This window comes from Myotis daubentonii, chromosome 15 (genome assembly GCF_963259705.1).
Source record: "Myotis daubentonii chromosome 15, mMyoDau2.1, whole genome shotgun sequence".
Lineage (NCBI taxonomy): Eukaryota > Metazoa > Chordata > Mammalia > Chiroptera > Vespertilionidae > Myotis > Myotis daubentonii.
This window is the reverse complement of record NC_081854.1, coordinates 6,967,594-7,104,209: the sequence shown is the minus strand read 5'-3', so window position 1 is coordinate 7,104,209 and position 136,616 is coordinate 6,967,594. Positions and strand designations below refer to the sequence as shown.

Genomic DNA, 136,616 nt, shown 5'->3' with positions numbered 1-136,616 from the left:
CATTGGTCAATACGTTTATACAGCATGGGAGAGAGGTCGGGTTTACCATGGTTCGTATGGAAAATCATACAATATGAATAAATGATAATACAAGAACAAATTGTATTCCGTGTGCTCACAACTATAAACTGACGTTCGCTCCCCCCCCCCCCCCCCCCCGGTAGGTTTCAAGTGTACATTTCTCCGATGTGTGAGCTGTATGTTGCGTTGTGTGCCCACCACCTGGAGTCAAATCATCTCCCATCACCATATATTTGATCTTCTAAAGGGTCAAATATATACCCTTTGCTCCCCCTCAACCCCCTTACCCAATGGTAGCCGCCACACTGTTGTCCGTGTCTAGGAGTTTTTGCTTGTTTGTTTTGCTTGTTTGTATTTTTTGTTGTTGTTTTCAATTTCATATCCCACCTAGAAAGTGAAATCACATGGTTCTTGACCTTTTCTGTTAGATTTATTTTGCTTAGCATGATATTCCATATTGTCATTTGCCTTTGGGGTCAAATTAATAAGATCTTATCTAATACCCAGGTTCATAAGTTTATTACCTATGTTTCCTTCTATGTAATTTATCGTGTCAGGTCTTCTATTTAGGTCTTTGATCCATTTTGAGTGAATGTTTGTATGTGGGCACTGGTGGAGGTAAGTGTTATGAAGAAAATATAAGACCAGAAGGATAGATAGGACATTATTGGTTCTCTTTCCTCTCAGGAGGAAAAACCTCTGGGGTCATAGTGTGAGATAAAACCATTGGAAAGACCCCAGGTGAAGAGGACCATTGAACAAAACCTTGAAGGAGGTGCTGGATGAATCATGTAGCTACTTGGGATTAGCCATCCCCAGGCAGAGAGAACCATCAGGTGAGAAGGGAAGGGGTGACCTAGAATGTTCTAGCAGATAAGTTTGTTTTTTTTTAACTGTGTCTGAATGAGTCAAAGGGAGAAGGGTGGGCAATGAGGTCAGAGACATCACAGGACTTGGCCATCACAGGGATTGAAGACCAAGGTAGGACTCTGGCCTTACTTTGAGCGAGATGGGCGCCATTGCCAGATGACTACTAGACAGCCAATTCCTGTTAGTGGGATTGAACCTCACTTCTAAGTCAGACCCCAAATGATAACTTATTTCCCATTCTGAGCTCACATCTCATCTCAATCCTGACCCCTAACGCAATTCTACCTTGATCCCATAATTTGACCCATCATAGACATTGTTGTTGCCTACCCAGCATGCACTCCTTCTGCCATTCTGTCAGAACCTTGATCTAGTTTGGGGATAGCCTGCTGTGCTCATGTGACCACACATGAGCTTGATTGCACGGAGCATGGGGGCCCATGGCTGCTGTTCAGGGATAGTTAAGAAATGGACACGTGGTGCAGTTCTAGCCGATGAGGAGTGAGGGGAAGACCATTGGGCCACTTCTGGGAACAGCTTTCTTCTTTCCAAAGCAAGACGTGAGAAGAGTTTTCCTTCACTCTCTTAGATGGCGTCCCTTATGGATGTAAAATTAGGAAGTGACACAGCTCTCTTGGACCTATGGAAGGAAGTGGCCAGTAGACAATGTCATAGATAGGATCTCTGATGAGGTCACTGTGCTGGGGAGTTAATAGCCCATGGAGCCCCCTTATCTCATGTCATAGCTCATTCTGGTTTACTTTCTGGTTCGAAGATATTTTTGGTTCCCACAGCCAAACTTTTCCCCACTGAGACCTCAGTGTTGAGTCCAAATCTCACATGATATCCAAAATCCAATCTTAAGCCATGAATGTAAATCCAAGTCTCTGAAGCCCTGATATTTACTAATAAATAACCAGACTTCTCTTCTGCTAGGATTTGCATATCTGTCAGCGTCTTTAATTATTTATTTTCTTTTCTGATTTTGTTGCTAAACACTGGTCTGTACAAGCAGAGGGGTGTGTCTGTGATAGTCACTGTTTTTTTTAGCACTCCGCCCAGATCAGGGAACACAGGAGGCACTTAAATAATACTTGTTTGCAAATGGCATCCACAGTTCTGACAACCTTTTTAAAAAATATGTTTTTCTTGATTTCAGAGAGGAAGGGAAAGGGAGAGAGAGAGAGAAACATCAATGATGAGAGCGAATCATCGATCGGCTGCCTTCTGCACCCCGCCCCCCCCCCCCCCCCCACTTGGGATCGAGCCCACAACCCGGACATGTGCCCTGATCAGGAATCAGACTGGGACCCCCTGGTTCCTAGCTTGCTGCTCAACCACTGAGCCACGCTGGTGGGGCACAGTTCTGACAACTTTGGATTCAGTCCTTCCCTGATCCCTCAGCCACACGGCCATGGGACCTGACAGAATTTGGCTTCACAAGTCAGACCAGCCCAGGCTTGCTTCCTTATCGACTTCCCTGTCATTCCAGGTCAGTAACTGAATGTTTCCAGGCCTCACCGTGGCCCCTGCTCTCTAAAGTGGGGCAGAGCAAATCTACTTGTCAAGGCAAATGGAAGGGTTTAGTAAAATAATGAAAGAAAAATGGGTAGGCGGTGGCAGGTGCTGAGTTTGTGTTAGCGGCCTGACCACGTCGCCCAGAGAATAAGACCGCTTTGATTCCTGTTGTACGTTCTGTGTGATGTGTCAGACACGTGTTAGATCTTGTCCCGACTCCTCACAGAGATTCAAGCGAGGATTGTCTCCCATGATGAGAACACGGAGGCTTTCAGAGGGGAACTCACGTCAGAGCAAAGTCATTCAGGTCAGGAGTCAAAAGGGGTAGAATTCGAAGGCTGGGGACTGCTGACGGTATCACCGTTGCACAAGCCCACACTCCGCAAAGGAGATTCCCCTGGGACACCCTCCTGTACTGTCAGATTCTCAGTTGGCTGAAACCAAATTCAGGTCCCCAGGAGCCTATGAATGATGCAAGCTCTCCCCGCCCTCCCCAGTCCCTGCCTGCACCTCAGCAAGAATTCCACATCCCAGCCATGCTATGCCCTTGGGTTTAGTCCCAGACCCGTTCTTAAACGCCCCCTTCCACCTCAACTCATATCACCCTTGCCCTCAGACCTACCTCCTGAACCTGTGCCCGGTGACTCATTTCTCGCTCCTGTTCTCACCTGAGACTTGGCACCTGACTGTCCTGCCAGCTGTGTTGGCCCCGGCGGATCCTGGACACTGATCCCCAACCTTCTGGTTTAGCACCTTCGTGTTCTGAGGGCCGATTGTTTCTGGTTCCTGGATTCACTTCCCCCTCCTTCAAGAACAACTCTCTACTTCTTGGAAAGCTGCCTACGCGTCTTCTGGGCGAAACTGCCCCTTAGACGTCTATCGACCCTCCCACCCATTGGGATGGATGGGTGGCGCAGGCCAAGCTAACACAGGCACGGCCTCTGCCCTAGAAATGGTGATGGAATCAAGGGGGGGGGGGAGCTCTGTTCAAGCTGGAGGCTGGAATAAGATCGTCCTACCGAGGGTAGAATGAGATCCACAAGAGAAGGAAAGAGATAAGCCATGATGAGAAACAGCTGACACATGTGGGAGAGAGAAACAGAGACGAAAAAGAGGCAGGCAGAACCACACACACACACACACACACACAGTCCCAGGGAGAGAGAGAAAGAGAGCTGATGAGCTTCCCTGGGACCCATGCCACCTCCTCTGACATCATGCATTCACCTCAGACGGAGCGAGGAGGGGAAGCTAGGAGACTGGACTCCTGGGTCTCAGAGGAGAGGCTGGGAGCCTCGGTTTATATTTTTAAAAAATACTCACTGAGGATATGAGTTTTCATTGACATTTTTAGAGAGAGGAAGGAGGAAGAGAGAGAGAGAGAGGGAGAGAGAGAGTGAGAGAGAGAGAGAGAGAGAGAGAGAGAGAGAGAGAGAGAGAGGTGAGACTGAAATATTGACTGGTTGCCTTCCTTATACTCCCCAACTGGGGGTTGAAACCACAACCCCACAACCTGACCATGACCTTTTGGTGTATGGGATGATGCTCCAATCCACTGAGCCACACTGGCCAGGGCACACACCTAGGTTGCAGGTTGGATTCCCCATCGGGGCATGTACAGGGGTGGGCAATCGATCCATGTTTCTCTCTCTAAAATCAATAAAAAAAGTGGAAGGAGCCCTAGCTGGCTCGGCTCAGTCGATAGAGCGCCAGCCTGCGGACTGAAGGGTCCCAGATTCAATTCCGGTCAAGGGCACATGCCTGCATTGCGGGCTCGATCCCCAGTAGGGGGTGTGCAGGAAGCAGCCGATCAATGATTCTCTCTCATCACTGATGTTTCTATCTTTCTCTCCTTCTCCCTTCCTCTCTGAAATCTATCTATCTATCTATCTATCTATCTATCTATCTATCTATCTATCTATTTTTTTTAAGTGGAAGAGGCCTGGAGAGTATCATGTAGAGGAAGCAGCAGGGGTAAAGGCTTTGAGATGGAATAAAGTACAGATGGAGCTCAGAGAGCAGACAATGAAGGAGCTTGTGGGTCATGGTGAGTTGGACTCTACCTTGTGGCCGATGATGAACCACTTGGACTTTATGAAGAGATGTGACATAGAACCTTTGTGTTTTCAAAAATATCAACTTGGCTGCTCTATGAAGCAAGATAGGAAGCGGCCGTGGAGTCACGAAGGGGCCATTGCTCTTGTACAAATGAGAGATGATGGAGACCAGGGGAAGGCTATCTGGGAGATGGAGATGGTAGCAAGTGGGTGGATTCAAGGTGCGTTTAGGAGGAAAAACCAACGGGCCACGGCGGCGATGGGCTGAACGGAGTTCGTCAGCTCTGTTGACAGGGAGCTGGAGATGTTAGGACTTTGCGGCCTCTTGCTCGGTGGACATGGTGCCCTTCGGCGAAAAGACATGGCCAGATCTGCTGTAAAGCTCATGAGAGGGTGAGAAACCCCGCCGACCCTGATGTCAACCGTAACCCCAAGTGTAGTCTTTACTTCGACACAGCTCTCAGCTCCAGATTTCACACAGGGAGTTTGGTACATGTTCTTTATTCTGTGAATATTTCATTTTACACAGTGAGGATCACATGCATATACTACATTTTTTTGGTGTTTTTTTTTTTTTCCATTGAATACCCGAGAGCATACACATTCTTGCATGACAACTCTGCATAATTATATCCTGAACTGTTTCATTCATATCCTGACCTGCATCCATTTATTGTTTACATAAACAACCCAATAATTTGGGACGTGTTCAGCGTTTTCTCTCTTTTGCTATGACAAATAGTGTTGTGAGGCATTCAAGCCTTGCCCACCCACATTTCGGCTTCACTAGAATGACTAGATCGAAAGTAATGCGTAAACCTCTTGATTGATCTCCCTTTCACAACACCTGTAGCAAACCACAGTTCCAGTGGTGGAAACTATGGGTCTCACCACATTTAATCTGTCCTGGGGTTTTTTTAGATAATTTTAGTAGATTTTAGATAATTGTAGTGTTCAATTAGAATATTGTTGACATTTTAAGATGACTTTGAAAAACAGTCAAGTCACATATGTCTGTAAGTCATGGATGCCTTTATTTATTTATTTATTTTGTGAAGTAACTGTTCTAGGGTGTAGGGATGGAGAGGTGGCAGTATGGAGAGATTAGGAATTCCTTTTCATGGTATCACTAATCCACTTGTGGTACGCGCATATACGAGTGTAGAAGGTTGGGTAGAAGGGTGGATGACAAGGGAAATTCCCTGTGGACACCAGGCCTTGCAGAGAACCTTCGCACATCAATGGGCTCCCTGAGTCACCCTAGAGGGGAGAGAGCAGGTTAGCTTCCATTTCAGAGCAACCATCCCTGAAGTCTCATATGCCTTGTAGTTATCAAGTCTTTGTCCTGCCAGAATACAGCCTTCTGCCCTGGCCAATGGGAAGAGACTCATTGTCTCTGTAGACCAATGGGAGAGCAGGAATGGATGCTATCCTGGAGAGGATCAACCAGGTTTTCTGAAGACATTGGCTTGAGTCCTGGCCAATTACAGGGAGGGGGCGGGGCTTTCAGGAAGTCAGAGCCCCATTTATTTTCCACTAGAGGCCCAGTGCATGAAATTTGTGCACTCAGGGGGGGTCCCTTAGCCCAGCTTGTGCCCTCTCACAGTCTGGGAGCCCTCGGGGGATGTCCGACTGATGGCTTAGGCCTGCTCAGGGCTTCTGGCTGAGCAATGATCCCCCTGTGGGAGCGCACTGACCACCAGGGGGCAGCTCCTGCATTGAGAATCTGCCCCCTGGTGGTCAGTGTGCATCATAGCCACCGATCATTCTACCACTAGGTCAATTTGCATATTAGGCTTTTATTATATAGGATGGTAAGGGATGCTTTGCCAAGCCACTGGGAGAAGGTGCATTATCTCCAGGAAATCAACACTTTTTTTTTTCTTCTGGGATGTGGGCCAGGGTTGTCCTGGAAACCAGGTGCAGGATCAATGACCCAATTCAAAGGGCCAGTGCAAATGAAAATGGGGCTGCCACGTTCAAGTATGAGTTTTAACACAGCAGGAAAAATACGTTAAACCAAGTGTCCCTGCACAGCTTGCCCATTCATGAATCAGCTTTCTCTAGGGGGCAGGGGGGACAGGGAGCACCACCCCCATTCTTCAAAAACACTCTGATTCCCAAGATGCACCATCTTGTTGACCCTGGAAAGCTGAGCGTGAACATGTGAAGGAAGAGAGTCGTAATACAAAGAGGCCAACAGTCAGAGAGAAAGAGACAGAAGGATAGAGAGAAGAAAGGGAAGGTAAGAAGGGGGCAGAGAAGCAGAAGTATTGGGGGTAAGGAAAGAGGAAGAGATGGAGAAAATAGAAAGAGTAACAGAGGCAGAACGAGAGGGAGAGAGAGAGAGAGAAAGAGAGAGAGGATACAGAGGAAAACAAAATAAAGTGAGGTGTAAAGAGAGATGAGCGAGATAATTCTCAGGGACAAGAGGAGATTACAGAGATGAAGAAGGGGGGACAAAGAGGAAGAGGAGGAGGCTCCCTCTTTCCCCAGAGCCAGGATCAGGTACAAAGACATATAAGCAAGCCAGACACTAGCTCCGGACACAACATCTCAGTGATTGCGACAGTATTTTAATGCAATACCTTAGAAATCAAATTTACTTGGAAAAAAATCCATGACAAACCGGGTATTTTAATTTTAGATAAAGTCGTGGCCATCACTGTGGTTTGATGAACCATTAGGAGCCAGAGACACATGAAAAATCCAGTCACAATGGACTGCTATTTGTTGAAAATTCTATTTCGTTACATGGATTTTCTTGTTTGCAGAAAGTAATTTTTAAATATTGCATTAGATCCTAGCCATAGCGATCAGACAAGAAGAAAAAAATGAAAAGCATCCAAATTGGAAAGGCAGAAGTAAAACTATGACATGAGATTGTGCATAGAAAACCCTAAAGCCTCCATCAAAAAATGACTAGATTCAATAAATGAATTCAGCAACATAGCAGGATACAAAATCAACACCCAGAAATCGATGATATTTTTATACACCAATAGTGAACTCTCAGAAAGAGAAACTAAAAAACTAATCTCATTTACCATTGCAACAAAAAAATTTAACATACTTAGGAATAAACTTAACCAAGAAGGTAAAAGACCTGTACTCAGAAAACTACAGGACGTTGAAAAAAAGAGATAGAGGAAGATATAAACAGATGGAAGAATACACTGTGTTCATGGATTGGTAGAATCAACATCATTAAAATGTCTATACTACACAAAACAATCTATAGATTCAATGCAATCCCTATAAAAACACCAAGGGCATATTTCACAGATCTAGAAAAAATACCCCCCAAATTTATATAGAACCAAAAAAAACCTTGAATAGCCACAGCAATCTTGAGAAAGAATAACAAATTGGAGGGATTACAATACCAGATATCAAGCTATACTAGAAAGCCACTGTAATCAAAACAGCCTGGTACTGGCACAAGAATAGGCATATAGATCCATGGAACAGAACAGAGACCTCAGAAATCAACCCAAGCCATTAATGCTCAATTAATATGTGACAAAGGAGGCAAGAGCATACAATAAAGTAAAGACAGTCTCTTCAATAAATGGTGTTGAGAAAATTGGACACGTACTGTAAGTCACGAAATCATAAAAACCCTAGAAGAAAACATAGGCAGCAAAATCTCACACATCTCCCATAGTAATATGTTTACCGGCACATGTCCTAGGGCAAAGGAAACTAAGGAGAAAATAAACAAATAGGACTATATCAAAATAGAAAGCTTCCGCACAGCAAAAGAAACCATTGTGATAAAATGAAAAGGGAATCCACTGACTGTGAGAACGTATTTGCCAACGACACATCTGATAAGGGGTTAATTTCCAAAATATATAGGGAACTCATACAACTTAACAAAAGGAAGACAAACAATCCAATTAAAAAATGGGCAAAGGACCTAAATAGACACTTCTCCAAACTGGACACACAGAAGGCCAAGAGACATATGAAAAAATACTCAAATTCACTAATCATCTGAGAAATGCTAATCAAAATGACAATGAGGTGTCACCTCACACCTGTCAGAATGGCTATCATCAACAAATCAACAAATGACATGTGCTGGTGAGGATGTGGAGAAAAGGGAACCCTCGTGCATGGCAGTTGGGAATGCAGACTGGTGCAGCCATGATGGAAAACAGTGTGGAGTTTCCTCAAAAAAATTAAAAATGGAACTCCCATTTGACCCAGTGATCCCACTTCTAGGAATATATCCCAAGAAATCAGGAACACCCATCAGAAAGAATATAGGCACCCCTATGTTCATAGCAGCACAATTTACAATCGCTAAGATTTGGAAGCAGCCCAAATATTCATCAGCAGATGCGTGGATTGAAAAAGAGGTGGTACATCTACACAATGGAATACTACGAAGCAGTAAAAAAGAAAGAACTCTCATCATTTGCAGCTGCATGGGTGGACCTGGAGAGTATTGTGCTAAGCGAAATAAGCCAATCAGAGAAATACAAGCATCACATGATCTCACTCATAAGTGGAATCTAATGAACAAAATAAACTGATGAACAAAATAGATCCAGAGACATAGGAGCACAGAACAGACTGTGGAATCTCAGAGAGAAGGCAGGAGAGGGTGAGTGGGTGGGAAGAGATCAACCAAAGAACTTGTATGCATCCTATATAATAAAACCCTAATATGCAAATCGACCGGTAGCTATGACTCGCACTGACCACCAGGGTGCAGACGCTCAATGCAGGAGCTGCCCGCTGGTGGTCAGTGCGTCCCCACAGGGGGAGCACCACTCAGCTAGAAGCTGGGCTCTTGGCTGGCAAGCGCAGCAGCAGGCAGACATCCCCTGAGGGGTCCCAGACTGTGAGAAGATGCAGGCCGGGCTGAGGGACCCCCCGCCCCAGTGCACGAATGTCGGGCACTGAGCCTCTAGTATATGCATAACCCATGGATACAGATAATAGGGTGGTGAAGGCTTGGGGTGGAGGGTGGCGGCAGGCTGGAAGGGGAGATGGAGGGGGGGAAAGGAGGACATATGTAATACTTCCAACAACAAAGATTTAAAAAACCGAATAAAATAAATATTGCATTAGATTATATTTTATCCTGGTCACTGAGCTTTTGGTGCCCCCTTAAAATATATGCTTGCAGCCAGTGCCTCACTGCCCTTACCCTCATTGTAGCCCCTTTTTCCAACTCATGTTAGGGACTTTGTGCCCACCCCCAAGGCCACGCCGGCCCCCGTGGGCTCCCACCCGGCCCCGGGCAGAGAACTGAGTAGAGAGAGCCAGGAAAGTGGGGCTGGTAAGGTGTGAGGGAAGGCTCAGCACCAGGGTCAGGCCACCCCTGACAGTGGATGGAGGGGGAGATGGGGCTGAGAGGAAACAGGACCCAGGGCAGGGGAGGAGGGGACTCACTTTGCAGGCGGAGGACTGTCTGTCGGGAGCAGCAGCACAGAGCATGAATCTCCTCAACATGGCCGGGAAAAGCTTCCTGCAGTCCTTGTAGGAGACCATGCGGACGCGGGAGCACATGAGCTGCGGTGTGCTCCTCACTGTGGGGGGAGTTAGGGGGCGGTCAGGGGCTTGGGTGGCCGGAACCCTGGGTGCTGATAAAAGAGTAGGGAAGCGGGGGGGGGGGGGCGGTCCTGGATGTTGAATAAGGGGCGGCCGGGCGACTCAATGCTATGGTTAAGAAATAGGCCCCAGCGATCGAACTCTTGGATTTGAGGGAGGCCAAAACTGATGGGCCTGTGTCTATAAAAAGAAGCGACTGGGAGCCAGATGGTGTGTGTGAGAGCCTGGAGGGTGCTGGGGGCCTGGATCCTTGGGTCTGAGGAAGCACCTGGGGGCAAGGACTCTTGTGTCTGATGGAGGCAGGGGCTGGGTCCTGGACATGGAAATATCGGGAGATGCATCGGAGAGACAAATATTCTTGGTCTGCATGAGAGGTGACTGGGGGTCTTGGACCCCTGGGTCCGAAAGATGGAGGTTTGGGATTCAAGGATGTCGGCAGCGGTTCTCAACCTTCCTAATGCCACAACCCTTTAATACAGTTCCGCCTGTGGTGGTGAGCCCCAACCATAAAATTATTTTCGTTGCTACGTCATCACTGTAATTTTGCTGCTGTTATGAATCGTCATGTAAATATCTGATGCGCAGGGTGTATTTTCATTGTTACAAATTGAACATAATGAAAGCATAGTGATTAATCACAAAAACAATAAGTAATTATATATGTGCTTCCCGATGGTCTTAGGCGACCCCTGTGAAAGGGTCGTTCGGGCCCCAAGGGGGTCGCGACCCACAGGTTGAGAACCGCTGGATTACGGGTTAAGAGGAAAGGGGGTCTACAGCAGAGTCCTCAATCCACTGGGAAAAGGCCTGGCGACTTGGACTCCTGGGTCTGAGGCGCGGAGGGTTTTGAAGGTCTGGGATCTTGGGTTTGTTACCTGTATCCTGTGTGTCTTAGACAAAAAGGGAGCCGTGGCCTGGGCTATTCCTAGGCCTCAGGGGGCGGCCTTACCTACATCCACGGTGGTGCTGCCCCAGCCGGAGACGGTACAACTGGTCCCAGGCTGTTTGCACCTGGAGGGCACGCCGACTGTCCTCACGGTGGACGAGAGCGTGGCCGGGCTGCTCAGCCTCACCAGCATGATGTCATGGACCCGTCTGGCCGCGTCAAACCGGGGGTGGACGAAGGACTGTGTGGCCCTGATCCTCTGGGCATTTCCATCAACCAGAAGATCACTGCCCATTTGCACGATATACTCACTTGAAAAAAAAAAAAAGTAACATTGAGAGGGAGACTCTGTGACTGGGTAGGCAGTGGTTGGCAAACTCATTAGTCAACGGAGCCAGGTATCAACAGGACAACGATTGAAATTTCTTTTGAGAGCCAAATTTTTTAAACTTAAACTATATAGGTAGGTACACTGCTATTAACTTAATCAGGGTGCTCCTAAGCTGGCCTTTGCTAAAAATGTCCTCAATCTGATTGAGGTACGTTCGCTGAGGTCGACCGCTTCCAACTCTCCCATCCACACTCGTCTCGTGTACTTGTTTCGTCCATCTCCTTTCGTTCATCCTCTCTGTATGTCCCCCCCCCACCGCCCACTTCTTCTAGCGCCACTTCTTCAAAATAGACTCGCCCAGGCCGAAAACCGACTTCTGCGCATGGGCCACGAAGTTTCAATCGCACTGTACGTGCGCGCCCGCACGTGGTATTTTGTGGAAGAGCCACACTCAAGGGGCCAAAGAGCCGCATGTGGCTCGCGAGCCGCGGTTTGCCGACCACTGGGGTAGGGGAACATAGACCCAGAATGAGGGGGACAGAGAACCAGAGAGAGGTAGCCAGAGACCTAGAGTGTGGAGGAGAGAGAGACAGAGAAAAACCAAGATTGAGAGAGAGAGAGAGAGAGAGAGAGAGAGAGAGGCAGGGACAGACACCCAGAGTGAGAAACGAGTCCCTATGGCTCCCCTGCCACCTACCTCTTGCGGCAGTGGGCGACGGTGAGCACCCAGTCCTTGTCGACTAGCACCCCTGCACACTGGATCCCACGGTCCGTAAACAGGGCCACCTGCCAGGGTTGGGCGCCTCTTGGACATGGAACTCCGTTAATGATCCTCTCCCCGGTATCCTGGGCTGGATGGAGACCTGGGGGAGAGCGTGGGTAGCAGGCCTCAGGGGATGGATGCCCAGAGACAGTGATGGAGAGAGAGACAGACAGAGAGGCGTGGAGAAGGGCAGAGGCAGACACGGAGCCCAGGGCAGACACAGCTGCAGACGGAGGTGGAGAGAGACGGAGGGAGCCGGCTCAGAAACCCAGGGTGGCAGCTGGTCTGGAGGCAGCCCCAGCTTCTGATGAGGGAGACACTGAGGGCGGGAAGCAGCCTGGAGGGCACCCAGAGCCCAGGAGTCAGGAGGGAGCAGGAAGAGAGGGGCCACAGGCCAGGGGGCGGGTCTCCGTGGGAGGAGGCTGCTGCAGGGGAGGGTCCTGACTCAGGGGCTCCTTGGAGAGAGGGGGCCTGGAGAGGGGAGGTGGGGGACTGTGAGGCCCAGGGCAGGACTGGCAGGGGCAGGACTCCCAGGCTGGTCCTCACCTGCTTGTCCAGCAGATCCCAGGGCGAAGGACAGCAGTAGGAGCAGCAGGGGCTGGAGCAGGGGACCTGCCATGTGTCCTGTCTGAGCCTCTGTGGCTGCCACGGAGGAGGGGCCTTCTGTGCGGGGGCTGGAAAGACAGAGAGTTCAGGAAGCAGGACTCCTGGTCTCCAGGTCCCTTCTCTTTGCTCAGACCCTGGAGCCCTAGTCTGCACCCACCTCCTCCCTCAGACCCAGGAGCCCCAGTCTGCACCCACCTCCTCCCTCAGACCCAGGAGCCCCAGTCTGCACCCGCCTTCTCCCTCAGACCCAGGAGCCCCAGTCTGCACCCGCCTCCTCCCTCAGACCCAGGAGCCCCAGTCTGCACCCACCTCCTCCCTCAGACCCAGGAGCCCCAGTCTGCACCTACCTCCTCCCTCAGACCCAGGAGCCCCAGTCTGCACCCACCTCCTCCCTCAGACCCAGGAGCCCCAGTCTGCACCCGCCTTCTCCCTCAGACCCAGGAGCCCCAGTCTGCACCCGCCTCCTCCCTCAGACCCAGGAGCCCCAGTCTGCACCCACCTCCTCCCTCAGACCTAGGAGCCCCAGTCTGCACCCACCTCCTCCCTCAGACCCAGGAGCCCCAGTCTGCACCCACCTCCTCCCTCAGACCCAGGAGCCCCAGTCTGCACCCACCTCCTCTCTCAGACCCAGGAGCCCTAGTCCAGTTCCTCAAACCCATCCTTCCTCAGACTCACAAGTCCAGACCCAAGACTCCCCTTTCACTCTGAACCCAGAAATCTGGCTTCCTATTCCCGCCCCCACTCCAATTCCTTATCACAATTTCTTTTTATATTAAAGACCAAAAAGTCCAGACCTCAAGCCCCTCCTTCTCAGAACCAAAAGTGCAGGCCTCGGACCCACCTCCATCCAGACACACCTGCCTCCCCACAGATGCAACTTTTCTCACCTGCAGGGGCCTCCAGAGCGGGTGGGAAGTCAGCCACATCCAGCCCTGTGCAGCGTGGCCCTCTTATAGCTCACTTGCCCCGCCCCAACCCCCAGGGACCTGGAATTCAGGTGCAATTAATGTCCCTGGAATTCTGGGACACTTCTCCCTGCACTTGCTCTTCTGGAATCCGGGAGGCAGCTAAAGCCATAGACCCGCACAGCCACCACTCGCACCCCTCGAGGACGGGGTGGGACAGTACCCAGGGGTCTGGCCCCAGCACATTCTAGCGCCACTGTTCCTGGTGGCAGGTGCCACGGGAGGGACCGGTGCTGGCGCTGAGGGGCAGGAGCAGGCCTCAAGGACCTGCACAGCTCAGGGAATGGATTTTGTCCCGGGTCCACCCTGGGACCATTTTTCTTTTTTCCTTATTTGTTTATTTATTTATTTACCCTCACCCAAGGATATTTTTCCATTGATCTTTTTAGAGAGAGTAAAAGAGAGAGGGGACGTCAGAGAGAAACATCGATGTGAGAGAAAGACATCAATTGTTTGCCTCCTGCAAGTGCCTCGACCAGGGCCCAGGCCAGGGAGGAGCCTGCAACCTAGGTACGTGCCCTTGACCGGAATCAAACCCGGGACCCGTTGGTCTGCAGGCCAACGCTCAATCCACTGAGCCAAACCGGCTAGAGCATCTAGGATCGTTTTTTCTCACTCTTGTTCCCTCTCAGGGGTGGCCTAGACCCCACATCCTAACTCTGAGTATCCCGTGAGGTGGTTGAAGTGGAGAATTAATGATCCGTGGAGACCCTGCATTTTATGTCATTGTTCAGGCTTCCTTCCCGATTTAAAGATTTCTTTTTTCTTTTATTTTGGCTCCCACAGCCAAACTCTTCCATACTGAGACCTCAAGGTCGAGTCCAAATTTCACCTTACGTCCCAAACCCAATCAGAAACCATGAATGTAAATCTAATCCTAACTAGAGTCTCCAGGTGGAATCCAAATTAACCAATAGGATGTGAGGGCGATCTGGCTGCGACATCTGTCACCCCATTGATCGCCAGGGTTGATTCGGCTGATCTGGCTGGCTAGGCGGGTGTCCCCCTCCTCCCTCACCGATCCATGTGCGTCCCTCCCGAAGCTGCGCGCTCGGTCGAAGAGGACGACCTTCCCCCCCGAGGAGAGGACCGGTCTTCGGTCAAGGGTATACGAGTAGCTGCGCTCCCCTGCTAGAACCTCCAAACAAGCTCTCAAATTAACCAATAAACCCAATCCTAGTCCCAGGCATAGCTCATTCTCCAGACCTCCTCTCAGACCCAATCCTTTATGTACCTATGAAATCCATATCGAGCACCAACTATATACCAGGCTGGGATCGGTGCTGAGGATTCAGTGGTGCTCAAGTCAGGACACACAGCGTCCCTTCCTTCAAAATACAGTCAACTGTAAAAGGAAAATAATCAAAACACTGATATGCAAATGTAAATTTACAACTTTAATGTGTGCTCTGAAGTAAATGCGCAAAGGATTCTGAAAGCACTTCCAGGGGGATTTTGAACCAAGAAGCAACAAATAGCGAGAGAGGGAGGAACAATAAGCATAAACTAAAAAAAAAAAAAAAAAAAAGTTTAAAGGACTTGCAGGGCATCAGGTAGGGAAAACAGCAGGTGCAAAGGTCCTGGGGTAGAAGGCGACCATGGATGGAACTCAGAGAGTGAAGGACCTTGTGGGTCCTGGTGAGTTGGACTTTATCTTATGGACGATGATGAATCACTTGGACTTTGTTCAGAGGAGTGACATAAAACATCTGTATTTTCAAAATATCGATCTGGCTGCTCTATGAAAAATATTCGGAGTGGATGTACAATCATGAAGGGGCCATTACTATATTCCAAACGAGAGATGATGGTGACTAAGATAAGGCCACTGGGGAGATGGGGATGGCAATAAGGGGATGGATTCAAGGTGTATTTAGGAGGGAAAATCAAGAGGCCACCGCGATGGATTGAATGGAAGTTGTGGTGAGGGAGATGGAGATGTTGGGGCTTCAAGGTCTCCTGCTTGATGCAGACGGTGCCATTCAACGAGAAGGCATGGCCAGATCCGATCAAGAGCTCATGAGAGGGTGAGAAACACTGCAGTCCCTGATTTCAACCATAACTCCAAATCCAGTCTTCACTTGACACAGCTCCCAACTCCAAACTTTACACAAGCCCGTGTCTTTACCTGCAACCTCAAGGGTACTCAATCCTAACCCTCAGTACTTCTTTATCCTTGCCCAAGTCCAATTCAGACCTCAGCGTGGCACCTACTTAACTCAAGCTCCATCGCTCACATCAAGCAAACTTGGTCATGACTCTGGACTGGAACCTTGAATCCCTGAACAGAAGTCAAGCTCAACCTTGACCCCAACACTAGGTGTCACTATGTCCTGAATTCCAAAAGCCTGACCTCAGGCACACCTTGGACGTTAGTTTTGCATCACTCCCTCCCCTCCCCCCCTTCATATTCCAGGAAGTCCATGTCACCTTCCTCCTCGTAAACCCATCTCACATTTTACATCTGACTCCAATCCTAACACTCTGACCCAAACCCAAGATCTATTTTCATTCCAAACCGAATTTCTACCTGAAACCTCAACATTGCTTTCATGCCCAACTCTTAACCCCCAACCCTTCATCACCTCTATGACTCTACCTTTCACAGAAACGCTAATGTAACATCTACAAACTAACAACATACTAACGTTGTCCCTACACTGACTACGTAAATCCAAGCTAAGTTCCCAGACCTACTTCTCAAGGCAAATGGAAGGATTAAATAAAAATGATGAAAGAGAAATGGGTGGCAGGCAAGAATTATACAACGGAACCACCCACGCACACTTGAAAGCTGTGGTCAGCAAACTCATGAGTCAACAGAGCCAAATATCAACAGTACCACGACTGAAATTTCTTTTGAGAGCCAAATTTTTTAAACTTAAACTGTATAGGTGGGTACATTGTTATTAACTTAATGAGGGTCCTCCTAAAGCTTAGGAAGAGCCACACTCAAGGGGCCCAAGAGCCGCAGGTGGCTCGCGAGCGGCAGTTTGCCGACCACTGATCCAGAGAATAAAGCAGCTTCGATTTCTTGTTGCGCGTTCTGGGTGGTGTGCCGGTCACTTGTTGGACCCCGTCACTATTCCTCACGTAAGTGCCAGTGTCATTGTCTTCCTCGTTTGTGTAGATGAGAACACGGAGGTTTTAAAAAGGGGAGGTAACTTGAGCAAAGTCATTCGCTCAGGAGTCAGAAGGGCCAACCTGTGAACGTTGGGGACCGTTCATTGTATCACAGCCCATTTTCTGCGAAAGAAATGTCCCCGGGAAACCCTCCCACACTCTCAGAGTCTCATTCGGCCGAAAACAAGAACCATATAAGTCTATGAATGATGCCAAAAGGGATGCAAGGGTAGAATAAAAATATGATGTTTTTTCCCTCCTCCTGTTCTCTTCCTTTCTCCGTCCTTTCCCCGAACCCTTTTACTAACAGAATATGTAACTGACCAACCAACGTGTATGTTTAGCCTTACGTTTTCGCCCAGATTTTGCTGCAGTTCTCAGTTGACCAGGCAAGAACAAAGAGACGCTTAACCCAGCCCTGAACTCACACGCCTGGCCACCAGGCATGCGGAGACCGATCGATTAGGTACAGAATCACCAATGACACACACCCGATCCCCGCCTGGCCGGTTTCGGAACGCTGACCATCCGTTTCCAGGCACTGGTGATGAAGACATTCATCACGACCCAAGAACCGCCCCCAGGGACTCAAATTCCAGGACCACAAACCACCAGAAACCCCTTGCACTCCCTCCCTACCTTAAGCTCTCTCCTAGCAAGCTTAAGGGGGAGGGGGATGTTAGGATTTTTACCCGTCATCTTCCCATACGTCTGATATTAAACACACATTTATAATCCAATCCCTGTCTCTGCTTGAGTCTCATGCCCTGGACTCAATTTCTTTTTTATTTATTTATTTTAAAAAATAGTTTTATTGATTTCAGAAAAGAAGGAGAGGGGGAGAGAGAGAGAAGGAGAGATGAAACACAATCATTGACCGGCTGCCTCCTGCATGCCCCACTCTGGGGATCCAGCCTGCAACCCAGGCACATGCCCTGACTGGGAATTGAACTGTAACCTCCTGGTTCATAGGTCGATCACTGAGCCACGTGGGCTGGGCAGACCTCTGGTTTCAATGCCGTGTCAGTGAGAGTCCCAAATCCCAGCCCTGCCATGTCCATGAACTGTTCTTAAATGCCACCCAGACACGCTGATCCATGCCACCCTCGGCCTTAGGCCTGTGCTCTGAACTTTGCCCAATGACTCATCTTCTAGCTCAGGATCACACCTGAAAACTGGCATCTGCCTGTCCTGCCAGCTGTGCCATGGCCTGGGGGAGCCTCAACACTGATCCTGGACCCTTTAGATTTGGCACCCAGGACCTGAAGGCCAATTTTTTCTGACTTCCTGGACGTACTTCCTCCTACTGTCAAAACATCTCCCCACTTCTCGGAAAGCTGCCCCCTCATATCTTTTTGGTGAAACTGTCAATTATACTCCTCTAAGCCCTCCCATCCATCGGGGTGGGTGCATGACCCAGGCTAAGCTAACAAGAGCATTGCTTCTCTTGCCGGCCGGTGTGGCTCAGTGGTGGATCAGCAACCCAGACACCAAGAGGTCACTGGTTCGATTCCCGGTGAGGGCACATGTCCAGGTAATGGCTCAGTCCCCCGTAGATCGATGTTTCTCTCTGATTGATGTTCCTATCTCTCCCCACCTCTCCCTTCATCTCTCCCTAACATCAATTAAAAAAAATTTAAAAAATTAAAGAGCACGGCCTCTCCCCTAGAAATAATGATTGATTCAAGGGGTGGGCTCTGTTCGAGAGCTGGACCAATCAGAGTTCTCCCTTGGGATTAAAATCAAGGCGTTTTGCTGGGTTTGCTTAACGCGGTCTCTTTGGAGCTGTTATGTTTCCTCCAGGTCAACAGAGTCTAGAATGAGATCCACTCAGGATGGAAAGACACGGGCAGAGATGAGAAACAGCTTAGGCCCTGACCGGTTTGGCTCAGTGGATAGAGCGTCGGCCTGCGGACTGAAGGGTCCCGGGTTCGATTCCGGGCAAGGGCATGTACCTTGGTTGCAGGCACATCCCCAGCAGAGGGTGTGCAGGAAGCAGCTGATCAATTATTCTCTCTCATCGATATTTCTAACTCTCTTTCCCTCTCCCTTCCTCTCTGTGAAAAATCAATAAAATACATTTTTTAAAAAATGTGAATGCTTTTTAAGTGCCTAGGATAGCAAAAGCAGGTAAACACATGTCCTATACTTGTAGCCTATGTAAAGGTTTGCCATTCATCTTACAAAAATAAGAGTATTTTATTTGCTTTTTTAAAAGTCTAAATATATTTTTATAGATTTCAGAGAGGAAAGGAGAGGGAGAAGGAAATAGAAACATCAATGATGAGAGAGACTCACTGATCAGCTGCCTCCCTTTTGCACACCCCATACTGGGGATCGAGCCCACAAACTGGGCATGTGCCTGGGGAATCGAACCCGGGACCTTTCAGTCCACAGGCTGATGCTCTATCCACTGAGCCAAACCAGGTAGGGCAAAAACAAGAGTCTTTTAGTCTGAGTTCACGAATGGAAGACCATGGCCTCTTTTTGACATGACGGCGGAATGGCAAAGGTCCGAAATGATTTGTTTTTAAAAGTTTGCCCCTTGCACTGCAGTGCCAGTGCATGTATGTTCCAATGGATCTGGTTGTCAACTATATTTCAAAATAAATCGTGTAATAAGTTTTATATAACTGACAAGGTTTTAAAGCTGCCAAAACAAAACAAAACAAAAAACACTTCTGATCTGTAGAAGGTGTGCAGTGCAGTATGGGACCATTTTCATGTTTATTCCTTACGCCCAGAGATGAACTCGTTAAAGGATCAATCCAGCCTTAAAAGTTCATATTGTCTTTGAACGTTTGTACCTGTGATACCAATATATTTAATCATGCCCATGTGTCGTCACCAGAAATCCAACCAGGGGACCCCTTGTGCAAAATATGACTTCTTGCTTCATACCTCGATAACATGTTTTACCTACCTTAACAATAAATGTTAAGGACCATGCTCACCAGACAGTAAGTTAAAAATGTGGTGAATCAGTTAAAATTTTGATTGTAGCCTAGCTGGTGTGGCTCAGTGGTTGAGCATTGACTCACGGACCAGGACGTCACCAGTAAGATTCTGGGCTGATCCAAGTGCGGGGCGCGGGGGGCGGGGAGGTAGGGTGCAGAAGGTGGCAGGTCTGATGTTTCTCTCTCTCTCTCTCTCTCTCTCATCAATAAAAACATTAATATAATTTGATCGTCAGTGCCCTATTTCCTAATTTGGCAGCTTTTTTTTGATATTTTCAGGCAGGATGGCCAAGTTATGGCGAGCTCATGTTGCCCAACTCAAATACTTATATCCTAAAGACCAGTTTATACCGTACTTAATGTGCATATATGGATTCGGAACGTGAAATTAAAAATAAAACTGTTTTTTCTCCCTCCCGCCCTCCCTCCCCCCCCAAAAATAAAATAAAGTGGGGAAATCTGTAGGATTGGGTAGAAAGGAACCTGGAGGGATACGTGTTTCTTCTACAGGAGAGGCAGGCTAGTTAATCTCTCGCATCAATCGTTTACCAGCGTATTTCAGGTGAAAGATAACAAGGAGGAATGTCGGGGCCATTTCCCCCCAGTATCCGGGTATTTGCTCCTGCAGGTGTGGAGAAGTGAGCAATCACCTGACAGAGAAAATACATGATTACTCCTGATGCACAAGAACAATGGACAGGGTTCCCTCGAGGTGAAGTTAACTGACCATACAGGGCTGGGGCTGTGGCTTCCCACCATGACCCACTCAGTTGGGAAATTTTTAACGATCCAAACATCCCGGGTAATTACTTTTAGTTACTAAGTTTGTCTTAGCAGGTAGGGCCATTCTTGTTCACATTTCTCCTCGTCTTATCTCGCACTTGAAAATGTTTGGGTGGCCTTCTTTCCCCGCTCTTCTCTTGTAGAATTCAGCAGCAATGGATTCCCAGCACAAAGACGGTTAAGACACCTGCTCCCACAAAACAGGTAGAAGCCAGGCCTCCCAGACCCCTGTCCCCTCAGACCCAGGAGTCCAGGCCCAGGTGGTTCCCATCCCAGGACCATAGTCAAGAACCCAGCTCCTCCTTATTTTGGAAAAAAGTCTGGGCATTCATCAACGCACTCTTTCTGGGACTTGGGAGTCCAGGTAGCCCCTCACCTGGCTTCACAGTGAAGAAATTGGGGTTCGCCTCAGAGAGGCACTGTGATTCACGAGGGAGCCCCAGAGCCAGGATTCAGGTCCCTGCCTGTCTGACTCTCACATTCCAGACCGTTTTGGTCAGACCAGCCTCGGTCCCAGGCCCTCTTCAATGGCATTATTATTTTTTTTAATATATATTTTTATTGATTTCAGAGAGGAAGGGAGAGGGAGAGAGAGATAGAAACATCAATGATGAGAGGGAATCATTGATTGGCTGCCTCCTGCACGCCCCCTACTGGGGATCAAGTTCTTGTCAGAGCCCCATTCAAACTGGCTGAAGCACAGAAGGGATTGGCTCACCTAAGAGGCTAGGAAGGTCTTCAGAGGTAGGTCTGGGAACTTAGCTTGGCTTTATTTAGTCAGTATAGGATCAACGTTAGAATGTTGTTAGTTTGCAGACTTTGTGTTAAGAGTTTTGTGAAGGTAGCATAGAGAGGTGATGAACGGTTGGGGGGTAAGAGTTGGGCATAAAAATGATGTTGAGATGACAGTTAGAAATTGGGTTCGCCATGAGAATAGGCCTGGAATTTGGGTCAAAGAGTTAGGATTGGTGTCAAATGTAAATGGGAGATGATTCTACTAGAACAGTGGTTCTCCACCTTCCTAATGCCACGACCCTTTAATACAGTTCCTCGCCGAAACCGGTTTGGCTCAGTGGATAGAGCGTCGGCCTGCGGACTGAAAGGTCCCAGGTTCGATTCCGGTCAAGGGCATGTACCTGGGTTGCGGGCACATCCCCGGTGGGAGATGTGCAGGAGGCAGCTGATCGATGTTTCTAACTATCTCTCTCCCTTCCTCTCTGTAAAAAAAAATCAATAAAATATATATTTTAAAAAAATACAGTTCCTCATGTTGTGGTGACCCCCAATTTCATTGTTACAAATTGAACATAATTAAAGCATAGTGATTCATCACAAAAACAATATGTAATTATATATGTGTTTTCCGATGGTCTTAGGTGACCTCTGTGAAAGGGTCGTTCAACCCCCAAAGGGGTCGCGACCCACAGGTTGAGAACCTCTGTACTAGAAGGATGTCCAAGTAGACTTCCTGGAACGTGAGGAATGCTGACTAAGGTCCGAGTTGTGCCTGAGATCAGGTTTGGAATCAACACAATGGTGACACCTAGTGTTTGGGTCAAGGTTGAGTTTGACTTATGTTCAAGGGTTCAGGGTTCAAGTCAAGAGTCATGATCAAGTTGCTTGATGTGAGAGCTGGAGCTTGAGTTGACATCTGGAGTCAGGAGCTCGGTCAGGAAGTAGGTGCCATGTTGCGGTATAAATTGGACTCGGTCAAGGATAAAGAAATACTGAGGGTTCGGATTGAGTGCCATTGAGGTTGCAGGTTAAGACCCTGGGCTTGTGTAAAAATTGGAGTTGAGAGTTGTTTCTAAGTCAAGACTACACTTGGGATTATGGTTGAAACCAGGGACTGCGGTGTTTCTCACCTTCTCATGAGCTCTTGATCAGATCTGGCCATGTCTTCTCATTGAATGGCACCGTATCCACCAAGCAAGAGACTTTGAAGCCCTATCATCGCCATCTTCCTCACCACAACTTCCGTTCAAAACATTGCAGTGGCCTGTTGACTTTCCCTCCTGAACGCATCCTGAATTCATCTCCTTATTACTATCTCCATCTCCCCAATGGCCTTACCTTAGTCACCATCATCTCTCATTTGTGAAATAGCAATGGCCCCTTTCTGACTCCATATCCACTTCTTACCTTCCTTCATAGAGCAGCCAGATTGACATTTTGAAAAGACCAATCATATACGTGACTCCTCTGAACAAAGTCCTAGCTGTTCATCATCGCCCACAACATAAAGTTCAACTCACCAGGACCTAAAGGTCCTTCATTCTCTGGGTCCGTTGACCTCTGTTCTCTGAGCTCCGTCCTTACTCGCCTTCCATCTCAGATCTTTGCACCTGCTCTTTTCCCTACATGATGCCCTGCAAATTCTTTACATTTTTTTCTAGTTTATGCTTATTGTTCTACCCATACTCACTATTTGTTACTTCCTGGTTCAACCCCCCTGCCTACCCCCGGAAGTGCTTTCACAATCCTTTGCACAGTTACTTCAGAGCACACATTAAAGTTATACATTTACATGTGCATATCAGTGATGTGATTGTCATTCCTTTTACACTTGGCTGTTAGTTCCTTGAAGGAAGGAATTCTTTGTGTCCAGGATTGAGCGCCACTATATCCTCAGCACCTAGCCCAGCCTGGTGTATAGCTCGTCTGTATATGTATTTTCTAAGTGTATAAATGATTGGGTCTGAAAGAGGTTGTAGGAAAAGGGCTGAAGGAAGAGCTACCACTGGAGGTCGGGTTGGCTTTGTTGGTTAATTTGGATTCCACATAGGGATTCTAATTTGCATTAAAGTTACATTCATAGGTTGGGATTGGATTTGGCATCTTACCTGAGACTTTGAGTAAACATTGAGCCTCAAATAAGAAAGAGTTTGGTTGTAGTAACAACAACAACAACAAAAAACCCCTCCCTACCAGCTCGCCCAGTGTGGCTCCGTGGTTGAACATCGACCTATGAACCAGGAGGTCACAGTTGGATTCCCAGTCAGGGCACATGCCTGGGTTGTGGGCTCGATCCCCAGTGGGGGGCGTGCAGGAGGCAGCCGATCAATGATTCTCTCTCATCATGGTTTCTATTTTCTCTACCTCTCCCTCCTCTCTGAAATCAATAAAAAAATATGGTTAGAAAAACCTCCAAGCCAGAGGGAAAGCTGAACATGATAGGAGATGAAGGGGCTCCATGGAGTGTTAATTCACCAGCTCAGCAACTCATCAAAGACCCTATCTCCATCTCTCTGTTTGTCCATCTACAGGACTATGGCTTTGTCTAATGGCCACTTCTCTCCATGGTTCCAGGAGGCCGCCTCACTTCCAGAATTTACACCCATGAGGGACACTAACAGAGAGAAGGAGAACGCTTCTCATGCCTCGCTTTGGAAAGAAGAGAGCTGTTTCCAGAAGTAACCTTGTGGTCTTCCCTTCACTCTTCTTTGGCCAGAACTGCACCACACGTTCATTTCTAAACAATCCCTGGACCGCAGACATGGGCTCCCATGCTTGGTGCAGTAAAGCCCATTTGTGGCCCTGACGGGTTTGGCTCAGTGGATAGAGCGTCGGCCTGCGGACTCAAGGGTCCCAGGTTCGATTCCGGTCATGGGCATGTACCTTGGTTGCGGGCACATCCCCAGTAGGGAGTGTGCAGGAAGCAACTGAATTGATGTTTCTCTCTCATCGATGTTTCTAACTCTCTATCCTTCTCCTTCTCCCTTCCTCTCTGTAAAAAAATCAATAAAAAGAAAATATTTTTTAAAAAGCTCATTTGTGGTCACAGGAGGACAGCAGGCTATCCCAACTAAATCAATGGCAGAAGGAGTGAATGTTTGGGTAGGCAACAACAATGTCTATTATAAGACCAATTATGGGCCAGGGGTAGAATTGGGTTAGAGGTCAGGACTGGGCTCAGGTGGTGAATGAGTCATATTTTGGGGACTGATTTAGAAGTGGAGGTGGGGGGTGTCAATTCCACTATTAGAAGAAGTTGGGTGTCTGGTAATAATCCGACAATGGTTCCCATCTCGCTCAAAGTAAAACCTACGTCCTCCCTTGGTCCTCAATCCTTGTGTGAAGGAAAACCCCTATTCTGTAAAACTGCTGTTTGGAATTCTCTGCTATTCTTTGGACGGCCTCTATCTAATTCTGAAAAAGTAACTTTGCTTTCTAGCCTGCTTGAACAGTGGGGGAGATAAACTTAGCTATCTGACCTTGTAGGCCAGAGACTAGATACACCCAATGCCATGCCAGGTGCATTTTTTAATTGGATAGAACTGTATAGTTTTCAAGGCCGCCGCCAGCAAGCACACAGAGGGCTGGCTCTTCTATAAAAAGGGAAGTTCTGCTTGGAGCTGTGCTTAGATTTGGATTCATTTCCCTGAGCCCGCCGCGGTGAATAAAGTGTAACTCCAAACTCTTAGAGCGCTGTTTGGTTCTGGTCCGGTTTTTCTGTAACACTTGTGTGGTCTGAGTCCCGTGTTGTCGCTGACCCCATGGCCTGCCCTTCTCCCTTTGGCTCATTCCGCTCCAGTCAAAACAGCTTCCCCCTAGGGCATCCTGGGGTGCCTCAGGCCATCTCGCCTGCGTGTTCACTCTGTCGGGGACTCACTCCCGGCTCCCAAGTAGCTACATGATGGATCCACCACATCCTTCAAGATCTTGTTCAGATCCCTCTTCACCTAGAGTCTTGTAATGGTCTCACCTAACACTGCAGCTTCAGGGGGAGAGACCCAATCAATCCCTATCCCTCCTCCTCTTGCTGTCCTCCACAGCACGTTCTGCCACCTGACAAGCACCTTACTTTAAGTTCTTATTTTTCTTTTTTTTAAAAAATATATTTTTATTGATTTCAGAGAGGAAGGGAGAGGGATAGAGAGGTAGAAACATCAATGATGAGAGAATCACTGACTGGCTGCCTCCAGCATGTCCCGCAACCCAGGCATGTATCCTTGACCAGAATCAAACCTGGGACCCTTCAGTCTGCAGGCCAACGCTCTATCCACTGAGCCAAACTGGCTAGGGCTTAAGTTCTTATTTTTCTACTTGTTCCACCCATGGGAACAAGACCCTCTGTGGGAAACAGTTTTTCTCTTTTGTGGATGCTGGGTCCTCAAGGGCCAGAATAGTTTCTGGCTCAGCGTCAATGCTCACTGCGTCCTTCTTGAATGAATGCAACGAGCAAAGATGATTGTGCCGAGAAACTGTATTATAAGGGCAACTACTCAAATGTACGTCAATGTGAAATAAATCACATGAATCCTAATGGTGCCATAGTGTGAAGTATTACACAACATTATCAATAAAGAAGAAATAATGCAACTGTAAGCCAGAGGACAATGTTCAGGATATATGATTGAGTAAATAAAATTTAACATAAGAGAATACTTACTACGGTCATCGTTTGTTACAAAGACATAGTATGTGTAGAAATCTATGTGTAATATGAGACAGAAGAGTAAGAGATAAGAGCAAGCATTTCCTGAGTGAAGTTGGGGAAAACCTTCCCTTTTTAATTCATACCCTCATGTAAGGGTTGGTTTTTTGGTTCAGACTCAAAGACACGTCTAGGATTCAGCCTGGAAAACTTCCCACCGGCTGCTTAGAGTGAGAGTGTAGGGTCCAGGCCAACCCTAGGAGGAGGGCGGGGGGTGAAGGCAAGAAAATGGACCACAGAGGTGACCCCAGGGTGAATTCCAATTCTGAGCTGTGCAGGTCCTTGACTCTGGCTCCTGCCCCTCAGGGCCCGCACCTGGTAGCTGCCACTAGGAATGGTGGAGCTAGAAGGTGCTGGGCCAACCCTGGACTTGCCTTTACCTGTCCTGGTTGGTGAGGACGGGTGTAGAATTCGGGCCAAGTGATGCGGGTAGAGGTAGAAGGCAGGTGAGCAGTCACAGTGGAGGTAGAGTGTGGGCCTGTTGCTTTAGCTGCTTGAGGCGTTTTAGATAAGAAAAGATGCAGGTAGGGTGTCTCTGAGGTGAGTGCACCTGCGCACTAGGACCCTGCCGGTGGGGGCAGGGTGCAGGGAGGGGACAGGGGACTGGTGTGTTATAAAAGAGCCAGCCTGCACAAAAGTGGACACGGTTGGCTCGGCTCCCACCACAGCCTGAGCCCAGCTGCAGGTGAGGAAGAGTCTGCAGGTGAAGAGGAGTCTGCAGGTGAGGAGGAGTCTGCCGGTGAGGAGGAGTCTGCAGGTGAGGAGGAGTCCCCGGTGGGGCGGGGCAGGTGAGCCTGGGTGGGCAGCTGACCCCTGCTCCTACAGAGAGAGGAGTAGGAGCCGGAACTCCTGGTAGTCACAGATAGGTGAGGGGCTGGAGGTCAGGAATTATTATTTTTTTTTTTTATCTTTCTGCCTAAAAGGAATTTGAGATGCTGAGTTATGGATGTGGAGGGATGGAAATCCAGAACCCCCTGGGGTTCCAAGTGCAAGGGGGTGTGGGGCCTGGACATCTCAGTGTGAGGAAGGGGACTTTTTTTGCACTGCGCTCCTGGTCTGAGGGAGGACGTGGGCACAGACTGGGAGGCCTGGGTTTGAGGAGGGAAGGGGTTAAGGACCAGGTGTGCTGACCCATGAGCAGTGGGTGCTCCCCTTCCTGCTTCCTGAACTCCATCTTTCCAGCCCCAGCAGATGAGACCCTTTCTCTGCGTGGCAGCCACAGCGGCTCAGACAGGACACATGGCAGGTCCCCTGCTGCTCCTACTGCTGTCCTTCGCCCTGGGATCTGCTGGACAAGCAGGTGAGGACCAGCCTGGGAGTCCTGCCCCTGCCTCTGGGCCTCACAGTCCCCCACCTCCCCTCTCCAGGCCCCCTCTCTCCAAGGAGCCCCTGAGTCAGGACCCTCCCCTGCAGCAGCCTCCTCCCACGGAGACCCGCCCCCTGGGCTGTGGCCCCTTTCTTCCTGCTCCCTCCTGACTCCTGGGTCTGGGTGCCCTCCAGGCTGCTTCCCGCCCTCAGTGTCTCTCTCATCAGAAGCTGGGGCTGCCTCCAGACCAGCTGCTGCCCTGGGCTTCTGAGCCGGCTCCCTCCGTCTCTCTCCATCTCCGTCTGCAGCTGTCTCTGCCTTGGGCTCCGTGTCTGCCTCTGCCCTTCTCCACGCCTCTCTGTCTGTCTGTCTCTCTCCATCACTGTCTCTGGGAATCTCTCTGCTGTGGCCTTAGCCTTCCCCTGAGGCCTGCTCCCCACGCTTCCTTCTTGTCTCCATCCAGCCCACGGCAACGGGGAAAGGATTGTTAATGGAGCGCCGTGCTCAAGAGGCTCCCACCCCTGGCAGGTGGCCCTGATGCGCGGCAGGGACACGCAGTGCACAGGGGTGCTGATCCACGCGCAGTGGGTGCTCACCGTGGGCCACTGCCGACAGCTGTAGGTGCCCGGGAGCCCGGGGATCGCGTCTCTCCTTCTGCGTCTCTGTTCCTGCTTGTCTCTCGGTCTGTGTCTCCCCCTCTTCCTGGGCCCCTGCCCCTCTCCCGGTGTCTCTCCCCCCCCCACCACACTCTGGGTCTCTGTCCCCCTTTTACGCTGGGTCCCTCTCTACCTCTCTCTGTGTGTCCCTGTCTTCCCTAGGGCTGCCCCTACCCCCACCCCCCACCCCCAGTCACATGTGTCTCTCTGTGGTCGCAGTGCCTACAACGTGCAAATGGGCAGCGATGTGTTGAATGACCCCAACGCCCAGGTGATCAGGGCCACGGAGTCCTTCGTCTACCCCCAGTTTGACGGCACCAAGAAGGTGCATGACATCATGCTTGTGAAGCTGAGCCGCCCGGCCACGCTGTCGTCCTCCGTGAGGACACTCGCCATTTCTCCCAAATGCACGAGCCCTGGGACCACGTGCTTGGTTTCCGGCTGGGGCAGCACCACCGGCAGCCCCTTTGGTGAGAGGACCCCTGGGGCCCCGCAGCCCTGGCTCCAGCGTTCCCTTCCCTCAGACACAGGCAGCCTCTTGTCCCTCCTCCCAGAGACCAAGGCGTCTAGACCCCCAGCCCTGTCCTGAGTCATGTCCAGGAACCTGGAATCCAGCCCCCTTTCTACCCGAGACACAGTCCAGCCGGCCCCAAGACCCCTCCTTCTCAGAACCGGAGCCCCCACGTCCTGGCTCCCTCCTCCCTCAGATCCAGGAGCCCCGGCTTCTGGGGCCTCCTCCCCTCCATCCGGAAGCCACACGACCCCCAGGTTTCCACCCCATCCCTGCAGGCGTCCAGGATCTTAGTGACCACCTCACGCAGACCACAGACTTCTGTCCCGCAGCTGGGTCTGCAGGGGCCTAAGCGTGTCCAAGTTCTAGCCCGTCCTCCCTCAGACACGGGAGGACTGGCCCCAGGGGCCTCCGCCTGCGGACCCAAGTCTCCAGGCCCCCAGCTGCCTCCTCCGTCTGACACACAAGAGCCCAGCCCCCCAGCCCCCTTCATTCCTCAGACCCAGGGCCCTGACACCCAGCACCCTCCTCCCTCCCTCAAAGCCAGGACTGTCGACCCCTCATCCTCTTCTTCTTCAGACCCAGGAGTTCCAGACGCAAGGCCCTTCCTCCCTCGGACCTCGAGTCAGAGGACTGGGTCCTTTGCACGGCCCTGGCATTGAGCCCCTCCGGCCCCCCTCTCTCAGGGTCCCGTTAGCAGGTGCGGGCTTGCAGACCAGGCCTCCAACTGTCCCCTCTCTCCTCCTCCAGAGACCTATCCATCGGATCTCATGTGCACAAATGTCACCATCATCCGCCTGGAGGACTGCAGGAGGCACTTCCTGTACCTGAAGAGGCATTACATGGTCTGTGGTGGCACCCACACCAGCAACACCAACGCCTATGTGGTGAGAGCCGGCCCCGCCCCTGCCCTGGTCCTGCTTCGTCTCAGCACAGGGCCCGTCTTCCCCACCATCCAGCATCCCCACCACGGGCTGACCCTGGTGCTGGGTTCCCCCTCACACCCCCACACGCCCCACATTTCTTCTTCTTTTTTTTTTAAAAAAATTTTTTTTTCTGCCCTGACTGGTCTGGCTCAGTGGATAGAGCGTCAGCCTGTGGACTGAAGGGTCCCAGGTTTGATTCCGGTCACGGGCATGTACCTTGGTTGCGGGCACATCCCCAGTAGGAGGTGTGCAGGAGGCAGCTGGTCGATGTTTCTCTCTCATTGATGTTTCTAACTCTCTATCCCTCTCCCTTCCTCTCTGTAAAAAAAATCAATAAAATATAAATATGTTTAAAAAAATATTTTTTTTCTTGATTTCAGAGAGGAAGGGAGAGGGAGAGAGAGATAGAAACATCAATGATGAGAGAGAATCATGGATCGGCTGCCTCCTGCATGCCCCACCCTGGGGCTGAGCCTGCAACTCGGGCATGTGTCCTGACCAGGAATCGAACTGGTGACCTCAACTGCTATGCTCAACTGCTGAGCCACACCTGGCCGGGCACACCCCACTTTTCGGACCCTCTCTACTCAGTCCTCTGCCCAGGTCAGCGTGGGAGCCCCTGGAGCTGGGGGTGGGCACACAGTCCAAGGGGAGGAACTGGAGTAAAAAAACATGGGGAGTGAGGCACCGGCTATAGACACAGACTTTCAGGGGACAACAAGCACCCAGTGACCGACATAAATTATATTCTAATGACATGGTTAGAAGTAGAATCTAATAAACAAAATCCATGATCAAAAAAATATCAGAAATTTCAGCAGGAAGCAATCTGTTTTGACTGGATTTTCCCATCGCTTCTGGCTCTAATCTGGTCCAGCACAGCAAGGCAGGAACCCTGTGTTTGTCTGAAGTTGGGATAACCTGTTTGTCATGGGTTTTTCATACGCATTTTAATATTTAAGGGATTGCATTAAAATACTCATTGCAAACCCTGAGTTGCCCCCCGCCCCCCCCCCCAGCAAATAGCTTGATTGTTACCTTTGTACCTGGCCCTGGTTCCAGGAAAAGGAACCCCCTTCCTCTTTGTTCCCCCTTCCCCATCTCTGTATCCTCCTCTCTGCCTCTGAGAATCACCTCCCCTCATCTCTCTTTACACCTCATTTTCTTTCTCTCTCTCTCTCTCTCTCTCTCTCTCTCTCTCTCTCTCTCTGTCTCTCCCCCCTCCCTCTCCCTCTCTCAGTGTTCTGCCTGTCACTCTTGTTTTCTCCATCTCCGCCTCTTTCTGCATCCACAACATTTCTGCGTCTCTGCCCCCCTCCTCCTTCCCTTTCTTCCCTCTATGCTTGTCTCTACCCCTCTCAGTTTCTCTCCCCATCCCCAATCTCTTTGCTCACATCTGCACTCTCAGCTTTCAGCAGCAGGGGGATGGAGTGTGTTAAAAGAGGGATGTGGCCCTGGCCGGGCACCTCAGCTGATCTGAGCATTTTTTTTTTTGCTCACCAAAAGGTTGTGGGTTCCATCCATCCCAGTCAGAGCACTTATGGGAGGCAAACGATCAATGTTTTTCTCTCACATTGATGGTTCTCTCGCTCCCTTCCTCTCCCTGTAAAATCAGTACAATCATATTCTTGGATGAGGATTGGAGGGAGACACACACACACACACACACACACACACACACACACACACACGTGATGGTACAGGACTGTGTGTCCTAAAGAATAGAAAGGGCGTTCCCCTTTGCCCCACAGTGAGGGCCTGATTCATGAATGTGCAAGATGTTCTGGGACACAGAGCCCCGCCCCACACCCGGGACCGTCCCACGCCTGCCCTAACGCACTCACTCCCCTTGCTGCCTTGAAATTCATTCATTTGAATGTGGGGGTCGGCATTTTCATTGTGCACTGGACCCTGTGAATTGGACCCCTGTCCCTGGTTTCCAGGACTAGGCCTCCCCCCACGCCTGGGAAAGGGAGTGTATAGGTCCCCTGGAGACAGTGCTCCCTCTCCCACTGGCTTGGGGAAGCGTCTTTGAGGATGGAAAATAGATGAAGCTCTTTCTTCTGGGAAGCCCCGCCCCCTCCCTGTGATTGGTCCCCTTGGCTGGGGCTCAAGTCAATGTCTTCAGAAAACCCGGCTGGTCCTCTGCATGACCGCCTTCATTCCTGCTCTCCCATTGGCCCACAGAGACAAGGAGTCTCCTCCCATTGGTCAGGGCGAAAGACTGTGGTCTGGCAGGACCAAGACCCCATCACCATGGGGTGTAGGAGACCTCGGTGCTGGTTGCTCTGGAGCCAAAACTAATCTGCTCTCTCTCTCCCGACCAGGGGGACTCAGGGGGACCACTGGTGTGCAACGGCGCCCTGCGAGGCCTGGTGTCCCGGGGACCTTCGACTCCATCCCTGAACCCCGTTGTCTTCACGGCAATATGCAGATACACCCAATGGATAGAGGACACCATGAGAAGATATTCTTGATCAATCATACGCCCATCTCTCGCTTCCTATGCCCTGAACAGGAAACTCACAGAAATAAAGCATCAATGATAAAAAATCATATTGGACTTTAGCATTTTTCTTTCTTTTTTTTTTTAAAAAATGAATTTATTGGGGGTGACATTGGTTCACGAAACCATACAGCAGTGGTTCTCAACCTTCCTAATGCCGCGACCCTTTAATACAGTTCCTCATGTGGTGGTGACCCCCAACCATAAAATTATTTTCGTTGCTACTTCATCACTATAATTTTGCTACTGCTATGAATAGTAATGTAAATATCTGATATGCAGGATGTCTTCTCATTGTTACCAATTGAACATAATGAAAGCATAGTGATTCATCACAAAAACAATATGTAATTATATATGTGTTTTCCGATGGTCTTAGGCGACCCCTGTGAAAGGGTCGTTCGACCCCCCAAAGGGGTCGCGACCCACAGGTTGAGAACCGCTGCCCTACAGGCTTCAAGTGAACAACTCAATAAAACATCATCTGCACACTGCATCGTGAGCCCATAGCTCCAAGCAAAGTCTCTTTCCGTCCAATTCCCCACCCCTGCCCACCTCCACGTACCCCTACCCCTCTTCCCCCTGGCCATCTCCACACGGCTATGTCTATGTGGTATGGATATGCTTTTTTTGTTAAGACCTTCAACTTTTTTCATCCAGTCCTTCAACTCCCCTCCCCTCTGACAGCTGTCAGTCTCTTCCATGCGTTCATGCCTCTGTTTCTAGTCTGCTCATCAGTTTATTTTGTTCATTAGATTCCAAGATAAGTGAGATCACATGGTCTTTGTCTTTCTCTGATTGGCTTATTTCACATAGCATCCAGGCCCATCCATGCTGTTGCAAAAGATAAAATCAACCCCTCTTTTTTACAGCCGTGTAGTATTCCATTCTGTAAATGTACCACAGCTTTTAAAAATATATATATATATTTCATTGGCTTTTTACAGAGAGGAAGGGGAGGGATAGAAAGCTAGAAACATCGACCAGCTGCCTCCTGCACACCTCCTACTGGGGATGTGCCTGAAACCAAGGTACATGCCCTTGACCGGAATCGAACCTGGGACCCTTCAGTCCGAAGGCCAGTGCTCTATCCACTGAGCCAAACTGGTTAGGGCACTCAGCTTTTTTATCCACTCATCCGCTGATGGGTACTTGGGGTGTTTCCAGGTCTTTGCTAGTGTGGATCATGCTGCCATGATCATAGTGGTGCATCTATTGTTCTGGAATAGTGTTTTGGGATTCTCAGGATATATTCCCAGAAGTGGGATTGCTTGGTGAAAAGGCAGTTCCATTTTTAATTTTTTGAGGAAACTCCATAACGTTTTCCACAGTGGCCGCCCCAGTCTGCATTCCCACCAACTGTGCACCAGGTTCCCTTTTCTCCACATCCTGGCCTGCACTGGCTGTTTGTTGATTTATTGATGGCAGCCATTCTGGGAGGTGTGAGGTGATATCTCACTGTGGTTTTAAGTAGCATCTCTCTGATGATTAGTGACATTATTTTTTCATGTCTATAGGTCATCTGCATATCGTCTTTGGAGAAATGTCTATTCAGGTCCTTTGTCCATTTTTCAACTGGGTTGGTTGTCCTCCTGGGGTTGAGTTGTATAACTTGCTTATATATCTTGGAACTTAACCCCTTATCAGATGTGCCGTTGGCAAATATGTTCTCGCATTCAGTGGATTCCCTTTTCATTTTGTTGATGGTTTCTTTTGCTGTGCAGAAGCTTTTTAGTTTGATGCAGTCCCATTTGTTTCTTTTTTCCTTAGTTTCCTTTGCCCGAGGAGATATATTGGGAAAAATATTGCTACGAGAAACGTCTGTGATTTTACCGCCTATGGTTTCTTCTAGAATTTTTATGGTTTCCGACTTACATTTAAGTATTTTATCCATTTTGAGTTTATTCTCATGAGTGGTGTAAACTGGTGATCTAATTTGTTTTTTTTGCATGTACCTGTCCAATTTTCCAACACCATTATTGAAGAGACTATTTTTTGCTCCATTGTTTGCTCTTGCCTCCTTTGTCAGATATTGTTTGACCATTGACTGTAGCATTTTTTCGAAGTCATATTAACCATCAACAATGTGCCAGGTGTGTAAACAAATCAATATGCAAAAACCCGCAGGCCAAACACAAAGCACAAAACCCTCAGTGCCAGTAATGATGCAATGAGACCACAGCCCTAACTGGTTTGGCTCAGTGGATAGAGCGTCGGCCTGCGGACTGAAGGGTCCCAGGTTCGATTCCGGTCAAGGGCATGTACCTTGGTTGCGGGCACATCCTTGGTGGGGAGTGTGCAGGAGGCAGCTGCAATCGATGTTTCTAACTCTCTATCCCTCTCCCTTACTCTCTGTAAAAAATCAATAAAATATATATATTTTTTAAAACGATGCTGTGAGACCACAGCCTTCTCCCCCAGAACTGTGAATTGCTACATTTTTATTGGAGGCGGTTGAGCAAGTTGAATTTAAAAAAAGTACCCATCACTTTTGACCTAGGACTAGTAGTAAATCCAAAATGTAAGCAAGGTTTGAATTCACTACACATGGTCATAACAAAGCAGTGGGAACTCTGAACTTGTCCCAAAGTATGGGATTGTTTATGTAAACCGTAAACCGATTTAGGACAGGATACTGATAAACGTCTTCAGGAAATAGTGACACAGACTTGTTAGTCATGTTAATGACTTGTTAGTATAAGGTTCAGGCTATCTGACGATGACTGAAAATAAAAACATACAAATGTGTAGATGCCTGTTGCCCTTGCCGAGTGAAATGAACTATTCACAGAGTAAAGAGGATGGACCAAAAACTACATCGTCTTCCTTCCATCTCCCTCTCTGTGCCTGGGCACTTTTATAACTGAAAAACACAGGTGGGAACTGGTGAAGGTCTAAGGTTGGAAAAAGGAGGCCTTAAGAGAGAAGGAGAGAAAAGGAAAGTGTATCTGACCTGGAACCCTCAGCCTGCCTCTTGACCTCACTTGTCCAGTAATGTGTTTCTCACATTCCTCAGGCCATTTGTAAAATTGGAGAGAAAGAGAGAGAGAGGGAGGGAGGGAGGCATGGAGGAGGAGGAGGAGGTGGAGGAGGAGGAGGAGGAGGAGGAGGAGGAGGAGGAGGAGGAGAAGGAGGAGGAGGAACAGAAGGAGGAAGAGAAGGATGAGGAGGAGGAAGAGGAGAAGGAGGAAGAGAAGGAGGAGGAGGAGGAAGAGGAGAAGGAGGAAGAGAAGGAGAAGGAGGAGGAAGAGGAGGAGGAGTAGGAGGAGGAAGAGAAGGAAGGAAGAAAAAGAGGAAGAAGAAGAAGAAGAAGAAGAAGAAGAAGAAGAAGAAGAAGAAGAAGAAGAAGAAGAAGAAAAGAAAGAAAGAAAGAAAGAAAGAAAGAAAGAAAGAAAGAAAGAAAGAAAGAAAGAAAGAAAGAAAGAAAGAAGGAAAGAAAGAAAGGAAGAAAGAAAGGAATACGGGAGGAAGGAGAGAAATGCCTACTCCATAAGTGTGCAAAGGGATGAGCGTGGTTCTGAGCATTTCCCCAGTGACAACAGAAGAGAGGGAGGTTTTCAGGAAGGACAGGCCGGCCACGTGAAGAGGACACCCAGGCCCTACAATGGCCTGTGGCAAGTGAGCTTCCAGGCTCTGGGGTGGGAGAGGCAGATGCGGTGGAAACCCACAGAGGTGGGCACCTGCTCTCCAGGATTTGGGGCAGTGGCCTCTGAAAGGGAGGAGAGAAAAGGAGGTGTCCCTTGTGACTCAGAGCCTGGGAAGGTCCCAGACACCTGGCATCCTGGGCTCCCTGGGCAATCACACCTCACACCCTGGATCTTCCCCCGGTTCGGACTCACCCCTCGCAATCATCTTTCCAGTTTATCTCCCAGAATTCCCCTCTGGCCAACATTTTCTAGATCCTTCCTATCCTCATCTTTTCTCCCTCTTGAGTCTCCTTTGGTCCCCCATACCCCACCTTTCCTGGTATTGCAGAAATTTTGCACCCACCAATACCCTGCACCAACCAACATCCCATCCCCCCAAAAAACAGATACAAAATTTCAGGCCCTGGCCTCTTCTCCCTTGGTCCTATAAGTATTAGCCTCCAAGAATCCACCACCCTTTTTTTCCTTTAGCCGTAGGCTTTTGTGTGCCCAGGCCCTGAATCCTCAGTCCATGGAGTCCAGGCCTCCAGCCGCCTTTTTTCCTCCAACCTGGAGTTCAAGCTCCCCAATCCCCTCATTCCTCAGACCCTGGAGTTTAGACCCCAAGAGCATCTGTCTCAGATTTAAATGTCTAGACTCCCAGCCTTCTCCTCCCTCAGACCCAGGAGTTCAAAACCCTTAGCTCCCTCATGTCTCAGATCCAGGAGCCTGGACCCCAAGACCCACCTCCCTCAGTTCCAGAACCCTGAGTTTCAACATACTCCTCTCCCAACCCGGGGGTTAGTGCCTGCAGTCCCCTCCTCCTTAAAACCCAGGAGTGTAGGCCCACAGCTTCCCTAACCCAAGAGTTCTAACTGCAGACCAATTCCCTTCTAACGAGGAGTCTGGCTCCCAAGGCACACTTGACTCACATCAGGAATTTAAGCCCCCAGACCCTTCATGCACAAATCCAGAAGTCTGGGCACCAACCTCCCTCCACCCTCAAATCTAGGGATCGGAGCCTGAAACCCCCCTATCCCTCAGGCTCAGGAGTCCAGCACTCCCCCAGCTTCATCCTGCCTCTGGATCAGATACAAGTTGAAGGAATGTGTGGGGTTTGGGGGCACCAATGAGGCTCCACCACCTTCACCTCTCTCCGGCACGCCACCTCAAATTGACATTCAACTGGAACGTTTTAAACGTAGGAAAACATGGCAGTTGCACTAACTCTGGCTGGAGATGTCTGGCCTTGCCTCTCAGCTCCTTTGTACACGTCTGGAGGTGGAATTCTTGGCAATGACGTCAGCTAGTCCTCTTGATGAATTTTTTTTAAAAGTAAAGCCCTGATAGCACTTGGATACAAAGCAAAATGGATCGATGCATGTTTCTTTTACAGGCGATGCAGGGCAGTTAACATCTCACACGAACGTTTTAGCAAGGTTATGGGAGGCATGTTGGGTCATTTCCTCCCAGTATCAACATATTTGATCGAAAGACCTTAAAAAAATATATCATTTTGACATCTAAAGTATGCTATTATTCCAGAAGCACAAACACAATGGACAGGGCTTGCTCGAGGTAAAGGTTAACCTATGATATAGGGCTTAGGACGTGACTTCCTGCAATGAGCCACTCAATTAGGAATTTTTACAATCAGAACAGCCCCTTGTGGTTACTTTGCGTTCCTGAGCTCGTCAGAGTCAGGGAGTCCCATTCTTGTTCATGTTTCTTCTAATCTCATCGCACTCTCGAGTCTTTCATCCAACCTTCCTCATCTATACTAATAAAAGGGTAATATGCTAATTAGACCTTCCGGAAAAAGCCATGGTGGCGGGGCCAAGGCAGAGGCGGTTAGGGGTAATCAGGCCAGGAGGGGAGGGCAGTTGGGGGCAAGAAGGCTGGGGGGGGTGGGTGGCAGTTGGGGGTGAGCAGGCTGGCAGGCAGAGTGGTTAGGGGCAATCAGGCAGGCAGGCAAGCAGGCAGGTGAGCGGTTAGGAGCCAGAGGTCCTGGATTGCGAGTGGGATGTCCTAGATTAGAGAGGGCGCAGGCCAGGCTGAAGGATGTCCTCCCCTCCCCCATGCATAAATTTCATGCACCGAGCCACTAGTATTGTATAAGTTGTACAGCCACCGATTCCTTACACACAGAATATTAAGACCCCTCCTCAAATAAAACATACAAGCCAAGTCTCCAAGACCCTGTCCCCTCAGACCCAGGAGTCCAGGCCTACCTGTCCCTCGTCCCACAATCAAGGTCCCAGTTCCCTCCTCATTCTGGACCCAAAAGTCTGGACCTCTACTGCGGTCCTCCCTTTGGAGTCCAGACAGCTCCTCGCTTTGCTTCACAGTGAAGAAATCAGGGGCCAGCAAGAGAGGTGATGGGATTAATCAGGAAGCCGCACAATCAGGATTTGGGATGCTGCTCGTTTGACTCTCAGTTCTAGGGAGACCATGGGAAGCTGTGGAGACCCACCTGCTCAAGAAGATCCATGAAAACCATGGCTCTGTCCCTTTCCTCTGAACAAGTCCCTTCCCATCTCTCAGCCTCACTTTCCTCATCTGGAAAATGGGGGTAACTAAGTAATAGATTTTTAAACTCCATAAGGACATTAGTTATATCTATAGTCTTCATGACGTGTTCCGAGGGGTCAGGGTGGTGATCAATTAATATTTGTTGAATGAGTTTGTTGGATGAGTGAGTGATGGAATAATTGGACTTATCTCTCCTCCAAAAGCTCTCGTGGGCTCTCTGCTCCTCCTGGTTGATAGACTGCTTTGTCTCCTGAACAGTACCAGTCGCAACTCCGAGACAGGATGGTGAAGATCACAGTAAATAGACTGGGCCGCAGTCGGCACCTGAGCACCAGGTCTGCTTTTAACTCTGGAAAAGTGGGGATTACTACATCAATGACCCCTTCCTTGACCTCAACCTCATGGTCTATAGGTTCCAGTAAGGTTCAACCCAGGGCAAATTCAAAGGCACAGTCAAGGCCGAGAGCAGAAATCTCGTCGGCAGTGGAAAGCCCATGTCCACCTTCCAGGAAGGAGATCCTGCAGCACTGGTGCTGCTGGTGCTGAATATGCTGTGAGATGCACTGGTGTCTTCACGACCTTGGAGGCACCTGAGGGTCCCTTGAAGCTGGGAGCTAAGGGGTCACCAGCTCTAACGCTTCTGCAGATTTCCTCACCCATGTTGGCGATAAGTGTGAATCGTGAGAAGTCTGACAACTCCCTCAGGATGGTCAGCTATGCCTCCTGCACCACCAACTGCATGTCACCCATGGCTCCCAGGGTACCCATGGCCACTTTGACATCACAGAGGGACTCATGACCACAGTCCACGCCATCACTGCCACCCAAATCACGGTGGATGGCCCCTCTGGGAAACTGGCATGATGGCCGAGGGGCCGCCCGAAGCATCATCTGTAGGCGCAGAGCCTTCTGTAGATGCTGCCAAGGCTCTGGGCAAGGTCACTCCTGAGCTGAATGCGAAGGTCATTGGTCTTGGTCATGGATCTGCCCTGCTCCCTGGACAAAACTGTCAGATGTGTTGACATCAACAAGGTGGTGAAGCAAGCATTGGAAGGCAACCTCCAGGGCATCCTAAGATAGACTGAGGACCAGGTGGTCTTTTCAGACTTTAACAATGACACACGCTCTCTTTGAACTTCAATGCCTGGGCTAGCATTGTCCTCCTGGACCATTTGGTCAAGCTCATTTCCTGGTATAAAAATGAACTTTGTGCCCTAATCGGTTTGGCTCAGTGGATAGAGCATCAGCCTGCAGACGCAAGGGTCCCAGGTTCGATTCCGGGCACATACCCAGAAGGGGGTGTGCAGGAGGCAGCTGATGGATGTTTCTCTCTCATCGATATTTCTAACTCTCTATCCCTCTCCCTTCCTCTTTGTAAAACATCAATAAAATATATATTTTAAAAAAATGAACTTTGTTACAGAAGCAGGATGGTGGATCACAGTGTCCATGTGGCCTCCAGGAGAAAGAGCCCCTGGCCCACCAGTCCCAGCGAGAGGTGCTCAGCTACTTGGAACTCTTTGTCCCAAATTGATTCATCTGCACACCGAGACTCTCCTGACCTCTAGTTTCCATCCCAGACCCATTGAACAATGGAAGGAGCTTAGGGAGCCTTACCTTGTCGTGCACCATCAATAAAGTTTACTAAACTCAGCAAAAAAAAAAAAAAAAAAAAGTTGTGGGTGAAGATTAAATGAGATGTAAGCATATAACTTCTGGCACATAGAGGTGCCAGATAGACATTATCTTTCTCAAACCTACTGGTCAAGCCCTAACCAGTTTGGCTCAGTGGATAGAGCGTCGACCTGCAGACTCAAGGGTCCCAGGTTCGATTCCGGTCAAGGACATGTACCTTAGTTGCGGGCACATCCCCAGTAGGGGGTGTGCAGGAGGCAGCTGATCGATGTTTCTCTCTCATCGATGTTTCTAACTCTCTATCCCTCTCCCTTCCCCTCTGTAAAAAAAAAAAAAAAAAAAATCAAAATCAAATCTACTGGTCAAATGTTATTAAAAAGATAAATTTCCACTTTCAGTCATTAATTTAACAGTTACTTGTAAGGCCGCATGCCGGGGTGTTATCCGCATCTAGAAGGGTTCAGGAATCTGGAAAAGGGGCTGTGCGCAAATGGATTAAAGAGACTAGACAAGAAATATGAATTTGGAAGGCATTTTGCAGGGCCAGATGGAAAGAGTTCTAGTTACTAAGCTCCTCGAATCTCCGCACCCAGGGCTTTTTATTCACACATTTTGCCCTCTAGCAAAGCAGATATACATATCAAAGGTAAGGCCTGGTAAACAAGGAAGGACCATCAGATTGGGGGGACTGCCCTCTGCTGTCTGGCAGCAGGCGATCAGATGCAGATCTTCAGCCCTGCTGAAGGTGTCCATCAACCTTTTGCTGGACCTCCTGCATGTATTATGCTAACTTCTGTTCCTAGCCTCCAGCAGCTGCGCTGTGTGAGTTCCTATCCCCGATGGAATTGCGTGCTGGCTGTGAAATTAGGCAGTGAGCAAACGCATATAAAATACATGTTGATGTAGAGTTAAGCGCTGCAATAAAATATTGTGGATGGTGCCGAAACCGGTTTGGCTCAGTGGATAGAGCGTCGGCTTGCGGACTGAAGGGTCCCGGGTTCGATTCCGGTCAGGGGCATGTGCCTGGGTTGCGGGCACATCCCCAGTGGGAGATGTGCAGGAGGCGGCTGATCAATGTTCCTCTCTCATCGATGTTTCTAACTCTCTATCTCTCTCCCTTCCTCTCTGTAAAAAATCAATAAAATATATTTTTTTAAAAAATAAAATATTGTGGATGGTAAGAAGATGGGGGGGTTGATAGAAGAGTGGCGTTTTATTCAGAATGGCGAGAGAAGGCTTCCAGGAGAAGGTGACATTTGGAAGAAGCAGGATTCGGCAGAGATGGAGAACCTGGTGGTCTGGGAGTAAGAAGATTGAAAAGAGAGGGTCAACCTGTCACCAAGGGCACCTCCCCCCGCCGGCCCCCACCTCAAGTCCTCCAGTCTTCCGATTGTTAATTTAAAAATGACTCAGCAAGAAACAAAATGTTTCTTGGTCATATGATCCCACTCTAGTGGAGAAAAGGAAACAGCAGAGGTCTTTGCTTTGTTCCATGGGATGAAAAGGGAGGAGAACCTATCAAATGTATCAGAAGCTCCCGGGTGCGGCTGTGGCTGAGATCTAGGAGGTGACATCCAGGCAGGTACGGAGGGAAAGGGATGCTTTTGCTGGGAACTTACACCTTTGCCCCCTCAGAGTATTTTCCTAAGGGTCTCAGTTGTGCAGAAGGACAAATCTTTCCCCAGAAGCCATGTGAGAGTATCTATTCTAGGCAAGTCACAGAGGGTATCATCTTTGCCGTTGGCCGCAGAGGGGCTGACCCAGGCCAGACAAGTGACTTTTGAAACCTCTCTCTTCCCTCATCTCTCGCACCCTGTAGAGCAGCGGTTCTCAACCTGTGGGTCGCGACCCCTTTGGGGGTCGAACGACCCTCTCACAGGGGTCGCCTAAGACCATCGGGAAGCACATATATAATGACCTATTGTTTTTGTGATGAATCACGATGCTTTCATGATGTTCGGTTTGTCACAATGACATGGGGGGCCACCACAACATGAGGAACTGTATGAAAGGGTCGCGGCATTAGGAAGGTTGAGAACCACCTCTGTAGAGGCTGGAGGAGTGGCAGCGGGTGACTCCCAACCGTTGTCACCAACTGAGGCCTTCCCTCTCTCTACTGAGTGAAAGATTCGGAAGAGCCTGCTTTCCCTGCGGGACACTCAGCACAGGAAGGAGGCTGTGGAATGTTTGCTTTGCTGTTCTTGGGAACTCCTGTTAGCAGAATGAGGCTCGGGGAGAGGAGAGTTAACAAGGGTGAAGGAGAGAGTCCGAGGCTAGAGAGCACACAGGCTTCTGCTCTCTTTCTGAGTGTCAGTTCCTGACGTTTATGCTGACGCTGCCATCACGTTGGTTTGGCACCCGACTGGGTTCCCTACCGCAGCTGCCTGCTGCTGTGATTGGTTTCTGGGAGAGCAATGCTCTCTTCCCAATTGTCCAGGGAACGGAGACATGGATTTCCATGCTCCTTCAAAGACGCCTCCAAGATGACAAATCTTGGGATTTGCTGCTATAGATATAATTCTCTCTCTTTTTTTTTCTTAAATATACTTTTTTTTTATTGATTTCAGAGAGGAAGGAAAAGGGAGAGAGAGATAGACACATCAGTGATGAGAGAACCATTGATCGGCTGCCTCTTGTATGCCCCCTACTGGGGATCAAGCCCACAACCTGGGCATGTGCCTTTGACCGAAATTGAACCTGGGACCCTTCAGTCCACAGGCTGAAGCTCTATCCACTGAGCCAAACCGGCTGGGGCCATATCACTCTCTCTTTCCCATTTGCTGCAACTTCAGTCCTCAGGGCTCTTCCTGACTCTCTCTCTCTCTCATGGAAGCCCCACCCCTTTTTTCAATGGTCAGGGATAACTCTATGGTGACCTCTCATGGTTGCAATAAGGTTTAGTTTGGCTTATCATTATGGATTTGGGGTTCGAGTTAAGAGTCAGGGTTAAGGTTGGTTGAGGCGTGAGTTGTAGCTTGAGTTGATTTTTGGAGTCAGGAGCTTGGTGAGGAAACAGGTGCCACGTTGAGGTACAGAGTGAACTTGGTCAAGGATGAAGCAGTACTGAAGGTTAGGAGTAGGTACGATTGAGGTTCCAAGTTCAGACTCAGACTTGTTTAAAGATTGGAGATGAGAGTTGTTTCAAAGTAAAGACTGGATTTGGAATTATGGTTGAAATCGGGGACTGTGGTCTCTCTCACTGTCTCATGAGCTCTTGATCGGATCTGACCATGTCTTCTCATTGAATGGCACCGTGTCCCCCAAGCAAGAGATCTTGAAATCCCGACATCTCCATCTCCCTCACCACAACTTCCGTTTAACCCGTCACCACGGCCTGTTGATTTTCCCTCCTTAGTGCACCTTGAATTCATCTACTTATTACCATCTCCATCTCTCACATGGCCTTATCCTAGTCACCATTGTCTCTCATTTGTACAGAAGAAATGGCCCCTTTGTGATTCTGCGTCTGCTCCTTCATAGAGCAGCCAGATTGATATTTTGAAAATACCAATGTTATACGTGATTCCTCTGAATAAAGTCCTAGTTGTTCTTCATCGCCCACAACATAAAGTCCAACTCACCACGACCTACAAGGTCCTTCATTCTCTGGGTCTGTATAACCTCTGCTCTTTGAGCTCCGTCCATAGTCGCCCTCCACCCCAGGACCTTTGCACCTGCTGTTTTCTCTACATGATGCCCGGCAAGTCCTTTACATTTTTCCTAGTTTATGCTTATTGTTCTATCCACGCTCACTATTTGCTACTTCTTAGGTCAAATCCCCCTGGAAATGCTTTCACAATCCTTTGCACCTTTACTTCAGAGCACACATTAAAGTTGTCTATTTGCATCTGTATATAGATGCCTTGATTATTTTTTCTTTTATACTTGACTGTCAGTTCCTTGAGGGAAGGAGCTATCTGTGTCCAGGTCTGTGAACCACTGTATCCTCCACACCCAGCACAGCCGATATATTGCTGGTCTCTACTGGTATACGTATTCTCTAAGTGTATAATTCAGTGGTTCTCAACCTTCCTAATGCCGTGACCCTTTAATACAGTTCCTCATGTTGTGGTGACCCCCAACCATAAAATTATTTTCGTTGCTACTTCATAACTGTAATTTTGCTACTGTTATGAATCATAATGTAAATATCTGATATGCAGGATGTATTTTCATTGTTCGCGACCCACAGGTTGAGAACGCAATCATTTACTAAATGATTGGGTTGGAAAGAGGTTGTAGGAAAAGGGCTGGAGGAAGAGCTACCACTGGAGGTGGGGTGGCTTTGTTGGTTAACTTGGATTCCACATGGTGACCTTAGTTAGAATTTGATTGGGATTTATGACTTGGGATCAAACTCTAAACTGGAAATGAAATTTGAATACAACATGGAGGTCTTAGTAAAATGACTTTGACTCTGGAAAAACCACCACAACAAAACACTTTAAATCAGAAAAGGAAACCTGCAGGGGACATGAGATGAAGGGACTCCATGGAGCATTAACTCACCAGCTCAGCAACCTCATTAAAGACACTGCCCATCACCATCACTTTCTCTCCGTTTGTCCATCCGCAGAGCTATGGCTCTATCGCCCAGACACTTCCCTCCCCAGTTCCAGGAGGGCTGCCTCCCTTCCAGAATTTACACCCAAAAGGGACCCTGTCTAACAGAGTCAAGGAGAACTCTTCTCCTGCCTCACTTTGGGAAGAGGAGAGCAGTTCCCTGAAGTAACCTGGTGGTCTTCCCCTCCCTCCTCATTGGTCAACATTGTGTCACATGTTTATTTATAAACCAATCCCTGGACAGCAGACATGGGCCCCTGTGCTTGGTGCAGTAAAGCTCATTTGTGGTCACGTGAGCACAGCAGGTTGTCCAAAGGAAATCAAGGTTCTGACAAGTGGCAGAAGGAGTGCATGCTGGGTAGGCAACACCAATGTCTATGATGGGTCAACTTGTGGGAGATAGAAAATGGAATTAAAAGATTGAATTGAGATAACAAGTGGGATCACACTAAGGAATGAAGCATATTTTGGGATCTGAGTTAGAAGTGAGGGTCAATTCCACTGTTAGGAATCAACCATCTAGTAGTAATCTGACAATGGTTCCTGTGTTACCCAATGCAAATGCCAAAGTCCTACCTTGGTCCTCAATCCCTGTGTGGTCCAAATCCTGTGAGGCTAATATGCTAAGTGTTCGACCGTCCGACCGGTCACTATGACACACACTGACCACCAGGGGGCAGACGCTCAACACAGGAGCCGCCTTGATGCGCACTGGCCATTCCCAAAGAAACGGCACCGCGGACCTGGCGCCCTCAAAGCAACACTCAGCTTCCCCCAAGTAGGACACAGGCCTCGCCACCACCCCACAGCGACACCCCATAAAATCGCAGCAGATGATGCTGAGACCCCACGGCACAAAATGCGGCCCACAGCCCAGCCCACCCTTCTCCCTCTGATTCGTTCAGCTCCCATAAAAAAGTCTTCCCTGTTAGATCCTTCTAGGACACTCCGCCTCTTCTCACCTGTCCTTCACTCTGCCCAGGACTCCCTGATCCCAAGTAGGTACATGAATGCATCTACCACCTCCTACAAGATTTTGTTCAAATGTCCTCTTCACCTGGGGTCTTTCCAACCACCTTTCCCAATATTATAACTGCAGGGGTTGCTGAGATCTAAGGGAACCAATAATCCCTTAGGCCTCCTCTGGTCTTATTTTTCTCCATAGCACTCACTGCCACGTAAAAAAAACCCTACACATGTGAAGTTCTTGTTTCTTTACTCAAGACCTCCACCTACTGGAATGAGAGCCTCTTTGGAGGAATTTCGCTGTTTTGTGGAACCTGGGTCTCCCAAGAGGCCAGAACAGATTCTGGCTCAGAGCCAATGCCCAGTGGATACTCCGGGAATGAACATAACGAGGAAAGATGAAAATGTGAAGAAATGCATTCCATCATCATGATAATGAAAGCGGTTCAAATGTACTTCAATGTGAAACAGATGGCATAAGCCAGAATAAAACTACAGTGAAGAACATTACACAACAAGGACAAAGGAAGGAGAAATGATCTAAATGTACTAAGAAGAGCAATTATTCAAGATAATCTATAGCTATACAGAGTAAAAGGTTCCATTAGATAATGTTCAGTACCGGCCTTTTTGTTACATATATATAGTATGTATAGAAATAAAAGTATAATATTGAAACAGGAATTTTGGGGGCAAAATAGGACAGGTTTAGAAAATACTAGAAAATTTAGAAGTTAGGGGGATCATGGAGGAAGCACAGAGCTGAAGAGGAGAAGAAGACATATTTTCATAGAATAGGGGAAGCTGGAAAGCTGCAACACGTACATTTCCATAGAATGAGGGAGCTGGGAACAGCAAAAGGTTTATATTTACAAAATAAAGAGATGGAATCCCTTCATTCAGAAAGAGGAGCAGAAAGCCCAAAGGGAATAGGAAAACAATAGGGAAGGAGGGGGGAGAGAACCTCACGTGTCTCATGTGAGCCTCCACCTTTGAGCCCAGGAGTTACTATAGTAACCAGTCTAAAGGTCTAGTGACCAATCAGAGGGGATATCAAGGCACCAGGATCTGCAGTCTTTATAAGCCACAGGGAAAAGGAACTCAGTGGGACCCTTTCCCCCTCCCCACCTGGGAGTCTGTACTTGTTCTTCAATGAATCTCCACCTTTGCTATACCCGTTGATTCATCTTTGATTCTGGCGGACAAAGAATCCGGGTTCCAGTCCACAAATTCCCTATCAATATGAGACACAGACTATGTGAAAAACAGTACGTATTTAGTAGGGGAAGTTAAGAAAGCCTTTCTTTAGATCCGTGGTTCTCAACCTTCTGGCCCTTTAAATACAGTTCCTCATGTTGTGACCCAACCATAAAATTATTTTCGTTGCTACTTCATAACTGTAATGTTGCTACTGTTAGGAATCATAATGTAAGTATCTGATAGGCAGGATGGTCTTAGGCGACCCCTGTGAAAGGGTCGTTCGACCGCCAAAGGGGTCGTGATGCACAGGTTGAGAACCGCTGCTTTAGATCCATACCCCAATATTAGGGTTGAGTTCAAGCTCAAAGACATGACTGGGATTCAGCCTGACAAGTTCCCACAAGCTGCTCAGAGTCACGGGATAAGGTCTAGGCCACCCCTGACAGGGGCTGAGGGCAAGAAAAGTGGCCACAGAGGAGGACCCAGGGCACAGTCCATCCTGGACTCCTGGTCCTGCCCCTCAGCGCCAGTACCTGGTCACACCCTTCATAGCTGCCAGGGGGATGGTGGAGCTGGGACATGCTGGGGCCAAGCCTCTGACCTGGCCTCAGGAATGAGGGTGGAGGTAGAGTGCGGGCATATGGGTTTAGCTGCCTCCAGGTTCCAGATAAGAGCAAATGCAGGTAGGTGACCCCAGAGCTGGGTTCGCTGAACTCCAGGACCCTGAGAGTTGGAGTGGGGCGGGTGGCTATAAGAGGGCCATTCTGCACAGGGCTGGACACGGTTGAATCCCAACCCAGACTGAAGACCAGCCCAGACCAGACCAGACCCCCTGCAGGTGAGAGGAAACCCCATGGGGGGTGGGACAGGTGCATCTGGAGGGACAGCTGGCTCTTGCTCTTGAGGGCAGAGCAGTAGAGGCCCAATATCTGGTTGTGAGAAGGAGGGGCTGGAGGTCTGCAGTTTTGGATCTTTTACCTTAAAGGAACTTGGGACATAGAATTAAAATGGGGAGGGAGAGAAAGCCTGATCATTAGGTGCTCTGCATGGAAGGCTGTCTCTGGCCTGGACTTGTGGGTCTAGAGAGGGAGGAGGTGGGTGCAGACTGGGGCTCCTGGGTCTGAGGGGGGAGGTGGTGGCTCCTGGGTCTGAGCAAAGAGAAGGGACCTGGAGACCAGGAGTCCTGCTTCCTGAACTTTCTGTCTTGCCAGCCCCAGCACAGACGGCCCTTCCTCTGTGGCAGCCACAGAGGCTCAGAGAGGGCACATGGCAGGTCCCCTGCTCCAGGCCCTGCTGCTCCTACTGCTGTCCTTCCCCCTGGGATCTGCTGAAGAAGAAGGTGAGGACCAGCCTGGGAGTCCTGCTCCTGCCCTTGGGCCTGACAGTCCCCCACCTCCCCTCTCCAGGCCCCCTCTCTCCAAGGAGCCCCTGAGTCAGGACCCTCCCCTGCAGCAGCCTCCTCCCATGGAGACCCGCCCCCTGGCCTGTGGCCCCTTTCTTCCTGCTCCCTCCTGACTCCTGGGCTCTGGGTGCCCTCCAGGCTGCTTCCCACCCTCAGTGTCTCTCTCATCAGAAGCTGGGGCTGCCTCCAGACCAGCTGCTGCCCTGGGCTTCTGAGCCGGCTCCCTCCGTCTCTCTCCATCTCCGTCTGCAGCAGCCTCTGCCCTGGGCTCCGTGTCTGCCTCTGCCCTTCTCCACGCCCCTCTGTCTGTCTGTCTGTCTCTCTCTCCATCACTGTCTCTGGGCATCCATCCCCTGAGGCCCGCTACCCACGCTCTCCCCAGGTCTCCATCCAGCCCAGGATACCGGGGAGAGGATCATTAATGGAAATCAATGTCCAAGTGGCGCCCAACCCTGGCAGGTGGCCCTGTACCACAACAATGTGTTCCTGTGTGCAGGCGTGCTGGTCCACGAGAAGTGGGTGCTCACCGTCGCTGACTGCTACTCGAGGTACCGGACAGGCGAGCCAAAGGGATCTCTCTCTCTCTCTCTCTCTCTCTCTCTCTCTCTCTCTCTCTCTCTCGGCTTCTGTCCCCCTAACTCTGGGTCTATGTCCCTCTTTCTCAATCCCAGTGTCTCCCACTCAATGTTGCCTTTTTTTTTTTCCAAGAGAGTACATTGTGCAAATAGGCACTAATCTTCTAGTCGATAGAAATGCCCAGAAGATCAGGGCCACAGAGTTCTTCACCCACCCCCGGTATGACGTAACCACAAATGTTCACAACATCATGCTGCTGAAGCTGAGCAGCCCGGCCAAGCTTTCGCCCACCGTGAGGATCATGAAGGTGCCCTCCAGCTGCAAACAGCCTGGCACCACTTGTACCGTCTCTGGCTGGGGCAGCACCACGATGGATGGAGGTAAGGCCGCCCCCTGAGGCCCAGGAATAGGTCAGCCCACGGCTCCCTTTTTGTCTAAGACACAGGATACAGGTAACAAACCTAAGATCTCAGACCCACAAACCCCTCCTCCCTCAGCCAGACCCAGGAGCCCTGACCTGTAGACACCCCTCCCCCATCCCATAAGCCTCGGATCCCAGGCCTCCGTCCCCAAGACCAAGGTTAGAGCCCCGCCATGTCCTCATGCAGACCCAGGTGCCCGAGCCCTCAGCCCCCTCCACCATCATACCAACCACAATTTCTTAAAAAATATATTTTATCGATTTTTTTACAGAGAGGAAGGGAGAGGGATAGAGAGTTAGAAACATCGATGAGAGAGAAACATCCATCAGCTGCCTCCTGCACACCTCCCACCGGGGATGTGCTCACAACCAAGGTACATGCCCTTGACCGGAATCGAACCCAGGACCCTTCAGTCCACAGGCCGATGCTCTATCCTCTGAGCCAAACCGGTTAGGGCCAGACCATCCACTTTTGGCCTGCAGATGCCTCCTCCCTTAAACAGAGGAGTCCTGGCCTCAGCACCCCCCACCCTCAAACCCAGGAGTTCAGACACCAGCCCCTTCCTCCCTCAGAACCAGCAGTCCCATGGGACCTTTTCAGGACCGTAGTATGGAGTCACCCTGCCCACCCTCCTTCAATAGCCAGGGTCCCCATTCTTTCACATCAGCACCCACAGGTCCACCCGACCCAGCCCCTGACTTCCCGCTCACTTCCCCAGCAGTGAGAAACCCAGCTGCGCTCATGTGCTCGAATGTCAGGATCATCCCCTACAACGACTGCAAGCAGGTTTACCCGACCCTGTTGAGGAAATTCACCATCTGTGCTGCTCCGCCCAGCAGATCCTCCTTCGCCTGCAAAGTGAGTCCCCTCCTCCCCTGCGTCCCCCTCCATCCAGTGTCCCGGGGCCTGACCCTGGTGCTGAGCCTTCCCTCACACCTTACCAGCCCCACTTTCCTGGCTCTGTCTACTCAGTTCTCTGCCCGGGTCCCGGTGGGATCCCACGGGGGCCTGCGTGGCCGTGGGGGCGGGCACAGAGCTGAAGGATAGAAACTGGGGGTGGGAAATGGGGCTGGGACTAGGGGGCGGGCAGTGAGACACTGGCTACAAGCACAAGCTTTAAGGCAGCGGTTCTCAACCTGTGGGTCGCGACCCCTTTGGCGGTCGAACGACCCTTTCACAGGGGTCGCCTAAGACCATCCTGCAGATCAGATATTTACATGACGATTCATAACAGTAGCGACATTACAGTGATGAAGTAGCAACGAAAATAACTTTAGGGTTGGGTCACAACATGAGGAACTGTATTTAAAGGGCCAGAAGGTTGAGAACCACTGCTTTAAGGGCACACCAGAAGCTCAGGGACCAGGATACATCATATTCCAATGAAATATTTAAAAAATAATCCATGATGAGCAAAGCATCAGAATTTTCAACAAAAAAAAGCGGCCAGAATGGGCTGGATTTTCCATTTGCTTCGGGCTCCTATATGGTTTAGAACAGCACGGTAATGACCCTGTCTTTATCTAAAACTGGAATAACAGGTTCCTAGTGGGTTTTTGTTTTTTCATCTTAAATTTGAGTTTTAAAACGTGCTTTAAAAGGCAATCACCGCATGTGCCTGAGGCTCATGTCCTGCTTCTATGTCTGTGTATCCCGTTCTAATTCTGAAGAAAGAAGGAGCCCCTCCTCTTTGTTCTCCCTTCCTCATCTCTGTAACGTCCTCTCTGTCTCCCCGAACCAGCTCCCCGCACCTCTCTTCACACCTGGTTTCCTCTGGGTTCTCTCTGTGTTGGGATCTCTCTCTCTCTCTCTCTCTCTCTCTCTCTCTCTCTCTCTCTCCTGTCTCTGTCAATCTTTTCATTTTCTCCATCTTTCCCAATCCCCAACAATTCTCCTTCCCTTCCCTTCCCTTCCCTTCCCTTCCCTTCCCTTCCCTTCCCTTCCCTTCCCTTCCCTTCCCTTCCCTCCCCTCTCTCCCCCCTCTTCCCTCTTTGTACCCCCACTATCTTTGCTCACATCTGCACTCTCAGCTTTCAGGGGTGGTGAAATGGTGTGTGTTAGGAAGAGAGGTGATGGTACAGGGTTGAATGTCCCAAAAATGGGGGGTTCCCCCTAGTCCCCCACTGAGGGACTGATGCATAATTCTGCAAACTGTGCAGGGATACAGAGTCGCAAACTCCGGACAGTCCCTCACTTGGTTTAACACACTCGCTTTTCTTAAACTTCCTATATTTGAACCTGGTGATCCGAACTTTTCTTTTGCACTAGAGCCTGCAAATTAGGGCATTGGTCCCGCCTCTGGTTTCCAGGACTACCCTGTCCCCCATCCCTGGGGAAGGCAATGTATGGGATTCCCTGGAGGTAATGCTTCCTCTCCCAGGGGCTTGACAAATTAAATGGGGCTCGGACATCCTGGAAGCCCCGCCCCCTTCCTGTGATTGACTAGGGCTCAAGCCAATGTCTTCCAAAAACCTGGTTGGTCCTCTCCTTGATAGCATTCATTCCTGCTCTGCCATTGGTCCGCGGAGACAATGAGTCTCTTCCTATTGGCCAGGTGGTAGGCTGTGTTCTGGTGGGATAAAGGCCTGAGAAGCCTGGTGTCTGTGGGACCTCATTGCTGGTTATTTTGAAACCAAAGCTAATCTGCTCTCTCCTCTCCAGGGTGACTCCGGGAGTCCGCTGGTTTGCCAAGGTTCCCTGCAAGGCCTGGTGTCCTCAGATTATTTCCCTTGTCATCCACCCTTCGACCCCATCATCTACACGCGTGTATGCAAGTACAGAAAATGGATATATGAAACCATAATAAAAAATTGCTAATCTCTCCAACCCTATGCCCTGAACAGGAAATTCATAGAAATAAAGACTTCCATGACTTGCAGCCTTATTGGACTTTATCATTTGCCAAAGTGACATTAAAAATGCCAACAAGCCCTAACAGGTTTGGCTCAATGGATAGAGCGTTGGCCTGCGGACTCAAGGGTCCCAGGTTCAAATCCGGTCAAGGGCATGTACCTTGGTAGCGGGAACATCCCCAGTAGGAGGTGTGAAGGAGGCAGCTCATCCATGTTTCTCTCTCATCGATGTTTCTCTCTAGCCCTCTCCCTTCCTCTCTGTGAAAAATCAATAAAATATGTTTTTAAAAAAAATGCCAATGATATCCTAATGAGATAGCGTTTGCTTTCACTTTTTCTGTGACATGGGAGATGCGGAGACCTCTGTTCTTAGCTTCTTGAAGGAAAGTATTTAATCAAGAGACAACGTGCAGCACAGCAAGCAAAGGATTTGTTGGCTGCAGCAAAAGTGAAGCCAGGACAGCGACATAAGGAAGGGCACAACATGGAAGCGGCAGGAGAGACCAAGCTGGGCCGCTCTGGCTCACTGGGAAGTCAGTGAAAAGGGGGGCTTGGCGACAGGCTCAGGGGGTTAGGCTGCCACTGCCCATTGCTCCCCTGGTTGCAATTCTCATGGGAACCCTTAGAATTTAGGAGAGTCACGCCTGTAGGGGAAGAAGATGGGAGAGGGAATGTCTGGGGCGTGCTCCCCAGAAGGGAGGGGACTTATCTCCCTCTTGCAGGTGGGAATCTTCTGGGAGGTCTCAGGAGAGGGTCTCAATAAAATATTCATCAGCTTTCCAGGTTCGTTCTTTCAGGGTCGTGGTCTCCACTGATTGGTCAGTGCCTGGGCAGGGGGTCCTGAGGTAGCCATGGCATCACTTGTTTGAGTTTTGCTGTTTTTCTGGGCCTGGAACTGAAATACAGCTGAGGACTAGATGATATCTGTAGGGAAGAATGCTGCATGACCAGCCATATGCCGGGGGTCAGGGGGTGGGTTATCCTGAGGGTGAGGTCCTCGTTTTCCCAATTTTGCCTCTTGCTAGGCACCTGGGCTGTCAGCCCTGGTGACCTTCTGTGCCCGGCCTATTGTCCTTGCTCTGCTCATGTCTGCCTAACTGCCTATCACAACTGGTTGGAGAAGACCCTCAGTCAGCAGGGTCGTGGTGATTGCCCAGGGAGCCCAGGGTACCAGGAACCTGCTGATCTTGTCAGGCTCTGAGACACATCGGACTCCTCCTGCCTCCCTCCCCTCCTCCGGAGGCCCCCTCCAGGCACATGTTGAGAATAGGAGCCCACCTACCCCCGTTTCCACTCCCACTGTTCTCTCTTCGTCCAAACTCTAGTGCTCACTTGTAGCAGGGCATCGATGGACTCTGGTGTCTGTCTATATGCCAGCACCATCCTTTCTGAAAACCTGCTCCCTCTCTCCTCGTTTCTGTGACGTGCTCAGAACTGCTCTCACATCCCTTTGCACATGTGTGAAGTACGAATTTCTGTTCTCTGTTCCTCCTCCTCCTCCTCCTCCTCCTCCTCCTCCTCCTCCTTCTTCTTCTTCTTCTTCTTCTTCTTCTTCTTCTTCTTCTCTCTCTCTCTCTCTCTCTCTCTCTCTCTCTCTCTCTCTCTCTCTTAATGAGTGGGAAAACCTGAGGGCTGGACAATGTAGAGGAACACTCCACTGTGTCAGTGGGAGCAGGAGGCAGGGTGAGATTCGAGAATCGGTTTCATTTTCCTTCCCTACCTCACTCTGTGAAGGTCTACTCGCCCCAACCTCGGCTCCTCAGAGGTCCCCATCGTATTGTTCAGGTGTGAGAGGTACATGGGCACAGAAAGGGACATGGAAGGAAGAAGGCACCCAGGACTCCGTCCACAGGCAGTTTGGTTCAGATGCATGTAGTGGAGTGGGATTGAAACCCACAAGAATGTTGTAAACATCTTGACCATGCCCTTACAATGCCTCCTGGCATCTGCTATAAAATAAAGACACGGCTTGTGGGCGCTGTGACTATTTCTTTTTACACGGTGACGATCGTAGACATGTACAATTTTTGTTTCTTTTTTTGCATTTAACAACAGACAGCATACGCATTCTGACGTGACACTCACAGTTCTGCATAATTATTATCCTGAACGGCGTTATTAGTCTCCTGGCCTACATCCGTTTGTTGTTGACATAAGCCCGTGATGGCGAACCTATGACACGCGTGTCAGAGGTGACACGCGAACTCATTTTTTTGGTTGATTTTTCTTTGTTAAATGGCATTTAAATATATAAAATGCATATCGAAAATATACATTTTTGTTTTACTATGGTTGCAAATATAAAAAAATTTCTATATGTGACACGGCACCAGAGTTAAGTTAGGGTTTTTCAAAATGCTGACATGACGAGCTCAAAAGTTTCCCCACCACTTATAAACCATGGAATAATTTGGGACAGGTTCCGCATTTCCACTGTTTTGCTATGACAGATAATGTTGTGTGGGGCGCAGCTACAGTGTCTGCACAGGTTCAGGCCTTGGACTGAGGAGAGGGCACAGTCCTCTCATGGCCACGTGTAAGTCCCAGCTTGGAGGGCAGGGCCCTTCCAGCACAATTTCAGCCAACAGCTGTAGTTGTGAGTTTGAACCTATGGTCCGAACACGTGGCCCCATGTGCCTGAGTGATGTGGGCTTGATAGAGTTCAGGTGCATGTAGTGGAGTGGGATTGAAACCCACAAGAATGTTTTAAACATCTTGACCACGCCCTTACATTGCCTCCTGGCATCTGCTATAAAATAAAGACACGGCTTGTGGGCGTTGATGCTGCCTCTCTCCACCCGAGAGGGCAGCGTCCCACTGAGACCCAGCTTTCATTCTCTTGTCTGTCTTTTCTAAGCCTTCACTGCTCTCACTCAGGGTCACTGACCCAGGCTGAGCTGGCATGGCACATAAGGCGCCCTGGGGCTGAGTATGCCATGGCCATGCTGGGTCTCCACAATGTTGTGATGAATTCAAACCTTGCCCACGTTTCGGATTGACCAGCATTCCTAGGTCAAAAGCGATGAATGAGATTCCGGACTCACCTTGCCTAACCTTGTGTCATAAAAATTGTTCTCCACTTCTGCTGGAGAACATGGCCGGGGTCTCCCTGCATCTTCACCAGCACCAACGTTTTTGTGTTTTATGTTTAGCTCATAGGTTTTTGCAAATTTTTATTAGAATGTTGTTGACGGTTTCATGTGACTTTGAAAATAATAAAGTCAAATACGGCTGCAAGTCAGGGATGTCTTTATTTCTGGGAAGGCCCTGTTCAGGGCATAGGGATGGAGGATGAAAGCATGGAGAGATTAGGAATTGGCTTTCATGGTTTTATACACCCATTTGCGGTACATGCATAGGCGGGTGTATGTCACTGGCGCAAAGGGCAGGATACAAGGGAAATAGCCGGAGGACACCAGGCCTTGCAGGGAACCTTCGCAAACCAGCGGATTCCCGGAGTCACCCTGGAGGGGAGAGAGCAGATTAGCTTTTATTTCAAAATAACCAGCAATGAGGTCCCACAGACACCAGGCTTATCAGGCCTTTATGCTGCCAGAACACAGCCTACCACCTGGCCACTGGGAAGAGACCCATTGTCCCTGCAGACCAATGGCAGAGCAGGAATGAATGCTATCAAGGAGAGGACCAACCAGGTTTTTGGAAGACATTGGCTTGAGCCCTAGTCAATCACAGCGAGGGGGCGGGGCTTCCAGATGTCAGAGACCCATTTTTTTGTCAAGCCCCTGGGAGAGGAAGTATTACCTCCAGGAAAACCCATACATTGCTTCACCGAGGAATGGGGGACAGGGTAGTCCTTGAACCAGGGGCGGGACCAGTGCCCTAATTTACAGGCTCTAGTGCAAAATAAAGTTCGGACCACCAGGTTCAAATATAGGAAGTTTAAGAAAAGCGAGTGTGTTAAACCAAGTGCGGGACTCTCCCTAGTTTGCGACTCTGTCCCTGCACAGTTTGCAGAAATATGAATCAGGTCCTCTGTGGGGGACCAGGGGGAACCCCCCATTTTTAGGACATTCAACCTTGTCCCATCACCTCTCTTCCTAAGACACACCATTTCACCACCCAGAAAGCTAAGAGTGCAGATTTGAGCAAAGATAGTGGGGGTACAAGGAGCAAAGGATGAAAGAGAGGGAGAGAAGGATGGAGAGAAGAGGAAAGGGAAGGATGAAGGAGACAGAGAAGCAGAATGTTGGGGGTAGGGAATGAGGCAGAGATGGAGAATATAAAAAAAATTGACAGAGGCCAGAGAGAGAGGCAGAGAGGGTGGGAGAGAGAGGGAAGGAGGGAGGGAGAGAGAGGGAGGGAGGGAGCGAGGGAGAGAGAGAGAGATCACAACACAGAACTTAGAGGGAATCAGAAAATGAAATGAAGTGTGAGGACCTAGTCGGTTTGGCTCACTGAATAGAGCATCGGCCTGCAGACTGAAGGGTCCCAGGTTTGATTCTGGCCGAGGGCACATGCCTGCATTGCAGGCTTGATCCCCAGTGGATGGTGTGCAGGAGCCAGTCAATCAATGATTCTCTGTCATCATTGTTGTTTCTCTCTCTCCCTCCCCCTTCCTCTCTGCAATCAATAAGAATATTAGAAATAAAAAGAAATGAGGTGTGAGGAGAGGTGAGGGGAGATGGTTCTGAGAGTCAGAGAGGAGGCTACGGAGATGAGGAAGGGAGAACAAAGAGGAGGGGCTCCTTCTTTCTTCAGAATTAGAACCAGATACACAGACATGGAAGCAGGGCATGAGCCTCAGGCACATCTCAGTGACTGCAACAAACATTTTATGGCATATTAAAAGTCAAATTTAATATTAAAAAAATCCATGAGGAACCTGCTTTCCAGTTTTGTGTGTGAGTGTGTGGTTTTTTTTAAAAAAAATTCTTTATTTCAGAAAGGAAGGGAGAGGGAGAGAGAGATGGAAACATCATTGATGAGAGAGAATCATTGATTGGCTGCCTCCTGCATGGCCCCAATGGGGTTGAGCCTGCTACCTGGGCATGTGCCCTTGACTGGAATTGAACCTGGGACCCTTCAGTCCGTAGGCCTCTAATGGACCAACTGAGCAAAGCCGGCTAGGGTGGTATTCCAGTTTTAGATAAAGATGGGGTCATTACAGTGCTGTTCTGAATCACATAGAAGCCCGAAGCAAAGGGGAAATGCAGCCATTTATGGTTGCTTTTTTTGTTGAAAATTCTGATTCTTTGCTCATCATGGATTATTTTTTAAATATTTCATGGGAATATGATATTTCCTGGTCACTGAGCTGTTGGTATGCCCTTAAAGCTTGTGTTCATAGCCAGTGCCTCAGTGCCCTCCCCATAGTCCCAGCCCCATTCCCACCCCCCAGTTTCTATCCTTCAGCTTTGTGCCCATCCCCAAGGCCACGGAGGCCCCCGGGGGCTCCCACCCTGACCAGGCAGAGAACTGAGTAGAGAGAGCCAGGAAAGTGTGGCTGGTAAGGTGTGAGGGAAGGCTCAGCACCAGGGTCAGGCCCCCGGACACTGGACGGAGGGGGAGACAGGCCTGGGCTGAGAAGAAGCTGAACCCAGGGCAGGGGAGGAGGGGACTCACTCTGCAGCTGTTTGAGAGCCCGTCGGGGGGAACTGCACAGAGCATGTATTTTTTCAACAGGTTCCGGTAAGACTGCTGGCATTCCTGGTAGGAGATGATGTTGACATTCGAGCACATGAGCTCTGATGGATTTGTTGCTGCTGGAGAAGTTGGGAGGGGGGGGGGGGGCGTTGGACAGTCAGAGGCTGGGTCCTGTGGACCTGTGGTGCTGATGTAAAAGAATGCGGACCCTGGACATGGAAGGAGGAGGAGTTGGGTGACCCAATACGATGGCTATGAAAAGGGTCCTATTTCTTGGACTTCTGGGTCTTTGGAAGGAAGGGACCTGTGTCTGAACACCTGGGTTTGAACGTACTGTGCAAAGTGGCCCCTTATAGCACACCCGCCCTGCTCCAACTCTCAGGGTCCAGGAGTCCAGCTGAACCCAGATCTGGGGTTACCTTCCCTGCGTTTGCTCTGATCTGGAACCCCGGAGGCAGCTAAAGCCAAATGCCCACACTCTACCTCCACCCTCATTCCTGAGGCCAGGTAAGGGGGTTGGACCCCGCACGTTCCAGCCCCACCATCCCTGATGGCAGCTACCAAGGGAGGGACGAGGTGCTGGCTTTGAGGGACACCTCCTGGGCAGAATGGAGCTGGGGACCAGGTCTCCTTTCCTCTGAGGGAGAAGGCGCCTGAAGGCCAAGACTCCTGGGTCTGAGGGTAGAAGCGGCTGGGAGCCTGCATACTTGGCTCTGCGTGAGGTGGTGACTGGGGTTCTAAACTCCTGGGTCTATGGATGGAGGCCTGGGGGGAGGTATGTCTAAAGGTCAGGCTTCCTGATCTGATGGTGCTGTCTGGTGGTCTGGTTTCCTGGGTGTGAGAAAGGAGGTGTTTGAGGGTTGGAGTGTCTGGAACCTTGGGTGTGTACCCTATGTCTGCGGCTTGAGGAAGAAGGGAGCTGGGACCTTGGTGACTGGGGTCGCAGGGGCAGCCTCACCTGCATGCCCGGTGGTGACGCCCCAGCCAGACACAGTACAGCTTGTCCCAGGGTCCTTGCAGCTGGACGGCAGGTCGATGGTGCTCACAGTGGGCGAGAGCGTGGCCGGGCTGCTCAGCTTCACCAGCATGATGTCATGGTTATAATTGCTGTTGTTGTACCGGGGGTGGACGAAGTACTGTGTGGCCCAGATCCGCTGGACATTTCCATCAACCAGAAGATCACTACCCATTTGCACAATATACTCACTTAAAAAAAACAAAGTAACGTTCAGAGGGAGACACTGTGATTGAGAGAAGGGTACATGGACCCAGCGTTAGGAGGATAGAAGGAGAGAGAGAGAGAGAGAGAGAGAGAGAGAGAGAGAGACAGAGAGAGACCAAGAGAGAGACCTAGAGAGAGTCATGGAGTGGCGCTTTCTCCCCTGTCCCATACCTCAGGCGGCAATGGGCGACGGTGAGCACCCACTGCTGGTTGAGCAGCACGCCTGCACAATGGAACTCATCGTTGTCATATAGGGCCACCTGCCAGGGATGGGAGCCTCGTGGACATGAAACTCCATTAATGATCCTCTCCCCGGTATCCTGGGCTGGATGGAGACCTGAAAAAAGCGTGGGTAGTGGGCCTCAGGGGAAGGCAGAGGCCACAGTAGATGGATGCCTGAAGACAGCGATGGAGAGAGAGACAGACAGAGAGACGTGGAGAAGGGCAAAGGCAGACACCGAGCCTAGCGCAGAGACAGCTGTAGATGGAGATGGAGAGAGACAGAGGGAGCCTGCTCAGAATTTCAGGGCAGCAGCTGGTCTGGAGGTCACTCCAGCATCTGATGAGAGAGGCACTGAGGGCGGGAAGAAGCCTGGAGGCCACCCAGAGCCCAGGAGTCTGGACTGAGCAGGAAGAGAGGGGACACAGCCCAGGGACCGTGTCTCCATGCGAGGAGGCTGCTGCAGGGGAGGGTCCTGACTCAGGGGCTCCTTGGAGAGAGGGGGCCTGGAGAGGGGAGGTGGGGGACTGTGAGGCCCAAGGGCAGGAGCAGGACCCCCAGGCTGGTCCTCACCTTCTTGTCCAGCAGATCCCAGGGCGAAGGACAGCAGTAGGAGCAGCAGGGGCTGGAGCAGGGGACCTGCCATGTGTCCTGTCTGAGCCGCTGTGGCTGCCACAGAGGAAAGGCCGTCTGTGCTGGGGCTGGAAAGACAGAGAGTTCAGGGACCAGGGCTCCTGGTCTCCAGGTCCTTCCTCTTAGCTCAAACCCAGGAGCCCCCACCTCCCCGCTCAGACCCAGGAGGCCCCAGTCTACACCCACCTGCTCCGTCTAGACCCACAAGTTCAAGCCAGAGACAGCCTTCCACGCAGATGCACCTAATGATCGGGCTGTCTGTTCTCCCCCATTTTAATTCTATGTCCCAAGTTCCTTTAAGGTGAAAGATCCAAAACTCCAAACCTCCAACCCCTCCTTCTCACAACCGGATATTGGGCCTCTACTGCTCTGCCCTGAAGAGCAAGAGCCAGCTGTCCCTCCAGATGCACCTGCCCCACCCCCCATGGGATTTCCTCTCACCTGCAGGGGTCTGGTCTGGTCTGGTCTTCAGTCTGCGTTGGGATTCAACTGTGTTCAGCCCTGTGCAGAGTGGCCCTCTTATAGCCACCAGCCCCTCTCCAACTCTCAGGGTCCTGGAGTTCAGCGAACCCAGCTCTGGGGTTATCTTACCTGCATTTGCTCTTATCTGGCACCCGGAGGCTGCTAAACCCATATGCCCGCACTCTACCTCCACCCTCATTCCTGAGGCCAGGTCAGGGCCTTGGCGCCAGCATGTCCCAGCTCCCTGGCGGCATCTACGAAGGGTGTGACCAGGAACTAGCCTTGAGGGGCAGGAGCAGGAGTCAAGGATGGACTGTGCCCTGGGTCCTCCTCTGTGGCCACTTTTCTTGCCCTCAGCCCCACTCAGGGGTGGCCTAGACCTTATCCCGTGACTCTGAGCAGCTTGTGGGAACTTGTCAGGCTGAATCCCAGACGTGTCTTTAGGCCTGAACCCAACCCTAATATTGGGGTATGGATCTAAAGGAAGGCTTTCTAACTCCACCTACTAAATATGTCCTGTTTTTCACATATTATACTTTGATTTCTATACATTGTATGAATTTCTAACACAAAAGTCTGAACATTATCTAATGGGACATTTTATTTACTCTGTAAAAAGTCTTAAGGAGCCCCAGCCACTCAGTGAATAACGCTTTGGCCAGCAGACCAAAGGGTCCTGTGTTTGATTCTGGTTAAGGGCATATACCTTGTTTGCAGGCTCCTTCCAGCCCGGGCCCTGATCAAGGCTGGTGCAAGAGGTAACGAATCAGTGTGTCTCTCTCACATCGATGTTTCTGTCTTTCCCTCTCTCTTCTACTCTCCCTAAAATTCAATAGAAAAATATCCTTGGGTGAGGATTAACAACAACAATAAAAAAATTAAAAATAAATTTAAAAAATCTTGGACCATTGCTTCCTTAGAATGATTACTCCTACCTTTATTCTACACTATAGCTGTCTTCTGACTTATGTCACTCTTTCACATTGAAGTGCCTTTGAATCGCTTTCATTGCAATGATGGTGGGATGAATTTCTTTGCATTCTCATCTTTGCTCATTGTATTCATTTATGAAGAATCTACTGAGCATTGACTGTGAGCCAGAATCTGTTCTGGCCTCTGAGGGCACAGCTTCCACAAAACTGCAAAATTCAGTCACAAAGCCCCTCATTCATTGGGTGGAGACTTTCAGTAAGGAAATAAGAACTTCACATTTATAGGTTGTTTTTTACGTGGCAGTGAGTGCTATGGAGAAAAATAAGACCAGTGGAGGCCTAGGGGGTTATTGGTTCCCTTGGATGTCAACAACCCCTGCAGTTATAATATTGGGAAAGTTGGTTGGAAAGACCCCATGTATAGAGGACTTTTGAACAAAATCTTGTAAGAGGTGTAGATGGATTCATGTAGCTTCTGGGGAGCAGTGAGTCCTGGGCAGAGCATCGGGCAGGTGAGAAGAGGAGGGAGACCTAGAATGTTCTAGCAGGGAAGACTTTTTTTATTGGAGCTGAATCAATCGGAGGGACAAGGGTGGGGGATGGGTTCAGAGGCCTCATAGGATTAGGAAGACAGGGGGATTGAGGACCAAGGTAGGACTTTGGCATTTGCATTGAGTAACAGAGGAACCATTGTCAGATGACTACTAGACGGCTGATCCCTAACAGTGGAATTGACCCTCACTTCTAACTCAGACCCCCAAATATGCTTCATTCCTCAGTGTGAGTCCATGATGTGTTATCTCAGTTCAGATCTTTAATCCAATTCCACCTGGGTCCCACAAGTTGACCCATCATAGACATTGTTGTTGCCTACCCAGCATGCACTCCTTCTGCCATTTGTCAGGACCTTGATTTCATTTGGACAACCTGCTCTCCTCATTGTGATCACAAATGAGCTTTACTGCACCAAGCAGGGAGGTTCATTTCTGCTGTGTAGGGATTGGTTTATAAATAGACATGTGATACAATGTTGGCCAATGAAGAGGGGAAAACCCCTGGGTTACTTCACGGAACTGCTCTCCTCTTCCCAAAGTGAGACAGAAGAAGAGTTCTTCTTGACTCTGTTAGACAGGGTCCCTTCTGGGTGTAAATTCTGGAAGGGAGGCAGCCCTCCCGGAACTGGGGAGGGAAGTGGCCGGGGGATAGAGCCATAGCTCTGGGGATGGACAAACAGAGAGAAAGTGTTGGTGATGGTCAGTGTCTTGAGGAGGTTGCTGAGCTGGTGAGTTAATGCTCCATGGAGCCCCTTCATCTCATGTCACCTGCAGGTTTCCTTCCTGGTTTAGTTTCTGTGTTGCTGTTGCTCCCACTGCCAGAGTCTTTTTAGGTAGACCTCGACATCATATTCAGATCTCATTGCAAGTCTAGATTTGGATCCCAAACCATCAGTTTCAAATCTAATTCTGAGCTGAATCTCCATGTGGAATCCAAATTAACCAACAAGCTTTTCCCAGTCTCCAGGGGTAGCTCTTCTTGCCATCTCCTTTCATTATAGAACTTAACTCTGAAACAGAATTTTTGGACTGGAACCCAAATTCTTTGTCTCCTGGAATCGAAGAATGAACCCACAGACAGAAAGTGGTATAGCAAAGGTGGAGATTTATTGAAGGTTAAGTAGACTCCCACGTGTGGAGAGAGAAAGAGTCCCACAGAACCGACTCCCATGTGGGAAGGAGGAAAGGGTCCCACTGAGTTCCTTTTCCCTATGGCTTATAAAGGTTGCAGATCCTGGTTCCTTGATATCCCCTCTGATTGGTCACTATTCCTTTAGACTGGTTACTATAGTAACTCCTGGGCTCAAAGGTTGAGTCTCAAATGGGAAAAGTGAGGTTCTCCCACCCCCCGCCGCCCCCACCTTTCTTCCTTATTGTTTTCCTATTCTCTTTGGGCTTTCTTGTTCTCAGTCTGGATGAAGGGCTTCCTTCTCTTTATTTTGTAAATGTAGACCTTTTTCTGTTCCCAGCTCCCTCATTCTATGGAAAGATACCTTCTGCTTCTCTGCAGCCCTGTGCTTCCTCCATGGTCCCCTTCATTTTAAAAATTTCCTAAACCTATCCTATTTTACCCCTAAAATTCCTGTTTCAACTTTGTATCACGTTTTGTTTGCTATGCATTTGTTCATTTTCTATTTCCCCACCTCACATGGGGCTGCATAAAGATAGGGACTCATAGCCCTAACCAGTTTGGCTTAGTGGACAGAGCGTCAGCCTGTGGACTTAAAGTTCCCAGGTTCGACTCCGGTCAAGGGCATGTTCCTTGGTTGTGGGCACATCCCCAGTAGGGAGTGTGCAGGAGGCAGCTAATCCATGTTTCTCTCTAATCGATGTTTCTCTCTCTCTCTCTCTCTCTCTCTCTCTCTCTCTCTCTCTCTCTCTCATTTTATGAGTGGGGAAAACTGAGGGCTGTACAATGTAGAGGAACACGCCACTGTGTCAGTGGGAGCAGGAGGCAGGGTGAGATTCCAAAATCGGTTTCATTTTCCTTTCCTACCTCCCTCTGAGTAGGTCTCCTTGCCCCAACCTCGGCTCCTTAGGGGTCCCCACCCGTATTGTTCAGGTTGTAGAATTGCACGGGCACAGAAAGGGACACGGAAGGAAAGAGGCACCCAGGACTCCATCCACAGGCAGTTTGGTAGATGCTCTTATTCTGTGACTATTTCATTTTACTCGGTGGCGATTGCATCCATATACGACTTTTGTTTCTTTTTTTGCATTTAACATCAGGCAGCATACACATTCTGATGTGACACTCACAGTTCTGCATAATTATTATCCTGAACAGAGTCATTAGTCTCCTGACCTACATCCGTTTGTTGTAGACATAAGCCATGGAATAATTCGGGAGAGGTTCAGCATTTCCACTGTTTTGCTATGACAGATAATGTTGTGTGGGGTGCAGCTACAGTGTCCGCACAGGTTCAAGCCTTGGACTGAGGAGAGGGCACAGTCCTCTCATGGCCACATGCAAGTCCCTCCCAGCACAATTATAGCCCCAGCTGCAGTTGTGAGTTTGAACCTATGGCCCGAACACGTGGCCCCACGTGCCTGAGTGATGTGGGCTTGATAGAGTTCAGGTGCATGTAGTAGAGTGGGATTGAAACCCATGAGAATGTTGTAACCATCTTGACATGCCCTTACATTGCCTCCTGGCATCTGCTATAAAATAAAAACATGGCTTGTGGGCACTGACACTGTCTCTCTCCACCCGAGAGGGCAGCGTGCCACCGAGACCCAGCTTTCATTCTCTTGTCTGTCTTTTCTAAGCCTTTCAGGGCCCCCACTCAGGGTCACTGACCCAGGCTGAGCTGGCATGGCACATAAGGCTCCCTGGGGCTGAGTATGCCATGGCCGTGCCGGCTCCCCACAATGTTGTAATGAATTCAAACCTTGCCCACGTTTCAGATTGACCAGAATTTCTAGGTCAAAAGCGATGAATGAGATTCCAGACTCATCTTGCCTTACCTTGTGGGCTCACCTTTTTAACCTTGTGTCATAAAAATTGTTCTCTACTTCTGCTGGATAACACAGCGGGAGGCTGCCCGCATCTTCACCAGCACCGACGTTTTTGTGTTTTATGTTTAGCTCATAGGTTTTTGCAAATTTTTATTAGAATGTTGTTGACGGTTTCATGTGACTTTGAAAATGATAAAGTGAAATACGGCTGCACGTCAGGGATGTCTTTATTTCTGGGAAGGCCCTGTTCAGGGCAGAGGGACAAAGGATGAAAGCATGCAGAGATTAGGAATTGGCTTTCATGGTATTATACAGCCATTTGCGGTACATGCATATGCGGGTGTATATCACTGGCTTAAAGGGCAGGGTACAAGGGATATAGCCGGCGGACACCAGGCCTTGCAGGGAACCTTCGCAAACCAGCGGATTCCCGGAGTCACCCTGGAGGGGAGAGAGCAAATTAGCTTTGATTTCAAAATAACCAGCAATGAGGTCCCACAGACACCAGGCTTATCAGGCCTTTATCCCACCAGAACACAGCCTACCACCTGGCCAATAGGAAGAGACTCATTGTCTCCGCGGACCAATGGCAGAGCAGGAATGAATGCTATCAAGGAGAGGACCAACCATGTTTTTGGAAAACATTGGCTTGAGCCCTAGTCAATCACAGGGAGAGGGTGGGACTTCAAGGAATCAGAGCCCCATTTATTTGTCAAGCCCCTGGGAGAGGAAGTATTACCTCCAGGGAATCCTATACTTGCCTTTCCCAGGAATGGGGGACAGGGTAGTCCTGGAAACCAGGGGCGGGACCAATGCCCTAATTTACAGGCTCTAGTGCAAAAGAAAAGTTCAAACCACCAGGTTCAAATATAGGAAGTTTAAGAAAATCGAGTGCGTTAAACCAAGTGCGGGACTCTCCCGAGTTTGCGACTCTGTCCCTGCACAGTTTGCAGAAATATGAATCAGGTCCTCTGTGGGGGACCAGGGAGAACCCCCCATTTTTTAGGACATTCAACCTTTTCCCATCACCTCTTCCTAAAAAACACCATTTCACCACCCCTGAAAGCTTAGAGTGCAGATGTCAGCAAGATAGTGGGGGTACAAAGAGGCAAAGGATGAAAGAGAGAGAGAGAAGGATGGAGGGAAGAAGAAAGGGAAGGATGAAGGAGACAGAGAAGCAGAAAGTTTGGGGTAAGGAATGAGGCAGAGATGGAGAAAGTTAAAAAAATTGACAGAGGCTGGAGAGAGGAAGACAGGGAGGGAGGGAGGGAGGGGGAGGAAGGAGGGAGGAAGGGAGGGAGGGAGGGGGAGAGAGACAGAGATCACAAGACCGAACACAGAGGGAACCAGAAAATGAAATGAGGTGTGAGGACCTAGCTGGTTTGAGTCAGTGAATAGAGCATCGACTTGAGGACTGAAGGGTCCAAGGTTAGATTCCAGTCAAGGGGACATGCCTGGGTTGCAAGCTTGATCCCCAGTGCTGGGCATGCAGGAGGCAGCCAATCCATGATTCTCTGTCATCATTGTTGTTTCTATCTATCTCTCCGTCCCCCTTCCTCTCTGCAATCAATAAAAATATTAGAAATAAAAAGAAGTGAGGAGAGATAAGGGGAGAGGGTTCTGAGAGTCAGAGAGGAGGTTACAGAGATGAGGAAGGGAGAACAAAGAGGAGGGGCTCCTTCTTTCTTCAGAATTAGAACCAGAGACACAGACATGGAAGCAGGGCATGAGCCTCACGCACATCTCAGTGACTGAAACAAACATTTTAAAAATCAAATGTAATATGAAAAAAAATCCATGAGAAACCTGCTTTCCAGTTTTTTGTTTTCTGTTTTTAATTTTTTCTTTATTTCAGAAAGTAAGGGCGATGTAGAAAGAGATAGAAAGGACAATGAGAGAGAATCATTGATTGGCTGCCTCCTGCACGCCCCCTACTGGGCAGTGAGCCTGCTACCTGGGCATGTGCCCTTGACTGGAATGGAACCTGGGACCCTCCAGTCCCCAGGCCAACACTGGATCCACTGAGCCAATCCTGCTAGGGCGGTATTCCACTTTTAGATAAAGACAGGGTCATTACAGTGCTGTTCTGAATCACATAGAAGCCCGAAGCCAATGGGAAATCCAGCCCATTCTGGTTGCTTCTGTTGTTGAAAATTCTGATTTTTTGCTCATCATGGATTATTTTTTAAATATTTCATGGGAATATGATATTTCCTGGTCACTGAGCTGTTGGTGTGCCCTTAAAGCTTGTGCTTGTAGTCAGTGCCTCAGTGCCCTCCCCATAGTCCCAGCCCCATTCCCACCCCCAGTTTCTATCCTTCAGCTTTGTGCCCACCCCCAAGGCCCCGCAGTCCCCTGTGGGCTCTCACCCTGATCCGGGCAGAGAACTGAGTAGACAGAGCCAGGAAAGTGGGGCTAGTTAGGTGTGAGGGAAGGCTCAGCACCAGGGTCAGGCCCCAGGACACTGGACGGAGGGGGAGACAGGCCTGGGCTGAGAAGAAGCCGAACCCAGGGCAGGGGAGGAGGCGACTCACTTTGCAGCTGTTTGAGAGCCCATCGCGGGGAGCCGTACAGAGCATGTATTTTTTCAACAGGTTCCGATAAGACTGCTTGCAGTCCTGGTAGGAGATGATGTTGACATTCGAGCACATGAGCTTTGATGACATTTTTGCTGCTGGAGAAGTTGGGGGGGGGGGGGGCGTCAGTCAGAGGCTGGGTCCTGTAGACCTGTGGGTGCTGATGTAAAAGAATGGGGACCCTGGACATGGAAGGAGGAGGAGCTGGGTGACCCAATACGATGGCTATGAAAAGGGTCCTATTTCTGGACTCCCCAGTCTTCGGAAGGAAGGGAACTATGTCTGAACACCTGGGTTATAACGTACTGTGCAGAGTGGCCCCTTATAGCACACCCTCCCTGCTCCAACTCTCAGGGTCCTGGAGTTCAGGTGAACTCAGCTCTGGGGTTACCTTCCCTGAATTTGCTCTGATCTGGATCCCGGAGGCAGATAAACCCATATGCCGGCACTCTACCTCCCCCTTCATTCCTGAGGCCAGGCCAGGGGGTTGGCCCCCAGCACATTCCAGCTCCACCATCTCTAGTGGCACCTACCAAGGGAGGGACGAGGTGCTGTCATTGTTGGACGCCTCCTGGGTAGAGGGGGGGCCTGGGCACCAGGTCTCCTTTTGTCTGAGGGAGATGGCACCCGAAGGCCAAGACTCCTGGGTCTGAAGGTGGAAGCGGCTGGGAGCCTGCATACTTGGCTCTGGGTGAGTTGGTGACTGGTGTTCGAAACGCCTGGGGCTGTGGGATGGAGGCCTGGGATCCAAGGACTATGGGACTGGGGGGAGGTATGTCTAAAGGTCAGGCTTCCTGATCTGACGGTGCAGAGCCTAGGGGTCTGGTTTCCTTGGTCTGAGAACGAAAGTGAATGGCGGGGGCGGTGTCTGGAAACTTGGGTGTGTCCACTGTGTCTGCGGCCTGAGGAAGAAGGGAGCTGGGACCTTGGTGACTGGGGTCGCAGCGGCAGCCTCACCTGCATCCGCGGTGGTGAGGCCCCAGCCAGACACAGTACAGCTTGTCCCACGGCCTTTGCAGCTGGACGGCAGGTCGATTGTGCTCACAGTGGGCGAGAGCGTGGCCGGGCTGCGCAGCTTCACCAGCATGATGTCATGATCATTGGTGCCATTGATATACCGGGGGTGGACGAAGGAATGTGTGGCCCTGATCCTCTGGGCACGGGCATCAATCAGAAGATCACTACCCATTTGCACAATATACTCACTTAAAAAGAAAAGTAATGATCAGAGGGAGACACTGTGATTGAGAGAAGATTACATAGACCCAGAGTAAGGACAACAGAAGCAGAGAGAGAGAGAGAGAGAGAGAAGGACCCAGAGAGGGACATGGAGTGGCGCTGGCTCCCCTCTCCCATACCTCTGGTGGCAGTGGGCGACGGTGAGCACCCACTGCTGGTTGACCAGCACGCCTGCACATTGGAACTTATTGTTGTCATACAGGGCCACCTGCCAGGGATGGGAGCCTCGTGGACATAGGACTCCATTAATGATCCTCTCCCCGGTATCCTGGGCTGGATGGAGACCTGGGAGAGAGCATGGGTAGCAGGCCTCAGGGGATGGATGCCCAGAGACAATGATAGAACAGAGACAGACAGAGAGGCATGGAGAAGGGCAGAGGCAGACACGGATCCCAGGGCAGAGACAGCGGCAGACCGAGATGGAGGGAGACAGAGGGAGGCTGCTAAAAACCCAGGGCAGCAGCTGGTCTGGAGGCAGCCTCAGCTTCTGATGAGAGAGACAGTGAGGTTGGGAAGGAGCCTGGAGGGCACTCAGAGCCCAGGAGTCAGGAGGGAGCAGGAAGAAAGGGGCCACATCCCAGAGGCCATGTCTCCATGGGAGGAGGCTGCTGCAGTTGAGGGTCCTGACTCGAGGGCTCCTTGGAGAGAGGGAGCCTGGAGAGGGGAGGTGGGGGACTGTGAGGCCCAGGGCAGGAGCAGGACTCCCTGGCTGGTCCTCACCTTCTTGTCCAGCAGATCCCAGGGCTAAGAACAGCAGTAGGAGCAGCACGGGTGGGAGCCGTGGATCTGCCATGTGTCCTCTCTGAGCCTTTGTGGCTGCCACGGAGGAGGGGCCTTCTGTGTTGGGGCTGGAAAGACAGAGAGTTTAGGAACCAGGACTCCTGGTCTCTAGGTCCCTTCTCTTTGCTCAAAGTCAGGAGCCTCCACCTCCTCCCTCAGACCCAGGAGCTCCAGTCTGCACCTACCTGCTCCCTCTAGACCCACAAGTCCAGGCCAGAGACAGCCTTCCATGCAGAGCATCTATTTATCCGGCTTTCTGTCCCTCCCCATTTTAATTCTATGTCCCAAGTTCCTTTTAGGTAAAAGACCCAAAACTGCAGACCTCCAACCCCTCCTTCTCACAACCAGATATTGGGCATCTACTGCTCTGCCCTCAAGAGCAAGAGTGAGCTGTCCCTCCAGATGCACCTGCCCCACCCCACACGGGATTTCCTCTCACCTGCAGGGGTCTGGTCTGGTCTGGTCTGGTCTTCAGTCTGCGTTGGGATTCAACCGTGTCCAGCCCTGTGCAGAGTGGCCCTCTTATAGCCACCCGCCCCTCTCCAACTCTCAGGGTCCTGGAGTTCAGCGAACCCAGCTCTGGGGTCACCTTACCTGCATTTGCTCTTATCTGGCACCCGGGGGCTGCTAAACCCATATGCCCGCACTCTCCTCCACCCTCATTCCTGAGGCCAGGTCAGGGCCTTGGCTCCAGCACGTCCCAGCTCCCTGGTGGCATCTACCAAGGGTGTGACCAGGAACTAGCCTTGAGGGGCAGGAGCAGGAGTCAAGGATGGACTGTGCCCTGGGTCCTCCTCTGTGGCCACTTTTCTTGCCCTCAGCCCCTCTCAGGGGTGGCCTAGACCTTATCCCGTGACTCTGAGCAGCTTGGGGGAACTTGTCAGGCTGAATCCCAGACGTGTCTTTGAGCCTGAACCCAACCCTAATATTGGGGTATGGATGTAAAGGAAGGCTTTCCTAACTCCACCTACTAAATATGCACTGTTTTTCACTTATTATACTTTGATTTCTGTACATCGTATGAATTTCTACCAAAAATGTCTGAATATTATAGGACATTTTATTTACTCTATAAAATGTCTTAAGGAGCCCTAGCCACTCAGTGGAAAGCCCTTTGGCCAGCAGACCAAATGTCCTGGGTTTGATTCCAGTTAAGGGCATGCACCTAGGTTGCAGGCTCCTCCCCAGTCTGGGCTCTGATCAAGGCTGGTGCAGGAGGCAACCAATCGATGTGTCTAGAGCAGGGGTGGGCAAACTTTTTGCCTCGAGGGCCACAATGGGTTCTTAAACTGGACCGGAGGGCTGGAACAAAAGTATGGATGGAGTGTTTGTGTGAACTAATATAAATTCAAAGTAAACATCATTACATAAAAGGGTATGGTCTTTTTTTTCAATAGTTTTATTCATTTCAAATGGGCCGGATATGGCCAGCGGGCCGTAGTTTGCCCACGGCTGGTCTAGAGAGACCCATCGATGTTTCTATCTTTTCCTCTCTCTTCTACTCTCCCTAAAAATCAATGAAAAAACATCCTTGCGTGAGGATTTACAACAACAACAAAAATATTAAAAATAAATTTAAAAAGTCTTGGACAATTGCTTCTCTTAGAATGATTACTGCTACCTTTATTCTGCACTATAGCTGTCTTCTGACTTTTGTCACTCTTTCACATTGAAGTGCCTTTGAATCGCTTTCATTACAATGATGGTGGGATGAATTTCTTTGAATTTTCATCTTGCTCATTGTATTCATTCCTGAAGTATCTACTGAGCATTGACTCTGAGCCAGAATGTGTTCTGGCCTCTGAGGGCACACATTCCACAAAACAGTGAAATTCCGACACAAAGCCCCACATTCCAGTGGGTGGAGACCTTAAGTAAGGAAATAAGAACTTCACATTTATAGGCTGTTGTTTTTTATGTGGCAGTGAGTGCTATGGAGAAAATAATACCAGAGGAGGCCTACGGAATTATTGTTTCCCTTTGATCTCAGCAACCCCTGCAGTTATAATATTGGGAAAGGTGGTTGGTAAGACCCCAGGTGAAGAGGACATTCGAACAAAATCTTGTAGGAGGTGGTAGATGGATTCATGTAGCTACTTGGGAGCAGTGAGTCCTGGCAGAGTGATGGGCAGGTGAGAAGAGGAGGGAGACCTAGAATGTTCTAGCAGGGAAGACTTTTTTATTGGAGCTGAATGAATCAGAGGGACAAGGGTGGGGGATGGGTTGAGAGGCCTCACAGGATTTGGAAGACAAGGGGATTGAAGCCCGAGGTAGGACTTTGGCATTTGCATTGAGTAACACAGGAACCATTGCCAGATTACTAGTAGATGGCTGATTCCTAACAGTGGAATTGACCCTCACTTCTAACTCAGACCCCCAAATATGCTTCATTTCTTAGTGTGAGTCCATGTGTTATCTCAATTCAGATCTTTAATCCAATTCTACCTCGGTCCCACAAGTTGACCCATGTGGTCGAAAGGGGCCACACGCTGACCTGACAAGCTCAGGGAAGGCCTGCGTGGCAGCCTAGCAGATTCCGAGACCTAAAATAACCACAAAGGATGGTCTGAAATTAAACTTTAACTAAAAGCAGTTATGGTGGGCAGTTATGTCCTAGGCCAGTATCTTCACTGACAAGATCAACTTTGATCCTTACTGAGCCCATTTGCCTTTTGCCTCTAAGATAACATTCCCTTGAAATCTCTGGGTAACTTGTAACTTCCCTTTTTCTGGAGCCCCTGGGGCACAACCAAATGTTCTGGGCTCCAGGACAGATACTACAAATGCCTTCATTATCATGTTAATTGATCCTGCACCCACCTAAGTATGTGTCCATCATTTTACTTTTTATCCAATCCCAGGGGTTTCCCTGATTTGCTTTATCCCCCCTCCTTAATCCATCACCAATGAATTTCATGTAACCCACCTATGTTCCTCCTTTGATTACAAATGTATAAATACATATGTAACTCCGCCATTCTCCAGAGCACTATCTCAATTCATTGAGGTTCTGCTTCCCGGCATATGTCGACAGTTTGGCTCAAATAAACGCACAAAAATTCTTTACAGGTTTCAGTGGTTTTTTTATGTTAACACCCATCATAGACATTGGTGTCGCCTACCCAGCATGCACTCCTTCTGACACTTGTCAGAACCTTGATTTCGTTTGGACAACCTGCTGTGCTCATGTGACCACAAATGAACTTTACTGCACCAAGGGGGGGGGGGGGGGGAATGTCTACTGTCCAGGGATTGGTTTCTAAATAAACATGAGATACAATGTTGGCCAATGAGGAGGGAGAGGAAGACCCCTGGGTTATTCAGGGAACTGCTCTCCTCTTCCCCAAGTGAGGCAGGAGAAGAGTTCTCCTCAACTCTGTTAGACAGGGTCCCTTCTGGCTGTAAATTCTGGAAGGGAGGCAGCCCTCCGGGAACTGGGCAGGGAAGTGCCCAGGGGATAGAGCCATAGCTCTGGGGATGGACAAACGGAGACAAAGTGATGGTGATGTCAGTGTCTTTGAGGAGATTGCTGACCTGGTGAGTTAATGCTCCATGGAGCCCCTTCATCTCATGTCTCCTGCAGGTTTCCATCCTGGTTTAAAGTTTCTGTGTTGCTGTTGCCCCACTGCCAGAGTCTTTTTAGGTAGACCTTGACATCATGTTCAGATCTCATTGCAAGTCTGGAATTGGATCACAAACCATCAATTCCAAATCTAATTCTGAGCTGAATCTCCATGTGGAATCCAAGTTACCCAGCAAACCTTTCCCAGTCTCCAGGGGTAGCTCTTCTTGCCATCTCTGATATTTCATTATAGCACTTAACGCTGAAACGGAATTTTTGGACTGGAACCCGGATTCTTTGTCTCCCGGAATCGAAGAATGAACCCACAGAGAGAAAGTGGTATAGCAAAGGAGAAGATCTATTGAAGAACATGTAGACTCCCACGTGGGTAGGGAGGAAGGGTCCCACTGAGTTCCTTTTCCCTGTGGCTTATAAAGGCTGCAGGTCCTGGTTCCTTGATATCCCCTCTGATTGGTCACTAGACCCTTAGACTGGTTACTATAGTAACTCCTGGGCTCAAAGGTGGAGGCTCACATGAGACATGTGAGGTTCTCTCCCCCTCCTTCCCTATTGTTTTCCTATTCCCTTTGGGCTTTCTTCTTCTCCTTCTGGATGAATGGCTTCCTTCCCCTTATTTTGTAAATATAGGCCTTTTTGTGTTCCCAGCTCCCTCATTCTATGGAAATGTGCCTGTTGCAGCTTTTCAGCTTCCCCTATTCTATGGAAATATACCTTCTGCTTCTCTGCAGCCCTGTGCTTCCTCCATGGTCCCCTTCATTTTAAAAATTTCTAAAATTTCCTAAACCTGTCCTATGTTACCCTTAAAATTCCTGTTTCAACTCTGTATCACGTTTTGTTTTCTATGCATTTGTTCATTGTCTATTTTCCCCACCTCGCATGCTGCTGCAAAAAGATAAGGACTCATAGCCCTAACTGGTTTGGCTCAGTGGACAGAGCATCAGCCTTCGGACTGAAAGTTCCCAGGTTCGATTCTGGCCAAGGGCATGTACCTTGGTTGTGAGCACACCCCCTGTAGGGAGTGTGCAGGAGGCAGCTGATCCGATGTTTCTCTCTCATGGATGTTTTTAACTCTCTATCAATCTCCCCTCATCTCTGTGAAAAATCAACAATATTTATATTTTTTTAAAATGCCAACGATATCCTAATCTGATAGCGTTTGCTTTCATTTTTTCTGTGACCTGGGAGATACCGAGACCTCAGTTCTTAGCTTCTTGAAGGAAAGAATTCAATCAAGAGACAACGTGCAGCACAGCAAGCAAAGGATTTGTTGGCCGCAACAAAAGCATAGCCAGGACAGCGACATAAGGAAGGGCTCAACATGGAAGCAGCAAGAGAGCCCAGGCTTGGCTGCTCTGGCGCACTGGGAAGTCAGGGCAAAGGGGGGCTTGGAGACAGGCTCGGGGGGTTAGCCTGCCGCTGCCCGATGTTCCCCTGGTTGCAATTCTCATGGGTGTAAGGTTTAATCTGAGATGTAAGATTTAATCTGACCAAAGCCAATAAATTGACGGAGACAAGCAGGGTAAGAGCGAAAGATCGAGTTTATTGGAAGCTCTCGGGTGAGGTCCCACGGTCTGGGGTTGCAGGCCTGGGGAGTCACACCCACCTATGCCTGGCAGAGATTTTTTATGCTGCTGTTGGACCAATCAGGTTTATCTGAGGTAGCTTGTGGCCGGTGATTTATGAGCGGGAAGTTGGTGCAGCTGTACCCTGGCTATCTTGAGAAGTGTCGGGTGGTTATTTATTGTCCATCAACATAAGAGGATGATCTGGTGGGTCCCAGGATGGCAGCTATTGTCCAGCAGGATGTGGCTCCGGAGTTCTGGGTTGTTTTGTGCAACTCAGCGGGTGGGGTCAGGAAAGACCCTATTTTCCCAGCCCAAGACCTTACAATGGGGACCCTTATAGTTTAGGAGAGTCACGACTGTAGGGGAATTAGATGGGAAAGGGAATGTCTGGGACCTGCTCCCCAGAAGGGAGAGTACTTATCTCCCTCTGGCAGGTGGGAGTCTTTGGGGAGGTCTCAGGGGAGGGTCTCAATAAAATATTCATCAGCTTTCCAGGTGCGCTCTTTCAGGGTCGTGGTCCTCACTTATTGGTCAGTGCCAGGGCAGGGGGTCCTGAGGTAGCCAGAGGATCACTTGTCTGAGTTTTCCTTTTTTTTTTCTGGGCCTGGAACTGAAATACAGCTGAGGCCCAGATGTTATCCCTAGGGAGAAAACTGCTTGACCAGCCATAGGCCGGGGGGCGGGTTATCCTGGGGGTGAGGTCCTTGTTTTCCCAATTTTTCCCCTTTCTAGGCACCTGGGCTGTCTGCCCTGGTGACCTAGTGCCCGGCCTGTTGTCCTTGCTCTGCTCATGTCTGCATAACCTCCTATCACAGCTGGTTGGAGAAGACCCTCAGTCAGCAGGGTCTGTGGTGATTGCCCAGGGAGCCCAGGGTACCAGGAACCTGCTCATCTTGCCAGGCTCTGAGACACATCGGACTCCTCCCTCCTCCCTCCTCTCCTCCGGAGGCCCCCTCCAGGCACATGTTGAGAATAGGAGCCCACCTACCCCCATTTCCACTCCCACTGTTCTCTCTTCCTCCAAACTCTGGTTCTCACTTGTGGCAGGGCCTCGATGGATTCTGGTGTCCTGCCAGCGCTATCCTTTCTGAAAACCTGCTCCCTCTCTCCTCATTTGTCACCTGTGATGTGCTCAGAACCGCTCTCACATCCCTTTGCACACGTGTGAAGTAGGCATTCCTGTTCTCTGTTCCTCCTCCTCCTCCTCCTCCTCCTCCTCCTCCTCCTCCTCCTCCTCCTCCTCCTTCTTCTTCTTCTTCTTCTTCTTCTTCTTCTTCTTCTTCTTCTTCTTCTTTCTCTCTCTCTCTCTCTCTCTCTCTCTCTCTCTCTCTCTCTCTCTCTCTCTCTGAGTGGGGAAAACTGAGGACTGGACAATGTAGAGGAACACGCCACTGTGTCAGTGGGAGCAGGAGGCAGGGTGAGATTCCAAAATCGGTTCCATTTTCCTTCCCTACCTCACTCTGAGAAGGTCTCCATGCCCCAACCTCAGCTCCTCAGAGGTCCCCACCATATTGCTCAGGTTGTAGAGGTGCACGGGCTCAGAAAGTGACATGGAAGGAAAGAGGCACCCAGGACTCTGTCCACAGGCAGTTTGGTACATGCTCTTATTCTGTGACTATTTGTTTTTACACGGTGACGATCGCAGACATATACAACTTTTGTTTCTTTTCTTGCATTTAACATCAGACAGCATACGCATTCTGACGTGACACTCACAGTTTTGCATAATTATTATCCTGAACAGAGTCATCAGTCTCCTGACCTACACCTGTTTCTTGTTGACATAAGCCATGGAATAATTCGGGAGAGGTTCAGCATTTCTACTGTTTTGCTATGACAGCTAATGTTGTGTGGGGCGCAGCTACAGTGTCTGCACAGGTTCAGGCCTTGGACTGAGGAGAGGGCACAGTCCTCTCATGGCCACGTGTAAGTCCCAGCTTGGAGGGCAGGGCCCTTCCAGCACAATTTCAGCCAACAGCTGTAGTTGTGAGTTTGAACCTATGGTCCGAACACGTGGCCCCATGTGCCTGAGTGATGTGGGCTTGATAGAGTTCAGGTGCATGTAGTGGAGTGGGATTGAAACCCACAAGAATGTTTTAAACATCTTGACCACGCCCTTACATTGCCTCCTGGCATCTGCTATAAAATAAAGACACGGCTTGTGGGCGTTGATGCTGCCTCTCTCCACCCGAGAGGGCAGCGTCCCACTGAGACCCAGCTTTCATTCTCTTGTCTGTCTTTTCTAAGCCTCCACTGCTCCCACTCAGGGTCACTGACCCAGGCTGAGCTGGCATGGCACATAAGGCGCCCTGGGGCTGAGTATGCCATGGCCATGCTGGGTCTCCACAATGTTGTGATGAATTCAAACCTTGCCCACGTTTCGGATTGACCAGCATTCCTAGGTCAAAAGCGATGAATGAGATTCCGGACTCACCTTGCCTAACCTTGTGTCATAAAAATTGTTCTCCACTTCTGCTGGAGAACATGGCCGGGGTCTCCCTGCATCTTCACCAGCACCAACGTTTTTGTGTTTTATGTTTAGCTCATAGGTTTTTGCAAATTTTTATTAGAATGTTGTTGACGGTTTCATGTGACTTTGAAAATAATAAAGTCAAATACGGCTGCAAGTCAGGGATGTCTTTATTTCTGGGAAGGCCCTGTTCAGGGCATAGGGATGGAGGATGAAAGCATGGAGAGATTAGGAATTGGCTTTCATGGTTTTATACACCCATTTGCGGTACATGCATAGGCGGGTGTATGTCACTGGCGCAAAGGGCAGGATACAAGGGAAATAGCCGGAGGACACCAGGCCTTGCAGGGAACCTTCGCAAACCAGCGGATTCCCGGAGTCACCCTGGAGGGGAGAGAGCAGATTAGCTTTGATTTCAAAATAACCAGCAATGAGGTCCCACAGACACCAGGCTTATCAGGCCTTTATGCTGCCAGAACACAGCCTACCACCTGGCCACTGGGAAGAGACCCATTGTCCCTGCAGACCAATGGCAGAGCAGGAATGAATGCTATCAAGGAGAGGACCAACCGGGTTTTTGGAAGACATTGGCTTGAGCCCTAGTCAATCACAGCGAGGGGGCGGGGCTTCCAGATGTCAGAGACCCATTTTTTTGTCAAGCCCCTGGGAGAGGAAGTATTACCTCCAGGAAAACCCATACATTGCTTCACCGAGGAATGGGGGACAGGGTAGTCCTTGAACCAGGGGCGGGACCAGTGCCCTAATTTACAGGCTCTAGTGCAAAATAAAGTTCGGACCACCAGGTTCAAATATAGGAAGTTTAAGAAAAGCGAGTGTGTTAAACCAAGTGCGGGACTCTCCCTAGTTTGCGACTCTGTCCCGGCACAGTTTGCAGAAATATGAATCAGGTCCTCTGTGGGGGACCAGGGGGAACCCCCCATTTTTAGGACATTCAACCTTGTCCCATCACCTCTCTTCCTAAGACACACCATTTCACCACCCAGAAAGCTAAGAGTGCAGATTTGAGCAAAGATAGTGGGGGTACAAGGAGCAAAGGATGAAAGAGAGGGAGAGAAGGATGGAGAGAAGAGGAAAGGGAAGGATGAAGGAGACAGAGAAGCAGAATGTTGGGGGTAGGGAATGAGGCAGAGATGGAGAATATAAAAAAAATTGACAGAGGCCAGAGAGAGAGGCAGAGAGGGTGGGAGAGAGAGGGAAGGAGGGAGGGAGAGAGAGGGAGGGAGGGAGCGAGGGAGAGAGAGAGAGATCACAACACAGAACTTAGAGGGAATCAGAAAATGAAATGAAGTGTGAGGACCTAGTCGGTTTGGCTCACTGAATAGAGCATCGGCCTGCAGACTGAAGGGTCCCAGGTTTGATTCTGGCCGAGGGCACATGCCTGCATTGCAGGCTTGATCCCCAGTGGATGGCGTGCAGGAGCCAGTCAATCAATGATTCTCTGTCATCATTGTTGTTTCTCTCTCTCCCTCCCCCTTCCTCTCTGCAATCAATAAGAATATTAGAAATAAAAAGAAATGAGGTGTGAGGAGAGGTGAGGGGAGATGGTTCTGAGAGTCAGAGAGGAGGCTACGGAGATGAGGAAGGGAGAACAAAGAGGAGGGGCTCCTTCTTTCTTCAGAATTAGAACCAGATACACAGACATGGAAGCAGGGCATGAGCCTCAGGCACATCTCAGTGACTGCAACAAACATTTTATGGCATATTAAAAGTCAAATTTAATATGAAAAAAATCCATGAGGCACCTGCTTTCCAGTTTTGTGTGTGAGTGTGTGGTTTTTTTTAAAAAAAATTCTTTATTTCAGAAAGGAAGGGAGAGGGAGAGAGAGATGGAAACATCATTGATGAGAGAGAATCATTGATTGGCTGCCTCCTGCATGGCCCCAGTGGGGTTGAGCCTGCTACCTGGGCATGTGCCCTTGACTGGAATTGAACCTGGGACCCTTCAGTCCGTAGGCCTCTAATGGACCAACTGAGCAAAGCCGGCTAGGGTGGTATTCCAGTTTTAGATAAAGACGGGGTCATTACAGTGCTGTTCTGAATCACATAGAAGCCCGAAGCAAAGGGGAAATGCAGCCATTTATGGTTGCTTTTTTTGTTGAAAATTCTGATGCTTTGCTCATCATGGATTATTTTTTAAATATTTCATGGGAATATGATATTTCCTGGTCACTGAGCTGTTGGTATGCCCTTAAAGCTTGTGCTCATAGCCAGTGCCTCAGTGCCCTCCCCATAGTCCCAGCCCCATTCCCACCCCCCAGTTTCTATCCTTCAGCTTTGTGCCCATCCCCAATGCCACGGAGGCCCCCGGGGGCTCCCACCCTGACCAGGCAGAGAACTGAGTAGAGAGAGCCAGGAAAGTGTGGCTGGTAAGGTGTGAGGGAAGGCTCAGCACCAGGGTCAGGCCCCCGGACACTGGACGGAGGGGGAGACAGGCCTGGGCTGAGAAGAAGCTGAACCCAGGGCAGGGGAGGAGGGGACTCACTGTGCAGCTGTTTGAGAGCCCGTCGGGGGGAACTGCACAGAGCATGTATTTTTTCAACAGGTTCTGGTAAGACTGCTGGCATTCCTGGTAGGAGATGATGTTGACATTCGAGCACATGAGCTCTGATGGATTTGTTGCTGCTGGAGAAGTTGGGGGGGGGGGGGGGTTGGACAGTCAGAGGCTGGGTCCTGTGGACCTGTGGTGCTGATGTAAAAGAATGCGGACCCTGGACATGGAAGGAGGAGGAGCTGGGTGACCCAATACGATGGTTATGAAAAGGGTCCTATTTCTTGGACTTCTGGGTCTTTGGAAGGAAGGGACCTGTGTCTGAACACCTGGGTTTGAACGTACTGTGCAAAGTGGCCCCTTATAGCACACCCGCCCTGCTCCAACTCTCAGGGTCCAGGAGTCCAGCTGAACCCAGATCTGGGGTTACCTTCCCTGCGTTTGCTCTGATCTGGAACCCCGGAGGCAGCTAAAGCCAAATGCCCACACTCTACCTCCACCCTCATTCCTGAGGCCAGGTAAGGGGGTTGGACCCCGCACGTTCCAGCCCCACCATCCCTGATGGCAGCTACCAAGGGAGGGACGAGGTGCTGGCTTTGAGGGACACCTCCTGGGCAGAATGGAGCTGGGGACCAGGTCTCCTTTCCTCTGAGGGAGAAGGCGCCTGAAGGCCAAGACTCCTGGGTCTGAGGGTAGAAGCGGCTGGGAGCCTGCATACTTGGCTCTGCGTGAGGTGGTGACTGGGGTTCTAAACTCCTGGGTCTATGGATGGAGGCCTGGGGGGAGGTATGTCTAAAGGTCAGGCTTCCTGATCTGATGGTGCTGTCTGGTGGTCTGGTTTCCTGGGTGTGAGAAAGGAGGTGTTTGAGGGTTGGAGTGTCTGGAACCTTGGGTGTGTACCCTATGTCTGCGGCTTGAGGAAGAAGGGAGCTGGGACCTTGGTGACTGGGGTCGCAGGGGCAGCCTCACCTGCATGCCCGGTGGTGACGCCCCAGCCAGACACAGTACAGCTTGTCCCAGGGTCCTTGCAGCTGGACGGCAGGTCGATGGTGCTCACAGTGGGCGAGAGCGTGGCCGGGCTGCTCAGCTTCACCAGCATGATGTCATGGTTATAATTGCTGTTGTTGTACCGGGGGTGGACGAAGTACTGTGTGGCCCAGATCCGCTGGACATTTCCATCAACCAGAAGATCACTACCCATTTGCACAATATACTCACTTAAAAAAAACAAAGTAACGTTCAGAGGGAGACACTGTGATTGAGAGAAGGGTACATGGACCCAGAGTTAGGAGGATAGAAGGAGAGAGAGAGAGAGAGAGAGAGAGAGAGAGAGAGAGAGAGAGAGAGAGACCAAGAGAGAGACCTAGAGAGAGTCATGGAGTGGCGCTTTCTCCCCTGTCCCATACCTCAGGCGGCAATGGGCGACGGTGAGCACCCACTGCTGGTTGAGCAGCACGCCTGCACAATGGAACTCATCGTTGTCATACAGGGCCACCTGCCAGGGATGGGAGCCTCGTGGACATGAAACTCCATTAATGATCCTCTCCCCGGTATCCTGGGCTGGATGGAGACCTGAAAAAAGCGTGGGTAGCGGGCCTCAGGGGAAGGCAGAGGCCACAGTAGATGGATGCCTGAAGACAGCGATGGAGAGAGAGACAGACAGAGAGACGTGGAGAAGGGCAAAGGCAGACACCGAGCCTAGCGCAGAGACAGCTGTAGATGGAGATGGAGAGAGACAGAGGGAGCCTGCTCAGAATTTCAGGGCAGCAGCTGGTCTGGAGGTCACTCCAGCTTCTGATGAGAGAGGCACTGAGGGCGGGAAGAAGCCTAGAGGCCACCCAGAGCCCAGGAGTCTGGAGGGAGCAGGAAGAGAGGGGACACAGCCCAGGGACCGTGTCTCCATGCGAGGAGGCTGCTGCAGGGGAGGGTCCTGACTCAGGGGCTCCTTGGAGAGAGGGGGCCTGGAGAGGGGAGGTGGGGGACTGTGAGGCCCAAGGGCAGGAGCAGGACCCCCAGGCTGGTCCTCACCTTCTTGTCCAGCAGATCCCAGGGCGAAGGACAGCAGTAGGAGCAGCAGGGGCTGGAGCAGGGGACCTGCCATGTGTCCTGTCTGAGCCGCTGTGGCTGCCACAGAGGAAAGGCCGTCTGTGCTGGGGCTGGAAAGGCAGAGAGTTCAGGAACCAGGGCTCCTGGTCTCCAGGTCCTTCCTCTTAGCTCAAACCCAGGAGCCCCCACCTCCCCGCTCAGACCCAAGAGGCCCCAGTCTACACCCACCTGCTCCGTCTAGACCCACAAGTTCAAGCCAGAGACAGCCTTCCACGCAGATGCACCTAATGATCGGGCTGTCTGTTCTCCCCCATTTTAATTCTATGTCCCAAGTTCCTTTAAGGTGAAAGATCCAAAACTCCAAACCTCCAACCCCTCCTTCTCACAACCGGATATTGGGCCTCTACTGCTCTGCCCTGAAGAGCAAGAGCCAGCTGTCCCTCCAGATGCACCTGCCCCACCCCCCATGGGGTTTCCTCTCACCTGCAGGGGTCTGGTCTGGTCTGGTCTTCAGTCTGGGTTGGGATTCAACTGTGTCCAGCCCTGTGCAGAGTGGCCCTCTTATAGCCACCCGCCCCTCTCCAACTCTCAGGGTCCTGGAGTTCAGCGAACCCAGCTCTGGGGTCACCTTACCTGCATTTGCTCTTATCTGGCACCCGGAGGCTGCTAAACCCATATGCCCGCACTCTACCTCCACCCTCATTCCTGAGGCCAGGTCAGGGCTTTGGCTCCAGCACGTCCCAGCTCCCTGGCGGCATCTACGAAGGGTGTGACCAGGAACTAGCCTTGAGGGGCAGGAGCAGGAGTCAAGGATGGACTGTGCCCTGGGTCCTCCTCTGTGGCCACTTTTCTTGCCCTCAGCCCCTCTCAGGGGTGGCCTAGACCTTATCCCGTGACTCTGAGCAGCTTGTGGGAACTTGTCAGGCTGAATCCCAGACGTGTCTTTAGGCCTGAACCCAACCCTAATATTGGGGTATGGATCTAAAGGAAGGCTTTCTAACTCCACCTACTAAATATGTCCTGTTTTTCACATATTATACTTTGATTTCTATACATTGTATGAATTTCTAACACAAAAGTCTGAACATTATCTAATGGGACATTTTATTTACTCTGTAAAAAGTCTTAAGGAGCCCCAGCCACTCAGTGAATAACGCTTTGGCCAGCAGACCAAAGGGTCCTGTGTTTGATTCTGGTTAAGGGCATATACCTTGTTTGCAGGCTCCTTCCAGCCCGGGCCCTGATCAAGGCTGGTGCAAGAGGTAACGAATCAGTGTGTCTCTCTCACATCGATGTTTCTGTCTTTCCCTCTCTCTTCTACTCTCCCTAAAATTCAATAGAAAAATATCCTTGGGTGAGGATTAACAACAACAATAAAAAAATTAAAAATAAATTTAAAAAATCTTGGACCATTGCTTCCTTAGAATGATTACTCCTACCTTTATTCTACACTATAGCTGTCTTCTGACTTATGTCACTCTTTCACATTGAAGTGCCTTTGAATCGCTTTCATTGCAATGATGGTGGGATGAATTTCTTTGCATTCTCATCTTTGCTCATTGTATTCATTTATGAAGAATCTACTGAGCATTGACTGTGAGCCAGAATCTGTTCTGGCCTCTGAGGGCACAGCTTCCACAAAACTGCAAAATTCAGTCACAAAGCCCCTCATTCATTGGGTGGAGACTTTCAGTAAGGAAATAAGAACTTCACATTTATAGGTTGTTTTTTACGTGGCAGTGAGTGCTATGGAGAAAAATAAGACCAGTGGAGGCCTAGGGGGTTATTGGTTCCCTTGGATGTCAACAACCCCTGCAGTTATAATATTGGGAAAGTTGGTTGGAAAGACCCCATGTATAGAGGACTTTTGAACAAAATCTTGTAAGAGGTGTAGATGGATTCATGTAGCTTCTGGGGAGCAGTGAGTCCTGGGCAGAGCATCGGGCAGGTGAGAAGAGGAGGGAGACCTAGAATGTTCTAGCAGGGAAGACTTTTTTTATTGGAGCTGAATCAATCGGAGGGACAAGGGTGGGGGATGGGTTCAGAGGCCTCATAGGATTAGGAAGACAGGGGGATTGAGGACCAAGGTAGGACTTTGGCATTTGCATTGAGTAACAGAGGAACCATTGTCAGATGACTACTAGACGGCTGATCCCTAACAGTGGAATTGACCCTCACTTCTAACTCAGACCCCCAAATATGCTTCATTCCTCAGTGTGAGTCCATGATGTGTTATCTCAGTTCAGATCTTTAATCCAATTCCACCTGGGTCCCACAAGTTGACCCATCATAGACATTGTTGTTGCCTACCCAGCATGCACTCCTTCTGCCATTTGTCAGGACCTTGATTTCATTTGGACAACCTGCTCTCCTCATTGTGATCACAAATGAGCTTTACTGCACCAAGCAGGGAGGTTCATTTCTGCTGTGTAGGGATTGGTTTATAAATAGACATGTGATACAATGTTGGCCAATGAAGAGGGGAAAACCCCTGGGTTACTTCACGGAACTGCTCTCCTCTTCCCAAAGTGAGACAGAAGAAGAGTTCTTCTTGACTCTGTTAGACAGGGTCCCTTCTGGGTGTAAATTCTGGAAGGGAGGCAGCCCTCCCGGAACTGGGGAGGGAAGTGGCCGGGGGATAGAGCCATAGCTCTGGGGATGGACAAACAGAGAGAAAGTGTTGGTGATGGTCAGTGTCTTGAGGAGGTTGCTGAGCTGGTGAGTTAATGCTCCATGGAGCCCCTTCATCTCATGTCACCTGCAGGTTTCCTTCCTGGTTTAGTTTCTGTGTTGCTGTTGCTCCCACTGCCAGAGTCTTTTTAGGTAGACCTCGACATCATATTCAGATCTCATTGCAAGTCTAGATTTGGATCCCAAACCATCAGTTTCAAATCTAATTCTGAGCTGAATCTCCATGTGGAATCCAAATTAACCAACAAGCTTTTCCCAGTCTCCAGGGGTAGCTCTTCTTGCCATCTCCTTTCATTATAGAACTTAACTCTGAAACAGAATTTTTGGACTGGAACCCAAATTCTTTGTCTCCTGGAATCGAAGAATGAACCCACAGACAGAAAGTGGTATAGCAAAGGTGGAGATTTATTGAAGGTTAAGTAGACTCCCACGTGTGGAGAGAGAAAGAGTCCCACAGAACCGACTCCCATGTGGGAAGGAGGAAAGGGTCCCACTGAGTTCCTTTTCCCTATGGCTTATAAAGGTTGCAGATCCTGGTTCCTTGATATCCCCTCTGATTGGTCACTATTCCTTTAGACTGGTTACTATAGTAACTCCTGGGCTCAAAGGTTGAGTCTCAAATGGGAAATGTGAGGTTCTCCCACCCCCCGCCGCCCCCACCTTTCTTCCTTATTGTTTTCCTATTCTCTTTGGGCTTTCTTGTTCTCAGTCTGGATGAAGGGCTTCCTTCTCTTTATTTTGTAAATGTAGACCTTTTTCTGTTCCCAGCTCCTTCGTTCTATGGAAATATACCTTCTGCTTCTCTGCAGCCCTGTGCTTCCTCCATGGTCCCCTTCATTTTAAAAATTTCCTAAACCTATCCTATTTTACCCCTAAAATTCCTGTTTCAACTTGTATCATGTTTTGTTTGCTATGCATTTGTTCATTTTCTATTTCCCCACCTCACATGGGGCTGCATAAAGATAGGGACTCATAGCCCTAACCAGTTTGGCTTAGTGGACAGAGCGTCAGCCTGTGGACTTAAAGTTCCCAGGTTCGACTCCGGTCAAGGGCATGTTCCTTGGTTGTGGGCACATCCCCAGTAGGGAGTGTGCAGGAGGCAGCTAATCCATGTTTCTCTCTACTCGATGTTTCTAACTCTCTCTCTCTCTCTCTCTCTCTCTCTCTCTCTCATTTTATGAGTGGGGAAAACTGAGGGCTGTACAATGTAGAGGAACACGCCACTGTGTCAGTGGGAGCAGGAGGCAGGGTGAGATTCCAAAATCGGTTCCATTTTCCTTTCCTACCTCCCTCTGAGTAGGTCTCCTTGCCCCAACCTCGGCTCCTTAGGGGTCCCCACCCGTATTGTTCAGGTTGTAGAATTGCACGGGCACAGAAAGGGACACGGAAGGAAAGAGGCACCCAGGACTCCGTCCACAGGCAGTTAGGTAGATGCTCTTATTCTGTGACTATTCTGTGACTATTTCATTTTACTCGGTGACGATTGCATCCATATACGACTTTTGTTTCTTTTTTTTGCATTTAACATCAGGCAGCATACACATTCTGATGTGACACTCACAGTTCTGCATAATTATTATCCTGAACAGAGTCATTAGTCTCCTGACCTACATCCGTTTGTTGTAGACATAAGCCATGGAATAATTCGGGAGAGGTTCAGCATTTCCACTGTTTTGCTATGACAGATAATGTTGTGTGGGGTGCAGCTACAGTGTCTGCACAGGTTCAAGCCTTGGACTGAGGAGAGGGCACAGTCCTCTCATTGCCACGTGCAAGTCCCTCCCAGCACAATTATAGCCCCAGCTGCAGTTGTGAGTTTGAACCTATGGCCCGAACACGTGGCCCCACGTGCCTGAGTGATGTGGGCTTGATAGAGTTCAGGTGCATGTAGTAGAGTGGGATTGAAACCCATGAGAATGTTGTAACCATCTTGACATGCCCTTACATTGCCTCCTGGCATCTGCTATAAAATAAAAACATGGCTTGTGGGCACTGACACTGTCTCTCTCCACCCGAGAGGGCAGCGTTCCACCGAGACCCAGCTTTCATTCTCTTGTCTGTCTTTTCTAAGCCTTTCAGGGCCCCCACTCAGGGTCACTGACCCAGGCCGAGCTGGCATGGCACATAAGGCTCCCTGGGGCTGAGTATGCCATGGCCGTGCCGGCTCCCCACAATGTTGTAATGAATTCAAAAGTTGCCCATGTTTCAGATTGACCAGAATTTCTAGGTCAAAAGCGATGAATGAGATTCCAGACTCACCTTGCCTTACCTTGTGGGCTCACCTTTTTAACCTTGTGTCATAAAAATTGTTCTCTACTTCTGCTGGATAACACAGCGGGAGGCTGCCCGCATCTTCACCAGCACCGACGTTTTTGTGTTTTATGTTTAGCTCATAGGTTTTTGCAAATTTTTATTAGAATGTTGTTGACGGTTTCATACGACTTTGAAAATGATACAGTCAAATATGGCTGCAAGTCAGGACTGTCTTTATTTCTGGGAAGGCCCTGTTCAGGGCATAGGGACAAAGGATGAAAGGGTGGAGAGATTAGGAATTGGCCTTCATGGTATCATACAGCCATTTGCGGTACATGCATATGCGGGTGTATATCACTGGCTTAAAGGGCGGGATACAAGGGATATAGCCGGCAGACACCAGGCCTTGCAGGGAACCTTCGCAAATCAGCGGATTCCCGGAGTCACCCTGGAGGGGAGAGAGCAGATTAGCTTTGATTTCAAAATAACCAGCAATGAGGTCCCACAGACACCAGGCTTATCAGGCCTTTATCCCACCAGAACACAGCCTACCACCTGGCCAATGGGAAGAGACTCATTGTCTCTGCGGACCTATGGCGGAGCAGGAATGAATGCTATCAAGGAGAGGACCAACCAGGTTTTTGGAAGACATTGGCTTGAGCCCTAGTCAATCACAGGGAGAGGGCGGGGCTTCAAGGAATCAGAGCCCCATTTATTTGTCAAGCCCCTGGGAGAGGAAGTATTACCTCCAGGGAATCCTATACATTGCCTTCCCCAGGGATGGGGGACAGGGTAGTCCTGGAAATCAGGGGCGGGACCAATGCCCTAATTTACAGGCTCTAGTGCAAAATAAAAGTTCAGATCACCAGGTTCAAATATAGGAAGTTTAAGAAAATCGAGTGCGTTAAACCAAGTGCGGGACTGTCCCTAGTTTGCGACTCTGTGTCCCTGCGCACTTTGCAGAATTATGAATCAGGTCCTCAGTGGGGGACCAGAGGGAACCCCCCATTTTTTAGGACATTCAACCTTGTCCCATCACCTCTCTTCCTAAAACACACCATTTCACCACCCCTGAAAGCTTTGAATGCAGATGTCAGCAAGATAGTGGGGGTACAAAGAGGCAAAGGATGAAAGAGAGAGAGAGAAGGATGGAGGGAAGAAGAAAGGGAAGGATGAAGGAGACAGATAAGCAGAAAGTTTGGGGTAAGGAATGAGGCAGAGACGAAGAAAGTTAAAAAAATTGACAGAGGCCAGAGAGCGAGGCAGAGAGGAAGGGAGGGAGGGAGGAAGGGAGGAAGGGAGGGAGGGGGAGAGAGAGAGATCACAACACAGAACACAGAGGGAACCAGAAAATGAAATGAGGTGTGAGGACCTAGCTGGTTTGACTCAGTGAATAGAGCATAGACCTGCGGACTGAAGGGTCCCAGGTCGATTCCAGTCAAGGACACATGCCTGGGTTGCAGCCTCCATCCCCAGTGTGGGGCGTGCATGAGGCAGTCAATCAATGATTCTCTGTCATCATTGCTGTTTCTCTCTCTCCCTACCCCTACCTCTCTGCAATAAATAAAAATATTAGAAATAAAAAGAAGTGTGTTGTGAGGAGAGATAAGGGGAGCTGGTTCTGAGAGTCAGAGAGGAGGCTACAGAGATGAGGAAGGGAGAACAAAGAGGAGGGGCTCCTTCTTTGTTCAGAATTAGAACCAGATACACAGACATAGAAGCAGGGCATGAGCTGCAGGCGCATCTCAGTGACTGCAACAAACATTTTAAGGCATATTTTAAAAATCAAATTTAATATGAAAAAAAATCCATGAGGAACCTGCTTTCCAGTTTTTTGTTTTTAATTTTTTCTTTATTTCAGAAAGTAAGGAGAGGGAGAAAGAGATAGAAAGGACAATGAGAGAGAATCATTGATTGGCCGCCTCCTGCACGTCCCCTACTGGGCATTGAGCCTGCTACCTGGGCATGTGCCCTTGACTGGAATCGAACCTGGGACCCTCTTGTCCGAAGTGCTATGCTGGATCCACTGATCCAATCCTGCTAGGGCGGTATTCCAGTTTTAGATAAAGACAGGGTCATTACCGTGCTGTTCTGAATCACATAGAAGCCCAAAGCCAACGGGAAATCCAGAATTTTGTTGAAAATTCTGATGCTTTGCTCATCATGGATAATTTTTTAAAAATTTCATGGGAATATGATATTTCCTGGTCACTGAGCTGTTGGTGTGCCCTTAAAGCTTGTGCTTGTAGCCAGTGCCTCAGTGCCCTCCTCATACTCCCAGTCCCATTCCCACCCCCAGTTTCTATCCAAGGCCACACAGGCCCCCGTGGTTTCCCACCCTCACCTGGGCAGAGAACTGAGTAGACAGAGCCAGGAAAGTGGGGCTGGTAAGGTGTGAGGGAAGGCTCAGCACCAGGGTCAGGCCCCGGGGCACTGGACGGAGAGGGAGACAGGCCTGGGCTGAGAAGAAGCCGAACCCAGGGCAGGGGAGGAGGGGACTCACTCTGCAGCTGTCTGAGAGCCCGTCCGGGGGAGCCGCACAGAGCATGTATTTTTTCAACAGGTACCGGTAAGACTGCTGGCATTCCTGGTAGGAGATGATGTTGACATTCGAGCACATGAGCTCTGATGGATTTGTTGCTGCTGGAGAAGTTGGGGGGGGGGGGTGGTTGGACAGTCAGAGGCTGGGTCCTGTGGACCTGTGGGTGCTGATGTAAAGGAATGGGGACCCTGGACATGGAAGGAGGAGGAGCTGGGTGACCCAATACGATGGTTATGAAAAGGGTCCTATTTCTTGGACTCCCGGGTCTTCGGAAGGTAGGGAACTATGTCTGAACTCCTGGGTTTGAACTTACTGTGCAGAGTGGTCCCTTATAGCACACCCACCCCACTCCAACTCTCAGAGTCCTGGAGTTCAGGTGAACCCAGCTCTGGGGTTACCTTCCCTGCATTTGCTCTGATCTGGAACCTGGAGGCAACTAAAGCCAGATGCCGGCACTCTACCTCCACCCGCATTCGTGAGGCCAGGTCAGGGCGTTGGCGCCCCGCACGTTCCAGCTCCAACCTCCCTAGTGGCATCTACCAAGGGAGGGACAAGGTGCTGTCATTGTTGGACGCCTCCTGGGTAGAGGGGTGCCTGGGGAACAGGTCTCCTTTCGTCTGAGGGAGATGGCGCCTGAAGGCCAAGACTCCTGGGTCTGAAGGTGGAAATGGCTGGGAGCCTAAACACTTGGCTCTGGGTGAGTTGGTGACTGGTGTTCGAAACGCCTGGGGCTGTGGGATGGAGGCCTGGGATCCAAGGACTATGGGACTGGGTGGAGGTATGTCTAAAGGTCAGGCTTCCTGATCTGACGGTGCAGAGCCTAGGGGTCTGGTTTCCTAGGTATGAGAATGAAAGTGAATGACGGGGGCGGTGTCTGGAAACTTGGGTGTGTCCACTGTGTTTGCTGCCTGAGGAAGAAGGGAGCTGGGACCTTGGTGACTGGGGTCGCAGCGGCAGCCTCACCTGCATCCGCAGTGGTGAGGCCCCAGCCAGACACAGTACAGCTTGTCCCACGGCCTTTGCAGCTGGACGGCAGGTCGATTGTGCTCACAGTGGGCGAGAGCGTGGCCGGGCTGCTCAGCTTCACCAGCATGATGTCATGATAATAGGTGCCGTTGATATACCAGGGGTGGATGAAGGACTCTGTGGCCCTCATCCTCTCGGCACGCCCATCAACCAGAAGATCACTACCCATTTGCACAATATACTCACTTAAAAAAAAAAGTAACGATCAGAGGGAGACACTGTGATTAAGAGAAGGTTACATAGGCCCAGAGTAAGGACAACAGAAGAGAGAGAGAGAGAGAGAGAGAGAGAGAGAGAGAGAGAGAGAGAGAGAGAGAGAGAGAAGGACCCAGAAGGGACATGGAGTGGCACTGGCTTCCCCGTCCCATACCTCTGGTGGCAGTGGGCGACAGTGAGCACCCACTGCTGGTTGACCAGCACGCCTGAACATTGGAACTCATTGTTGTCATACAGGGCCACCTGCCAGGGATGGGACCCTCTTGAACATGGAACTCCATTAATGATCCTCTCCCCAGTATCCTGGGCTGGATGGAGACCTGGAAAAAGCGTGGGTAGCGGGCCTCAGGGGAAGGCTGAGGCTACAGTAGATGGATGCCTGAAGACAGTGATGGAGAGGGAGACAGACAGAGAGGCATGGAGAAGGGCAGAGGCAAACATGGAGCCCAGGGCAGACACAGCTGCAGACGGAGATGGAGAGAGATGGAGGGAGGTGGCTCAAAAACTCAGGGCAGGAGCTGATTTGGAGGCAGCACCAGCTTCTGATGAGAGAGACACTGAGGGCGGGAAGCAGCCTGGAGGGCACCCAGAGCCCAGGAGTCAGGAGGGAGCAGGAAGAAAGGGGCCCAGCCCAGGGGGCGGGTCTCCGTGGGAGGAGGCTGCTGCAGGGGAGGGTCCTGGCTCAGGGGCTCCTTGGAGAGAGGGGGCCTGGAGAGGGGAGGTGGGGGACTGTGAGGCCCAGGGCAAGGTCAGGACTCCCAGGCTGGTCCTCACCTTCTTGTCCAGCAGATCCCAGGGCGAAGGACAGCAGTAGGAGCAGCAGGGGCTGGAGCAGGGGACCTGCCATGTGCCCTGTCTGAGCCTCTGTGGCTGCCACGGAGGAGGGGCCTTCTGTGCTGAGACTGGAAAGACAGAGAGTTCAGGAAGCAGGACTCCTGGTGTCCAGGTCCTTTCCCTTTGCTCAGATCCAGGAGCCCTCCACCTCCCCGCTCAGACACAGAGCCCCAGTATGCACCCACCTCCTCCCTCAGACCCAGGAGCCCAGCCTGTACCCACCTGCTCCCTCTAGACCCACAAGTCCAGGCCAGAGACAGCCTTCCACGCAGATGAACCTAATGATCGGGCTTTCTGTCCCTCCCCATTTTAATTCTATGTCCCAAGTTCCTTTAAGGTAAAAGACCCAAAACTCCAAACCTCTAGCCCCTCCTTCTCACAACCAGATATTGGGCCTCTACTGCTCTGCCCTCAAGAGGAGGAGCGAGCTGTGTGTCCAGATGCACCTGCCCCACCCCCCATGGGATTTCCTCTCACCTGCAGGGGGTCTGGTCTGGTCTTCAGTCTGGGTTGGGATTCAACCGTGCCCAGCCCTGTGCAGAGTGGCCCTCTTATAGCCACCCGCCCCTCTCCAACTCTCAGGGTCCTGGAGTTCAGCGAACCCAGCTCTGGGGTTACCTTACCTGCATTTGCTCTTATCTGGCACCCGGAGGCTGCTAAACCCATATGCCCGCACTCTCCTCCACCCTCATTCCTGAGGCCAGGTCAGGGCCTTGGCTCCAGCATGTCCCAGCTCCCTGGTGGCATCTACGAAGGGTGTGACCAGGTACTAGCCTTGAGGGGCAGGAGCAGGAGTCAAGGATGGACTGTGCCCTGGGTCCTCCTCTGTGGCCACTTTTCTTGCCCTCAGCCCCTCTCAGGGGTGGCCTAGACCTTATCCCGTGACTCTGAGCAGCTTGTGGGAACTTGTCAGGCTGAATCCCAGACGTGTCTTTGAGCCTGAACCCAACTGTAATATTGGGGTATGGATCTAAAGGAAGGCTTTCCTAACTCCACCTACTAAATATGTACTTTTTTCACTTATTATACTTTGATTTCTGTACATCATCTGAATGTCTAACAAAAAAGTCTGAATATTATAGGACATTTTATTTACTCCATAAAAAGTCTTAAAGAGCCCTAGCCAGCTCATTAATATGCTTTGTCCAGCAGACCAAATGTCCTGGGTTTGATTGCAGTTAACGGCATGTACTTTGGTCACAGGCTCCTCCCCAGCCTGGGCCCTGATCGGGGCTCGTGCAAGAGGCAACCAATCGATGTGTCTCTCTCACATTGATGTTTCTGTCTTTCCCTCTCTCTTCCACTCTCCCTAAAAACCAATGAAAAAATATCCTTGGGTGAGGATTAACAACAACAACTAAAAGTTAAAAAATAAATTTAAAAAGTCTTGGGCAATTGCTTCTCTTAGAATGATTACTCCTACCATTATTCTACACTATAGCTGTCGTCTGACTTATGTCACTCTTTCACATTGAAGTGCCTTTCAATCGCTTTCTTTACAATGATGGTGGGATGAATTTCTTTGCATTTTCATCTTTCCTCATTGTATTCATTCCTGAAGTATCTACTGTGCATTGACTCTGAGCCAGAATTTGTTCTGGCCTCTGAAGGCACAGATTCCTCAAAACAGCGAAATTCCATCCCTAAGCCCCACATTCCAGTGGGTGGAGACCTTAAGTAAGGAAAGAAGAACTTCACATTCATAGGTTGTTGTTTTTTTAAAAAATATATTTTATTGATTTTTTACAGAGAGGAAGGGAGAGGGACAGAGAGTCAGAAACATTGATCAGCTGCCTCCTGCACACCCCCTACTGGGGTGTGCCCACAACCATGGTACATGCCCTTGAGTGGAATCGAACATGGGACCTTTCAGTCCGCAGGCCGAGGCTCTATCCACTGAGCCAAACTGGTTAGGGCAGGTTCCTGTTTTTTACGTGGCAGTGAGTGCTATAGAGAAAAATAAGACCAGAGGATGCCCAGGAAATTATTGGTTCCCTTTGATCTCACCAACCCCTGCAGTTATAATATTGGGAAAGGTGGTTTGAAAGACCCCAGGTGAAGAGGACATTCGAACAAAATCTTGTAGGAGGTGGTAGATGGATTCCTGTAGCTACTTGGGAGCCGTGAGTCCTGGGCAGAGTGACGGGCAGGTGAGAAGAGGAGGAAAACCTAGAATGTTCTAGCAGGGAAGACTTTTTTGTTGGAGCTGAAAGAATCAGAGGGACAAGGGTGGGGGATTGGTTCAGAGGCCTCAGAGGATTTGGAAGACACAGGGATTGAAGACCGAGGTAGGACTTATCATTTGCATGGAGTAACACAGGAACCATTGTCAGATGACTACTAGACGGCTGATTCCTAAGGGTGGAATTGACCCTCACTTCTAACTCAGACCCCAAATATGTTTCATTCCTTAGTGTGAGCCCATGTGCTATCTCAGTTCAAATCATTAATGCAATTCTACCTCAGTCCCACAAGTTGACCCATCATAGACATTGGTGTTGCCTACCCAGCATGCACTCCTTCTGCCACTTGTCAGAACCTTGATTTCGTTTGGACAACCTGCTGTGCTCATGTGACCACAAATGAACTTTACTGCACCAAGGGGGGGGGGGGCTTAGGCATGGAAGGGGAATGTCTTCTGTCCAGGGATTGGCTTATAAATAAACATGTGATACAATGTTGGCCAATGAGGAGTGAGGGGGAAGACCACCGGGTTACTTCAGGGAACTGCTCTCCTCTTCCCAAAGTGAGGCAGGAGAAGAGTTCTCCTAAGTCTGTTAGACAGGGTCCCTTCTGGTTGTAAATTCTGGAAGGGAGGCATCCCTCCTGGAACTGGGGAGGGAAGTGGCGGGGGATAGAGCCATAGCTCTGTGGATGGACAAACGGAGACAAAGTGATGGTGATGGGCAGTGTCTTTGAGGAGGTTGCGGAGCTGGTAAGTTAATGCTCCATGGAGCCCCTTCATCTCATGTCACCTGCAGGTTTCCTTTCTGGTTTAAAGTTTCTGTGTTGTTGTTGTCCCCACTGCCAGAGTTTTTTGAGGTAGACCTCGATGTCATATAGAGATTTCACTGCAAGTCTGGAATTGGATCACAAACCATCAATTCCAAATCTAATTCTGAGCTGAATCTCCATGTGGAATCCAAATTAACCAATAAACCTTTCCCTGTCTCCAGGGGTAGCTCTTCTTGCCATCCCTGATATTTCATTATAGCACTTAACGCTGAAACGGAATTTTTGGACTGGAACCCGGATTCTTTGTCTCCCGGAATCGAAGAATGAACCCATGGATAGAAAGCGGTATAGCAAAGGAGAAGATCTATTGAAGAACATGTAGACTCCCACATGGGGAGGGGGAAAGGGTCCCACTGAGTTCCTTTTCCCTGTGGCTTATAAAGACTGCAGATCCTGGTGTCTTGATATCCCCTCTGATTGGTCACTAGACCCTTAGACTGGTTACTATAGTAACTCCTGGGCTCAAAGGTGGAGGCTCACATGAGACACGTGAGGTTCTCTCCCCCTCCTTCCTTATTGTTTTCCTATTCCCTTTGGGCTTTCTTCTTCTCCTTCTGGATGAAGGGCTTCCTTCCCTTTATTTTGTAAATGTAGACCTTTTTCTGTTCCCAGGTCCCTCATTCTATGGAAATATACCTTCTGCTTCTCTGCAGCTCTGTGCTTCCTCCATGGTCCCCTTTATTTTAAAAATTTCTAAAATTTCCTAAACCTGTCCTATGTTACCCCTAAAATTCCTGTTTCAACTCTGTAGCATGGTTTGTTTTCTATGCATTTGTTCATTGTCTATTTCCCCCACCTCACATGGGGCTGCAAAAAGATTGGCACTCTTAACCCTGACCAGTTTGGCTCAGTGGATAGAGTGTCTGCCTGCAGACTCAAGGGTCCCAGGTTTGATTCCGGTCAAGGGCATGTACCTTGGTTGTGGACAAATCCCCAGTAGGGAGTGTGCAGGAAGCAGGTGATTGATGTTTCTCTGTCATCGATGTTTCTTACTCTCTATCCCTCTCCCCTCCTCTCTGTGAAAAATCAATAAAATATATATATTTTTAAAAATGTCAACAATATCCTAATCAGATAGTGTTTGCTTTCAATTTTTCTGTGACCTGGGAGATGCAGAGACCTCGGTTGTTAGCTTCTTGTAGGAATGAATTCAATCAAGAGACAACGTGCAGCACAGCAAGCAAAGGATTTGTTGGCCGTAGCAAAAGCATAGCCTGGACAGCGACATAAGAAAGGGCTCAACATGGAAGCGACAGGAGAGCCCAGGTTGAGCCGCTCTTGCTCACTGGGAAGACAGGGCAAAGAGGGGATTGGAGACAGGCTCAGGGGGTTAGCCTGCCGCTGCCCGATGCTCCCCTGGTTGCAATTCTCCTGGGCTCCCTTAGAGTTTAGGAGAGTCACGCCTGTAGGGGAAGAAGATGGGAGAGGGAATGTCTGGGGTGTGCTCCCCAGAAGGGAGGGGACTTATCTCCCTCTTGCAGGTGGGAATCATTGGGGAGGACTCAGGGGAGGGTCTCAATAAAATATTCATCAGCTTTTCAGCTGCATTCTTTCAGGGTCGTGGTCTCCACTGATTGGCCTGGGCAGGGGGTCCTGAGGTAGCCAAGGCATCACTTGTCTGAGTTTTGCTCTTTGTCTGGGCCGGGATCTGAAATACAGCTGAGGCCTAGATGATAATCATAGGGAAGAATGCTGCATGACCAGCCAGATGCTGGGGGGACAGGGGGTGGGTTATCCTGAGGGTGAGGTCCTTGTTTTCCCAATATTGCCCCTTGCTAGGCACCTGGGCTTTTTGCCCTGGTGACCTTCTGTGCCCGGCCTGTTGTCCTTGCTCTGCTCATGTCTGCCTAACTGCCTATCACAGCTGGTTGGAGAAGACTCTCAGTCAGCAGGGTCGTGGTCATTGCCCAGGGAGCCCAGGGTACCAGGAACCTGCTCATCTTGCCAGGCTCTGAGACACAAGGGACTCCTTCCTCCTCCCTCCTGTCATCCAGAGGCCCCTTCCAGGCACAGGGTGAGAATAGGAGCCCACCTACCTCCGTTACCACTCCCACTGTTCTCTCTTCCTCCAAACTCTGGTGCTCACTTATGGCCTCGATAGATTCTGGTGTCCTGTATACATGTCAGCGCCATCCTTTCTGAAAACCTGCTCCCTCTCTCCTCCTTTTTCATCTGTGACATGCTCAGAACCGCTCTCACATCCCTTTGCACATGTGTGAAGTAGGTCTTTCTGTTCTCTATTCTCCTTCTCCTCCTCCTCCTCCTCCTCCTCCTCCTCCTCCTCCTCCTTCTTCTTCTTCTTTTCTCTCTCTCTCTCTCTCTCTCTCTCTCTCTCTCTCTCTCTCTCTCTCTCTCTCTGAAACTGAGGGCTGGAAAATGTAGAGGAACACGCCACTGTGTCAGTGGGAGCAGGTGGCAGGGTGAGATTCCAAAATCAGGTCATTTTCCTTTCCTGCCTCCCTCTGTGAAAGTCTCCTCGCCACAACCTTGGCTCCACAGAGGTCCCCACTGTATGGCTCAGGTTGTAGAGGTGCGCGGGCACAGAAAGGGACACGGAAAGAAGGAGGCACCCAGGACTCCGTCCACAGGCAGTTAGGTACATGCTCTTATTCTGTGACTATTTCATTTTACACGGTGACGATCACACACATATATGATTTTTGTTTCTTTCTTTTTTTTTTTTTGCATTTAACAACAGACAGCATATGCATTCTGACGTGACACTCACAGTTCTGCGTAATTATTATCCTGAACAGAGTCATTCGTCTCCTGGCCTACATCCGTTTGTTGTTGACATAAGCTGCCGGGAGCCAGTCCATGCTTGCTGTTTCAAGGGACCTGGCATATATAGCATACTGTTCTTAATATGTTTGCTCACCTTCTTGGCACTATGTGTTTTAACCAAGGTCTCCTCTCTGAGAAAGGTTGTTTCCCCAGGTAGGGATTTTCCCCTGAAGTTAGGGAGGGAATAAAACCTCTTAACTAAGTGCCAGGTGGGTAATTAATCACTTTAACTACGAACAATCATGCTTAAGCTACATAATCTTTACCCCCTGGAATGGAGATAAGAAACGCCCTAACCTTTGGAATAGAGATTGATAGGATTGGAATCAACTGGTATAAATACAGATGTAACAACACAGAACTTAGATGAAGATCCTAGAGACAGAACTTAGAAGACAGAACTTAGAAGACAGAACCAAGAAAGACAGAACCTAGGCACAGAACCTACACAGAACGTTCTCTAGAGACAGAAAAACTTCGCGGGAGAGAACATGGCAAGAGATCCTGGACAGAAACTGGCCTCAGAACCTAGAGACAGAACCTAGCGAGAGAACATGGCAAAAGATCCTGGACTGAACCTGACTACAGAAATTGGCAAGAGAACCTGACTAGAACCTGGTGACTGAACCTGGCTGGAGAACCTGGACAGAACCTGGCTGGAGAACCTAGCGAGGGAACATGGCTACAGAACCTGGCTGGAGAACCTGGAGAACCTAGCAAGAGAACATGGACACAGAACCTGGCTGGAGATCCTAACCAGAACTTCGCTGGAGATCCAGACCAGAACTTCGCTGGAGATCCAGACCAGAACTGGGCTGGAGATCCTGCCTAGAGATCCTGGCTAGGCTGCTGATCAACTGAACGCTGTCTCCGTGTCATTCCTTCTTCGCCGACTCCGTCCACACCATTGGGGACCCCTGGATCCGCTGGGGTTGAACCCCAGCATTAAGCCATGGGATAATTTGGGAGAAGTTCAGCATTTCCACTGTTTTGCTATGACAGATAATGTTGTGTGGGACGTAGATACAGTGTTTGCACAGGTTCAAGCCTTGGACTGAGGAGAGGGCACAGTCCTCTCATGGCCACGTGCAAGTCCCAGCTTGGATGGCAGGGCCCTCCCAGCACAATTAGAGCCAACAGCTGCAGTTGTGAGTTTGAACCTATGGTCCGAACACGTGGCCCCATGTGCCTGAGTGATGTGGGCTTGATAGAGTTCAGGTGCATGTAGTGGAGTGGGATTGAAACCCACGAGAATGTTGTAAACATCTTGACCACGCCCTTACATTGCCTCCTGGCATCTGCTATAAAATAAAGACACGGCTTGTGCGCGCTGACGCTGTCTCTCTCCACCCGAGAGGGCAGCGTCCCACCGAGACCCAGTTTTCATTCTCTTGTCTGTCTTTTCCAAGCCTTTCACTCCCCCCACGCAGGGTCACTGACCCAGGCTGAGCTGGCATGGCATATAAGGCGCCCTGGGGCTGAGTATGCCATGGCCGTGCCGGCTCCCCACAATGTTGTAATGAATTCAAAACTTGCCCATGTTTCAGATTTAACAGAATGTCTAGGTCAAAAGCGATGAATGAGATTCCAGACTCACCTTGCCTTACCTTGTGGACTCACCTTTTTAACCTTGTGTCATAAAACTGTTCTTCACTTCTGCTGGATAACATGGTGGGAAGCTGCCCGCATCTTCACCAGCACCGACGTTTTTGTGTTTTATGTTTACCTCATAGGTTTTTGCAAATTTTTATTAGAATGTTGTTGACGGTTTCATGTGACTTTGAAAATGATAAAGTGAAATACGGCTGCAAGTCAGGGATGTCTTTATTTCTGGGAAGGCCCTGTTCAGGGCAGAGGGACAAAGGATGAAAGCATGGAGAGATTAGGAATTGGCTTTCATGGTATTATACAGCCATTTGCGGTACATGCATATGCGGGTGTATATCACTGGCTTAAAGGGCAGGGTACAAGGGATATAGCCGGCGGACACCAGGCCTTGCAGGGAACCTTCGCAAATCAGCGGATTCCCGGAGTCACCCTGGAGGGGAGAGAGCAAATTAGCTTTGATTTCAAAATAACCAGCAATGAGGTCCCACAGACACCAGGCTTATCAGGCCTTTATCCCACCAGAACACAGCCTACCACCTGGCCAATAGGAAGAGACTCATTGTCTCCGCGGACCAATGGCAGAGCAGGAATGAATGCTATCTAGGAGAGGACCAACCATGTTTTTGGAAAACATTGGCTTGAGCCCTAGTCAATCACAGGGAGAGGGCGGGGCTTGCAGGATGTCAGAGACCCATTTTTTTGTCAACCCCCTGGGAGAGGAAGCATTACCTCCACGGAATCCTATACTTGCCTTTCCCAGGGATGGGGGACAGGGTAGTCCTGGAAACCAGGGGCGGGACCAATGCCCTAATTTACAGGCTCTAGTGCAAAAGAAAAGTTCAAACCACCAGGTTCAAATATAGGAAGTGTAAGAAAATCGAGTGCGTTAAACCAAGTGCGGGACTCTCCTGAGTTTGGGACTCTGTCCCTGCACAGTTTGCAGAAATATGAATCAGGTCCTCTGTGGGGGACCAGGGAGAACCCCCCATTTTTTAGGACATTCAACCTTGTCCCATCACCTCTTCCTAAAAAACACCATTTCACCACCCCTGAAAGCTTAGAGTGCAGATGTCAGCAAGATAGTGGGGGTACAAAGAGGCAAAGGGTGAAAGAGAGAGAGAGAAGGATGGAGGGAAGAAGAAAGGGAAGGATGAAGGAGACAGATAAGCAGAAAGTTTGGGGTAAGGAATAAGGCAGAGATGGAGAAAGTTAAAAAAATTGACAGAGGCCAGAGAGAGAGGCAGAGAGGAAGGGAGGGAGGGAGGGAGGAAGGGAGGGAGGGGGAGAGAGACAGAGATCACAACACAGAGGGAACCAGAAAATGAAATGAGGTGTGAGGACCTAGCTGGTTTGACTCAGTGAATAGAGCATCGACTTGAGGACTGAAGGGTCCAAGGTTAGATTCCAGTCAAGGGGACATGCCTGGGTTGCAAGCTTGATCCCCAGTGCTGGGCGTGCAGGAGGCAGCCAATCCATGATTCTCTGTCATCATTGTTGTTTCCCTCTCTCCCTCCCCCTTCCTCTCTGCAATCAATAAAAATATTAGAAATAAAAAAAAGTGAGGTGTGAGGAGAGGTAAGGGGAGCTGGTTCTGAGAGTCAGAGAGGAGGCTACAGAGATGAGGAAGGGAGAACAAAGAGGAGGGGCTCCTTCTTTCTTCAGAATTAGAACCAGAGACAAAGACATGGAAGCAGGGCATGAGCCTCACGCACATCTCAGTGACTGAAACAAACATTTTAAAAATCAAATGTAATATGAAAAAAAATCCATGAGAAACCTGCTTTCCAGTTTTTTGTTTTCTGTTTTTAATTTTTTCTTTATTTCAGAAAGTAAGGGCAATGTAGAAAGAGATAGAAATGACAATGAGAGAGAATCATTGATTGGCCGCCTCCTGCACGCCCCCTACTGGGCAGTGAGCCTACTACCTGGGCATATGCCCTTGACTGGAATTGAACCTGGGACCCTCCAGTCCCCAGGCCAACACTGGATCCACTGAGCCAATCCTGCTAGGGCGGTATTCCAGTTTTAGATAAAGACAGGGACATTACAGTGCTGTTCTGAATTACATAGAAGCCCAAAGCCAATGGGAAATCCAGCCCATTCTGGTTGCTTCTGTTGTTGAAAATTCTGATTCTTTGCTCATCATGGATTATTTTTTAAATATTTCATGGGAATATGATATTTCCTGGTCACTGAGCTTTTGGTGTGCCCTTAAAGCTTGTGCTTGTAGTCATTGCCTCAGTGCCCTCCCCATACTCCCAGCCCCATTCCCACCCCCCAGTTTCTATCCTTAAGCTTTGTGTCCACCCGCAAGGCCTCGCAGTCCCCCGTGGGCTCTCACCCTGACCCGGGCAGAGAACTGAGTAGACAGAGCCAGGACAGTGGGGCTGGTAAGGTGTGAGGGAAGGCTCAGTACCAGGGTCAGGCCCCCGGACACTGGACGGAGGGGGAGACAGGCCTGGGCTGAGAAGAAGCCGAACCCAGGGCAGGGGAGGAGGCGACTCACTTTGCAGCTGTTTGAGAGCCCATCGCGGGGAGCCGTACAGAGCATGTATTTTTTCAACAGGTTCCGATAAGACTGCTTGCAGTCCTGGTAGGAGATGATGTTGACATTCGAGCACATGAGCTTTGATGACATTTTTTCTGCTGGAGAAGTTGGGGGGGGGGGGGCGTCAGTCAGAGGCTGGGTCCTGTAGACCTGTGGGTGCTGTTGTAAAAGAATGGGGACCCTGGACATGGAAGGAGGAGGAGCTGGGTGACCCAATACCATGGCTATGAAAAGGGTCCTATTTCTTGGACTTCTGGGTCTTTGGAAGGAAGGGACCTGTGTCTGAACTCCTGGGTTTGAACATACTGGGCAGAGTGGCCCCTTATAGCACACCCTCCCTGCTCCAACTCTCAGGGTCCTGGAGTTCAGGTGAACCCAGCTCTGGGGTTACCTTCCCTGAATTTGCTCTGATCTGGATCCCGGAGGCAGCTAAAGCCAAATGCCCACACTCTACCTCCCCCCTCATTCCTGAGGCCAGGACAGGGGGTTGGCCCCCTGCACATTCCAGCTCCACCATCTCTAGTGGCACCTACCAAGGGAGGGACAAGGTGCTGTCATTGTTGGACGGCTCCTGGGTAGAGGGGGGGCCTGGGCACCAGGTCTCCTTTTGTCTGAGGGAGATGGCACCCGAAGGCCAAGACTCCTGGGTCTGAAGGTGGAAGCGGCTGGGAGCCTGCATACTTGGCTCTGCGTGAGGTGGTGACTGGGGTTCTAAACTCCTGGGTCTGTGGGATGGAGGCCTGGGATCCAAGGACTATGGGACTGGGGGGAGGTATGTCTAAAGTCAGGCTTCCTGATCTGACGGTGCAGAGCCTAGGGGTCTGGTTTCCTCGGTCTGAGAACGAAAGTGAATGGCGGGGGCGGTGTCTGGAAACTTGGGTGTGTCCACTGTGTCTGTGGCCTGAGGAAGAAGGGAGCTGGGACCTTGGTGACTGGGGTCGCAGCGGCAGCCTCACCTGCATCCGCGGTGGTGAGGCCCCAGCCAGACACAGTACAGCTTGTCCCACGGCCTTTGCAGCTGGACGGTAGGTCGATTGTGTTCACAGTGGGCGAGAGCGTGGCCGGGCTGCTCAGCTTCACCAGCATGATGTCATGATCATTGGTGCCATTGATATACCGGGGGTGGACGAAGGAATGTGTGGCCCTGATCCTCTGGGCACGGGCATCAATCAGAAGATCACTACCCATTTGCACAATATACTCACTTAAAAAGAAAAGTAATGATCAGAGGGAGACACTGTGATTGAGAGAAGATTACATAGACCCAGAGTAAGGACAACAGAAGCAGAGAGAGAGAGAGAGAGAGAGAGAGAGAAGGACCCAGAGAGGGACATGGAGTGGCGCTGGCTCCCCTCTCCCATACCTCTGGTGGCAGTGGGCGACGGTGAGCACCCACTGCTGGTTGACCAGCACGCCTGCACATTGGAACTTATTGTTGTCATACAGGGCCACCTGCCAGGGATGGGTGCCTCGTGGACATAGGACTCCATTAATGATCCTCTCCCCGGTATCCTGGGCTGGATGGATTCCTGGGAGAGAGCATGGGTAGCAGGCCTCAGGGGATGGATGCCCAGAGACAATGATAGAACAGAGACAGACAGAGAGGCATGGAGAAGGGCAGAGGCAGACACGGATCCCAGGGCAGAGACAGCGGCAGACCGAGATGGAGGGAGACAGAGGGAGGCTGCTAAAAACCCAGGGCAGCAGCTGGTCTGGATGCAGCCTCAGCTTCTGATGAGAGAGACAGTGAGGTTGGGAAGGAGCCTGGAGGGCACCCAGAGCCCAGGAGTCAGGAGGGAGCAGGAAGAAAGGGGCCACAGCCCAGGGGCCATGTCTCCATGGGAGGATGCTGCTGCAGTTGAGGGTCCTGACTCGAGGGCTCCTTGGAGAGAGGGAGCCTGGAGAGGGGAGGTGGGGGACTGTGAGGCCCAGGGCAGGAACAGGACTCCCAGGCTGGTCCTCACCTTCTTGTCCAGCAGATCCCAGGGCTAAGGACAGCAGTAGGAGCAGCACGGGTGGGAGCCGTGGATCTGCCATGTGTCCTCTCTGAGCCTCTGTGGCTGCCACGGAGGAGGGGCCTTCTGTGTTGGGGCTGGAAAGACAGAGAGTTCAGGAACCAGGACTCCTGGTCTCTAGGTCCCTTCTCTTTGCTCAAAGTCAGGAGCCTCCCCCTCCCTCCTCAGACCCAGGAGCTCCAGTCTGCACCTACCTGCTCCCTCTAGACCCACAAGTCCAGGCCAGAGACAGCCTTCCATGCAGAGCACTTAATGATCGGGCTTTCTCTCCCTCCCCATTTTAATTCTATGTCCCAAGTTCCTTTTAGGTAAAAGACCCAAAACTGCAGACCTCCAGCCCCTCCTTCTCACAACCAGATATTGGGCCTCTACTGCTCTGCCCTCAAGAGCAAGAGTGAGCTGTCCCTCCAGATGCACCTGCCCCACCCCACACGGGATTTCCTCTCACCTTTAGGGGTCTGGTCTGGTCTGGTCTGGTCTTCAGTCTGCGTTAGGATTCAACCGTGTCCAGCCCTGTGCAGAGTGGCCCTCTTATAGCCACCCGCCCCTCTCCAACTCTCAGGGTCCTGGAGTTCAGTGAACCCAGCTCTGGGGTTACCTTACCTGCATTTGCTCTTATCTGGAACCCGGAGGCTGCTAAACCCATATGCCCGCACTCTCCTCCACCCTCATTCCTGAGGCCAGGTCACGGGCCTGGCGCCAGCACGTCCCAGCTCCCTGGTGGCATCTACCAAGGGTGTGACCAGGAACTAGCCTTGAGGGGCAGGAGCAGGAGTCAAGGATGGACTGTGCCCTGGGTCCTCCTCTGTGGCCACTTTTCTTGCCCTCAGCCCCTCTCAGGGGTGGCCTAGACCTTATCCCGTGACTCTGAGCAGCTTGGGGGAACTTGTCAGGCTGAATCCCAGCCGTGTCTTTGAGCCTGAACCCAACCCTAATATTGGGGTATGGATCTAAAGGAAGGCTTTCCTAACTCCACCTACTAAATATGCACTGTTTTTCACTTATTATACTTTGATTTCTGTACATCGTATGAATTTCTACCAAAAATGTCTGAATATTATAGGACATTTTATTTACTCTATAAAATGTCTTAAGGAGCCCTAGCCACTCAGTGGAAAGCCCTTTGGCCAGCAGACCAAATGTCCTGGGTTTGATTTCAGTTAAGGGCATGCACCTAGGTTGCAGGCTCCTCCCCAGTCTGGGCTCTGATCAAGGCTGGTGCAAGAGGCAACCAATCGATGTGTCTAGAGCAGGGGTGGGCAAACTTTTTGACTCCAGGGCCACAATGGGTTCTTAAACTGGACCGGAGGGCTGGAACAAAAGTATGGATGGAGTGTTTGTGTGAACTAATATAAATTCAAAGTAAACATCATTACATAAAAGGGTATGGTCTTTTTTTTCAATAGTTTTATTCATTTCAAACGGGCCGGATACGGCCAGCGGGCCGTAGTTTGCCCACGGCTGGTCTAGAGAGACCCATCGATGTTTCTATCTTTTCCTCTCTCTTCTACTCTCCCTAAAAATCAATGAAAAAACATCCTTGCGTGAGGATTTACAACAACAACAAAAATATTAAAAATAAATTTAAAAAGTCTTGGACAATTGCTTCTCTTAGAATGATTACTGCTACCTTTATTCTGCACTATAGCTGTCTTCTGACTTTTGTCACTCTTTCACATTGAATTGCCTTTGAATCGCTTTCATTACAATGATGGTGGGATGAATTTCTTTGAATTTTCATCTTGCTCATTGTATTCATTCCTGAAGTATCTACTGAGCATTGACTCTGAGCCAGAATGTGTTCTGGCCTCTGAGGGCACACATTCCACAAAACAGTGAAATTCCGACACAAAGCCCCACATTCCAGTGGGTGGAGACCTTAAGTAAGGAAATAAGAACTTCACATTTATAGGCTGTTGTTTTTTATGTGGCAGTGAGTGCTATGGAGAAAATAATACCAGAGGAGGCCTACGGAATTATTGTTTCCCTTTGATCTCAGCAACCCCTGCAGTTATAATATTGGGAAAGGTGGTTGGAAAGACCCCAGGTGAAGAGGACATTCGAACAAAATCTTGTAGGAGGTGGTAGATGGATTCCTGTAGCTACTTGGGAGCCGTGAGTCCTGGGCAGAGTGACGGGCAGGTGAGAAGAGGAGGAAAACCTAGAATGTTCTAGCAGGGAAGACTTTTTTGTTGGAGCTCAATGAATCAGAGGGACAAGGGTGGAGGATGGGTTCAAAGGCCTCAAGGTTTTGGAAGACACGGGGATTGAGGACAGAGGTAGGACTTTGGCATTTGCATGGAGTAACACAGGAACCATTGTCAGATGACTACTAGACGGCTGATTCCTAACAGTGGAATTGACCCTCACTTCTAACTCACACCCCAAATATGCTTCATTCCTTAGTGTGAGTCCATGTGTTATCTTAATTCAGATCTTTAATCCAATTCTACCTCGGTCCCACAAGTTGACCCATGTGGACGAAAGGGGCCACATGCTGACCTGACAAGCTCAGGGAAGGCCTGCGTGGCAGCCTAGCAGACTCAGAGACCTAAAATAACCACAAAGGATGGTCTGAAATTAAACTTTAACTAAAAGCAGTTATGGTGGGCAGTTATGTCCTAGGCCAGTATCTTCACTGACAAGATCAACTTTGATCCTTACTGAGCCCATTTGCCTTTTGCCTCTAAGATAACATTCCCTTGAAATCTCTGGGTAACTTGTAACTTCCCTTTTTCTGGAGCCCCTGGGGCACAACCAAATGTTCTGGGCTCCAGGACAGATACTACAAATTCCTTCATTATCATGTTAATTGATCCTGCACCCACCTAAGTATGTGTCCATCATTTTACTTTTTATCCAATCCCAGGGGTTTCCCTGCTTTGCTTTATCCCCCCTCCTTAATCCATCACCAATGAATTTCATGTCACCCACCTATGTTCCTCCTTTGATTACAAATGTATAAATACATATGTAACTCCGCCATTCTCCAGAGCACTATCTCAATTCATTGAGGTTCTGCTTCCCGGCATATGTCGACAGTTTGGCTCAAATAAACGCACAAAAATTCTTTACAGGTTTCAGTGGTTTTTTTATGTTAACACCCATCATAGACATTGGTGTCGCCTACCCAGCATGCACTCCTTCTGACACTTGTCAGAACCTTGATTTCGTTTGGACAACCTGCTGTGCTCATGTGACCACAAATGAGCTTTACTGCACCAAGGGGGGGGGGGGGGGATATCTGCTGTCCAGGGATTGGTTTCTAAATAAACATGTGATACAATGTTGGCCAATGAGGAGGGAGAGGAAGACCCCTGGGTTACTTCAGGGAACTGCTCTCCTCTTCCCCAAGTGAGGCAGGAGAAGAGTTCTCCTCAACTCTGTTAGACAGGGTCCCTTCTGGGTGTAAATTCTGGAAAGGAGGCAGCCCTCCGGGAACTGGGCAGGGAAGTGCCCGGCGGATAGAGCCATAGCTATGTGGATGGACAAACGGAGAGAAAGTGATGGTGATGGTCATTATCTTTGAGGAGATTGCTGACCTGGTGAGTTAATGCTCCATGGAGCCCCTTCATCTCATGTCTCCTGCAGGTTTCCATCCTGGTTTAAATTTTCTGTGTTGCTGTTGTTCCCACTGCCAGAGTCTTTTTAGGTAGACCTCGACATCATGTTCAGATCTCATTGCAAGTCTGGAATTGGATCACAAACCATCAATTCCAAATCTAATTCTGAGCTGAATCTCCATGTGGAATCCAAGTTACCCAGCAAACCTTTCCCAGTCTCCAGGGGTAGCTCTTCTTGCCATCTCTGATATTTCATTATAGCACTTAACTCTGAAACGGAATTTTTTGACTGGAACGATTCTTTGTCTCCCGGAATCGAAGAATGAACCCACAGAGAGAAAGTGGTATAGCAAAGGTGGAGGTTTATTGAAGAACATGTCGACTCCCAAGTGGGGAGGGAGAAAGAGTCCCACAGAATGGACTCACACCTGGGGAGGGGGAAAGGTCCCACTGAGTTCCTTTTCCCTGTGGCTTATAAAGGCTGCAGATCCTGGTGCCTTGATATCCCCTCTGATTGGTCACTAGACCCTTAGACTGGTTACTATAGTAACTCCTGGGCTCAAAGGTGGAGGCTCACATGGGACAGGTGAGGTTCTCTCCCCCTCCTTCCTTATTGTTTTCCTATTCCCTTTGGGCTTTCTGCTTCTCCTTCTGGATGAAGGGCTTCCTTCCCCTTATTTTGTAAATATAGGCCTTTTTGTGTTCCCAGCTCCCTCATTCTATGGAAATGTGCCTGTTGCAGCTTTTCAGCTTCCCCTATTCTATGGAAATATACCTTCTGCTTCTCTGCAGCCCTGTGCTTCCTCCATGGTCCCCTTCATTTTAAAAATTTCTAAAATTTCCTAAACCTGTCCTATGTTACCCTTAAAATTCCTGTTTCAACTCTGTATCACGTTTTGTTTTCTATGCATTTGTTCATTGTCTATTTTCCCCACCTCGCATGCTGCTGCAAAAAGATAAGGACTCATAGCCCTAACTGGTTTGGCTCAGTGGACAGAGCATCAGCCTTCGGACTGAAAGTTCCCAGGTTCGATTCTGGCCAAGGGCATGTACCTTGGTTGTGAGCACACCCCCTGTAGGGAGTGTGCAGGAGGCAGCTGATCGATGTTTCTCTCTCATGGATGTTTTTAACTCTCTATCAATCTCCCCTCATCTCTGTGAAAAATCAACAATATTTATATTTTTTTAAAATGCCAACGATATCCTAATCTGATAGCGTTTGCTTTCATTTTTTCTGTGACCTGGGAGATACCGAGACCTCAGTTCTTAGCTTCTTGAAGGAAAGAATTCAATCAAGAGACAACGTGCAGCACAGCAAGCAAAGGATTTGTTGGCCGCAACAAAAGCATAGCCAGGACAGCGACATAAGGAAGGGCTCAACATGGAAGCAGCAAGAGAGCCCAGGCTTGGCTGCTCTGGCGCACTGGGAAGTCAGGGCAAAGGGGGGCTTGGAGACAGGCTCGGGGGGTTAGCCTGCCGCTGCCCGATGCTCCCCTGGTTGCAATTCTCATGGGTGTAAGGTTTAATCTGAGATGTAAGATTTAATCTGACCAAAGCCAATAAATTGACGGAGACAAGCAGGGTAAGAGCGAAAGATCGAGTTTATTGGAAGCTCTCGGGTGAGGTCCCACGGTCTGGGGTTGCAGGCCTGGGGAGTCACACCCACCTATGCCTGGCAGAGATTTTTTATGCTGCTGTTGGACCAATCAGGTTTATCTGAGGTAGCTTGTGGCCGGTGATTTATGAGCGGGAAGTTGGTGCAGCTGTACCCTGGCTATCTTGAGAAGTGTCGGGTGGTTATTTATTGTCCATCAACATAAGAGGATGATCTGGTGGGTCCCAGGATGGCAGCTATTGTCCAGCAGGATGTGGCTCCGGAGTTCTGGGTTGTTTTGTGCAACTCAGCGGGTGGGGTCAGGAAAGACCCTATTTTCCCAGCCCAAGACCTTACAATGGGGACCCTTATAGTTTAGGAGAGTCACGACTGTAGGGGAATTAGATGGGAAAGGGAATGTCTGGGACCTGCTCCCCAGAAGGGAGAGTACTTATCTCCCTCTGGCAGGTGGGAGTCTTTGGGGAGGTCTCAGGGGAGGGTCTCAATAAAATATTCATCAGCTTTCCAGGTGCGCTCTTTCAGGGTCGTGGTCCTCACTTATTGGTCAGTGCCAGGGCAGGGGGTCCTGAGGTAGCCAGAGGATCACTTGTCTGAGTTTTCCTTTTTTTTTTCTGGGCCTGGAACTGAAATACAGCTGAGGCCCAGATGTTATCCCTAGGGAGAAAACTGCTGGACCAGCCATAGGCCGGGGGGCGGGTTATCCTGGGGGTGAGGTCCTTGTTTTCCCAATTTTTCCCCTTTCTAGGCACCTGGGCTGTCTGCCCTGGTGACCTAGTGCCCGGCCTGTTGTCCTTGCTCTGCTCATGTCTGCATAACCTCCTATCACAGCTGGTTGGAGAAGACCCTCAGTCAGCAGGGTCTGTGGTGATTGCCCAGGGAGCCCAGGGAACCAGGAACCTGCTCATCTTGCCAGGCTCTGAGACACATCGGACTCCTCCCTCCTCCCTCCTCTCCTCCGGAGGCCCCCTCCAGGCACATGTTGAGAATAGGAGCCCACCTACCCCCGTTTCCACTCCCACTGTTCTCTCTTCCTCCAAACTCTGGTTCTCACTTGTGGCAGGGCCTCGATGGATTCTGGTGTCCTGCCAGCGCTATCCTTTCTGAAAACCTGCTCCCTCTCTCCTCATTTGTCACCTGTGATGTGCTCAGAACCGCTCTCACATCCCTTTGCACACGTGTGAAGTAGGCATTTCTGTTCTCTGCTCCTCCTCCTCCTCCTTCTTCTTCTTCTTCTTCTTCTTCTTCTTCTTCTTCTTCTTCTTCTTCTTCTTCTTCTTCTTCTCTCTCTCTCTCTCTCTCTCTCTCTCTCTCTCTCTCTCTCTCTCTCTCTCTCTCTCCTCTGAGTGGGGAAAACTGAGGACTGGACAATGTAGAGGAACACGCCACTGTGTCAGTGGGAGCAGGAGGCAGGGTGAGATTCCAAAATCGGTTCCATTTTCCTTCCCTACCTCACTCTGAGAAGGTCTCCATGCCCCAACCTCAGCTCCTCAGAGGTCCCCACCATATTGCTCAGGTTGTAGAGGTGCACGGGCTCAGAAAGTGACATGGAAGGAAGGAGGCACCCAGGACTCTGTCCACAGGCAGTTTGGTACATGCTCTTATTCTGTGACTATTTGTTTTTACACGGTGACGATCGCAGACATATACAACTTTTGTTTCTTTTCTTGCATTTAACATCAGACAGCATACGCATTCTGACGTGACACTAACAGTTTTGCATAATTATTATCCTGAACAGAGTCATCAGTCTCCTGACCTACACCTGTTTCTTGTTGACATAAGCCATGGAATAATTCGGGAGAGGTTCAGCATTTCTACTGTTTTGCTATGACAGCTAATGTTGTGTGGGGCGCAGCTACAGTGTCTGCACAGGTTCAGGCCTTGGACTGAGGAGAGGGCACAGTCCTCTCATGGCCACGTGTAAGTCCCAGCTTGGAGGGCAGGGCCCTTCCAGCACAATTTCAGCCAACAGCTGTAGTTGTGAGTTTGAACCTATGGTCCGAACACGTGGCCCCATGTGCCTGAGTGATGTGGGCTTGATAGAGTTCAGGTGCATGTAGTGGAGTGGGATTGAAACCCACAAGAATGTTTTAAACATCTTGACCACGCCCTTACATTGCCTCCTGGCATCTGCTATAAAATAAAGACACGGCTTGTGGGCGTTGATGCTGTCTCTCTCCACCCGAGAGGGCAGCGTCCCACCGAGACCCAGCTTTCATTCTCTTGTCTGTCTTTTCTAAGCCTCCACTGCTCCCACTCAGGGTCACTGACCCAGGCTGAGCTGGCATGGCACATAAGGCGCCCTGGGGCTGAGTATGCCATGGCCATGCTGGGTCTCCACAATGTTGTGATGAATTCAAACCTTGCCCACGTTTCGGATTGACCAGCATTCCTAGGTCAAAAGCGATGAATGAGATTCCGGACTCACCTTGCCTAACCTTGTGTCATAAAAATTGTTCTCCACTTCCGCTGGAGAACATGGCCGGGGTCTCCCTGCATCTTCACCAGCACCAACGTTTTTGTGTTTTATGTTTAGCTCATAGGTTTTTGCAAATTTTTATTAGAATGTTGTTGACGGTTTCATGTGACTTTGAAAATAATAAAGTCAAATACGGCAGCAAGTCAGGGATGTCTTTATTTCTGGGAAGGCCCTGTTCAGGGCATAGGGATGGAGGATGAAAGCATGGAGAGATTAGGAATTGGCTTTCATGGTTTTATACACCCATTTGCGGTACATGCATAGGCGGGTGTATGTCACTGGCGCAAAGGGCAGGATACAAGGGAAATAGCCGGAGGACACCAGGCCTTGCAGGGAACCTTCGCAAACCAGCGGATTCCCGGAGTCACCCTGGAGGGGAGAGAGCAGATTAGCTTTGATTTCAAAATAACCAGCAATGAGGTCCCACAGACACCAGGCTTATCAGGCCTTTATGCTGCCAGAACACAGCCTACCACCTGGCCACTGGGAAGAGACCCATTGTCCCTGCAGACCAATGGCAGAGCAGGAATGAATGCTATCAAGTTGAGGACCAACCGGGTTTTTGGAAGACATTGGCTTGAGCCCTAGTCAATCACAGCGAGGGGGCGGGGCTTCCAGATGTCAGAGACCCATTTTTTTGTCAAGCCCCTGGGAGAGGAAGTATTACCTCCAGGAAAACCCATACATTGCTTCACCGAGGAATGGGGGACAGGGTAGTCCTTGAACCAGGGGCGGGACCAGTGCCCTAATTTACAGGCTCTAGTGCAAAATAAAGTTCGGACCACCAGGTTCAAATATAGGAAGTTTAAGAAAAGCGAGTGTGTTAAACCAAGTGCGGGACTCTCCCTAGTTTGCGACTCTGTCCCGGCACAGTTTGCAGAAATATGAATCAGGTCCTCAGTGGGGGACCAGGGGGAACCCCCCATTTTTAGGACATTCAACCTTGTCCCATCACTCTCTTCCTAAGACACACCATTTCACCACCCAGAAAGCTAAGAGTGCAGATTTGAGCAAAGATAGTGGGGGTACAAGGAGCAAAAGATTAAAGAGAGGGAGAGAAGGATGGAGAGAAGAGGAAAGGGAAGGATGAAGGAGACAGATAAGCAGAATGTTGGGGGTAGGGAATGAGGCAGAGATGGAGAATATAAAAAAAATTGACAGAGGCCAGAGAGAGAGGCAGAGAGGGTGGGAGAGAGAGGGAAGGAGGGAGGGAGAGAGAGGGAGGGAGGGAGCGAGGGAGAGAGAGAGAGATCACAACACAGAACTTAGAGGGAATCAGAAAATGAAATGAAGTGTGAGGACCTAGTCGGTTTGGCTCACTGAATAGAGCATCGGCCTGCAGACTGAAGGGTCCCAGGTTTGATTCTGGCCGAGGGCACATGCCTGGATTGCAGGCTTGATCCCCAGTGGATGGCGTGCAGGAGCCAGTCAATCAATGATTCTCTGTCATCATTGTTGTTTCTCTCTCTCCCTCCCCCTTCCTCTCTGCAATCAATAAGAATATTAGAAATAAAAAGAAATGAGGTGTGAGGAGAGGTGAGGGGAGATGGTTCTGAGAGTCAGAGAGGAGGCTACGGAGATGAGGAAGGGAGAACAAAGAGGAGGGGCTCCTTCTTTCTTCAGAATTAGAACCAGATACACAGACATGGAAGCAGGGCATGAGCCTCAGGCACATCTCAGTGACTGCAACAAACATTTTATGGCATATTAAAAGTCAAATTTAATATGAAAAAAATCCATGAGGAACCTGCTTTCCAGTTTTGTGTGTGAGTGTGTGGTTTTTTTAAAAAAAAATTCTTTATTTCAGAAAGGAAGGGAGAGGGAGAGAGAGATGGAAACATCATTGATGAGAGAGAATCATTGATTGGCTGCCTCCTGCATGGCCCCAATGGGGTTGAGCCTGCTACCTGGGCATGTGCCCTTGACTGGAATTGAACCTGGGACCCTTCAGTCCGTAGGCCTCTAATGGACCAACTGAGCAAAGCCGGCTAGGGTGGTATTCCAGTTTTAGATAAAGACGGGGTCATTACAGTGCTGTTCTGAATCACATAGAAGCCCGAAGCAAAGGGGAAATGCAGCCATTTATGGTTGCTTTTTTTGTTGAAAATTCTGATGCTTTGCTCATCATGGATTATTTTTTAAATATTTCATGGGAATATGATATTTCCTGGTCACTGAGCTGTTGGTATGCCCTTAAAGCTTGTGCTCATAGCCAGTGCCTCAGTGCCCTCCCCATAGTCCCAGCCCCATTCCCACCCCCCAGTTTCTATCCTTCAGCTTTGTGCCCATCCCCAAGGCCACGGAGGCCCCCGGGGGCTCCCACCCTGACCAGGCAGAGAACTGAGTAGAGAGAGCCAGGAAAGTGTGGCTGGTAAGGTGTGAGGGAAGGCTCAGCACCAGGGTCAGGCCCCCGGACACTGGACGGAGGGGGAGACAGGCCTGGGCTGAGAAGAAGCCGAACCCAGGGCAGGGGAGGAGGGGACTCACTGTGCAGCTGTTTGAGAGCCCGTCGGGGGGAACTGCACAGAGCATGTATTTTTTCAACAGGTTCCGGTAAGACTGCTGGCATTCCTGGTAGGAGATGATGTTGACATTCGAGCACATGAGCTCTGATGGATTTGTTGCTGCTGGAGAAGTTGGGAGGGGGGGGGGGGTTGGACAGTCAGAGGCTGGGTCCTGTGGACCTGTGGTGCTGATGTAAAAGAATGCGGACCCTGGACATGGAAGGAGGAGGAGCTGGGTGACCCAATACGATGGCTATGAAAAGGGTCCTATTTCTTGGACTTCTGGGTCTTTGGAAGGAAGGGACCTGTGTCTGAACACCTGGGTTTGAACGTACTGTGCAAAGTGGCCCCTTATAGCACACCCGCCCTGCTCCAACTCTCAGGGTCCAGGAGTCCAGCTGAACCCAGATCTGGGGTTACCTTCCCTGCGTTTGCTCTGATCTGGAACCCCAGAGGCAGCTAAAGCCAAATGCCCACACTCTACCTCCACCCTCATTCCTAAGGCCAGGTAAGGGGGTTGGACCCCGCACGTTCCAGCTCCACCATCCCTGATGGCAGCTACCAAGGGAGGGACGAGGTGCTGGCTTTGAGGGACACCTCCTGGGTAGAATGGAGCTGGGGACCAGGTCTCCTTTCCTCTGAGGGAGAAGGCGCCTGAAGGCCAAGACTCCTGGGTCTGAGGGTAGAAGCGTCTGGGAGCCTTAACACTTGGCTCTGTGTGAGGTGGTGACTGGGGTTCTAAACTCCTGGGTCTACGGATGGAGGCCTGGGGGGAGGTATGTCTAAAGGTCAGGCTTCCTGATCTGATGGTGCTGTCTGGTGGTCTGGTTTCCTGGGTGTGAGAAAGGAGGTGTTTGAGGGTTGGAGTGTCTGGAACCTTGGGTGTGTACCCTATGTCTGCGGCCTGAGGAAGAAGGGAGCTGGGACCTTGGTGACTGGGGTCGCAGGGGCAGCCTCACCTGCATGCCCGGTGGTGACGCCCCAGCCAGACACAGTACAGCTTGTCCCAGGGTCCTTGCAGCTGGACGGCAGGTCGATGGTGCTCACAGTGGGTGAGAGCGTGGCCGGGCTGCTCAGCTTCACCAGCATGATGTCATGGTTATAATTGCTGTTGTTGTACCGGGGGTGGACGAAGTACTGTGTGGCCCAGATCCGCTGGACATTTCCATCAACCAGAAGATCACTACCCATTTGCACAATATACTCACTTAAAAAAAACAAAGTAACGTTCAGAGGGAGACACTGTGATTGAGAGAAGGGTACATGGACCCAGCGTTAGGAGGATAGAAGGAGAGAGAGAGAGAGAGAGAGAGAGAGAGAGAGAGAGAGAGAGAGACCAAGAGAGAGACCTAGAGAGAGTCATGGAGTGGCGCTTTCTCCCCTGTCCCATACCTCAGGCGGCAATGGGCGACGGTGAGCACCCACTGCTGGTTGAGCAGCACGCCTGCACAATGGAACTCATCGTTGTCATACAGGGCCACCTGCCAGGGATGGGAGCCTCGTGGACATGAAACTCCATTAATGATCCTCTCCCCGGTATCCTGGGCTGGATGGAGACCTGAAAAAAGCGTGGGTAGCGGGCCTCAGGGGAAGGCAGAGGCCACAGTAGATGGATGCCTGAAGACAGCGATGGAGAGAGAGACAGACAGAGAGACGTGGAGAAGGGCAAAGGCAGACACCGAGCCTAGCGCAGAGACAGCTGTAGATGGAGATGGAGAGAGACAGAGGGAGCCTGCTCAGAATTTCAGGGCAGCAGCTGGTCTGGAGGTCACTCCAGCTTCTGATGAGAGAGGCACTGAGGGCGGGAAGAAGCCTGGAGGCCACTCAGAGCCCAGGAGTCTGGAGGGAGCAGGAAGAGAGGGGACACAGCCCAGGGACCGTGTCTCCATGCGAGGAGGCTGCTGCAGGGGAGGGTCCTGACTCAGGGGCTCCTTGGAGAGAGGGGGCCTGGAGAGGGGAGGTGGGGGACTGTGAGGCCCAAGGGCAGGAGCAGGACCCCCAGGCTGGTCCTCACCTTCTTGTCCAGCAGATCCCAGGGCGAAGGACAGCAGTAGGAGCAGCAGGGGCTGGAGCAGGGGACCTGCCATGTGTCCTGTCTGAGCCGCTGTGGCTGCCACAGAGGAAAGGCCGTCTGTGCTGGGGCTGGAAAGGCAGAGAGTTCAGGAACCAGGGCTCCTGGTCTCCAGGTCCTTCCTCTTAGCTCAAACCCAGGAGCCCCCACCTCCCCGCTCAGACCCAAGAGGCCCCAGTCTACACCCACCTGCTCCGTCTAGACCCACAAGTTCAAGCCAGAGACAGCCTTCCACGCAGATGCACCTAATGATCGGGCTGTCTGTTCTCCCCCATTTTAATTCTATGTCCCAAGTTCCTTTAAGGTGAAAGATCCAAAACTCCAAACCTCCAACCCCTCCTTCTCACAACCGGATATTGGGCCTCTACTGCTCTGCCCTGAAGAGCAAGAGCCAGCTGTCCCTCCAGATGCACCTGCCCCACCCCCCATGGGGTTTCCTCTCACCTGCAGGGGTCTGGTCTGGTCTGGTCTTCAGTCTGCGTTGGGATTCAACTGTGTTCAGCCCTGTGCAGAGTGGCCCTCTTATAGCCACCCGCCCCTCTCCAACTCTCAGGGTCCTGGAGTTCAGCGAACCCAGCTCTGGGGTTATCTTACCTGCATTTGCTCTTATCTGGCACCCGGAGGCTGCTAAACCCATATGCCCGCACTCTACCTCCACCCTCATTCCTGAGGCCAGGTCAGGGCTTTGGCTCCAGCATGTCCCAGCTCCCTGGCGGCATCTACGAAGGGTGTGACCAGGAACTAGCCTTGAGGGGCAGGAGCAGGAGTCAAGGATGGACTGTGCCCTGGGTCCTCCTCTGTGGCCACTTTTCTTGCCCTCAGCCCCACTCAGGGGTGGCCTAGACCTTATCCCGTGACTCTGAGCAGCTTGTGGGAACTTGTCAGGCTGAATCCCAGACGTGTCTTTAGGCCTGAACCCAACCCTAATATTGGGGTATGGATCTAAAGGAAGGCTTTCTAACTCCACCTACTAAATATGTCCTGTTTTTCACATATTATACTTTGATTTCTATACATCGTATGAATTTCTAACACAAAAGTCTGAACATTATCTAATGGGACATTTTATTTACTCTGTAAAAAGTCTTAAGGAGCCCCAGCCACTCAGTGAATAACACTTTGGCCAGCAGACCAAAGGGTCCTGTGTTTGATTCTGGTTAAGGGCATATACCTTGTTTGCAGGCTCCTTCCAGCCCGGGCCCTGATCAAGGCTGGTGCAAGAGGTAACGAATCAGTGTGTCTCTCTCACATCGATGTTTCTGTCTTTCCCTCTCTCTTCTACTCTCCCTAAAATTCAATAGAAAAATATCCTTGGGTGAGGATTAACAACAACAATAAAAAAATTAAAAATAAATTTAAAAAATCTTGGACCATTGCTTCCTTAGAATGATTACTCCTACCTTTATTCTACACTATAGCTGTCTTCTGACTTATGTCACTCTTTCACATTGAAGTGCCTTTGAATCGCTTTCATTGCAATGATGGTGGGATGAATTTCTTTGCATTCTCATCTTTGCTCATTGTATTCATTTATGAAGAATCTACTGAGCATTGACTGTGAGCCAGAATCTGTTCTGGCCTCTGAGGGCACAGCTTCCACAAAACTGCAAAATTCAGTCACAAAGCCCCTCATTCATTGGGTGGAGACTTTCAGTAAGGAAATAAGAACTTCACATTTATAGGTTGTTTTTTACGTGGCAGTGAGTGCTATGGAGAAAAATAAGACCAGTGGAGGCCTAGGGGGTTATTGGTTCCCTTGGATGTCAACAACCCCTGCAGTTATAATATTGGGAAAGTTGGTTGGAAAGACCCCATGTATAGAGGACTTTTGAACAAAATCTTGTAAGAGGTGTAGATGGATTCATGTAGCTTCTGGGGAGCAGTGAGTCCTGGGCAGAGCATCGGGCAGGTGAGAAGAGGAGGGAGACCTAGAATGTTCTAGCAGGGAAGACTTTTTTTATTGGAGCTGAATCAATCGGAGGGACAAGGGTGGGGGATGGGTTCAGAGGCCTCATAGGATTAGGAAGACAGGGGGATTGAGGACCAAGGTAGGACTTTGGCATTTGCATTGAGTAACAGAGGAACCATTGTCAGATGACTACTAGACGGCTGATCCCTAACAGTGGAATTGACCCTCACTTCTAACTCAGACCCCCAAATATGCTTCATTCCTCAGTGTGAGTCCATGATGTGTTATCTCAGTTCAGATCTTTAATCCAATTCCACCTGGGTCCCACAAGTTGACCCATCATAGACATTGTTGTTGCCTACCCAGCATGCACTCCTTCTGCCATTTGTCAGGACCTTGATTTCATTTGGACAACCTGCTCTCCTCATTGTGATCACAAATGAGCTTTACTGCACCAAGCAGGGAGGTTCATTTCTGCTGTGTAGGGATTGGTTTATAAATAGACATGTGATACAATGTTGGCCAATGAAGAGGGGAAAACCCCTGGGTTACTTCACGGAACTGCTCTCCTCTTCCCAAAGTGAGACAGAAGAAGAGTTCTTCTTGACTCTGTTAGACAGGGTCCCTTCTGGGTGTAAATTCTGGAAGGGAGGCAGCCCTCCCGGAACTGGGGAGGGAAGTGGCCGGGGGATAGAGCCATAGCTCTGGGGATGGACAAACAGAGAGAAAGTGTTGGTGATGGTCAGTGTCTTGAGGAGGTTGCTGAGCTGGTGAGTTAATGCTCCATGGAGCCCCTTCATCTCATGTCACCTGCAGGTTTCCTTCCTGGTTTAGTTTCTGTGTTGCTGTTGCTCCCACTGCCAGAGTCTTTTTAGGTAGACCTCGACATCATATTCAGATCTCATTGCAAGTCTAGATTTGGATCCCAAACCATCAGTTTCAAATCTAATTCTGAGCTGAATCTCCATGTGGAATCCAAATTAACCAACAAGCTTTTCCCAGTCTCCAGGGGTAGCTCTTCTTGCCATCTCCTTTCATTATAGAACTTAACTCTGAAACAGAATTTTTGGACTGGAACCCAAATTCTTTGTCTCCTGGAATCGAAGAATGAACCCACAGACAGAAAGTGGTATAGCAAAGGTGGAGATTTATTGAAGGTTAAGTAGACTCCCACGTGTGGAGAGAGAAAGAGTCCCACAGAACCGACTCCCATGTGGGAAGGAGGAAAGGGTCCCACTGAGTTCCTTTTCCCTATGGCTTATAAAGGTTGCAGATCCTGGTTCCTTGATATCCCCTCTGATTGGTCACTATTCCTTTAGACTGGTTACTATAGTAACTCCTGGGCTCAAAGGTTGAGTCTCAAATGGGAAAAGTGAGGTTCTCCCACCCCCCGCCGCCCCCACCTTTCTTCCTTATTGTTTTCCTATTCTCTTTGGGCTTTCTTGTTCTCAGTCTGGATGAAGGGCTTCCTTCTCTTTATTTTGTAAATGTAGACCTTTTTCTGTTCCCAGCTCCCTCATTCTATGGAAAGATACCTTCTGCTTCTCTGCAGCCCTGTGCTTCCTCCATGGTCCCCTTCATTTTAAAAATTTCCTAAACCTATCCTATTTTACCCCTAAAATTCCTGTTTCAACTTTGTATCACGTTTTGTTTGCTATGCATTTGTTCATTTTCTATTTCCCCACCTCACATGGGGCTGCATAAAGATAGGGACTCATAGCCCTAACCAGTTTGGCTTAGTGGACAGAGCGTCAGCCTGTGGACTTAAAGTTCCCAGGTTCGACTCCGGTCAAGGGCATGTTCCTTGGTTGTGGGCACATCCCCAGTAGGGAGTGTGCAGGAGGCAGCTAATCCATGTTTCTCTCTAATCGATGTTTCTAACTCTCTCTCTCTCTCTCTCTCTCTCTCTCTCTCTCTCTCTCTCTCTCTCTCATTTTATGAGTGGGGAAAACTGAGGGCTGTACAATGTAGAGGAACACGCCACTGTGTCAGTGGGAGCAGGAGGCAGGGTGAGATTCCAAAATCGGTTTCATTTTCCTTTCCTACCTCCCTCTGAGTAGGTCTCCTTGCCCCAACCTCGGCTCCTTAGGGGTCCCCACCCGTATTGTTCAGGTTGTAGAATTGCACGGGCACAGAAAGGGACACGGAAGGAAAGAGGCACCCAGGACTCCGTCCACAGGCAGTTTGGTAGATGCTCTTATTCTGTGACTATTTCATTTTACTCGGTGGCGATTGCATCCATATACGACTTTTGTTTCTTTTTTTGCATTTAACATCAGGCAGCATACACATTCTGATGTGACACTCACAGTTCTGCATAATTATTATCCTGAACAGAGTCATTAGTCTCCTGACCTACATCCGTTTGTTGTAGACATAAGCCATGGAATAATTCGGGAGAGGTTCAGCATTTCCACTGTTTTGCTATGACAGATAATGTTGTGTGGGGTGCAGCTACAGTGTCCGCACAGGTTCAAGCCTTGGACTGAGGAGAGGGCACAGTCCTCTCATGGCCACATGCAAGTCCCTCCCAGCACAATTATAGCCCCAGCTGCAGTTGTGAGTTTGAACCTATGGCCCGAACACGTGGCCCCACGTGCCTGAGTGATGTGGGCTTGATAGAGTTCAGGTGCATGTAGTAGAGTGGGATTGAAACCCATGAGAATGTTGTAACCATCTTGACATGCCCTTACATTGCCTCCTGGCATCTGCTATAAAATAAATACATGGCTTGTGGGCACTGACACTGTCTCTCTCCACCCAAGAGGGCAGCGTCCCACCAAGACCCAGCTTTCATTCTCTTGTCTGTCTTTTCTAAGCCTTTCACTGCCCCCACTCAGGGTCACTGACCCAGGCTGAGCTGGCATGGCACATAAGGCTCCCTGGGGCTGAGTATGCCATGGCCGTGCCGGTTCCCCACAATGTTGTAATGAATTCAAACCTTGCCCACGTTTCAGATTGACCAGAATTTCTAGGTCAAAAGCGATGAATGAGATTCCAGACTCATCTTGCCTTACCTTGTGGGCTCACCTTTTTAACCTTGTGTCATAAAAATTGTTCTCTACTTCTGCTGGATAACACAGCGGGAGGCTGCCCGCATCTTCACCAGCACCGACGTTTTTGTGTTTTATGTTTAGCTCATAGGTTTTTGCAAATTTTTATTAGAATGTTGTTGACGGTTTCATACGACTTTGAAAATGATACAGTCAAATATGGCTGCAAGTCAGGACTGTCTTTATTTCTGGGAAGGCCCTGTTCAGGGCATAGGGACAAAGGATGAAAGGGTGGAGAGATTAGGAATTGGCTTTCATGGTATCATACAGCCATTTGCGGTACATGCATATGCGGGTGTATATCACTGGCTTAAAGGGCGGGATACAAGGGATATAGCCGGCGGACACCAGGCCTTGCAGGGAACCTTCGCAAATCAGCGGATTCCCGGAGTCACCCTGGAGGGGAGAGAGCAGATTAGCTTTGATTTCAAAATAACCAGCAATGAGGTCCCACAGACACCAGGCTTATCAGGCCTTTATCCCACCAGAACACAGCCTACCACCTGGCCAATGGGAAGAGACTCATTGTCTCTGCGGACCTATGGTGGAGCAGGAATGAATGCTATCAAGGAGAGGACCAACCATGTTTTTGGAAGACATTGGCTTGAGCCCTAGTCAATCACAGGGAGAGGGTGGGACTTCAAGGAATCAGAGCCCCATTTATTTGTCAAGCCCCTGGGAGAGGAAGTATTACCTCCAGGGAATCCTATACATTGCCTTCCCCAGGGATGGGGGACAGGGTAGTCCTGGAAACCAGAGGCGGGACCAATGCCCTAATTTACAGGCTCTAGTGCAAAATAAAAGTTCAGATCACTAGGTTCAAATATAGGAAGTTTAAGAAAATCGAGTGCGTTAAACCAAGTGCGGGACTGTCCCTAGTTTGCGACTCTGTGTCCCTGCGCAGTTTGCAGAATTATGAATCAGGTCCTCAGTGGGGGACCAGAGGGAACCCCCCATTTTTTAGGACATTCAACCTTGTCCCATCACCTCTCTTCCTAAAACACACCATTTCACCACCCCTGAAAGCTTAGAGTGCAGATGTCAGCAAGATAGTGGGGGTACAAAGAGGCAAAGGATGAAAGAGAGAGAGAGAAGGATGGAGGGAAGAAGAAAGGGAAGGATGAAGGAGACAGAGAAGCAGAAAGTTTGGGGTAAGGAATGAGGCAGAGATGGAGAAAGTTAAAAAAAATTGACAGAGGCTGGAGAGAGGAAGACAGGGAGGGAGGGAGGGAGGGGGAGGAAGGAGGGAGGAAGGGAGGGAGGGAGGGGGAGAGAGATAGAGATCACAAGACCGAACACAGAGGGAACCAGAAAATGAAATGAGGTGTGAGGACCTAGCTGGTTTGACTCAGTGAATAGAGCATCAGCTTGAGGACTGAAGGGTCCAAGGTTAGATTCCAGTCAAGGGGACATGCCTGGGTTGCAAGCTTGATCCCCAGTGCTGGGCGTGCAGGAGGCAGTCAATCAATGATTCTCTGTCATCATTGCTGTTTCTCTCTCTCCCTACCCCTACCTCTCTGCAATAAATAAAAATATTAGAAATAAAAAGAAGTGTGTTGTGAGGAGAGATAAGGGGAGCTGGTTCTGAGAGTCAGAGAGGAGGCTACAGAGATGAGGAAGGGAGAACAAAGAGGAGGGGCTCCTTCTTTCTTCAGAATTAGAACCAGATACACAGACATAGAAGCAGGGCATGAGCCGCAGGCGCATCTCAGTGACTGCAACAAACATTTTAAGGCATATTTTAAAAATCAAATTTAATATGAAAAAAAATCCATGAGGAACCTGCTTTCCAGTTTTTTGTTTTTAATTTTTTCTTTATTTCAGAAAGTAAGGAGAGGGAGAAAGAGATAGAAAGGACAATGAGAGAGAATCATTGATTGGCCGCCTCCTGCACGTCCCCTACTGGGCATTGAGCCTGCTACCTGGGCATGTGCCCTTGACTGGAATCGAACCTGGGACCCTCTTGTCCGAAGTGCTATGCTGGATCCACTGATCCAATCCTGCTAGGGCGGTATTCCAGTTTTAGATAAAGACAGGGTCATTACCGTGCTGTTCTGAATCACATAGAAGCCCAAAGCCAACGGGAAATCCAGCCCATTCTGGTTGCTTTTTTGTTGAAAATTCTGATGCTTTGCTCATCATGGATAATTTTTTTAAAATTTCATGGGAATATGATATTTCCTGGTCACTGAGCTGTTGGTGTGCCCTTAAAGCTTGTGCTTGTAGCCAGTGCCTCAGTGCCCTCCTCATACTCCCAGTCCCATTCCCACCCCCAGTTTCTATCCAAGGCCACACAGGCACCCGTGGGTTCCCACCCTCACCTGGGCAGAGAACTGAGTAGACAGAGCCAGGAAAGTGGGGCTGGTAAGGTGTGAGGGAAGGCTCAGCACCAGGGTCAGGCCCCGGGGCACTGGACGGAGAGGGAGACAGGCCTGGGCTGAGAAGAAGCCGAACCCAGGGCAGGGGAGGAGGGGACTCACTCTGCAGCTGTCTGAGAGCCCGTCCGGGGGAGCCGCACAGAGCATGTATTTTTTCAACAGGTACTGGTAAGACTGCTGGCATTCCTGGTAGGAGATGATGTTGACATTCGAGCACATGAGCTCTGATGGATTTGTTGCTGCTGGAGAAGTTGGGGGGGGGGGGTGGTTGGACAGTCAGAGGCTGGGTCCTGTGAACCTGTGGGTGCTGATATAAAGGAATGGGGACCCTGGACATGGAAGGAGGAGGAGCTGGGTGACCCAATACGATGGTTATGAAAAGGGTCCTATTTCTTGGACTCCCGGGTCTTCGGAAGGTAGGGAACTATGTCTGAACTCCTGGGTTTGAACTTACTGTGCAGAGTGGTCCCTTATAGCACACCCACCCCACTCCAACTCTCAGAGTCCTGGAGTTCAGGTGAACCCAGCTCTGGGGTTACCTTCCCTGCATTTGCTCTGATCTGGAACCTGGAGGCAACTAAAGCCAGATGCCGGCACTCTACCTCCACCCGCATTCGTGAGGCCAGGTCAGGGCGTTGGCGCCCCGCACATTCCAGCTCCAACCTCCCTAGTGGCATCTACCAAGGGAGGGACAAGGTGCTGTCATTGTTGGACGCCTCCTGGGTAGAGGGGTGCCTGGGGAACAGGTCTCCTTTCGTCTGAGGGAGATGGCGCCTGAAGGCCAAGACTCCTGGGTCTGAAGGTGGAAATGGCTGGGAGCCTAAACACTTGGCTCTGGGTGAGGTGGTGGCTGGGGTTCTAAACTCCTGGGGCTGTGGGATGGAGGCCTGGGATCCAAGGACTATGGGACTGGGGGGAGGTATGTCTAAAGGTCAGGCTTCCTGATCTGACGGTGCAGAGCCTAGGGGTCTGGTTTCCTAGGTCTGAGAACGAAAGTGAATGGTGGGGGCGGTGTCTGGAAACTTGGGTGTGTCCACTGTGTCTGCTGCCTGAGGAAGAAGGGAGCTGGGACCTTGGTGACTGGGGTCGCAGCGGCAGCCTCACCTGCATCCGCGGTGGTGAGGCCCCAGCCAGACACAGTACAGCTTGTCCCACGGCCTTTGCAGCTGGACGGCAGGTCGATGGTGCTCACAGTGGGCGAGAGCGTGGCCGGGCTGCGCAGCTTCACCAGCATGATGTCATGATAATAGGTGTCGTTGATATACCAGGGGTGGATGAAGGACTCTGTGGCCCTCATCCTCTCGGCACACCCATCAACTAGAAGATCACTACCCATTTGCACAATATACTCACTTAAAAAAAAAGTAACGATCAGAGGGAGACACTGTGATTAAGAGAAGGTTACATAGGCCCAGAGTAAGGACAACAGAAGGAGAGAGAGAGAGAGAGAGAGAGAGAGAGAGAGAGAGAGAGAGAGAGAGAGAGAGAGAGAGAGAAAAGGACCCAGAAGGGACATGGAGTGGCACTGGCTTCCCCGTCCCATACCTCTGGTGGCAGTGGGCGACAGTGAGCACCCACTGCTGGTTGACCAGCACGCCTGAACATTGGAACTCATTGTTGTCATATAGGGCCACCTGCCAGGGATGGGACCCTCTTGAACATGGAACTCCATTAATGATCCTCTCCCCAGTATCCTGGGCTGGATGGAGACCTGGAAAAAGCATGGGTAGCGGGCCTCAGGGGAAGGCTGAGGCCACAGTAGATGGATGCCTGAAGACAGTGATGGAGAGGGAGACAGACAGAGAGGCATGGAGAAGGGCAGAGGCAAACATGGAGCCCAGGGCAGACACAGCTGCAGACGGAGATGGAGAGAGATGGAGGGAGGTGGCTCAAAAACTCAGGGCAGGAGCTGATTTGGAGGCAGCACCAGCTTCTGATGAGAGAGACACTGAGGGCGGGAAGCAGCCTGGAGGGCACCCAGAGCCTAGGAGTCAGGAGGGAGCAGGAAGAAAGGGGCCCAGCCCAGGGGGCGGGTCTCCGTGGGAGGAAGTTGCTGCAGGGGAGGGTCCTGACTCAGGGGCTCCTTGGAGAGAGGGGGCCTGGAGAGGGGAGGCGGGGGACTGTGAGGCCCAGGGAAAGGTCAGGACTCCCAGGCTGGTCCTCACCTTCTTGTCCAGCAGATCCCAGGGCGAAGGACAGCAGTAGGAGCAGCAGGGGCTGGGTCAGGGGACCTTCCATGTGTCCTGTCTGAGCCTCTGTGGCTGCCACGGAGGAGGGGCCTTCTGTGCTGAGACTGGAAAGACAGAGAGTTCAGGAAGCAGGACTCCTGGTGTCCAGGTCCTTTCCCTTTGCTCAGATCCAGGAGCCCTCCACCTCCCCGCTCAGACACAGAGCCCCAGTATGCACCCACCTCCTCCCTCAGACCCAGGAGCCCAGCCTGTACCCACCTGCTCCCTCTAGACCCACAAGTCCAGGCCAGAGACAGCCTTCCACGCAGATGAACCTAATGATCGGGCTTTCTGTCCCTCCCCATTTTAATTCTATGTCCCAAGTTCCTTTAAGGTAAAAGACCCAAAACTCCAAACCTCTAGCCCCTCCTTCTCACAACCAGATATTGGGCCTCTACTGCTCTGCCCTCAAGAGGAGGAGCGAGCTGTCCGTCCAGATGCACCTGCCCCACCCCCCATGGGATTTCCTCTCACCTGCAGGGGTCTGGTCTGGTCTGGTCTGGTCTTCAGTCTGCGTTGGGATTCAACCGTGCCCAGCCCTGTGCAGAGTGGCCCTCTTATAGCCACCCGCCCCTCTCCAACTCTCAGGGTCCTGGAGTTCAGCGAACCCAGCTCTGGGGTTACCTTACCTGCATTTGCTCTTATCTGGCACCCGGAGGCTGCTAAACCCATATGCCCGCACTCTCCTCCACCCTCATTCCTGAGGCCAGGTCAGGGCCTTGGCTCCAGCATGTCCCAGCTCCCTGGTGGCATCTACGAAGGGTGTGACCAGGAACTAGCCTTGAGGGGCAGGAGCAGGAGTCAAGGATGGACTGTGCCCTGGGTCCTCCTCTGTGGCCACTTTTCTTGCCCTCAGCCCCTCTCAGGGGTGGCCTAGACCTTATCCCGTGACTCTGAGCAGCTTGTGGGAACTTGTCAGGCTGAATCCCAGACGTGTCTTTAGGCCTGAACCTAACTATAATATTGGGGTACGAATCTAAAGGAAGGTTTTCCTAACTCCACCTACTAAATATGTACTTTTTTCACTTATTATACTTTGATTTCTGTACATCATCTGAATGTCTAACAAAAAAGTCTGAATATTATAGGACATTTTATTTACTCCAGAAAAAGTCTTAAAGAGCCCTAGCCAGCTCATTAATATGCTTTGTCCAGCAGACCAAATGTCCTGGGTTTGATTGCAGTTAACGGCATGTACTTTGGTCACAGGCTCCTCCCCAGCCTGGGCCCTGATCGGGGCTCGTGCAAGAGGCAACCAATCGATGTGTCTCTCTCACATTGATGTTTCTGTCTTTCCCTCTCTCTTCCACTCTCCCTAAAAACCAATGAAAAAATATCCTTGGGTGAGGATTAACAACAACAACTAAAAGTTAAAAAATAAATTTAAAAAGTCTTGGGCAATTGCTTCTCTTAGAATGATTACTCCTACCATTATTCTACACTATAGCTGTCGTCTGACTTATGTCACTCTTTCACATTGAAGTGCCTTTCAATCGCTTTCTTTACAATGATGGTGGGATGAATTTCTTTGCATTTTCATCTTTCCTCATTGTATTCATTCCTGAAGCATCTACTGCGCATTGACTCTGAGCCAGAATCTGTTCTGGCCTCTGAGGGCACAGATTCCTCAAAACAGCGAAATTCCATCCCTAAGCCCCACATTCCAGTGGGTGGAGACCTTAAGTAAGGAAAGAAGAACTTCACATTCATAGGTTGTTGTTTTTTTAAAAAATATATTTTATTGATTTTTTACAGAGAGGAAGGGAGAGGGACAGAGAGTCAGAAACATTGATCAGCTGCCTCCTGCACACCCCCTACTGGGGTGTGCCCACAACCATGGTACATGCCCTTGAGTGGAATCGAACATGGGACCTTTCAGTCCGCAGGCCGAGGCTCTATCCACTGAGCCAAACTGGTTAGGGCAGGTTCCTGTTTTTTACGTGGCAGTGAGTGCTATAGAGAAAAATAAGACCAGAGGATGCCCAGGAAATTATTGGTTCCCTTTGATCTCACCAACCCCTGCAGTTATAATATTGGGAAAGGTGGTTTGAAAGACCCCAGGTGAAGAGGACATTCGAACAAAATCTTGTAGGAGGTGGTAGATGGATTCCTGTCGCTACTTGGGAGCCGTGAGTCCTGGGCAGAGTGACGGGCAGGTGAGAAGAGGAGGAAAACCTAGAATGTTCTAGCAGGGAAGACTTTTTTGTTGGAGCTGAAAGAATCAGAGGGACAAGGGTGGGGGATTGGTTAAGAGGCCTCAGAGGATTTGGAAGACACAGGGATTGAAGACCGAGGTAGGACTTATCATTTGCATGGAGTAACACAGGAACCATTGTCAGATGACTACTAGACGGCTGATTCCTAAGGGTGGAATTGACCCTCACTTCTAACTCAGACCCCAAATATGTTTCATTCCTTAGTGTGAGCCCATGTGCTATCTCAGTTCAAATCATTAATCCAATTCTACCTCGGTCCCACAAGTTGACCCATCATAGACATTGGTGTTGCCTACCCAGCATGCACTCCTTCTGCCACTTGTCAGAACCTTGATTTCCTTTGGACAACCTGCTGTGCTCATGTGACCACAAATGAACTTTACTGCACCAAGTGGTGGGGGGAGGGGGGCTTAGGCATGGAAGGGGAATGTCTTCTGTCCAGGGATTGGCTTATAAATAAACATGTGATACAATGTTGACCAACGAGGAGGGAGGGGAAGACCCCTGGGTTACTTCAGGGAACTGCTCTCCTCTTCCCCAAGTGAGGCAGGAGAAGAGTTCTCCTCGACTCTGTTAGACAGGGTCCCTTCTGGGTGTAAATTCTGGAAGGGAGGCAGCCCTCCCAGAACTGGGGAGGGAAGTGCCCGGGGGATAGAGCCATAGCTCTGGGGATGGAAAACGGAGACAAAGTGATGGTGATGGGCAGTGTCTTTGATGCAGTTGCTGAGCTGGTGAGTTAATGATCCATGGAGTCCCTTCATCTCATGTCACCTGCAGGTTTCCTTTCTGGTTTAAAGTTTCTGTGTTGTTGTTGTCCCCACTGCCAGAGTCTTTTTAGGTAGACCTCGATGTCATATACAGATTTCACTGCAAGTCTGGAATTGGATCACAAACCATCAATTCCAAATCTAATTCTGAGCTGAATCTCCATGTGGAATCCAAATTAACCAATAAACCTTTCCCTGTCTCCAGGGGTAGCTCTTCTTGCCATCCCTGATATTTCATTATAGCACTTAACGCTGAAACGGAATTTTTGGACTGGAACCCGGATTCTTTGTCTCCCGGAATCGAAGAATGAACCCATGGATAGAAAGCGGTATAGCAAAGGAGAAGATCTATTGAAGAACATGTAGACTCACACATGGGGAGGGGGAAAGGGTCCCACTGAGTTCCTTTTCCCTGTGGCTTATAAAGACTGCAGATCCTGGTGTCTTGATATCCCCTCTGATTGGTCACTAGACCCTTAGACTGGTTACTATAGTAACTCCTGGGCTCAAAGGTGGAGTCTCACATGAGACATGTGAGGTTCTCTCCCCCTTCCTTCCTTATTGTTTTCCTATTCCTTTTGGGCTTTATTCTTCTCCTTCTGGATGAAGGGCTTCCTTCCCTTTATTTTGTAAATGTAGACCTTTTTCTGTTCCCAGCTCCCTCATTCTATGGAAAGATACCTTCTGCTTCTCTGCAGCCCTGTGCTTCCTCCATGGTCCCCTTCATTTTAAAAATTTCTAAATTTCCTAAACCTGTCCTATGTTACCCTAAAATTCCTGTATCAACTCTGTATCATGTTTTGTTTTCTATGCATTTGTTCATTGTCTATTTCCCCCACCTCACATGGGGCTGCAAAAAGATTGGCACTCTTAACCCTAACCAGTTTGGCTCAGTGGATAGAGTGTCTGCCTGCAGACTCAAGGGTCCCAGGTTTGATTCCGGTCAAGGGCATGTACCTTGGTTGTGGACAAATCCCCAGTAGGGAGTGTGCAGGAAGCAGGTGATTGATGTTTCTCTGTCATCGATGTTTCTTACTCTCTATCCCTCTCCCCTCCTCTCTGTGAAAAATCAATAAAATATATATATATTTAAAAATGTCAACAATATCCTAATCAGATAGTGTTTGCTTTCAATTTTTCTGTGACCTGGGAGATGCAGAGACCTCGGTTGTTAGCTTCTTGTAGGAATGAATTCAATCAAGAGACAACGTGCAGCACAGCAAGCAAAGGATTTGTTGGCCGCAGCAAAAGCATAGCCAGGACAGCGAGGTAAGGAAGGGCTCAACATGGAAGCGGCAGGAGAGCCCAGGTTGGGCTGCTCTTGCTCACTGGGAAGTCAGGGCAAAGAGCGGATTGGAGACAGGCTCAGGGGATTAGCCTTCCGCTGCCCGATGCTCCCCTGGTTGCAATTCTCCTGGGCTCCCTTAGAGTTTGGGAGCGTAACGCCTGTAGGGGAAGAAGATGGGAAAGGGAATGTCTGGGGCGTGCTCCCCAGAAGGGAGGGGACTTATCTCCCTCTTGCAGGTGGGAATCATTGGGGAGGACTCAGGGGAGGGTCTCAATAAAATATTCATCAGCTTTCCAGCTGCATTCTTTCAGGGTCGTGGTCTCCACTGATTGGTCAGTGCCTGGGCAGGGGGTCCTGAGGTAGCCATGGCATCACTTGTCTGAGTTTTGCTCTTTGTCTGGGCTGGGATCTGAAATACAGCTGAGGCCTAGATGATATCCGTAGGGAAGAATGCTGCATGACCAGCCATATGCCGGGGGGACAGGGGGTGGGTTATCCTGGGGGTGAGGTCCTTGTTTTCCCAATATTGCCCCTTGCTAGGCACCTGGGCTTTTTGCCCTGGTGACCTTCTTTGCCCAAGCTGTGTTCCTTGCTCTGCTCATGTCTGCCTAACTGCCTATCACAGCTGGTTGGAGAAGACTCTCAGTCAGCAGGGTTGTGGTCATTGCCCAGGGAGCCCAGGGTACCAGGAACCTGCTCATCTTGCCAGGCTCTGAGACACAAGGGACTCCTTCCTCCTCCCTCCTGTCATCCAGAGGCCCCTTCCAGGCACAGGGTGAGAATAGGAGCCCACCTACCTCCGTTACCACTCCCACTGTTCTCTCTTCCTCCAAACTCTGGTGCTCACTTATGGCCTCGATAGATTCTGGTGTCCTGTCTACATGTCAGCGCCATCCTTTCTGAAAACCTGCTCCCTCTCTCCTCCTTTTTCATCTGTGACATGCTCAGAACCGCTCTCACATCCCTTTGCACATGTGTGAAGTAGGCCTTTCTGTTCTCTATTCCTCCTCCTCCTCCTCCTCCTCCTCCTCCTCCTCCTCCTCCTCCTCCTCCTCCTCCTCCTCCTCCTTCTTCTTCTTCTTCTTCTTCTTCTTCTTCTTCTTCTTCTTCTTTTCTTTCTCTCTCTCTCTCTCTCTCTCTCTCTCTCTCTCTCTCTCTCTCTCTCTCTCTCTCTGAAACTGAGGGCTGGAAAATGTAGAGGAACACGCCACTGTGTCAGTGGGAGCAGGTGGCAGGGTGAGATTCCAAAATCAGGTCATTTTCCTTTCCCACCTCCCTCTGTGAAAGTCTCCTCGCCACAACCTTGGCTCCACAGAGGTCCCCACTGTATGGCTCAGGTTGTAGAGGTGCGCGGGCACAGAAAGGGACACGGAAGGAAGGAGGCACCCAGGACTCCGTCCACAGGCAGTTAGGTACATGCTCTTATTCTGTGACTATTTCATTTTACACGGTGACGATCACACACATATATGATTTTTGTTTCTTTTCTTTTTTTTTTTTTGCATTTAACAACAGACAGCATATGCATTCTGACGTGACACTCACAGTTCTGCGTAATTATTATCCTGAACAGAGTCATTAGTCTCCTGGCCTACATCCGTTTGTTGTTGACATAAGCTGCCGGGAGCCAGTCCATGCTTGCTGTTTCAAGGGACCTGGCATATATAGCATACTGTTCTTAATATGTTTGCTCACCTTCTTGGCACTATGTGTTTTAACCAAGGTCTCCTCTCTGAGAAAGGTTGTTTCCCCAGGTAGGGATTTTCCCCTGAAGTTAGGGAGGGAATAAAACCTCTTAACTAAGTGCCAGGTGGGTAATTAATCACTTTAACTACGAACAATCATGCTTAAGCTACATAATCTTTACTCCCTGGAATGGAGATAAGAAACGCCCTAACCTTTGGAATAGAGATTGATAGGATTGGAATCAACTGGTATAAATACAGATGTAACAAGACAGAACTTAGATGAAGATCCTAGAGACAGAACTTAGAAGACAGAACTTAGAAGACAGAACCAAAAAAGACAGAACCTAGGCACAGAACCTACACAGAACATTCTCTAGAGACAGAAGAACTTCTCTGGAGAGAACATGGCAAAAGATCCTGGACTGAACCTGACTACAGAAATTGGCAAGAGAACCTGACTAGAACCTGGTGACTGAACCTGGCTGGAGAACCTGGACAGAACCTGGCTGGAGAACCTAGAGAGGGAACATGGCTACAGAACCTGGCTGGAGAACCTGGAGAACCTAGCAAGAGAACATGGACACAGAACCTGGCTGGAGATCCTAACCAGAACTTCGCTGGAGATCCAGACCAGAACTTCGCTGGAGATCCAGACCAGAACTTGGCTGGAGATCCTGGCTAGAGATCCTGGCTAGGCTGCTGATCAACTGAACGCTGTCTCCGTGTCATTCCTTCTTCGCCGACTCCGTCCACACCATTGGGGACCCCTGGATCCGCTGGGGTTGAACCCCAGCATTAAGCCATGGGATAATTTGGGAGAGGTTCAGCATTTCCACTGTTTTGCTATGACAGATAATGTTGTGTGGGACGCAGATACAGTGTTTGCACAGGTTCAAGCCTTGGACTGAGGAGAGGGCACAGTCCTCTCATGGCCACGTGCAAGTCCCAGCTTGGATGGCAGGGCCCTCCCAGCACAATTAGAGCCAACAGCTGCAGTTGTGAGTTTGAACCTATGGTCCGAACACGTGGCCCCACGTGCCTGAGTGATGTGGGCTTGATAGAGTTCAGGTGCATGTAGTGGAGCGGGATTGAAACCCACAAGAATGTTGTAAACATCTTGACCACGCCCTTACATTGCCTCCTGGCATCTGCTATAAAATAAAGACACGGCTTGTGCGCGCTGATGCTGTCTCTCTCCACCCGAGAGGGCAGCATCCCACCGAGACGCAGTTTTCATTCTCTTGTCTATCTTTTCCAAGCCTTTCACTAACCCCACTCAGGGTCACTGACCCAGGCTGAGCTGGCATGGCATATAAGGCGCCCTGGGGCTGAGTATGCCATGGCCGTGCCGGCTCCCCACAATGTTGTATTGAATTCAAAACTTGCCCATGTTTCAGATTGACCAGAATGTCTAGGTCAAAAGCGATGAATGAGATTCCAGACTCACCTTGCCTTACCTTGTGGACTCAACTTTTTAACCTTGTGTCATAAAAATTGTTCTTCACTTCTGCTGGATAACATGGTGGGAAGCTGCCCGCATCTTCACCAGCACCAACGTTTTTGTGTTTGATGTTTAGCTCATAGGTTTTTGCAAATTTTTATTAGAATGTTGTTGACGGTTTCATGTGACTTTGAAAATGATAAAGTGAAATACGGCTGCACGTCAAGGATGTCTTTATTTCTGGGAAGGCCCTGTTCAGGGCAGAGGGACAACGGATGAAAGCATGCAGAGATTAGGAATTGGCTTTCATGGTATTATACAGCCATTTGCGGTACATGCATATGCGGGTGTATATCACTGGCTTAAAGGGCAGGGTACAAGGGATATAGCCGGCGGACACCAGGCCTTGCAGGGAACCTTCGCAAACCAGCGGATTCCCGGAGTCACCCTGGAGGGGAGAGAGCAAATTAGCTTTGATTTCAAAATAACCCGCAATGAGGTCCCACAGACACCAGGCTTATCAGGCCTTTATCCTACCAGAACACAGCCTACCACCTGGCCAATAGGAAGAGACTCATTGTCTCCGCGGACCAATGGCAGAGCAGGAATGAATGCTATCTAGGAGAGGACCAACCAGGTTTTTGGAAGACATTGGCTTGAGCCCTAGTCAATCACAGGGAGAGGGCGGGGCTTGCAGGATGTCAGAGACCCATTTTTTTGTCAAGCCCCTGGGAGAGGAAGCATTACCTCCAGGGAATCCTATACTTGCCTTTCCCAGGGATGGGGGGCAGGGTAGTCGTGGAAACCAGGGGCGGGACCAATGCCCTAATTTACAGGCTCTAGTGCAAAAGAAAAGTTCAAACCACCAGGTTCAAATATAGGAAGTTTAAGAAAATCGAGTGCGTTAAACCAAGTGCGGGACTCTCCCGAGTTTGCGACTCTGTCCCTGCACAGTTTGCAGAATTATGAATCAGGTCCTCAGTGGGGGACCAGGTAGAACCCCCCATTTTTTAGGATATTCAACCTTGTCCCATCACCTTTTCCTAAAAAACACCATTTCACCACCCCTGAAAGCTTAGAGTGCAGATGTCAGCAAGATAGTGGGGGTACAAAGAGGCAAAGGATGAAAGAGAGAGAGAGAAGGATGGAGGGAAGAAGAAAGGGAAGGATGAAGGAGACAGATAAGCAGAAAGTTTGGGGTAAGGAATAAGGCAGAGATGGAGAAAGTTAAAAAAATTGACAGAGGCCAGAGAGAGAGGCAGAGAGGAAGGGAGGGAGGGAGGGAGGAAGGGAGGGAGGGGGAGAGAGACAGAGATCACAACACAGAACACAGAGGGAACCAGAAAATGAAATGAGGTGTGAGGACCTAGCTGGTTTGACTCAGTGAATAGAGCATCGACTTGAGGACTGAAGGGTCCAAGGTTAGATTCCAGTCAAGGACACATGCCTGGGTTGCAAGCTTGATCCCCAGTGCTGGGCGTGCAGGAGGCAGCCAATCCATGATTCTCTGTCATCATTGTTGTTTCCCTCTCTCCCTCCCACTTCCTCTCTGCAATCAATAAAAATATTAGAAATAAAAAGAAGTGAGGTGTGAGGAGAGGTGAGGGGAGCTGGTTCTGAGAGTCAGAGAGGAGGCTACAGAGATGAGGAAGGGAGAACAAAGAGGAGGGGCTCCTTCTTTCTTCAGAATTAGAACCAGATACACAGACATGGAAGCAGGGCATGAGCCTCACGCACATCTCAGTGACTGAAACAAACATTTTAAAAATCAAATGTAATATGAAAAAAAATCCATGAGAAACCTGCTTTCCAGTTTTTTGTTTTCTGTTTTTAATTTTTTCTTTATTTCAGAAAGTAAGGGCGATGTAGAAAGAGATAGAAATGACAATGAGAGAGAATCATTGATTGGCCGCCTCCTGCACGCCCCCTACTGGGCAGTGAGCCTACTACCTGGGCATATGACCTTGACTGGAATTGAACCTGGGACCCTCCAGTCCCCAGGCCAACACTGGATCCACTGAGCCAATCCTGCTAGGGCGGTATTCCAGTTTTAGATAAAGACAGGGACATTACAGTGCTGTTCTGAATTACATAGAAGCCCAAAGCCAATGGGAAATCCAGCCCATTCTGGTTGCTTCTATTGTTGAAAATTCTGATTCTTTGCTCATCATGGATTATTTTTTAAATATTTCATGGGAATATGATATTTCCTGGTCACTGAGCTGTTGGTGTGCCCTTAAAGCTTGTGCTTGTAGTCATTGCCTCAGTGCCCTCCCCATACTCCCAGCCCCATTCCCACCCCCCAGTTTCTATCCTTAAGCTTTGTGTCCACCCGCAAGGCCCCGCAGTCCCCCGTGGGCTCTCACCCTGACCCGGGCAGAGAACTGAGTAGACAGAGCCAGGACAGTGGGGCTGGTAAGGTGTGAGGGAAGGCTCAGTACCAGGGTCAGGCCCCCGGACACTGGACGGAGGGGGAGACAGGCCTGGGCTGAGAAGAAGCCGAAACCAGGGCAGGGGAGGAGGCGACTCACTTTGCAGCTGTTTGAGAGCCCATCGCGGGGAGCCGTACAGAGCATGTATTTTTTCAACAGGTTCCGATAAGACTGCTTGCAGTCCTGGTAGGAGATGATGTTGACATTCGAGCACATGAGCTTTGATGACATTTTTTCTGCTGGAGAAGTTGGGGGGGGGGGGGGCGTCAGTCAGAGGCTGGGTCCTGTAGACCTGTGGGTGCTGTTGTAAAAGAATGGGGACCCTGGACATGGAAGGAGGAGGAGCTGGGTGACCCAATACGATGGCTATGAAAAGGGTCCTATTTCTTGGACTTCTGGGTCTTTGGAAGGAAGGGACCTGTGTCTGAACTCCTGGGTTTGAACATACTGGGCAGAGTGGCCCCTTATAGCACACCCTCCCTGCTCCAACTCTCAGGGTCCTGGAGTTCAGTGAACCCAGCTCTGGGGTTACCTTCCCTGCATTTGCTCTTATCTGGAACCCGGAGGCTGCTAAACCCATATGCCCGCACTCTACCTCCACTCTCATTCCTGAGGCCAGGTCAGGGCCTTGGCTCCAGCATGTCCCAGCTCCCTGGCGGCATCTACGAAGGGTGTGACCAGGAACTAGCCTTGAGGCGCAGGAGCAGGAGTCAAGGATGGACTGTGCCCTGGGTCCTCCACTGTGGCCACTTTTCTTGCCCTCAGCCCCTCTCAGGGGTGGCCTAGACCTTATCCCGTGACTCTGAGCAGCTTGGGGGAACTTGTCAGGCTGAATCCCAGCCGTGTCTTTGAGCCTGAACCCAACCCTAATATTGGGGTATGGATCTAAAGGAAGGCTTTCCTAACTCCACCTACTAAATATGCACTGTTTTTCACTTATTATACTTTGATTTCTGTACATCGTATGAATTTCTACCAAAAATGTCTGAATATTATAGGACATTTTATTTACTCTATAAAATGTCTTAAGGAGCCCTAGCCACTCAGTGGAAAGCCCTTTGGCCAGCATACCAAATGTCCTGGGTTTGATTTCAGTTAAGGGCATGCACCTAGGTTGCAGGCTCCTCCCCAGTCTGGGCTCTGATCAAGGCTGGTGCAAGAGGCAACCAATCGATGTGTCTAGAGCAGGGGTGGGCAAACTTTTTGACTCGAGGGCCACAATGGGTTCTTAAACTGGACCGGAGGGCTGGAACAAAAGTATGGATGGAGTGTTTGTGTGAACTAATATAAATTCAAAGTAAACATCATTACATAAAAGGGTATGGTCTTTTTTTTCAATAGTTTTATTCATTTCAAACGGGCCGGATACGGCCAGCGGGCCGTAGTTTGCCCACGGCTGGTCTAGAGAGACCCATCGATGTTTCTATCTTTTCCTCTCTCTTCTACTCTCCCTAAAAATCAATGAAAAAACATCCTTGCGTGAGGATTTACAACAACAACAAAAATATTAAAAATAAATATAAAAAGTCTTGGACAATTGCTTCTCTTAGAATGATTACGCCTACCTTTATTCTGCACTATAGCTGTCTTCTGACTTTTGTCACTCTTTCACATTGAAGTGCCTTTGAATCGCTTTCATTACAATGATGGTGGGATGAATTTCTTTGAATTTTCATCTTGCTCATTGTATTCATTCCTGAAGTATCTACTGAGCATTGACTCTGAGCCAGAATGTGTTCTGGCCTCTGAGGGCACACATTCCACAAAACAGTGAAATTCCGACACAAAGCCCCACATTCCAGTGGGTGGAGACCTTAAGTAAGGAAATAAGAACTTCACATTTATAGGCTGTTGTTTTTTATGTGGCAGTGAGTGCTATGGAGAAAATAATACCAGAGGAGGCCTACGGAATTATTGTTTCCCTTTGATCTCAGCAACCCCTGCAGTTATAATATTGGGAAAGGTGGTTGGAAAGACCCCAGGTGAAGAGGACATTCGAACAAAATCTTGTAGGAGGTGGTAGATGGATTCATGTAGCTACGTGAGAGCAGTGAGTCCTGGCAGAGTGATGGGCAGGTGAGAAGTGGAGGGAGACCTAGAATGTTCTAGCAGGGAAGACTTTTTTATTGGAGCTGAATGAATCAGAGGGACAAGAGTGGGGGATGGGTTCAAAGGCCTCAAGGTTTTGGAAGACAGGGGGATTGAGGACAGAGGTAGGACTTTGGCATTTGCATTGAGTAACACAGGAACCATTGTCAGATTACTAGTAGATGGCTGGTTCCTAACAGTGGAATTGACCCTCACTTCTAACTCAGACCCCCAAATATGCTTCATTTCTTAGTGTGAGTCCATGTGTTATCTCAATTGAGATCTTTTTTTTTTAAAAAATATATTTTATTGATCTTTTACAGAGAGGAAGGGAGAGAGATAGAGAGTTAGAAACATCGATGAGAGAGAAACATCGATCGGCCGCCTCCTGCACATCTCCCACTGGGGATGTGCCCGCAACCAAGGTACATGCCGTTGACCGGAATC

The 136,616-nt window shown here is 49.9% G+C and overlaps 11 protein-coding genes across 15 annotated transcripts in view; 2 read left to right on the top strand and 9 right to left on the bottom strand.

The window, feature by feature from the left end:
* Window positions 1–9,632: 9,632 nt before the first annotated feature.
* Window positions 9,633–12,816, bottom strand: LOC132217272 (kallikrein-7-like). Its single transcript, XM_059667362.1, has 5 exons — window positions 12,561–12,816; window positions 11,949–12,102; window positions 10,984–11,231; window positions 9,876–10,012; window positions 9,633–9,731 (listed from the first exon to the last, which is right to left on the bottom strand). The coding sequence occupies exons 1-5, from the start codon at window positions 12,631–12,633 to the stop codon at window positions 9,633–9,635; spliced, it is 711 nt and encodes a 236-aa protein (XP_059523345.1). The 5' UTR covers window positions 12,634–12,816.
* Window positions 12,817–26,350: 13,534 nt separating this feature from the next.
* Window positions 26,351–51,529, top strand: LOC132217271 (kallikrein-7-like). The gene is made up of 8 exons (XM_059667361.1): window positions 26,351–26,570; window positions 26,607–26,642; window positions 26,809–26,904; window positions 47,524–47,651; window positions 48,109–48,262; window positions 48,423–48,670; window positions 49,434–49,570; window positions 51,374–51,529. The coding sequence occupies exons 3-8, from the start codon at window positions 26,828–26,830 to the stop codon at window positions 51,527–51,529; spliced, it is 900 nt and encodes a 299-aa protein (XP_059523344.1). The 5' UTR covers window positions 26,351–26,570; window positions 26,607–26,642; window positions 26,809–26,827.
* Window positions 27,062–31,823, top strand: LOC132216595 (kallikrein-7-like). Its single transcript, XM_059665891.1, has 5 exons — window positions 27,062–27,185; window positions 27,655–27,808; window positions 28,067–28,317; window positions 29,109–29,245; window positions 31,612–31,823. Exons 1-5 carry the CDS (start codon window positions 27,077–27,079, stop codon window positions 31,759–31,761), a joined length of 801 nt encoding a protein of 266 aa, XP_059521874.1. The 5' UTR covers window positions 27,062–27,076; the 3' UTR covers window positions 31,762–31,823.
* A 3,272-nt stretch (window positions 51,530–54,801) lies between the features above and the next one.
* Window positions 54,802–59,324, bottom strand: LOC132216315 (kallikrein-7-like). Of its 2 annotated transcripts, none has more exons than XM_059665484.1 (5): window positions 59,184–59,324; window positions 58,562–58,727; window positions 58,127–58,374; window positions 57,148–57,287; window positions 54,802–55,028 (listed from the first exon to the last, which is right to left on the bottom strand). In XM_059665484.1, exons 1-5 carry the CDS (start codon window positions 59,254–59,256, stop codon window positions 54,873–54,875), a joined length of 783 nt encoding a protein of 260 aa, XP_059521467.1. In that variant the 5' UTR covers window positions 59,257–59,324; the 3' UTR covers window positions 54,802–54,872. The 2 variants fall into 2 exon arrangements, with proteins under 2 accessions (XP_059521467.1, XP_059521468.1); XM_059665485.1 differs by having other exon boundaries at window positions 57,148–57,284.
* A 5,057-nt stretch (window positions 59,325–64,381) lies between these two features.
* On the bottom strand, window positions 64,382–68,793 carry LOC132216314 (kallikrein-7-like). The gene is made up of 5 exons (XM_059665483.1): window positions 68,685–68,793; window positions 68,084–68,237; window positions 67,683–67,930; window positions 66,684–66,823; window positions 64,382–64,590 (listed from the first exon to the last, which is right to left on the bottom strand). Exons 1-5 carry the CDS (start codon window positions 68,755–68,757, stop codon window positions 64,435–64,437), a joined length of 771 nt encoding a protein of 256 aa, XP_059521466.1. The 5' UTR covers window positions 68,758–68,793; the 3' UTR covers window positions 64,382–64,434.
* Window positions 68,794–76,519: 7,726 nt separating this feature from the next.
* Window positions 76,520–81,806, bottom strand: LOC132216312 (kallikrein-7-like). Of its 2 annotated transcripts, XM_059665481.1 has the most exons (6): window positions 81,401–81,806; window positions 80,900–81,021; window positions 80,278–80,443; window positions 79,841–80,088; window positions 78,866–79,005; window positions 76,520–76,746 (listed from the first exon to the last, which is right to left on the bottom strand). In XM_059665481.1, exons 2-6 carry the CDS (start codon window positions 80,970–80,972, stop codon window positions 76,591–76,593), a joined length of 783 nt encoding a protein of 260 aa, XP_059521464.1. In that variant the 5' UTR covers window positions 80,973–81,021; window positions 81,401–81,806; the 3' UTR covers window positions 76,520–76,590. The 2 variants fall into 2 exon arrangements, with proteins under 2 accessions (XP_059521464.1, XP_059521465.1); XM_059665482.1 differs by lacking the exon at window positions 81,401–81,806 and having other exon boundaries at window positions 80,900–81,050.
* Window positions 81,807–86,141: 4,335 nt separating this feature from the next.
* On the bottom strand, window positions 86,142–91,373 carry LOC132216310 (kallikrein-7-like). Of its 2 annotated transcripts, none has more exons than XM_059665478.1 (6): window positions 90,957–91,373; window positions 90,420–90,547; window positions 89,800–89,965; window positions 89,367–89,614; window positions 88,365–88,504; window positions 86,142–86,309 (listed from the first exon to the last, which is right to left on the bottom strand). In XM_059665478.1, the coding sequence occupies exons 2-6, from the start codon at window positions 90,490–90,492 to the stop codon at window positions 86,154–86,156; spliced, it is 783 nt and encodes a 260-aa protein (XP_059521461.1). In that variant the 5' UTR covers window positions 90,493–90,547; window positions 90,957–91,373; the 3' UTR covers window positions 86,142–86,153. The 2 variants fall into 2 exon arrangements, with proteins under 2 accessions (XP_059521461.1, XP_059521462.1); XM_059665479.1 differs by having other exon boundaries at window positions 88,365–88,501.
* A 6,722-nt stretch (window positions 91,374–98,095) lies between these two features.
* LOC132216311 (kallikrein-7-like) lies at window positions 98,096–102,507 on the bottom strand. Its single transcript, XM_059665480.1, has 5 exons — window positions 102,399–102,507; window positions 101,798–101,951; window positions 101,391–101,638; window positions 100,393–100,532; window positions 98,096–98,316 (listed from the first exon to the last, which is right to left on the bottom strand). The coding sequence occupies exons 1-5, from the start codon at window positions 102,469–102,471 to the stop codon at window positions 98,161–98,163; spliced, it is 771 nt and encodes a 256-aa protein (XP_059521463.1). The 5' UTR covers window positions 102,472–102,507; the 3' UTR covers window positions 98,096–98,160.
* Window positions 102,508–110,256: 7,749 nt separating this feature from the next.
* LOC132216309 (kallikrein-7-like) lies at window positions 110,257–114,751 on the bottom strand. Of its 2 annotated transcripts, none has more exons than XM_059665476.1 (5): window positions 114,625–114,751; window positions 114,003–114,168; window positions 113,570–113,817; window positions 112,594–112,733; window positions 110,257–110,475 (listed from the first exon to the last, which is right to left on the bottom strand). In XM_059665476.1, exons 1-5 carry the CDS (start codon window positions 114,695–114,697, stop codon window positions 110,320–110,322), a joined length of 783 nt encoding a protein of 260 aa, XP_059521459.1. In that variant the 5' UTR covers window positions 114,698–114,751; the 3' UTR covers window positions 110,257–110,319. The 2 variants fall into 2 exon arrangements, with proteins under 2 accessions (XP_059521459.1, XP_059521460.1); XM_059665477.1 differs by having other exon boundaries at window positions 112,594–112,730.
* Window positions 114,752–119,812: 5,061 nt separating this feature from the next.
* LOC132217270 (kallikrein-7-like) lies at window positions 119,813–130,156 on the bottom strand. Its single transcript, XM_059667359.1, has 6 exons — window positions 130,116–130,156; window positions 124,187–124,314; window positions 123,567–123,732; window positions 123,126–123,373; window positions 122,124–122,263; window positions 119,813–120,039 (listed from the first exon to the last, which is right to left on the bottom strand). Exons 1-6 carry the CDS (start codon window positions 130,154–130,156, stop codon window positions 119,884–119,886), a joined length of 879 nt encoding a protein of 292 aa, XP_059523342.1. The 3' UTR covers window positions 119,813–119,883.
* A 1,785-nt stretch (window positions 130,157–131,941) lies between these two features.
* LOC132216308 (kallikrein-7-like) overlaps window positions 131,942–136,616 on the bottom strand; it is a 10,777-nt gene continuing 6,102 nt past the window's right edge. Inside the window, exons 4-5 of the mRNA XM_059665475.1 lie at window positions 134,181–134,320; window positions 131,942–132,097 (exon numbers count right to left, since the gene is read on the bottom strand). Coding sequence (XP_059521458.1) covers window positions 131,942–132,097; window positions 134,181–134,320 — 296 coding nt within the window. The remainder of the gene's footprint in view (window positions 132,098–134,180; window positions 134,321–136,616) is intronic.

Bases quoted from the DNA above. Each gene is read 5' to 3' on its own strand.
- LOC132217272 (XM_059667362.1), bottom strand. From the start codon at position 12,633: ATGGCAGGTCCCCTGCTCCAGCCCCTGCTGCTCCTACTGCTGTCCTTC. The intron at 11,232-11,948 runs GTAGGTGGCAGG...TTTTTTTTCAAG, and splicing joins GTCGCCCACTGCCGCAAGAG to TGAGTATATCGTGCAAATGG. The intron at 10,013-10,983 runs GTAAGGCCGCCC...CTCCCCCCACAG, and splicing joins CAGCACCACCGTGGATGTAG to TGAGGAGCACACCGCAGCTC.
- LOC132217271 (XM_059667361.1), top strand. From the start codon at position 26,828: ATGGATGTGGAGGGATGGAAATCCAGAACCCCCTGGGGTTCCAAGTGC. The intron at 48,671-49,433 runs GTAAGGCCGCCC...CTTCCCCAGCAG, and splicing joins CAGCACCACGATGGATGGAG to TGAGAAACCCAGCTGCGCTC. The intron at 49,571-51,373 runs GTGAGTCCCCTC...TCTCCTCTCCAG, and splicing joins GATCCTCCTTCGCCTGCAAA to GGTGACTCCGGGAGTCCGCT.
- LOC132216595 (XM_059665891.1), top strand. From the start codon at position 27,077: ATGAGACCCTTTCTCTGCGTGGCAGCCACAGCGGCTCAGACAGGACAC. The intron at 27,186-27,654 runs GTGAGGACCAGC...GTCTCCATCCAG, and splicing joins GGGATCTGCTGGACAAGCAG to CCCACGGCAACGGGGAAAGG. The intron at 28,318-29,108 runs GTGAGAGGACCC...CTCCTCCTCCAG, and splicing joins CACCACCGGCAGCCCCTTTG to AGACCTATCCATCGGATCTC.
- LOC132216315 (XM_059665484.1), bottom strand. From the start codon at position 59,256: ATGGCAGGTCCCCTGCTCCAGCCCCTGCTGCTCCTACTGCTGTCCTTC. The intron at 58,728-59,183 runs GTGAGGACCAGC...CGCTTTTTTCAG, and splicing joins GGGATCTGCTGGACAAGAAG to GTCTCCATCCAGCCCAGGAT. The intron at 58,375-58,561 runs GTATGGGACAGG...GTTTTTTTTAAG, and splicing joins GTCGCCCATTGCCGCCTGAG to TGAGTATATTGTGCAAATGG.
- LOC132216314 (XM_059665483.1), bottom strand. From the start codon at position 68,757: ATGGCAGATCCACGGCTCCCACCCGTGCTGCTCCTACTGCTGTTCTTA. The intron at 66,824-67,682 runs GTGAGGCTGCCG...CAACTTCTCCAG, and splicing joins CCTCACCACCGCGGATGCAG to CAGCAAAAATGTCATCAAAG. The intron at 64,591-66,683 runs GTGAGTCGCCTC...TCTCCCCTCCAG, and splicing joins GGCTCTCAAACAGCTGCAAA to GGTGACTCCGGGAATCCGCT.
- LOC132216312 (XM_059665481.1), bottom strand. From the start codon at position 80,972: ATGGCAGGTCCCCTGCTCCAGCCCCTGCTGCTCCTACTGCTGTCCTTC. The intron at 79,006-79,840 runs GTGAGGCTGCCC...CAACTTCTCCAG, and splicing joins CGTCACCACCGGGCATGCAG to CAGCAACAAATCCATCAGAG. The intron at 76,747-78,865 runs GTGAGTCCCCTC...TCTCCCCTCCAG, and splicing joins GGCTCTCAAACAGCTGCACA to GGTGACTCCGGGAATCCGCT.
- LOC132216310 (XM_059665478.1), bottom strand. From the start codon at position 90,492: ATGGCAGGTCCCCTGCTCCAGCCCCTGCTGCTCCTACTGCTGTCCTTC. The intron at 89,615-89,799 runs GTATGGGACGGG...TTTTTTTTTAAG, and splicing joins GTCGCCCACTGCCACCAGAG to TGAGTATATTGTGCAAATGG. The intron at 88,505-89,366 runs GTGAGGCTGCCG...CAACTTCTCCAG, and splicing joins CCTCACCACTGCGGATGCAG to CAGCAACAAATCCATCAGAG.
- LOC132216311 (XM_059665480.1), bottom strand. From the start codon at position 102,471: ATGGCAGATCCACGGCTCCCACCCGTGCTGCTCCTACTGCTGTCCTTA. The intron at 101,639-101,797 runs GTATGGGAGAGG...TTTCTTTTTAAG, and splicing joins GTCGCCCACTGCCACCAGAG to TGAGTATATTGTGCAAATGG. The intron at 100,533-101,390 runs GTGAGGCTGCCG...CAACTTCTCCAG, and splicing joins CCTCACCACCGCGGATGCAG to CAGAAAAAATGTCATCAAAG.
- LOC132216309 (XM_059665476.1), bottom strand. From the start codon at position 114,697: ATGGCAGGTCCCCTGCTCCAGCCCCTGCTGCTCCTACTGCTGTCCTTC. The intron at 114,169-114,624 runs GTGAGGACCAGC...CGCTTTTTTCAG, and splicing joins GGGATCTGCTGGACAAGAAG to GTCTCCATCCAGCCCAGGAT. The intron at 113,818-114,002 runs GTATGGGACAGG...GTTTTTTTTAAG, and splicing joins GTCGCCCATTGCCGCCTGAG to TGAGTATATTGTGCAAATGG.
- LOC132217270 (XM_059667359.1), bottom strand. From the start codon at position 130,156: ATGGACTGGCTCCCGGCAGCTTATGTCAACAACAAACGGAT. The intron at 123,733-124,186 runs GTGAGGACCAGC...TGCTTTTTCCAG, and splicing joins GGGATCTGCTGGACAAGAAG to GTCTCCATCCAGCCCAGGAT. The intron at 122,264-123,125 runs GTGAGGCTGCCG...CAACTTCTCCAG, and splicing joins CCTCACCACCGCGGATGCAG to CAGCAACAAATCCATCAGAG.